Consider the following 140,248-nt stretch of genomic DNA (forward strand, 5'->3'; position numbering starts at 1 on the left):
CTCCTTTTTAAGTTCATCATCAGAAATAATTCTGAGATATTTTTTATGAGGAGAAAATGTTATCTTATTAAAAAATAAATTCCACAGAGCTAAGGAAAATGTCCTTATAAGTTAAAAAATAGAAATAACACCCACTCCCGTGGCATGGAACAAGCTGGGAATTTTTTCACAAATTCATTTAAAAAAATAAGTCAGGGAAAAAAAAAAAAAACAGTTAAAGCATGGAGAAGGAGGGGCTGGCTCATCAATGATCTCAACTCATTAAGTCTTCAGAAAAAGAAAATTTGTGAAATGCCAAACAGGATTATTCCACTGGATTCCCAGATCGTTCTCTTTATTCCTCCTTTTGTTTTTGGTTTTTTTTTTTTCCTTTAAATCACATTTCATCCAATCCCCATGAATAAAATCAGAACCTATCCCACCTTCTTGGGGATTGTTGTGGTTTCTCCCTCCCACTGTTGCCTTTCTGCCATCGAGTCACAGAACAGAGGCACAATCCCAGGAAAAGTCGAGCTGGATCCTCTCACGTGACTCTTGGAGCTGCAGGAGCTGCCCCATATCCTCTGCCAGCGCCCTTGCTGCTCTCCATCTGCTTTATCCCCTTTCTCCTTCTCTCCAACTCGCCCAGATTCCCATCTCCCATGGAATATTTTGGGCTCCTGGCATGTCCCACCTCCAGCCCTCCTCTCACCGGGAAAACACGCCAGGTTCCTGAAGTGATGTCAGTTTTTCCAACACCTCCAAGCTGGACTTGTAAACACTGTCCCTCTGGAGCCCTGCATGAGTAAGGGAATTTTGGCTTTCCCAACAGGCAGAGCACGAAACTAATTTGGAGCAGAGGTGGCAATCAGCCAGAAAAGCTCCGAGGAAGGGCGAGGTTTGGCTCCGTCGGCCTCCTCGTGGCACCCAGCAGGAGGAAAACAAAGCTCCCTCCATGCCAGTGCAAAATATTGCAAAATATTTTATTTTCCCCAAGCCAGGATCGATTTAATGAGTTTTTAGTGGTGAATCCGTGTTTATCAGGGCCTATCTGGAGGGCTCCAATCCCGAGGAGATGCTGTTCCATTCCAGAGCCAGCCCACGTTGGGATTTATCGCCAGCAACATCCCCTGACAGGTTCAGAAATAGCAGCTCAGGCACTGCTTTTTTTTTTTTTCTCCCCTTCCCTCAAAATCTCATCCACGCCAAACCTTAAAATATCTCCTGTCTCCTGCAAGCTGCCGAGATTTGGAGAGGGACAGAATGGATTTCTTCAAGGCTTTATTGCAGGATTCCTGACAGATTTTCCACGAGGTGCTCCTGAAATCTTCCAGCTGGTCCATATGGCCCTCTGATATTTTGTCCCTACCAGGGCCAGGTGACAGAAAGAAAGGAGCCCATGAGGGCAGGAAGGGCACAGATGACATGAGAAGAACTGAGAAAAAGGAGGAGTTAAAATCCCAGTTTTCAAGAATTTGGAATTCATGAAATTCAGGATGATTTTCTGAAGAGTAACAGGGGATTTAACTGGAGGTGAAAGTGGAAGGTGAGGTGGAAAAATTTATTTCCCTTGACACAGTGGAGTGGAGAAGGAAAGGAGGAGAATGTTTTGCTTATCTTGTTCTAAACCTGGTTGAAATCACATGGGAAGGGCAAACAATTGCTTATTTTGGGGGGAAAATGCAATTTTCATCCAACAAGTGCCGAAATGCAAAAGTAGCTGTGAAATTCAGATCTTATTACTAAATGTGGAACTTCAAGTCAGCCGAAAGCTTTGAGAAGCATCTCAGAAACTACTGTGATTAACACCAAGAGATTTTGTGTTAAAAGTGATTTTAAAAAGTGCAAAGCCCCAAGTTTCTGGAGGAACAGTCCCCTCAGAAATTCTACAACAATTCCACTTCAGTTATCCCATTGAAATAAATTCCAGAACACCCTTCCTGACCAGAAATTAAATCTTTATAGGATGACTAAGCCTAATCTCATTTTTACAACCTTCACCCAGCACTGCTGTTTCTCCCCGTTGCACGGAAACACATGGAATTTGCAGTGCTGGTGGAGTAGGATTCTCCTCAAATCCAGCACAGGATTGCCCTCAAATCCAGCACAGGATTCCACTCAAATCCAGTAGGATTCCTCTCAAATCTAGAGCAAGATTCCCATCAAATCCAGCACAAAATTCTCCTCAAATCCAGCTCAAGATTCCTCTCAAATCCAGTGCAGGATTCCTCTCAAATCTTGACCAAGATTCCCCTCAAATCCAGCACCAGATTCCCCTCAAATCCAGCACCAGATTCCCCTCAAATAAAACAGGGCTGGAGGCTTCTTTTCCAGGTGCCACTATAAAGACCCTCCCAAAATTCAGTGCTGCACTTTTCCACACTCTCCAGCTCCAAGATTGTTTTATTTGCCTATTTTAGCTGTAGTTCTGCTCCTCCAAGAGCTGAAGGGGATCTCCATCCCATCCCCACCATCCCCAAGCCTGGAAATGCAGCAGAAACCCTGGAAAGAGACGGAGCAGAGAGCTCCCCAGTCAGCTCAGACACCATCACCTTTTCCAGGCTCTTCCTGCCCGTTTCCCACAGGAAAATCAGGAGCAATCACTCAGCAGCTTCTCCAAGCAGGCACAGGGGTCTCCTTTCCATGAGGACAGATTCCAGCAGCATTTTCCTTACCTTGAGCGTCTCCAGCATCTTGGGGTGGGGCCTTTACCCGTTTCAAAAGCTGGAGCAACCCACCTTGCAGAGATCCCAGGAGAACTTCCCAGTGCAAATTCCTGCAGGACCAAATTCCTGGTCCTGTCTCAGCATCTGCAAGACAATTCCTGCCGTTGTTTTCAATGGGAACAATACAAACATCTCTGACCTTTCCTTATCTCAGAGGGATCTGGGAGACCATCTGGCTCTGTGGAGTGTCTGGAGCTGCTGGATGGAAGGAAGTTAGGAGAGGCAGCCTGGAGAAGGCTCCCAAGTGCTAAAAAGAGGAATTCAATGTGAAGCAGAGATGATTTCTCAGGCTGGTCCTGGTGCAGATACAACAAACACACTCTAGAATAACACAAATCTTTATTTTGTCCAACAATTATCACACACGTGCTATCAAAAGAGCTTTTCCAGGGGAAAAATTAGTATAAAACAACAGGGGGGGAAAAATAGGTGCCGTGTTGGGATCTGAAGCAACGTCTTGGAATACAACAGGGTCGCTGCTGGAAACCCTCGGCTGAGGTTTCTCACTTGGGGAATTCCTCGTGGCTTCTCGGGTGGTCACAATCTTCTGCCAGGCCTTATCACAATCCCACCCTGAGCACACAGATCAAACTTCCCAGGATTCCCAGCAGGACCACGGCGTAGTTGATCCGGATGCTGTTGGCGCCGCTGAAGTTGCACAGGGAGGTGCTGCAGCACTTGGTGGAATAAGCGGCCATCCCGAAATTCACGTTGGTCTCGGGACAGTCCACGGAGCATTTCTTGGTGATGCGGTGTCCCACGTCCTTGCCTGGGTGGAGAAGGGGTGAGAAAGGAGAGCTGGGATTTAGGATTCTGTTGGAAGAGCTGACCAGAGGAGAGGGATTTGCAGTTCCCTTAATTTTCCGCAGAGCAGTAAAAGCTCTCGGGGGGTTTGACAGGGCTGGGTGTGAATCCACAAGTCCTGGATCAAATGTGGGATGCAGGGAAGTCCTTGAATGAAACCCAGACCGGCCTAAATCTCTGATCTGGTGGTGGCCAGTCAAAGTTTAGCCTCAAGACCTTGGAGGTCTTTCCCAAGCTAAATGATTCCTGTAGGACAGCAATTCCAATGCATTCCCAATGCATTTTTTCAATGCATTCCGATTCCAATGCGTTTTTTCAAAACCACGTAATTGGCACCCAACCCCTTTCTATTCTCCATCCCAGAACATCTCAGATCAAACAACAGAGGCTGCCCCTGAAATTTGGGTGTTCCAGCCCGCCCTTCCACAAGGCGGTGAGGCCCTGGCACAGGTTTTCCAGAGAAGCTGTGGCTCTCCCATCCCTGGAAGTGTCAAAAGCCAGGCTGGAACAACCTGGGGTAGTGGGAGGTGTCCCTGGAACAAGACGATCCTGAAGGTCCCTTCTACCTCAAAGGATTCGCACTCATCACATTGAGACACTTCAACCTCAAAATCATCACTTCTTTCCAACAAAACCATCGATTTCCATCAATTCCCTTTAAAAAGTTGCGCACCAACATCTCTAGAAGAAAACAAAAGAAATCCCATTTTCTGGGGCTCACCAAATCCAGCAGTGCTGTAGGTGGTTGTGCAGTATTTCTCATGGTCCTCACACTTGTAGGTTTTCATGCAGTTCCAGTTGGAATGTTCGTTGTCACAGATGTAGCAAAACAGGGAGGAAGCTGGAAAAAATACCCACAACACAGATTAGTGATTCCCAGCAATTCCCTCCTGGGGAAAAAAAAAAGTGCCAAAAGCCTTGGAAAATACAAGGGGAAAAGTCTGGCGTGAACAACTTTTCCCAGCAAGTGAAATAAGTTTGGGTTTGATTAACGGAGCTGAGAAAACAAGTGCAGAGAGCAAACCAAATTTTCTTTCTGGCCTGGAGATTTTAAGGGGTTAAATTTACGTTTTTCAGCCTGAGCAGCATTTTCAGGTGATTTTTTTTCTTCTCCCCAGGATCCACGTTGGCCTTGTTGAAAACCAACCTCCAAAAGCAAAGTCCGGGCAAGGAGAGGAGGAACTGGCCCAATCTAAAGATCAATTTTAAATATTTTCACCCTACATCTGCAAAACCCTGCCCAGACATGAATTAATTAATGCCTGGTGACACCCCTGGGAGTCAAATTGAGGCACCACGGTAAAGGGAGTTCCCTGGAAGAGGCTGCCTGGGACAATGGATGGATTATTCCTATCAGCACCTGGAACAGGGTGTTCTCCATGATATCTTTTCCATAGTGATGAGCCAGGTCTATCCAAGAGCCAGAAAAAAAGTGGGATATTATTGGGCACAACTGAAGTAAATTGAGTAAAACTTCCAGGTTGGCCATTAGAACACAGAAGTGCCTTCTCGTTCCTCAGAGGTGGATTCACAGTTGGTGGGAATTGTTTCCCCCCTGCCCAAAATTCCAAGAAATGCTCCTCGTTTTGGGGCAGGGCTGACAGAGGCAGCTGGGCTGCTCCCAGGAAATCCTGCTCCCTTGTCACCAGCGATGAAGAGCTCTTGGTTGAAGGTGAGCAAAAATTACAAACCAGCGAGGGGTCTCCATGAGGCTGAGATTTCCCTGGTTCTGTTTTTCCTGACTTTCTCAGCCCAGGAAGGCTTTTTTTTTTTTTTTTTTTTTTTTTTCTTTTTTTTTTTTTTTTTCCACAGAACACTCCTTCCAATCAAACTTGGACTTGTTTTAATTAAGAAAACCCCTCCCAGTGGCCCTTCAACATTTGTTTTCGATTCAGGCTCTCATCTGAGGTTGATTCTGCCCATGACACTCGGCTAAACAATTCCAGAAACAGTTTTAAAAGGGAACTGAAAGCCCTTTTGGTCTCTGACTATCCCAAGGAGAGGAAAAAAGGCCTCCCCTCTGTGATCTGGGGAGCTCTGGGCATCTCAGCACAGGACTGGCTTGCTCTGAAACCTTCCCAGATGCTTCAAGGAAAGTTGGACAGGGTTTGGAACGACCTGGGACAGTGGAAGGATGGATCTGGAGGATCTTTAAGGTCCTTTCCAATCCAAACCCTTTAATCATTTTCTGGTTCTCTGCTCTTTTCCAGTGCCAGGTGTTACAAGCTCAGGGGCTCTCTGTAGCAGGAGGTGAAATCAGCCTTGTTGCGAACTGGATTCAAGTTCTCCCTTCCATCTCTCACTATTTCTCCATCACTTGGGAATTTTCAGCCTCCCACCTCTCCTCTGGAGGCTCCCCAGCCCGAGCTGGGGGCTCCTGTCCCTCTGCAGGCAAAGCAAACCCCAGACCTGGCGAGGATTATTGCGGTTTACAGACCCTGGAGCTCTCCCTGATCTGTTTTTCTGCCAAATTCCCCCAACCACTTCCTGCTGCAGATGGAGCCGAGTCCTCAGCTCGTGCCTGAGAGCAGCTGAAAGTGCTGATGCTCCCTAAGTGATCCAAGGAAAATCCCTTCCAGCCAGGAAACAGTAACATTAGAGCTGCTCTAAAGCCTTTCCTGCGTCTGCTCTCCACCCTCCATTAGCTGGAGTCTTGCAAATGCAGCCAGAAAAAACCTTTACGGTGCAAATTGTGCTCCTCGGGCTGGCAAATCCATGCCCCGAGCCAAGATTTCCCAACTGGATATTCCGCCACAATTATCCAGGTACGGCTGGGCCGCCTTTTAAAGAGGACAAGAGCAGAGCATTGTGCGTTGTGCATCCCATTCCAAACACACTCCCAGGCACTTAACAGCTCTTCCAATTTAGGAGCAAAGAGCTCTGAGGCTTTCAAATACCTGCCAGCAGCCTCATTACCTAATTGGAGTTGTGGGGAATAAAGTGAAATGCTGGCAGGAGATGTGGTGCCAAGACCAGCCACGCTTTCCTCCGCAACAGCTCCTCGAGTTTCATTCAGGAACAAAAATCCAACCAAAGGCAAAAACTCTGAGCCCTGCTTGATTCCTGTCAGCATTTTTCAGGTCGTGTCTTCAGCTGTGAGTGGTTGGAGCTGGATAGCTGAGGGTGTGAGAAACCAGAGTTCATCTCCTCTGGGTCACAGAGAACCCACCCAGGAGCGAGGACTCCACCACACCAAATATTTCTGGCTGTGGCTGACACCAAAAAACACCCCACCAAGACCTCAGCAGCTGCAACAAAAGCTGCCAAACCCTCTTGTCCCTCATTTATCTCCTCGTTTTTCCTCTCCTCTGGCTCTGCCAGCCTCCTTACCTTGCTGGGCACACAGGACTGCAGCCAGCAGGGCCACCAGAAAAGCCTTCATGGTTGGTCCTCGTGCCCTCGGAGCTGGAGCAGTGTGGGAAGATGCACCCCAGGAAGGTTTTATACCAGCCCTGCCTCGTCCCTGGCTTCCTTTGATTGCAATAATTTGAGGTTTGGGCAGCGGCAGCACCCAAGATGTGATCAGTGCTGGGCGTGTTTGTGCGTAGGGGCCCATTATGAGGCTGCAGACAGCAATGTTTTTTTACCTCTCCTTCTCATCCAGTCTTTTTTTCCGGGGCCTGCTCCTGTCTGCATTGCTAATTTGTGGAGTAATTGGGCTGATCCAAACACAGAATCCTTTTTTGGGCTGAGCCACAAAACCTGGAGTGAGTCAGGGCATGGCTGGGGTGCCACCTTGCTTGCTGGCACCCTCCATCCTTTCTCTCTGCCATGGAATGGGAGCTTAATATCTCTGGGAGGTGGGAGAGGAGGCAAGGAAAGATTTTTGGATTGTCCACAGCCATTCAGAATTATCTCCCTCGTGCAAAATGCTTTAAGCAGGAAGCAGCAGCATTCCTTCAGTCATGGAATCATGGAAAGGTTTGGGCTGAAAGGGACCTTAGAGATGCTCTTGTTCCACCCCTGATCCCACTGTTTTTGCCTGGAGATGCCACTCAGAGGCTCCAACAGCCCAGGCAGGGATGGGGGTTTGATGCTTTTGTTTTGTTCTGCTGTCCTCCAGAACCATCCAGGGTTTCCAGGTGACAATGTTTGTTGCTCCCTGGAGACCAACTCCGGACTCTGTCAGGTTTTTCCAGTCCCCCATGACCTTTCCAGTCTTTCTGGGCTCCCTCCTTCTGCTCCCACACCACCTCTTGACTCAGGGTGCAGAGGAGCCAAGTGACTCAGGCTGCAGGAGAGGCACAGAGTGCATGCAGGCACCTGCAGGAGTTAAAAATCTGAAAATGGCCGTGAAAATGACTGAGAAATAAAAGAAATCCTGCCCAAAAAAGTCTTGGCAGGACCCTTTGGAGGGAGAAGTGACCAAGGGGAGCTCAGGGTCAAGGTTTGTAAGGTCACGAATGGTGTGGAAACAGAAGAAATAACATCCCGGTGCTCTTTGTTTTCCCCAAATTAATCACAGAATCCCGGGATGCCTTGAGTTGGGAGGGACCTAAAAGGATCAGTGAGGCCAACTCCTGCCCTGCTCAGGCAAAATCCTGGGAAGCTGGACCCATTCCTAACCCCTGTTCGGAGTTTTTTTGCTTTTAATAATTTTTTCTTTGCCCATTTCCTCCTTTTTTTCTGCAGCAGCTTCAACCCTCAGTGATTCTGTCTCAGCGCCCAGAGGGTGGAGGGGATGAGCCCCCAGTTTTCCAAGTTTTCCATTCTGTTCTGTGGTCTGACCTTGAGCAGGAATCTTGAACTATTTCATCTTTCAGCGAGGATGTGAAAGGCCCACGTGACAGATAATGCAGCAACAATATTTCAGAAATAATCTGGGGGAAAAAAAACACATTGTCTCTGAGCAAGATTCTTTATAAATGCAGGCATGAAAAACATCAGGCAGGAAACGGGATCTGCTGGAGCAGGGAGGGGAAACAAACAGGTATTAATCCACATGTTTGTTTAACGTCTAACACCAGAATTGTCTCAGTCAGCTGGAAAAATGGAAAAGGAGACTTCCTTCCCTTTCATCCCATCAAAAATCCCAAAATGAAAATGAATTATCACCCCAAATCCAGCTCATCTCGGAGCCAATCGAGCAGAAAAATGCAGCTTCTCAGCGGGAAGAGGGAACAAGGCTTGAACACAGCCCACAACAAGAAAGAAGAAAAGCTCTGGAATTAAAACAAATAAATGAGCAGTAAATAAATGAGGCTGTTAAAACAAAGTGCAGCTGAATAGAAAAAATGTCAAGTGAGAAATGGGCTGTGGGAAGTGGGAATGTGAGAAAGCTTTTAAATAGATTGGAGAGAGGAGAGGTTAATAATAATAATAATAATAAACAAGATTAATATTTCAGGCAGAAGTGGAAAGAGAGAAGCAGGGAGCAGAGAAATATTGGTGCAAAGCAAAATAATTCAAGGCAGACACACAAAGCTTGGGGGGAAATAATTAAGGACAGGCAGAGTGAGGGAAAGGAGGAAGATGGGATGGGAGGGAAGTCCCTCCTGTGTGGAAAATGTAATTTTCTTGTGTGCAGACCCTGTTCAGGTGCTAAAAACAGCCCTCCAAGGGGCTGGGAAGCTGCAGGATTCCCCAAATCCCAGTTTAGCCGACCACTGGGGGCTCCTGTGTGACCTGGATGGGGAAAGCATCCCAGGCATCACCTGACCCCTATCCCTGTGTCCCCAGGGGAGGCTGCCAAGGCTCTGGGAGGCATCCCAGGCTCTGGCCAGGTCCCAAATCCCTGCTATTCTTGGGCCCTGTTGGCATTGCAGTCACGGCCAGGGCCACTGCAAGGGCTCTGGGCTCCAACCAGCACCATGACACCAGAGGGAACGCTGCCTTTGGAAGCAAAATCCAGTTTTTTTTCCAAGCAAGGGAAGAAAATCCAGGGCAAAGACAACTGAGGGATTGGGAGTGTAAGTGGTGCCAGGAGAACAGGGCAGGGAAGTGTTAAAACCATTTCCCAGGGACATGAAAAAAGCAGGGTGAGGGGAGGGCAGCAGGGTGAGCCTGGCAGCGGAAACTGGGCCAGGTGGGTGTCACCTGCTGGGTGTCACCCGGTGGGTGTCACAAGGGGAATTAAAACAGTTAACAGGGCCTGGAAGTTTTAGGGGAAAGAAACCTTCACCCAGTTGGGGCTTGGCAGCCACAGAGGGTGTTTGTGCCAGACTTTGGGAATGCCTTGTGCAAGGCCAGGCCTTTTTGTGCAACTGGAGCCAGACAAAGCGTGGTTTCAAGTTGGGATGGAGGGGATGGGATGGAGCCAGATCCAGGGATGTTTCAATGCCAACATTTCCCCCCTTTTTTCTCTCTGGAGCGTGGCACCAATCTCAGCTCCCCTGGATGGTGCAGGGAGGAATCTCTGTTTCAGCTCAGGCTTGTGAAGTGCAGCCAAGAGGGAAGGAGAGGGCCGTGGATAAGGTGGGAGGGTGGAGGACAGGGATGGTGCTCCCCGTGTCCCTGAGTCATGCAGATGGTGCAAGAGGTCCAGCCTGACTCCAGACAGCACCAGGCTGGTCTGCTTCTGTCCTCTCCTCCTTCCTTGGAGGGTCAGGGAGGGCTGGGTTGCTTCATCCAGACCTGCAGTGGCAGCAGGGTTCGGTGAAGAAGCAGAAGTGGGAGATTGTGGGGTTCGGAAAAACGTGGGAAAGAAGGAAAAGCTGAGTGTGACATTTTGCCTTTTCCACTCAGGCCTGTTGCAGGCACCATGCTCCATTCCTCCCTTTCCCAAAGCACATCTGGCACAGCTGTTCTGGCAGGCTCCAAGCAGCAGGACACAGCTCCTCAGGCCATTCCCATGGCAGATTGTGGGAAATAGATTTGTAGAGAATTTTTGGGGGTTTAACAGAAGGCTTACACAGTATGTATTCGTATGTAAACTTTAAAATAAGAAATGTTGATTTAGAAATGTCGTTGACTGAGACAGATATTGTGGAGAGAGAAATGGAGTTAGAAAAAAGTTTTAAAAGATGGTTTTGTAAATAAGAGTAGATATTTTAGAGAAATAGAACTATGAAAGATGTGTTGTAGTAGGACTTATGAGGAGTAGCTTTAGATGACTGACAGCAGATGACAGAGGCTACCAAACTGGGATGGACAGGAGTAGCCCAAATCCACCATGTGTGGATGAAATACCAGGGGATCAAGGCTGGCTTCAAGGCCAGGTTGGAGGGAGCTTGGAGCACCACGAGGTAGTGGGAGACATCTCTGCCCACAGCTGGGGTTGGAATGAGATGGTCTTTAAGATCCCTTCCAAACCAAACCATTCCATGATCCTGTGACATCCAACTCAGCAGCTGTGATCTGCACCAGGAGCCTCCTTGTTGATCTCAGGAGTTGAGGAACTTGAGTCCTTTGGTGTTGGTTGCTGAGAATTTTAGACTTTCTGTCTAAAACCTCAAACTTCGAGTTTAAGGTTTTAAAACACAGTAATATATATAAACCAAGAAGAAGGACCAGCCTCCACCCTAAAACCTCCATCTTGCTTTACATATATTGCTATATTCTAAAACCTTAAAATCTGAGTTTTCCACCCTGTGAAATTACTCACTCCTATTCAAACTACACACCCATAATCCCACTTCTGTCATTCAATTTTGGAAGCCTTCTCCATGCCCTCAGGCCAAATGCAGCGTTCTCCTGGGGCTCAGCACCTGTCAGCACAGGAAGTCTAAAATTCCCAGCAGGAACCAGGGCTCCAACACTTTGGGTCTGCAGCCAACAGGGAACTGAAGCCATTCTGTCACATTCCCTCAGCCGCCGAGATCCTAAGGGATTTTTTCAGCCCCATCAGCTTGGAGAGACATCAAACAGCACCATCATGCTCAGAGTCAGCCTCCATGATTCACAGCCCCAGCAAAATCCTGATGGAAAGGCCAGATCCACATTCTGTCATCAAGCAGGGCCCCAGCGCCGCCCAAGCCATCGGGCCACCAGCATGGCTTGGGCACACCCCAGCCTGGATGGTCCCCTGGCATGGGGCTGCTCCTTGGAAGCCACTTGGATGTAACCACCCTGTTTGTGGAGTTGTGGATGTGAGTCATCCTCCTCGGAGCCAGGTTTGTTGTTTGGTGGTGGCATCTCCACAGCCAGGATTGGGAATATTGGAGATCTGAGGGGAAAAGGGCAGTGAAGAGGGTGGTGGGGAATAGGAGCAAAAGAAGAAAAGAGAGGGGGAAAAAATCCAGCCTCCTCTTGGAATTTCCCAGAAATAATTAATTCCAGTCCTTCTCAAGGAGGGGACCACTGGCAGCAACAGTTTTTGGGAAGAAATAACCCCTCTCCCTGACAAATCCCACATCTGCCATTGTTTTTTCTTACTGAAAGTGGGAATTTCCCCTTGTCCAACTCCAACCCTCCTGATCCTGTTTCATAACACGAGGAGTCAACATGCAGGAGCTGAAATGGGATTGTCCCCTGCACCACATGATCCCACAGGCCCGGACAAGCTCTGATCCCTCTTTGTAAATCTTGGCCTGTGATAGATCTCAACCATGCCAGGACAAATATTTACAAAAAGACGGCCGAAATCTTTGCCACTGGATATTTTGTCTGGGGTTTGAGGAAGACAAGTTGGTGGTACCTGCTGTGTTTTTTCTTCACAACGCCTCTGTGAGCACTGTGGGGGGTTCTGTGTTTATTTTGTGGGTGGTTTTAAATTGAACTTTAGGATTCAGGTGTCACTGAAGCCTGCCAGGCTGGTGTGGCACTGCTCTGGTGGCATTTTGAGGGCACCCCCAGGTGTGTGCAGGGCCTCCAAGACAGCTTCAGTCTGCTGCATTTTGGGTCATCTTCAACAAGAACCAGCATTTTCCATGTCTGCCCATTTCAATGTGCTTTGGGTTCTTGACTCATCTCTTCCATGATGGGTGTTCCAGGGTGGAAGTGATCCTCTGCACTGGAGTCAAGAGCTGGGATTTCCAAGGTTGTGTGAAAGCTGGGAATCAAAGGAGATAAATAATTTCATTTTTATCTCTGGAAAATGTGGGATGAGCTCCACAGAAAATCTGTCTGTTCTTCATGGGATCACAGAACTGTTTGGATTGGAAGGGAACTTAAAAATAATTGAATTCCACCCCCCTGCCATGGGCAGAGACACCTTCCACTATTCCAGGTTGCTCCAAGCCCCCTCCAATCTGGCCAGGGAAACACTTCCAGGCATGGAATATCCACAACTTCTCTGGGAAACCTGTGCCAGGGCCTCACCACCCTCCCAGGAAAGAATTCCTTCCCAACATCCCATCTAAATCCACCCTTTTCCAGTTTTAATCCTTTCCCCCTCACCCTATCACTATTCTTAATTTATTTCAGCTTCTCTGAGTCGGGATTTTTTCCACAAGAAGATCCCAACTGAGAGCAGGAAAACTCAACCAGAGTGGAAAAACTCAGCCCGCGTGTGGGAAGATCCGGATGCTCCAGTTTCTCTCCTGCCCCACTCCCATTGCCACAGCATCAAAAGCCTGGTTGGGTGGTGAGAACCAGAGCTTGGGCTGGTCCTTGTTACGTCCAGAAACTTGTCACACCTCGTGTAATGGCCCTGCTGAAACCTCCCCAGCCAGGGCCAGGGACAGCAAGGTTGTCCTCAGGGAGAGCCCACGCTGGCGGAGGAGCTCCAGAGCCAGGAAAATTCCTGGCTGAAACCATCCCAACCCCAAGGGTGTGGCCACCAGGGCGCAGAAACAAACAGTCCTATCTGAGAGCTCAATCGTGTCCTCCGCTGGAAGAGATGATGGGCATTTTCCCAGGAGGGTTGGCCAAAAATTCAAGGCTGTGTTGTTGTTTGGGTTTGGGGGTTTTTTTAATTATTATTATTTTGGGAAAGCAGGGAATGGTTTTGTGAGGGTGGGACAGAAGGAGGGGAAGGAATTAGTCCAGCTCAGGGGCATCCCTGCACATTTTGGATGGGTTTGGCTTCTTCCCACCAGCCCTGGGTTTTGGTGAGGGCAGCTCAAGTGCCAAAATCAAATCCATCTACTGGCAGAGGATCCCCTCCAAGCCCAGAGGACAAACAAGGGCTTGGAAACCTCATGGATGGCAGCCTGGGAGGGGCATGGGAATCAAAATCCACCCACATGATCCAGGGAACAACAGAAGGGTTCCAAATCCACCCTGGCTCTGCCAGCACCACCTGCATGCCAGGGAAAGGGCATGGTAGGAACAACTCACCCTGTGCTGATTGTGTTTGACTCATTCCCAAATTATTAAACTGTCAGGAAAAGCACAACCAGGTCTTGAGGGGACTTTAAAATGTTTCAGCAAAGAATTTCCAGAGCCTTAAGGCTGAGTTTTATTCCCAAAGTCACAGGCATGGGACAGTGGTGGTTCTGGTTCCTCAGCCTCCCTCCAGCTTTGGTTTGCAGCCCAACTACTGCTCAAGGAGCAGGGGAGGAGGAAGGAAAGAGGATCTCCAGTGGAGATAAAGGTCCAGGAAAATTTCCAGAAACCTATCCTTCCATTTCTGGAACAACATTCTGGAATGCCATTTCTTGGCATCAGGCCCTGGGTTTGCTCCCTGACTCCCCACATGGAAGAAAATCCACTTTCAAGCTGAAAGGGAGATGGGGTGAAGGAAGTGCCAAGAGAAACAAATCTGGGATTGGCTGAGCACCTGGAGGCCAAAAGCCTCCTGTCCTTGTTCCTTGGGAATGGCTTTCACAGCGACATCCTGGGAATCTCCTCTCCTCCACAGCACTGGTGGCACTTCCAGAGCCAAAATCCAGCCATGACATCCCCTCTGTCCTCACTGCCACCTGGCCCTGAGGGTGGGATGGCTCCTGCCCACCCCGTCTGGTCCCTCTCATTCCCCTGGGGAAGCGTGCCCAGAGAAGAGGAGGATACCCCACACCATCCAAGCAATCCTCAGGAATCCTTGGGAATTGCTTCCTTTGGGTTTCTCAGCCACTCAGGGATCCTGGGCATGTTCAGAAAATACTCTGATGATGAAGAAGAGCTGTGAATCAACTTCTGCACCAGTGAATCAGTCAAAAACTTGGCCTTTTCCCACTGTCAACACTCCCCGTGCCAAGGAACTCCTCCCAGTCCATGCCCAGGAGACAGATTTGGATGTTTTGGGGAGGGAAGGGTGCCACAAGCACGCTGTGACACGTGTCCTCACAGCTGGGGGGACGTCCCCTGCCCTGTGCTGTTTATCTGCCTGTTTGGAGCCTCTCCCTGTAGGATTTAACCTCAGGACCTTTCTCACGTGTTTGCTTCTTGCCATTCCTGCAGTGCCAAATTTTGGGGTGGGAGGTGCCACGATCTGTGGGGACACCGATGGGACAGCCTCCAACCCAGCTCCCTCTTGCTGCAGAGGAGAGGGAATGTGGGAACTCAGCACATCACTCCTGATGTCCAGAGGTACCGAGAGAACCCTTGGGGGGCTCGGGAGTCTTGGAATGTTGCCAGAAGCACTTGGTGGCTTGATTTTGATCCATCTAGGGATGTGCCACGGGTGTATGAGGAGATGAAACCTGTGAGAATCACTCGGGAGCCTTGGAATGTTGCCAGAAGCACTTGGTAGCTTGATTTTGATCCATCTAGGGATGTGCCACGGGTGTATGAGGAGATGAAACCTGTGAGAATCACTTGGGTGTGAATGGTGAAGGGAAGACATAATTATGGGGTAAATCACAGATTTTGGGGTTTTGGTACAGGGGGGTTATGGAGACAAGATGGAGGAATCAGGGTATGTCACCAGGCTCTTCTTTCTTCTTCTTGTCATCCATCATCTCTGGTGGTGTTGGCACTTGTGGATTGGTCTGGGGTGAAGGTGCACGTGGTGACGAGGGTGACAGGTATTGGGGATAAAGAGTAAATACGATATACGTAGTTTTTACTAGAAAAAACGCCCTGTGGGCGGTCAGAGTGCCTTTGGCTGCCCTGCTGGTCGGATCCAGGTCGGGCAGAGAAGGAACTTTGTAGATAAGAAACAATAAACAATTCTGAAGACCGAAGAACCTGGGCTCCAGACTCGTCCTTGGAGGCCCAGCGTGCAAAGAACCATCCTACAGGTGTGTGGGAGCAGAGATGGACAGCCGGACCCCATAAGGGAAGAACATTTTGGGGATGCCTGGGAGATGTGGAACGCCACTGCTGCCGGTTTCCTTGGAAGCAGGACTGCATCCAGGGGAAGCTCCGTGTTTCTGCCACCAAACCTTGGGGGGCTGGGGGTATTTTGGGGAAAGAAACATGGTTAAATGTAGAAAACCACCAAGCTCTGCTTCCTCTGAACCCGTCAGCCCCACAGCAGGCAGCAAACCTTGGGAAGAGCATCTGTCTGCAGATAATCCAACCCTGCAGCAAGGACCACGTGTCCAGGAAAAGCTCTGAATTACAAGCATAGGGAAAAGAGAAACATTTTTTTTAACTAAAAATGGAGAGATTTAGATCAGATTTTGGGAAGGAATTCTTCCCCATGAGGGTGTTGAGGCCCTGGAATGGAATTCCCAGAGAAGCTGTGGCTTCCCCATCCCTTGAAGTGTTCAAGGCCAGGCTGGATGGGGTCTGGAGCAGCCTGGGATGGTGGAAGGTGTCCTTGCCCATGGCAGGGGATGGAATGGGATGAGTTTTAAGGTCCCTTTTAATCCAAACCCTTCTGGGATTCTCTGGGGTTTTTCTGCTGTGGGGAGGGGGTAAAGCACCAGCTCCCTTTCTCCCTGCTGTCATCCAGGTGGGACCTGGCTGAGGAGCAGACAAGCCGGTTTCCCAATTTTCCAGGGTGGAGCTGATCCCTGAGCTCCTCCTTGCTGTGTGGCAGATCTGTGACAGTGCTGGGCGTGGGCAGCTGCTGCAGGGGGAAGCAGATCAATGGAGCTTCCCAAGGTTTTCTGAGGACACAGGGCTCTGCATCTCCTCCTGGAACCCACCTCACTCCACGGACCAAACCCTGGTGTCAGGGCTCCTCTGTTTCCACCATCAGGACACAACACATTCCAGGGACCAAATCCTGCTCTCAGGGCTCCTCTGTTTCCACCACCAGGACACAACACATTCCAGGGACCAAATCCTGCTCTCAGGGCTCCTCTGTTTCCACCACCAGGACACAACACATTCCAGGGACCAAATCCTGGTCTCAGGGCTCCTCTGTTTCCACCACCAGGACACAACACATTCCAGGGACCAAACCCTGCTCTCAGGGCTCCTCTGTTTAAAACTTGTGTTAAAAACTGTACTAAAAGAATAGAAGAAAGGATTTCATCAGAAGGCCAAGCTAAGAATAGAAAAGGAATGAATAACAAAGGTTTGTCTCTGACCGAGACAGTCGGGACACCTGGACTGGGATTGGCCATTAATTGGAAACAGCCAGATGAGACCAATCCCAGATTCCCCCTGTTGCATTCCACAGCAGCAGGTAAGAATTGTTTGCATTTTGTTCCTGAGGCCTCTCAGCTTCTCAGGAGGGAAAAATCCTAAGGAAAGGATTTAAGGAAAGGATTTTTCATCAAACGTGTCGGTGACAACCGAGGCCCTGAGCAATGGCCACAGCCTCATCTTCACCTCTGCGCCTACATCGAGCTCCTTTGTGATGGGGAGGAGGGCTGGGATGCCTTTCTGCAGGCCTGGTTCCTGAGAGAACTCCCAAAAAAAGCTTTCCAGTGAGTCAAGCAACAGCATTTCTGGAGGAGGGAGCGACGTGGGAGCAGCCCCAGCGTTGCCAGGACAGGTTGTGGGAAGGAGAAGTGATCCCAGCAGTTGGAGCTGCAGGGGCCTGGGAGAAGCCCAGACACTGTGGGTGAGCACCTGACCCTCCTGATCCTGCTCTAAGGTCACCCCTGGATGAAACATTCCCAAGGGATGGAGATCCAACGAGTCCTAAGGTCGCCTGGAGTTGTTATCTCCATTTTTATCACACGAATCAGACACCGAGTGACTCCCCCGAGGTCAGACATGGGGAAAGCTTGGTTTGAAGTCCCACCTGCACCACCCTCTCCCAAAAAAACTTGGAGAACTTCTTCCCTGCTCCACTTCCCTGGAACTGCTGAAGGAATCAGGTTGAAGACAGGGTGAAAGCTCTGAGAAAAGGAGGGGAAAAGTGGAATTTCCATTATTAGGCCAAGTCGTGGCCCTGTGTTTTGGCTGTGACCATTTCTGCCCGTGGCATTTAGAGGGGCAGGAAGCAGCACAAGGAATCACTGCAAAATGGGAATGCATAGGGAAATCAGGAAAAGTCACCCAGAATGGGGCAAAAAGGCACAGCCCCATCCAATCTGATCCCCTCTTCACTCCCCAAAACTTCATGGGTGCTAAGTAAGTAAAATTCCCTTCATGCTGCCAGGCCCATCCTGAAAATTTTGGGCATTCCCAAGAGTGGGACAGAGGGTCACACCCCCTTCCAAACTGCCCAAGCTCTGGATTAAAACCTTGCAGGGCTTTGGGATTCAGATGGAAATTCCCTCTGTTCTAGCATAGGGTGCTCCAGAATTATCCCAGAGTCCAAAGCAAGGCACATCCCGGATTGCCAACGGCGTGGGAGCGAGGAGATGCTGGAGAATGGCCAGGACCTGCTGTCGGCTCGGGTGGAATCAGCAGGATGGACCCACAGCCTGGACGGATCCTTGCCTGGGCTGCTTCCAGCCCAGCCGGCTCATCCCTTGCACGGCTGCTCGCTTTTTTTCCCTGGAAGTTGCTCCAGGATCAGCGGCTCTCCATGGGCTGGAGCTTCCCGTGGACAGAGGCAGCAGCTCCCTCTCGTGGGCTTTGTCTGGCTCTTCTTGCTGGAAAGCAGCCAGAATTTCCTTAAAAAGTGTTTTTTTAATTGTTGTGTGTCCTCCCCCCAGCCCTCCCGCAATTCAGAATATTCATTAGTGCCCCAGGCATGGAAATTTTATGGAAAAGTGCCAGTTTTCATCAAATCCCACCTCGTAGGCGGGTGGGCTTTTTATAGTTTTGACACCTTTTTTTTTTTCATTTTTAATTGGTTTTATTTTTTCACTCAGTATGGGATTCAAAACAGCTCATTTAGGCGTGGAAAGGGTTGATCCTTTGGATTCACTTCTGGAAAGATTTGGGGGTCTCCACGGAGCCATTCAGGTGCTGTTCTGGCAGGGGGGAGTCATCCCAAAATCTGCAGTTTGTGGAGCAGACACAGACTGAGGCATCCAGTATTTAGACAAGGCCAGGACACGAATCCCCAGAAGTTATTTCAGTTTGGAATGCTGGAAATCCAACATGCTTCATGACACCAAAAGTTTAAAAATAAAGGGAAATTAAAAGTTTTAAAAACACATTTTTGACTTTTTTTGGTTTTGTTTTTATAGTTTTTTGGGGGTTTTTGTTTCATTCCATCTTGACCCCAAACAGCTCCAGAGATTTCAGCTTCCAGCTTTTGGTTTGGAAAACTCCTGGTTTCCCCAAAAAGCTGGAATTTCCCCTCAAAGCTGAATTTCCTGCACTTTTTCCACCCAAACTCCCAGCAGAAAAGTGTCACGAGCTCAGAGATGCGTTTGTCCATCCCTGGCTGGGAACAGCCAGGTCACTTCTCCCCTCTCCATATTCCCTGGTTTCTGTGATCCAGCCAGTCACTCTGGAATCCCAAAACCAAACGAGGACCTCACCCCCTTCCCTGAACCCTACAAAAGTCAGGAAACAGCTTTGGGCTTGCTGTGCCTCAGAGAGGAGGTTTGGGGTTTTCCTGCCTGGCCCAACACTCATCTCGTGGGGGTGCCAGGGGGACAGTGGGGTGGCCCCCGGTCACATGCCACCATCTGATGTCCCCTCTCTCATGGATCCCTGCCTTGGCCATTCCTCTCCCTCCTTTTTAAAGGTTTGATGTCTCTATCTCATTCCCTCCTCCCTCCCAGCCTCGCCCACACACATGGATCAGCACAGGGATTGATTTCTCCATGGGATTTGGCTGTTGGTGGCTCTGACAGCAGAGATGAAGGGTGACAGCCATCCTGGACCTGAAGGAACCACGTCACAACTCCATCCAACACGTCTCTGAGGTATTTAAACTGATCATTATCCACAGCCAGGCATTTATCATTCCATTTGGAAGTGTTGCTCCATCTCCATTCCACGTGATCCAGACACTGAAAGGGCTCTGTGTTTGCTTTGTGCTGCCTCTGTCAGTGCCATGCTCAGGGAATTCTTCCTCCAGGGAGCTTTTTCCATGCCTTGGAGGACAATATCTCCCCTCCCCTCTTGTCTCCATGTGTATCAGTTTGGGTATTCCATCCCCAGATTCCTGCAATAACACCGGGATGAGCCTCTGGAGCATCTTCACCCTGTCCAAGTCTTTGGATGGGGTCAGAGAAGCTCAGAGAGGTCTGGAGCAAGGAGAAAAAGGTTTTACAGACCATTTTTTTTGTTGTTTAGGATCCTCCAAAGACCTTCCCAATCCAAGGGGTGGGTGCTGCCTTGCAGGACACAGCTCGGGGTAATTTTCTGGGCAGCCTCATCCGTGTGTTAATGACTCTGTGGTCCCGACTGGCCCTAATTCCTGGCCAAAATTAGTGGCCGGGAATCACACCCTCCTCTCCTTCCTGCACGTCTCAGATGTCTTGGAGAGGAGTAATTGCCACCAGGGTTGATTGGCATTACGGGAGGAGGGATTCCCATATCCTTGAGCTGCAGCGGGAGTTATAGGATCATGGAATGGTTTGGGGTGGAAGGGACCTTGAAGATCATCCAGTGCCACCTCCTGCCATGGAAACAACTTCCACTATCCCAGATTGCTCCAACCCCTCTCCAGCCTGGCCTTGGACACTTCCAGGGATGGGGCAGCCACAGCCTCCATGGGAAATCCATTGCAGGGTCTCACTCCCTTCCCAATAAAATTTATTTCCAATATCCCATCTAAACCTCCTCTTTTTTACTTTATTTTTTATGTTGTTAAAAAAAATAACCCTTTATTCTTCAACCATGCCCTGGATGTTTTATTTTCCCTTTTTATTATCCATGGATAGAAGGAAGTTTTTCTGCAGCAAAGGCTCAGCAAATCAAGCAAAAAAACCCAGCCAGTTTTCCTTTAAAGCAGCAAAAAAATTCCCGACTGTGTTTCTCTGCAGGCTGGGGGAGCCTCTGTCTCCACGACTGCAGGAAGAATAAATCCAACCCAATGAAATATTAATTATTAGAGTCTGTCCAACTGGGATTCCTCAGTGCTTTCAGAGAGTGGAAAAATTCTGGCACGCAGGAGAAGAACAACACAAATCCCTTTTTGTTGTTGTTTTGTTTTGTTTTTGTGAGGAAATATTGCCTGATGAGTAAATTAAGAGCTTTGGGTTGAGGGTAAGGAGGAGGCTTGAATTGCTTTAGGGTGGGAAACAAAAATTCCTGACGAGGGTTGGGAAGAGATCGTGCTGTAAATAAGAGGAAAAGGTTCCTGCACACGGTAGGAGGGGATGAAGGAAAGCACAAATTGATTAATAAAAGAGAGACACACCCCTGAAAATTCCCTGTTGTGGAGGATTTGGAAAGAAATCCTCCGACCTGAGCAGCACCAGGCTCCATCCTGAGGCAGCCCTGCTCAGCACAGCTCAAAGCCCCTTTTGTCCCCGTTGTTTACCAGGCTTGGGTTGGAAGCACAGCACGGAGTGTCATCCCTTGGCTGAGGAATGTTTTGCAGATTTGGGAGCTTTGACTCGAGCTAAAGCATCCCCATGATTTTTCCAGGGCGAAATTCCTCCACAAAGTGCTGTTTAGGAGAAAGGAGAGGCACCCAGAGCACATCTGGCAAAGAAAAACCTCTGTTGTCTTGTCGTCGTTTATTTTTCCAGCCCCTTTTTACCCTCCTTTCTCTGCAGCCTCTGGAAACATCTCTATCAAATATTTGGCCTCTCTGGAATCTCTTTTCCTTGTAAACCTCTCCAAGTTTCCTCAGCAGCTCAACCCAAATGCTGCAAATGCTTTTCCTGAGGGGAAGAGAAAGAGGAGGCATCAATTTCTTCTCTCTGCTGACCGGGACCAGAGGGAACAGCTGGAGATATGTCAGGGAAGGTTAGGCTGGATTTTAGGAAAAGGTTCTTCATCCAGAGGGGCTTTGAGCACTGGAACTCCCCAGGGAAGTGGTGCCAGCACCAAGCCTGACAGAGTTTCAGAAGTGCTTGGAAAAAGCTCTCAGGCACAGGGTGGGATTGTTGGGTTTGTCCCATGCAGGACCAGGAGCTGGGCTTTGATGATCTTTGTGGATTCCTTCCAACTCAGGATATTCCATGATTACCCTGCTGTTGCTTTGGAAAATGTCTGAGGGAAAGGTGGATTAATGGATTGCTGGAAGACACAATTCCAGGCAGCAGGAATTGTGAATCCAGGGAGCTGCTGGCCCTGGGTGAGGCCGTGTGGCTCCAACAACAGCAAAGCAACGTGAAGGAAGGGATTCCCAAGGATGCTGGAAGTGGAGGTGGGGACAGAGGTGCACATAAGAGGAGTTCTTTTTGCCCAGAAGTTTCCACTCTGTGGCTCCAACTGCACCCAAAATAGGATAAAATTCCAGGAGAAACCCCTCTGGAGATGCAGAAGGAGCATCCCCCTCCCAAAGCTGCAGGACAGAGCATGACAGGACAGGCACTGAGGGCTGGAGCGTGTCCAGAGAAGGGAATGGAGCTGGGGGAGGACCTGGAGCACCAGGAGCAGCTGAGGGAGCTGGGAAAGGGGCTCAGCCTGGAGAAAAGGAGGCTCAGGGGGATCTTCTGACTCCCCAAAACTCCCTGACAGGAGGGGACAGCCGGGGATGGGTCAGGCTCTGCTCCCAAGGAACAAGGGACAGGATGAGAGGAAAAGGCCTCGAGTTGCTCCAGGGAAGGTTCAAGTTGGACATCAGGAAGAATTTTTTCACAGAAAGGGTGGTCAGGCATTGGAAGGGGCTGCCCAGGGAGGATGTGGAGTCCCCATCCCTGGAGGTGTCCCAGGAACTCCTGGATGTGGCACTCGGAGCTCTGTGGAGCCGCAGAGCTCAGGGATGAGAAGAAAACGAGAAGAAGGTTGGGAGGCACCACAGGACAAGACAATGACCACAATACTTTATCTATTCCTCATGTTTGATGTCCACACCCTCCTGGTGAAATCTGGCCGAGCTCTTCAGTCCTTCAGGGTCCATTTTCTCCCAGCAGCACCGGGCAGGTGAAGAAGGACACGGAATGGGACTCCCTGGCACCTCATGGGCGAGCCAGCCGGGGCCCTGGGCACGCACTGAGGTTGCACAGGAAGCTCTGGCAGCAGTAGGAGGTGTAGGTGGCCAGGCCCAGGAGGAAGTTGTGGTGTGGGCAGGTGCTGGAGCACTTCTTGGTGATCCTCTTCCAAAGGGACAAAAAGCCTGACCCAGAGAAGGGGGAGAGAGCGGGATTAGCAACGGGGTTTGTGGAGTGATCCTTGTGCAGGATGGAGTTGGGTGGATGAGTCCCACAGTCCCCCACAGCCCCAGAGATCAGCATGAGACCCATCCTGGTCCCACCACAGCCCAGGAATTGTTGGTGACCTCCTACACAAGGAATTCCATATCCATGCTGGGCATCCAGCACTTCCCGGCATGGATCCTCACATCAAGACTTTTTTAGGTGTACAGTGACAGCGTTCATTCCTGGATTTAAATCACATTCCCAGGCTTCTCTGCTTGAGGGAAATAATTCTGTTTCCCTCTATATCTGGCTTGGATCAGAAACAGTGTGACCAGCAGGACCAGGGAAGTGATTTTTCCCCTTTCTTGTCACTGGTGAGGCCACACCTCAAGTCTTGGTATCAGTTTTTGGGCCCTCACAGCAACAAAGAAATTGAGGAGCTGGAGGATGCCCAGAGAAGAGAATGGAGCTGGGGAAGGGTCTGGAGCACCAGGAGTAGCTGAGGGAACTGGGGGTGCTCAGCCTGGAGAAAAGGAGGCTCAGGGGGGACCTTTTCACTCTCCACAACTCCCCAAAAAGAGGATGCAGCCAGGTTGGGGTCAGGCTCTGCTCCCAGGGAACAAGAAATCAGGGTTCAAATTTATTTATTCTTCCTCTGAAGGGCCCTCCTTCTTTTCTCAATGTCCCATTGATTTTCAGTGCAGGAATAAAACAGCTGAACAGGAAAATCTCAGTGTGATGGGGAGGAGAATTCCAAACCTTTAGCACCGCCAGGCTGGGTTAGGAAGGGCTCCACCTCCAACTTGTGCTTCCCAACAACTCCTCAGCCCATCACAAACCCAGCCCAGACCTCACATCCCTGAGTGCCCAGGAGGGGATCCAGAGGCAGCACCTACCGACGCCCACGGAGGCCACGTTGGTGACACAGTACTCGTCCTTGTCCGAGCACTTCTCGGCCTTCAGGCAGCTCCAGTTGCTTTGCTCCCAGTTGCAGGTGTAGCAGTACAGGGCATTTGCTGCAGGAAGAGACACAAAACAAGGGAAAAGGGAGATGGAACCATCCTGGCTTGTGATGAGGCCAGGAGGAGCAGGGCAGGGATTGTCCCTCTGTGCTGGGCAATGCTGAGGCCACACCTCAAATCCTGTGTCCAGTTTTGTCCCCTCATGGCAAGAAAGACTTGGAGGGGCTGGAGTGTGTCCAGGGAAGCTGGGGAAGGGTCTGGAGCACCAGGAGCAGCTGAGGGAGCTGGGAAAGGGGCTCAGCCTGGAGAAAAGGAGGCTCCAGAGGGACCTCCTGGCTCTCCACAACTCCCTGACAGGAGGGTGCAGCCAGGTGGGATCAGGCTCTGCTCCCAGGGAATAAGGGACAGGAAAGGAGGAAAAGGCCTCCAACTCCATTAGGTTGGACATCAGGAAGAATTTCTTCATGGAAAGGGTGGCCAGGCATTGGAAGGGGCTACCCAGGGAGGTGGTGGAGCCCCCATCCCTGGAGGTGTCCAAGGAATAACTGGACATGGCACTCAGAGCTCTGGTGGTAATCAGAGGTTGGACTTGAGGATCTTGGAGATCTTTTCCAACCTAAATGATTCTGGGGTTCTGTGAAATGCCAGCAGCAAAAATCATCCCCTACTTTTCATGGAATCCCAAATACACAAGGTGCAGCTCTGATAAAAGCTGTGGAGCTGAAAGACCCAATCCACTCTTCCAATGCCATCCAGCCTGGCCCTGGACACTTCCAGGGATGGGGCAGCCACAGCTTCTCTGGGAATCCTCTTCCAGGGCTTCACCACCCTCACAGGGAAGAATTTTTTTTTCCATATATCCAACCTAAATCTCCCCTCCTTCAATTTGATAGGCTGAGGCCACCAAGTTTGCTGAGATGCTTGGAGCAGGGAAGGGCAGGGACTCCTGGAGGAGTTTCCAAGGATGTCCCAAGGCCTGGGGTCACTTTTTCTAGTGCTGGGGACTATTAAACTGCAGCCTAATTAGGCAGAAAGCACTGGCAGATGAAGAGGGTTAATTGGGACCTCCACGGCTTAGAAAAGCCAGGCTCCCACGCCTTTGTCTTTGGGTGGGACATCAATGCCCCCAAAAAGAAATCCAGAACCTCGATTAAAGGACAGAGAAGATGAGGAAAAGGTGATTTTCTACTCTTTGCTGTGGGAATTCAGCCCTAAAACACATGCAGTGAATGCTTAATTTTTACTGCCTGGATAATCCAACGTGGATTAGGCCAGGCTTCACTTTGGCACTGAGGACAACCTCCCTGTCTCCCGGGCCTTGTTAACACTTGGAAATCTGTCAGGATCACTGTTCTGGTGAATGAACAAAGCTAAATAGCAGAAAGGTATTCTTAGGCCACAATGAGCCAGAAATAACTATTCCAAGGATTTCTTTTTCTGCACCAGACATGTGGCACACTTCCAAGAGCTGGCAAAGCCTGTCCTGCTCTCCAAAATAAGGAAAAGGTTTATTCTCTCTGCTCTATAGAGGATATAGGATCATATTCCTTAAAGAAGGCTCTTATTTAATTTACCATCTCTCCATGAAATAAAACGCACCATCTATAACACAATTACTATGCAAATACCCACCACCATTAACCCATTCAGCCCACATCCCAGCTTCTCTCAAATCCCCTGACTTTTTCCCAAAATCCCTGAAGTCAGCAAGCTGTGGGCCCTTGGAGATGGGTAGAAACAGCTGCACAGGGCCAGATGTTTGAGGTGTGGCCCTTGTGGACCAGGAACACAGAGCATTGTGCTGTCTTCATCAAAATTTAGGAATAACCACAGCCTTGCACCACCCTGACAGGGAAACACCCTGGAAAGTCTCTCAAAGGCAGACCAGTGGGAACTGCCTCCTTTTTTCTGTCTTGTTTCCATAAAAATCCAGCAAGACAGGGAAATTTCCAGCAAAATAATTAAACTTTTCAAACACCCAGACTGAGATTCTAGATTAAAAAAAAAAAAGCCAAACCAGTATTGTATCCTTCACCGGCACCATTCCAAGAGCTGAGGAGCTCTCCTCCATGATTTCTCTCCCTGGATATGAGGCATTCCATTCAGTTACACTTTATCTAGGAGCAAACCTCACCTTGAGCTGCAAATAGGACCAAAGCCAGCACCGCAAGGAGGGAGAACTTCATCTTCTCCCGGTCGTCTCCACAGCCCAGGAAAAACACCCTCACCTGGGGACAGGATATAAATCTTCCCTGCCTTTGGACGGGGTGATGAGGAAGCCAACAATTTGGAAAGAGTGGGCAGGGATCATGGATTAGATGAGAGGCCAGGAATGCTCGTGGGTTGTTTTCTCACCTCGGCAATGCCTTCAGGCTGGGCTGGCGATTCCAGGGAGCAGTGAAAGCACTCTGGGAATTCACACCATTTATTGGGATTAATCCTTTAATTCATCTCTGGTCAGGCTGGCATTGCTGTTGATGTCTGGGTGGGGGTTTTGTTCTGATCATCGCATCTGTGGCAGGTATCTCCTTTACTCCGAGGAAAATGGGAACAAGTGGTATAAATTAATGGAATTGTCTGGGTGGATTATGCCAAGTCCGTTTCCAGGGTTAGACTTGGAGAACTCCCAACATCTCCAGGCAGGGTAAACCAAGCTGGATATTCACGGGGACAGGAAATGCATCACTTGGTTACCTACAAAGTCTTAAATCATAAAATCATCAAATGGTTTGGGTTGGAATGGACCTGAAAGACCATCTCATTCCAACCCCCTGCCAGGGACAGGGACACCTTGCAGTGTGTCCATCCAACCTGGCTTTGAACACTTCCAGCAAGGGTTAAAAACATCTTTGTCCCCTTTTCCATGGAGCATCCAATTCAAAGTCCTGTTTAATACCAGTCGGACAAAAACGCTCCCGGCCTTTACAATTTCTCAGCATGAAAGGGGTGGGGCTGGAGCTGACAACTTCATCCCTTCTGGGGCTTCCATCTGGCTGCCTGTCCCACTTGTGCCTCCAAGAAAAGAGTTACCAGGATGTTTAGTGCTGGACATCAGCTGACACCTCCATGAATCACCAAGCCACCAAGGAGCCAAGGGTGAAGCAGGAGGAGCCCCTTGGAGTGAAGCCACTTGGGCCATCAGGTGTCTGCTAATCCCTTCCCTCTCCACCCTGCAGGGAAAGGGAGCAGAGACTGACACAGCCTGGGGTTTAGGAGATGGAAAAGCAGAAGAGCCAGAGGGTCCAAAAACACATGGAAGAAAAATGGATGAGGCAAGGGTTACAATGATTGGGGGTCAACATGATTTTCTTGTCAGGAGCCAAGTGAGATGAGCAAAATTCCCTGAAATAGAGGAGATGCTCATCCAAGACATTCAGAGCATCCAGTGGGATCAATCACTGACCACAGTGAAGGCACGGCCAGAGGAAGTTCAGAGACACCAAAACCCACCACAACTTCCTTTCCAAGGAAACAAAAGCTGGGGGAAATCTTCCAGAGAGCTTTTTTTGCTCAATTCACAGATATTTCGGAGGTTTCTCACACCACCGGCTCTGCTGACGTAAAACTGGATCAACAGGATGGGGAAGTCATCCCTGATAACCCCAGGAGCACTGGCCAATCCTCTCCCATGGATCTACACCTGGGTGTGGAGAGGATAAACCACATCTCTTGCCCAAGAGATGAAATCGTGCCAGGCTCGGGGACTGCGTGCCCCAGGAATGCCAGAGGGAGGAGGTGTGTCCGTGCTGCCAGGTGTCACAAGGCAGTGACCAAAGGGCAGGACCTGTTCCAGGGAATAAGGATTGGCCAGCCTGATTCATCGTGGCATCAGGGGTGACTCTCTGGGGGAGTCTGGAAGTCAGCCTGGGAAGGCAAGGCTCAGCGTCCTGCAGCAGTGGGAGCACCCTGGAAAAGCTCTGTCCTTTTGTTTTCACCAGTTCTGGCTGGTTTTTTGATGAAAAAAAAGGGAAAATAATTGTGTTACTCTTCAGTATGATTGGGATTGTGGACTCTCCAGCCCTGGAAGTGTTCAAAGCCAGGTTGGACAGGGCTTGGAGCAACCTGGGATAATGGAAATTGTCCCTGCCCAAGGCAGGGGGTTGAACCAAGAGGGTCCTTGAAGTCCCTTTTAACCCAAACCATTCCATGCTTAACAATGTTTATTCCCTCAGTTCCAAGGACTGATGACACAAATAATCTCCCGCCTGACACAGATCCAGAGAGAAATCACAAAATCCAGATTAAAATCTGCTCCTCGCTGACAGCCAGAAGAGGATCTCCAAGGCCATGGGAAGTGGTCCACCACAGCTCCACTGGCAGGAGAGGTTTGAGGGACAGGTGGGATGATGGACAAAAGTGCACGATGGGTCAATTCCCATTCTGGGGGGTGCCAGTGGCCCACTGAACCAGATTTTTGGGAAGTTACCATCCCGGCCCTGGGGATGTGTGATGCAGGTGTGAGGTGTGGCGCTGCCATGGCTGGCATTTCCTCAGGATGGTGGTGTCACCCTGGATGGCCAGCACATGGAAGCAGCATGACTGGAGCATGGAAGGCTTGGCTGGGTCAGGGCAAAGATCTGGAAAAAAGGTATCCCAGTATCCACAGGCTACAGCTGTGGCAATAAATTGAACTTTGCCAGGACCATCTCCAGCACAAAGTCCAAGAGGTGGATATCAGTCTCTTGGGAATAATCCTTCCTTTGTGCCACCTCCTCTGTTTTATTCCAGATATTCCATGGAGTAATGATGATTGGTCCATCCTAGAACCTTGCCAGGGAACGTGCCAACCATTAAACCAACTAATTAAATGCTGTGGATGATGTTCCAGACCAGGGATGTTCCTAGCAACTGTTTATTTCCCTAGCTCAGGTTCATCCTTGGAGATCAGGCCCTTGCAGGCATTTGAATCACATCCTTCAGGATGATAACTTGATCCTGGATTTTACTCTTGGCTCTGGAACACTGCAGTCATGACTGTGTGAGAGCCATGGAAATGTGGCTTTGTTTGCCTGACCTCTGGAATGTTCTGGCTGTTGAATCCTCCTGGATGTAAAACAGAGATTGGAAGTCAAGGAAGAGGGATCTGCTTGTTTTTTGGGAGCCTTATGCCAGGTTCTTCTCAAAAATGGCCTCGGAAAAGTTTTTTTTCCTCCACATAGGAAACACAGTGATGAGGAAGGACAGAAACATCACGGGACCTTTTCCTGTTAAATGTTCTGAAGTTTTTACAGCTCCCCTGTGGTCAGAGGGTGACACACCTGCCTCATCCCTGGCACCTCAGGAGATTCCCAGATAATTCCATCTAACCCTCTGTTTTGCCATTCCCCACCCAGTCCTAGCGCATCAGAGGTCACAGGATGGAATTGGTTCTCAGCTCCAGGGATATTCCAGCCCTAAATAAAACCCACAGAAGAAATTTCAGAGTCTTGCTCCCCATCCTTCATTTTTTGTGGAGTTTTTGAGGGAGGAAAAGGCCAAATATGGCACCACTTTTTGCCAGGAATGACAGCACTTTGGAGGACAGGCAGCCCTGGGAGAAGAGGAACTGTGTATGTTGAGCACCTCCTGGAAGAGTGAGAGCTCCAGCTCTTCCCTTCCTCGACCCAATGACAGTGAAAAGTGATTTTTCCCTCCCTCTTTTTTTCCATCCCTTCTCCACAGGGATTTCTCTGCGCTGATCCTGCAAGGCTCATGCTTTGCATCCTGGTTGTGACCTTGTAAAAATGAGGATACCACGGTGAGCTGCCACCACCATGCCCCCGACACAGACCTGGCCTCACCTCAGACCCTCACAGGTGCTCAGATTCCAGGGAAACCAAGAGGAGCTTGGAGTTCATCCCACACAGGTTCCCTTTGCACGTCAAATCATGGAAGAACTTGATCCTTGTGGCTGCTCCTGCCCAATCCCCCACACTTCTCCCCATTCCTGGACATTCTCCATGGCTATTTCCATGGGGAAGAGATCAGGATCAGGAACCAAGTGTGGGCAGCCCAGGGCTGGGATACACCAAGGTGTTGAAATCCTGAGAATTTGCCCTTTGGCTTCCTCTCTTCCAAGCAGGGCAGGAAAATGATGCCCCAGGGCCATCCCAAATCCCTGGTTATGGATATTACCTGATTTTATGGATTCTCCGGAGCTCCTGTATTGCCCAAATCCCAGCTGGATCTGGATTAGGTCACAAATAGGATTATAGCTGGGGATTAATGGGGGGGCTCCAACAGCCCTTCGAGCTTCCCTGGGGCTGGAATCACTGCAGAAGAGCTGCCATGGAATCTTTACCAATAATACATGGAAAACCCATGCACAATTCCAAGGGCTGTCGAACAGCTGTCCACACTCTTTAATTGTTAATGTGTTCCTCAGCATGGCTTTGATCTGACCAAGTCGGACCATCCCTGAAAATCTCAAATCCAAAATCCCAGACCTTCTCCAGAGAGGACACAGGAACAATACCACTGGAGCTGTAAATCCATTATTTTTCCAAGACTTTTTTGCCATAAACCTCCTGAAATTTCCATCTGGCTGAGACACGCAGAGAGCTGGAGCTGTGCTGATCTGGATTGCATCTTCCTCCTACTCACTTCCATTTGTTTTATTCCCTGTGCAGTTCCATGAACAACCTGTTCCCAGCCACCAGCCCCGCTATGAGTCAGCTCTCCATAAAAAGAGAATAAACAATAAACATCTTGGAATTGGGTTTTTCTTTTTTAATGGTAGATGTAGAGGGGATGTTTATATGAGGTATTGGGGAAAAATTCTTCCCTGTGAGGATGGTGAGGCCTTGGCACAGGTTGTCCACATAAATTGGAATCCCTGGAAGTGTCCAAGGCCAGGTTGGATGGGGCTTGGAGCAACCTGGGAGAGTGGAAGGTGTCCCTACCCACAGAGGATGGAACAAGATGAGCTTTTCCAACCCAAACCATTCCATGATTCTGAGGAATCGGGATGGGACAAGAAGCTTCCAAGGGCACTTGAAGTCAGTTGGCCAAGTTTTTCTGGGAGCTGTGACAGCAAGAAGGAGAAGGAAAACCAACCTCCAGCCCAGCTCTTAATATATCCCTCTCTACTGACTTCCTAAATAGCCCAGGATGGGGATTCCTGGATTTCTGCATCCAGCCAGGAGAAACCACTCTGTGAGGACCAGGACCCCAGTTTTGATTGTCCAGTTGGGGTCAATTCTGGAGCCTTGGGAAGGGCTCGTTCCCACTGTGCCCACGTGGATTTCTCTCCTGTGACTCCATAGAAGATCCTGAGGAGGAAATGCATCTCAAGGATCATCCAAGTGCTGCCTACTCCAGCAAAATAAAGACTAGTCCTGTGCAGAACAACAGGGGAAAATCTGGATGGAGGCTTTTCCATGAATGGTAATTCCTGTTTTGAAGACAACTCATAGAATCATGGAATTGTTTAGGTTTTTGAGGATCATCTCAATCCAGCCCCCTGCCATGGACAGGGACACCTTCCACTGTCCCAGGTTACTCAGATCATCATCCATCCTGGCCTTGGACACTTCCAGGGATGGGGCAGCCACAGCTTCCATGGGAAACCTGTGCCAGGGCCTCACCTCACCCAATCATTCCCTACCTGCCCTTCTCTCCCATCCCACATTTCCCCTCCTCCAGACCTCCAAGCCAAATTTCCCCATTCCGTGTCCTTGAATCAGAGGCACAAATCCTTCATCCCGTGCTGAATTATGGCTTGGTGCTGCTATTTATACAAATCTACAGCTGCTCCACACAAAGCTGAACAAAAGCAGAGCTAATTAGCCAGAACCACTTGGTCAATTAGGAAAATTGCTCTTCCCACTCAGCCAAGATTAAAAAAAAAAAAAAAAAAAAAAAAGCTGCAGGCAGGTCAAGACAAAATCAATCCAAGCAAATCTAAGAAGCCTCAATCCAGAGGGAATGGTTTGTGTGGAAAGGGCTTTAAAGATCATCCAGTTTCACTCCTGCCATGGGCAGGGAGACCTTCCGCTATCCCAGGTTGCTCCCAACCCTGTCCAACCTGGCCTTGGACACTTCCAGGGATGGGGCAGCCACAGCTTCTCTGGGAATTCCATTCCAGCCCCTCACCACCTTCACAGCCAAGTATTTCTTCCCAAAATCCCATCTAGCCCTGCCCTCTGGCAGTGGGAAGCTATTCCTGGTGTCCTGTCCCTCCCTCCCAAGTCCCTCTCCAGCTCTCCCTTCAGGTATTGAAAGGTCTCCCTGGAGCCTTCCCTTCTCCAGGCTGGACATTCCCAGCTCTCCCAGCCTGGCTCCAGCCCTTGGAGTATCTCCATGACCTCCCCTGGCCTTGCTCCAACAGCTCCACATCCTTCTGATCCCAGATCTGGGCACAGTTCTCCAGGTGGGTCTCACCTGAGCGGGGCAGAGGAGTATCCATAGAAAATACTAAATTAAAGGGATAACGAGCAACCTTGACTTGGATTCAAACAGGAAGACCTGGCTTGAACGATTCTCTGTTCTATTTCTGGAATTTTATCTCCTGCTTTTGTCATTTTTGTGCTGTTATTTTATTTTTCCCAGCACACAGGAGGGCCCTGTGAGGATGACCCAGCACAGCCCCTTGGAGGAGCTCTGTCAAATGTGAGAACATAGAGGAAAAATCAAACAAATAAAATAAATAAAAAATACATATAGCCTTTTTTTCCAATCACAAAAGGGAGTCAGGGGTTATGCAGCCTCAGTTCAGCCAGGTTTTTGCTGAAAGAGCCACACTCCAAAGAAAGCTCAAGTGGCTGGAGAAAAAAAGGAATGAAATTATGGCTGCAGCCTTTGCCTGTGGGACAGTCTAATCCAGTGGAGAGTCCCACAAGCAAAGGAAGTGAAGACAATTTTTTTAAAAAGGAATTGTGACGAATTCCTGGGCTTGGAAGAGCAGCCAGACCTCCTGGGTCCAGTTTATCTCCCCTCACCACCTTCATCTCCCAGCCCTGCAGCAGCAGAATTTGGTTTGAGGATATTTGAGTTCATTCCATGCCTGTTTTTGTCAGAAATCCAGTATTGGACCCAGGGATGCTCAAGAGAGGGGTGGAAGTGGAGGTTTAAGCCCTCCAGGTGCTCCCTCCAACTGAAGTGCTCCTTCTGGCACCAGGAATGATCTGTGGGAAAGCCAGAGTCTGTTTCTGCCTGGGGGACAGCCCAGACTGGAACAGGAGCCCCAATTAGGGCTGGTTGAGTTAATTGCCACCCCATTCTCCTCCACTTTGGCAAATCCAGCCTTCAGAAGTAGAAAATCCCAACAAAACCTTGAGAAAGAGATGGGAGAGATTCCGCAGAATGAGCTCACTCGACTCCAAGTGACCCTGGGAAGGGATTGGAGACTTCCTTGTTGTCCCATCCTGCCAGGAAAATATGTCTGCCCTGTTTCCAAGAGGAAGTGCAGCCTGGATGCCACCCACCCACCTGGAAACTCGGGATTTTTTGGGAACTAATCATCTGTCTGCCTCCTGCAACACAGGGCAATCCCAGGGAACCTCTGGAAGTTCCTACAGTCTGGAGACACATCACATCCCATCACTTGGAAGAGGCACTTTTTACACTAGGACAGGGGGAATGGCTTCCCACTCCCACAGGGCAGGGTCGGATGGGATACTGGAAAAGAATTCTTCCCTGTGAAGGTGGTGAGGCCCTGGAACAGAATTCCCAGAGAAGCTGTGGCTGCCCCATCCCTGGAAGTATTGAAGTCCAGGTTGGATGGGGCTTGGAGCAAGCCCCTTCATGGCAGGGGAATGGAATTCCAGGATCCTATCCAACACAAACCAATCCATGATTCCATGATCCCTCTTCTTTCCACACCCACAGCAGCAGATGGAATTCAGGAGCCTCCCTGCAGCGGGGAGAGCCTTTATCCCAAAGCTTATTCCCGAGCCAAGCCAATCAAATCATAATTGTAGCTTAATCCTAGCTTGGATTAAGAATATTAACGAAGTAATTTATTGGGATTTCTCCTGCCCCAGCCTGCAATGGCTCAGGAATAAAGTCTGGAGAAGCCAATCTCCGGGCTTGGGACAACTCAGCTGAGCTTTTCCGATTCTTTTTTTTGTTTTGAGTATCAGAGGCGTCCACTGGCCAAAAATAGGGATCAGAAGAGCCAGGCTGGATGTTATCCACTCATTCCTCGTGGGAGACCCAGGATGTGCAGCCATCCTCACCACAGAGCCAGTGTCAGCTCTTTCAACGGGTAAAAACCTGAGATCCTGGAGTTTCATCCTTCCTTGGAAGCCTTTCCTATGCGCTTCATTACCCAGTCCTTGCGTTTATCCCAGGAATCCGATTTCTCCCAGGCTGCTTTCCTTGCAGCCACTTTCCTTGGCATCAGCGCTTCCAAACACGTGGCCTGGGATAATGGCTCTGCAGTTCGGGCTTATTTTCCATCCATCTGAGCCTGGCTGAGTGTGAAGGGACAGAAGTCCAGGGAGTTCTTTCAGCACATGTTTTATTTATGCCAAACCACAGCCACGCTCTCTTGTCTCCCACTAAAAAAGGTTGGAAAAGGAAACGTCTCCATTCACTGAGCTCAGAGACAGCGTCTGAATCACAGCGGCCACAGCCTCAAATGTCCTTCCCTTTCCTCTCAAACTGACAAAACATTCCCTTCAAAGTTCCTCTTCTCTATTTCCCTCATTTTTGCAACACCAGACCTCATGGGGAGAAGGGCAGGGAGGAAAAACCCTCTGGAAATCCTTCACCTTTTTCTTCCTCAAAACCCCACCGGGGTTTCCCGCCTTTTATGAGTCTGGCAGGCTGCAGGTAGGTGGTTTTCCCTTCATCCCATCACTCCAGGGACTGGATGCAAGGGGGAAGCAGCAGCAGAGCAGCAACTGCTCCATCACCTCCCCTTCCCTCTCAGCACCAATTAAGATAAATCAGCCGAAATCCCACCTCTCCTCAAGTCTGAAGGCCCCATCATCAGGCAGATGAGAGAGCAGCCAAGCAGAGCTGATGAGTTCCCCTCCCCAAAGTGGCTGAGTCACCATTCCTGGAGGGATGTAAAAGAACGTGGAAATGTGGCACTTGGGGACATTGTCTTGTGGTGAACGCAGCAATTAACGGCTGCACTTGATGAACTTAAAAGGGCTTTTCCGACCTAAAGGATTCCATGATTTAGATCATCTGATGGGCCAGGGGAGGGGGGGAGCCCGGCCATCCTGAAGCTATGGAATGTGGCTCTGGAAAACAGGAGGCTGATGAGGTTTTTGTATCTGTGAGGACCAATAATCAGTTGGGCACGGAGCAAGATTCTGACTCATCCCTCTGAGAGAGACGCGGGAAGGTTCGTGATGTGCACAGCTCTGGCCCATGGATTTATGATCCCGAATCTCCAGGATGCTGATGCAGAAGCAATGAGCAGGGACGGATCCCACTGGAGCTTCCAGCTGCTCAAACAGCTTCTGTGGGAAGAGGAATTGCTTGTAGAGCCATCTTCAGATTGGGAGCACCAGAGCTGAAGCACTGAATCCAATTTTGGGATCATCAGCACAAGGATGCAGAGCAGATCCAGAGGAGGCCACAGAGATGTTCCAAGGGATGGAGCCCCTCTGCTCTGGAGCCAGGCTGGGAGAGCTGGGAATGTCCAGCCTGGAGAAGGGAAGGCTCCAGGGAGATCTCAGAGCCCCTTCCAGTGCCTGAGGGGGCTCCAGGAGAGCTGGAGAGGGACTTGGGACAAGGGATGGAGAGACAGGACACAGGGAATGGCTTCCTACTGCCAGAGGGCAGGGATAGATGGGATTTTGAGAAGGAATTCTTGGCTGTGAGGGTGGTGAGGCCCTGGCACAGCTGTGGCTGCCCCATCCCTGGCAGTGTCCAAGGCCAGATTGGATGGGGTTTGGAGCAACCTGGGATAGCGGAAGGTGTCCCTGCCCATGGCAGAGAATTGAATTCCATGATCTTTAAAGGTCTCTTTCAACCCAAACCCTTCCATGATTCTTTAAATTCCAAGTCCCAGAATTTGGGGCTAAGTGATCCCACGGAACAGGACAGGCTGAGGGGGGATGGAGTTGCTGCCTTGAACAGGGACAATTCTGGAGCTGATGTCCAAGGATAATCTGGCTCTGGCTCTGCACAAAGGACAAGCAGCCGCTTCCAAGATGCATCAAGGGAAACTCCAACCAGACACAGGGAAGGAAAAGCTTTGCCAGGGCAGTGATTCCTTTCCAAAACCGTGAGAGATGGTGGAGGAATCTCCCTGCACAGAAACACTGAAACTAAGTTTGAGAAAACACAGAACAAACCCAGCCAGAGTTGACTCTCCTTTGAGGAGATGGTTGAACTTGAGCCCTCCAGAGATCCTCCCAACCCTGGATTTCTGGGAATAGTCTGGGCAGGGACAGCAGACACCAAAGCAAACACGAGGAATTTCTCACCACCTCTTCCCAGCCCTAAATTCATCTTCTCCAACAGCTCCTCTATCAACACTGCCCAGAGCCATCAGTGTAGGACATCCCCAGGCTTCAGGAAAGGTACAAACTTCCCAACCCTCACGTGGTTTATGGGGATTGTTTTTTCACTTTTTTAGGGGTTTTTTGTTGGGTTTTTTGGGGTTTTTTTGTTGGTTTTTTTTCCTCCCTTTTATTTATTAAAGCTCCATTACGTACCTACAACAGCTCTAAGCTCCAGTACCAGACTGAGCTGGTAGATGTTGGGTGAGGTTTCCTCCCACCCACAGTGAAAAAGAAGGCTTTTACAAAAAGCAAATTTGGCAACCAGAAATCACACGGGAAGGTGTCATTTCTGGTTTTGTCACAAACCACAACTTCCCTTTTTTCAATAAAAATAGGAAGTTATCACAACAGAAAAATTGCTAAATTTTGACTTTGAGTTTCACCAAATGCTGTCACGGCCTTAAATCACCAAACAAACTCAGGTTTTCCTCTGCCTACAACATCACAGAAAGTTGGAGAAGACCTTTAGGATCATCAGCTCCAACCACCAGGCTCACCACTAAACCATATCCTCAAGTGCCAATTCCAGAGAAGTTTAAGGGATGGAGACTTCAGAAAAACATTGGAAAAGCAGGGCTGAAACCACATCTGGAAGGGCCAAAGTGAGGAGGGGTCATCTGAGCATATCAGCATTGCCTGGAGCCACCAAATAACCCCAAATTATTGGGGTGGGAGAGGGATCCTCCTCTCTGGGTAGGAGCATGATCCTGCTCCACAGGGCTCTGAGCAGTAGGAAAAGCTCCTGGGCATGGGAAAGGTCTATGGAATATTGCCAGAAACACTTGGAGGACTCAAGGAAAAACAGGGTGAGGATGGACAGAACCATTTGGGATAGCAACAGCTCAGCCTTTCTGGAATTACTCCTTTATTTTACAGAATTCCAGAATGGTTCGGATTGAAAGGAACCTTAAAGCTCCTGCCATGGGCAGGGACACCTATCCAAGGTTGCTCCAAGCCACATCCAACTTGGCTTTGGACACTTCCAGGGATGGAACACCCAGAACCACACTTGGAATGAGTTGCAAAAAGCCTCCAGTCACGGATACTCAGAAAAAAAAAAAAAAAATCACTCCTGGTTTTAATGAAATGCATTCCAAGACCTCAATTTCCAACCAAAACAGCAACAATTTCAACACAAGAATGAGTGGAAATAAACACATGGGAAGCACCAGGAGCTTTGGAATACAGAGCCCTGGATATCAGCCCTGAGGCGCAAGAAGGTTTTGCTGCCAATGCAAGAGTTTGTTCACACCTGGGATTCACTGGGACGTGGGAATTCTGCCAGGAATGTGCTGCTACTGCCTTTTTTGGGGATGTGCAAACACAACCAGTTTATGCTGTTGATCCCTGCCCGCTCCATTCCCAGCTGGAGTGGGAAGGATGATGCCAAGGGCATCATCTCAACACAGGAGCAGCTCCAGGAATATTGGTCCCACTCCCCACCATACATCCCACAGAGCCTGGCCCAGCATTATCCTGTTTCCTAGGAAATTCCCCATTTCCTAAGCCACTGTCTGGACAGTTCAGTTCCCGCTCTGGATACAGGAGCTGAGCCAGAGCCAAGGGAAGAAAACCAGGAAATTAACATGGCCTCAGGTGAGATGTGCTCTCCCAGACAAAACTTTACCCACATGGGGGTGCTTAAAATGCACTTTGTTCATGGCCAAGGTGAATTTTAACCCCCTGCAATGTGAAACTGCTTTTAAATCCAACATCTTCCCTTCTCCCTTCTCCTGACACGGCACAAATTCCCTCCCATGTTTTTTTTCCACTTAATATCCCTGCAATTGCACAACTTTCCCCTCTCCTGGAGGTGAAAGAGCACAAAGCCCCTGGAAATGTAAAACCTTGGGATTTTTCCTTTGCCCCCAGGGCATCCCTAACCCAATCCTGGGTTATATATTGCAGTTCCTGTTTTCCTGCTGTCACCACCTCGTGTTTCCCCATCCATCCCACTCAGTCTGGAAAGGGGAGCACGGCTCCACTACACCAAGGAGACAGCATCAGACCTGATTTTGTTGATCAGCACAATTAAGGCTCTTTTTTAATCTCCTTCCAGGACTCCAGAGGAAGGCCAAGTACCTGGCAACTCTGAAGAGGAATTAAGAGTTCCCAAAGTCCGAAATCCCAATCAGCAATACCTGCTTCAACTGGAAATCCAGGTGCTTGCTTTTCCATCCAAAAAAAAAAAAAAAGGCACCAAACTCAGACAACCCTCAGCCACCAAATAAAAAAAAAAAAAAAAGCTTCCCAACAGCACCAAATGAGCAGGATTTGGGATTTAACGTGGAAGGCACCGGCTCAGAATTCAAAGTCCTCGCCAGTCATGTCGATGGCCCAGGCAAACTTCTCCCTCTGGGTCTTGTTGTAGATCCTCTCGATGGGAATCCCGAACTTCTTGCACCTGTGCAGACCACAAGACACCAGTGGGGACCAGTTACCCAGCAGTGTCCTCTCCACTGCATCCCTGGAAGTCTCCAAGGCCAGGTGGGATGGGGCTTGGAGCAACCTGGAACAGCGGGAGGTGTCTCTGCCCGTTGGGCACCACAAATTTTAAGGTCCTTTCCAACCCAAACCATTCCATGATTTCACACCCAAGACTCACCAAGCCACAGTAATCCTGGGATCCAGGTAATTCAGCTTGGATGTGCCCAGAGCTATTTGCTTGTTCTCCTCCTTGTCCGTGGCCTGGATGTTCATCTTGGCCAATTGCTCCTCCAGCCTCTTCAACAGCTTCTTCTTCTTCTCCACGTAGCTGAGGGCAGAGAAGGAACAACACAGAATGTCCCAAAGCCCAGAAATTCTCTGGAATGGCAGAGTCAAAGGTGCCATTCAGCACTAACCTATTCCTCAAGGGTTTGGATCTGGTGATCCAAATGCTATTCTTAATATTAAAAATTAACACTTTAAAAAAAAAAAAGTAATTTCCACCACCAAAGGTGAGCAAACAAAATCCAGCATCCTGGAATGGGATGCCCAGAGAAGCTGGGGCTGCTCCATCCTTGGAAGTGTCCAAGGCCACATTGGACAGAGCTTGGAGCAACCTGGGAGAGTGGGAAGTGTCCCTGAAGGGAACCATCCCCAAGATCTTAACCATCTTCCAAACTTCCATGGGACAAGAAGGACCCAATCCCAAACATGGGCATTTCTGTTCTGATGGGGTGTTGGGACACATCAGCCCTCTGGATTCCTCTGCCAGAGAGGATTCCAAGGAAAAGCCACTCACACTTCTGCTTTGGCATCTTTTGTGTCCTTAAACTCATCTTCAGCTTTTTTCACTTCTTCCTGGGCTTCCTCCACTTGTTTCTTCTTGGCATCGATCTGTGAAAAAGTCAGACAACACTTCCAACCTCCCTCAAGGTTTCAGCTTCCTCCCTCTTTTCCTTCACACACCATCCCTCAATTTCTTTCCCACCCTACTTCCCAGTTTGTCCCTGCAGCATTTTCTGGGGTCTAGCGTTTTTTAGCATCTTCTAAAATATCATCCCAGCCCAGATGCCACGAACACTTGGAACTCCTAAATCTGTTCATCTTCTGCACCTGCCTGAGACTGAGGGACTTGTGACAGCACCAGAGCCCTTAGAGAAGTCCCAGCCCTTCAGTGGGGTGTGAGCAAAAACTGAGGACAATTAAAAGTGGCAATTTAAAGGTATTTTCAAGCTGCTCCTCCTGCAAAAAGACAGGAAAACCAATTTCCCTGATCTTGATCCAGCTGGGCCAGAGCTGCCATCACAAAAGGCCCCCAAGCTTGGTTTGAAGACAGAGTGATGAAAAATGCCCCAAACTCATAAAAACTCACCCAAATTCTGTGCCGAGTTGCTTTCCCCAGCATTTGAGGTCACCCCATCCCTCTCCACCCCTGGGTTGCAATCCACTACTCCCAGGACATTCCTTGATGTTCTTGAACAAGATGATTCCTCCAGACATCACCCCAGCCCAAAAATAAAATTCAGAGGCCAGATTAGGTCTGGGATCTCTCAGCTGTGTCTGTCTCACCTTTTCCTGGAGGACTTGCATGGACCTGGCAAAGGTTTTTGGTATAGACCTCTGATGGTTGCAGAGGATGGCCACAGCCCTGTTGGCTCGGTTGTAGGACAGGAGCTTTCCTGCAACGTTGTCTTCAGCTGGAAAGAAATGAGAACATCGCTCTGACTCCATTCCAGGAGCTGGGAAAAGCAGGGAATACAGCAGAAGGAAAGGAAAACAAGTTGCTGTCGCATTCTCTCTCCAGGGAGAGCAATAATGGTTGTGGGAATTGGGGAAGGACAATTGAGCATCACAATCTGGTGCTGTGACTCATCCCTCACGTACCCAAGGAGGCAGAAATAGTGCAACCAACCAGCAACACAAGGAAAACAGGGAAAAATATTCCCATCCTGGCCATCAGTTAATCAGAGTATCCCCAAGTTCAACATTTCTCACTCACCAACATCCCCGACTCGCTGCTCCACCCCACATGTCACTCCCGCCCCACTATGCGGAGCATCACCTGCCCAGGTGGGACATGGGCAGTTTTAGGGATCCCAAGGATATGGATGGACATTCCCGAGCCTTTTGGTCCCAACCATGCTCTGGTGACACCACAGCCACTGGAACTCACGGTTGGTGAGGGCCTTGAGCTGCTCCTGCAGGGTGATGGAAGCGTTGTAGGTCCTGAAGACTTTGGCCGTCAAACCATCCATGAGGTCCTGGAGGTGTTTGTTCAGGAAGGTTGTCTGAAGGAGGGAAAAACAGGGAAAAGGGTAGGGAAACTCACGCTAGGAATTCTAGTGGTAGGACAAGGAGGAATGGCTTCAAAATGACAAAGGGTTTGAAGGGATACTGGGAAGGAATTCTTCCCTGTGAGATTGGTGAGGCCCTGGAATGGAATTCCCACAGAAGCTGCGGCTGCTCCATCCTTGGAATTGTTGGATGGAGCTTGGAGCAACCTGGGATAGTGGGAGGTCCCTGCTCACAGCAGGGATTGTGAACTTGACAGGCTTTAGGGTCCCTTCCTACCCAAACCATTCCATGATTCCACGAAGCAACAGAACAAGCAAAAGCTGGGACAAATCTCTTTTTAGACCATCTTCTGTCTAAGCAGCCAAAATCAGGCATTAACAAAAAATTAAATCCTGCAGCTTGTAGAGCTACTTGTGGGGTCAGGTCATCAGCTACCCAAAACTGGCCTAAAATTCCACCTAAATCCACAAAAAAGTCTCTCTGGAAGTCAACAATTTCTGCCCACCTATGTCCAAGAGGACACACGTTGGCAGCTGGGGACGTGGCTTACTGCTGGACCTGGCAGTGCTGGGTCAATGCCTGGATTTGATGATCTTAGAGGTCTTTTCCAAACAATCATTCCTGACCTCACATCCAATATCACGTCCCTGTTCTACAGAGAACATGGAGCTGCTCATCAATCCCATATCCCATCCTGAGGAAGGTGAGGGAGGAGGTTTTTCCAGGAGGGAAGGCAGCACATCCCTCCAGCAACCTCTCCCACTTCTTTGGAGCCCTAATGAGGTGCAAAAGCATAAAAAAGCTGAGGTCTGGTACCTCCAGTAATCCCCCAAAATGCGGGCAGACCTTCCCAGGCTAGAAAAAAGCCCAAGTGGGCGAGTTGGGGGAGGGAAGGAGCAAGAATCCAGCTCCTCAGCAGGGACACAGGGAAGCAGAGATACTCCAGTGGGAAAAACAGTCTAGAAAACCTCACAAGGTGTTCAAACAGTGACAGCGGCGTCCCCAGAGAGCAGAGAGGTAAAATAAGGTGAAAGGATGACCACCAAAGGTGGCCAAGGGTGTCACAGCTTGGCTTCTCCTCCTTCAGGGCCACCAGGACTGTTTGAGAAGCTCTGAGGTGACAACTCACATTGAGGTGCTCAAAGAGGTCATCGCTGGGGTCCTTGTTCTTCATGAACAGCTGCAGGTTCTTGAACACCTGAAGAGGGGGAAACAACAGCCCTGGTCATGGCCAAGGAATGAATTGTTCCCAGACATCTCCCCCATCTGTCTCCTCCTCCAGAAGGACTCTGATTCACCCTCGTGTTGGCACATCCCACCGACCTTCTCAACTTCAAGGTGCCACTGGGTGTTCCCTCCCATCTTTCCCATCTCCAACATTCCAGTTTCTCCACAAACACCACTAAAATCTTCTTTCCCAGGGTAAAGGAAAATTATTTAATATAAAAGGAGACGTATCAAGTCCCAAAGTGCATGAGCCATCTGAGGGTATTCCAGCAAGAGGTGGGACTTCTCCCTCATGAAGTAGAACGACCTTGGAAGTTCTATCCCAAAATTTCTCCTGTTCTCCAGGGTTCAGCACAGCTTGGTAACAGGTTTTAGATGGAAATTTGGGACTGATAAGCACTGAGGGAGCCCAGACAACCAAGCACTTCCTCTATTCCTGCCCCACTCACCGGCTTCTCCACGGACACTTTGTTGTAGTAACGGATGGAGTCTTTCCCGAGGAAGTCAAATTCCACCACGTGCTCCTGCCCATCCAGCTGGGGGTGCAGCTGGATGTGCTCCACACGCAGGGAGCAGCAGCCGACCGTGTCCGCAGTCTCCCCTTCTTCCTTCTCATTCCCAGCTCGCAGGGCCAGCTGGAAAGAAAATAAGGAGTCATCCATCCCGTGCCATTCCACCTCAATTCCATTTTGCCGGCTTGTTAAAGTGGATCGGGACTAGAGGAGACCAGATTATCTCCATCTATAGAATCATGGAATGATTTGGAAGGGACCTTCAGGATCATCAAATTCCAACCCCCTGCCATGGGCAGAGACACCTTCAACTAGGGACAATTTTCATTTTCCACACCTCTGGAACTATTCGAATCCAGGCTGGGTGGGGCTTGGAGCCACCTGGTCAAGTGGAAGGTGACCTTGCCCACAACAGGGGGGTGGAATGAGATGATCTTGGAGGTCCCATCCAACCATTGAATGGTCCCATTCCAGGATTCCATAATCATCCCCCGATTCCTCATGTGGAGCGAACCCTGAGTGGCAGAACCAGCAAGCACCAAAAAACTACACGGTGGGGTGGATCAAGGAAGTGAATTCCCAACTTCCACGTGGATGGGGGACCTGGGGTGAGGCTGTGGATACCTTATCAATGAAGTAGAGGGCCACTGCTCTTTGCCTCTTCTTTATCTCCTTGGATTTCCAGTCTTTTCTGTACTGAGCCCGGATTGTTTGGACAACATCCTTTAGGCGCCGAGCTACCTCGTATTTCTGCCAATCCTTCTCCCCCTGCAATGGGAAACCAGGATATTTTCCATTCTGGACCTCATCTTTATTCCAACCCTACCAGTCAAGCCCTGCTCTAGAAACACCTCCAGCATCTGAATCCTGCTCAAACCCCACTGTTTTCTTGGGGAAAAAACCATGAAGGGAATAAACTGGAAAAGAAACAGCTCATCCAAGGTTTCTGTGCCCTCTGCTGGCTGTGCTGGATCTGGATCCTGGCCAAGTCAGGGTGTTCTCCACCAGCCAGAGCATGGCAAAGACCAAGCAGTCAAACCATGGCCAAAGGTGGCTCCTTGGACACCAATGTGGACTGACACAGCACTTGCTCAGTTGTGTCCACCTGGGCAGCATTCCCACTTTCCCTGAGCCCTTGGAAATAACCTTAAATCCCCCTTCCCACAGAGTTCAATCCCATCTCTTCCTACCCTCCACTTCCTGGTATAAATTAACCCAACCCTGGTCCCTGTGGATCCTTTCAACCCTCATCTGGCTTCCATCAGCCTTCCTTGGATACACACGAGCAAAGTGACACCAGGATCACTCTGCCAGGAGTAACCCATTCCTTGGAATAAGTTTGATGCTTTGCAATCATCTGTCCTTTCCCTCATTTTGTTTATCCATTTTTAAGAGAAGGGCCAGGAAAAACAATTTTTGATCCTCCACATCCTGGCTTTCCCAGATTTTTTTTCACCTGACCAAGGGCATTATTCCAACCTTCAGCTTGGAGCTGGGATTCAGCATGATGTACTTGAAGGTGTTCTGGATGTTCTCTGTCCACGAGGCCAGCCAGGTGACCGTGTTGTCAAAGCGCACCTCCTTCCACTTGTGGCCTTCTGGAGGCTCGGGAATCTTGGAATCCCTGTGGGAAGAGCAGGATTAGAGCCCTCAGACCATGAAGAATGAAGTTTCCAGTGAGCCAAAGATTGAGAAAACATGGAAACCACCTAGAATTACCCCACAACATGGAATCATTAAAGTTGGAAAACCCCTCCAAGATCGAGTCCAGCCACGAACTGGCACTGCCAGGAGCACCAAACCACATCCCCAAGTGCCACCTCTACACAGCTTTCACATCCCTGCAGGGCTGCTGACTCCACCACTGCCCTGGGCAGCCCTTCCAGTGCCTGACAACCCTTTCTGTGGAGATGTTTTCCCTAATATCCAACCTAAACCTCCTCTGGAACAAATTGAGAACATTTCCTCTTCTACTATAATTTCTTTTTTTTTTTCTGGGAGAAGAAGCCAAGCCCTATGTGGCTCCAGCTTCCTGTCAGGCAATTTTAGAAGGTCCCCCCCTGAGCCTCCTTTTTTTCAGGCTGAGGCCTTCCAGCTCCCTCAGCTGCTCCTGGTGCTCCAGACCCTTCCAAAAATCAGGTGTTTATTGTTTGGATGCTGGGAACAACAGGAAAACTTGCTGGACTGGTGGGAAATGTTTTGAATCAAGGTTTTCAAAAGGGTGGCTAAGACCACTCCAGCTCACAAAACTCTGAGGGAAAAACACTCTCAGGATGTGGAAAACAGGGATTTTAAAAGATGGAAAGACACCAACTCCAGGCAGAGGAAGTGCCCAGCTCCCCCCAGTCCCAAGGGAAGCCCCAGGAGCTCAGCACTTCCAAGGACAACCCACTTGCTGCAGTTGATGATGACATCTTCTGGCATGATCCTCTTCTTCAGCATCCCCATTTTGGGGTGCTCCCCACGGCCACGGAAGAGCCCCGGAGGTTCAGTTTTGAAGTTGCCAATCTTCTCCCGGTGCCCATCCAGGATGCAGTATCCATATTCCTCCTGGATCTTATCTGCCTCCTCCTTCAGCTTCTGAAACCAGGACACCACCAAAGAAATCGGAATGGTTTGGACTGGAAAGGATCTTTGACATTCCAACCAAGAAGCCTAAGTGCCATCATTCCCTTGGCAAAGTCCACAGTCCTCTGGACAGGGAAGGACTCCAAAACACGACCCAAGGATGGCTGGCACCCTGCAAAGCCATGGAATGTGCAGATCTGCTGATAAAATTCAGGAAGAGGGGGGCGATGGCCACGGAGACAGAGCTGGATTAAAGAATTCCAAGCTCAGGGCACAGCACCAGGAAAGACAACAAGAAGGAGCCAAAATTCCCAAAAGGTGTCATAGGAACCAGTCCTCACCTGCTTCTCCTCCTTGGGAAGCGCTTTCCTGGCCTCGTTTTTGTCCACAAAATATTTGTGGATCTCTCCAAAGTCACATTTGTCCAGGTCCTTGATTATCTCTTGCTCCTCTGAGGTCATTTCCTGGGAAAGAGATGAGAGGGGCTGGGAAAAGCCAGGAGGGAAAACTATTTCCACGTGGAGCTACTGCTGGTGCCTGTCCTTGGAAAAGGGAATAGAGACCCATTTTTTGAAAAAAGACAGCCAGTTCTGGGGTGGAAGAACCTAATATGGAAAAAATTCCCCAAACACAACTGCAGGGACAGCACCAAATATATTTGGGAGGTGTAAACATTCCCTAGAAAGAGTTTGGGGTTGTTTTGGGATCAGAGGTCATTCCTTTGGTGTCCCAAAGTGGTTTTGGAGCTGCTTGCAGGATCCACCACCTGTACCCATCACTAAAACTCAGAGGGAGCACAGAAAGCAAATCCCAGGCCAAACCCCATGGAAATAAATCAGGATTTAGAACCTCACAATGATAAATAATTATAAATAAGGAACAAATACCCCCAATTCCCTCCATCCCACACCACAGCCTGGGGCTGAAGGGTTTGGTGGATATCAAGGAGCCCTCCCAGGGAAGATACCTTCCTCCAGTCATGGAAGAAGTTGTTCTGGAAGATCTCCTTGGTGGTGTACTCGTGATCCAACATTTTGGCATAAAACGTGGCGATCTCCTCCGTGGCCAGGCTCAGCTTCAAGGGTTTTCCTGGGAAAAGAGAGGCAGGGACACCTTCCACTAGACCAGGTTGCTCCAAGCTCTGTCCAACCTGGAACACTTCCAGGGATGGGGCAGCCACAGCTTCTCTGGAATCCAAGAATCTCGGATTATTTCTTAGGTTTTCTAAGGACCTTGAATCTTTTCTTGGAGGCAAACCCACCATCCCCTCCTGAGCTCTTTGGCTGGAGAAACACAACAAAACCAAGGAATGTCTTGGTTCATCCTAGGAATTACTTGGGAATAACTTTTTTTTTAGGAAAAAGTCCTCTGGAGATGTCCAGGGATTGGTTGATCCCTACTCGAACCACTGTTTTTTGGGATTTTTGGACTGAAGGGAATGGAGCCCTGGAGCAGCCCCATGACGACCCCAAACATCAGGTCATCCATGGGCCTTCCCACTTGGGGTTGTTGCCTGTCCACAAACACTTTTCCATCCAGGAACAGTGACATTTTTAGGAAAAAGAAGTCAACATCAAAGATCCCAAATTCCAAAGCCACCAGCTCTGATCCACGATACCTCAAAGATCACAGAGAAGGTCCAAACCCTGTCAAGGCTCCTCCTCACGAAGCCAAAATCCCTGAGAGCCCCATGGATGTCCCAGCAGTGCCCTGTGGTGCTGCCAGGCACCTCCTTTTCCCAAAGTGACCTTTTTCCTACTGCAAAAAAAGTTTGGGAAGGCCCAGGGAACTGAGGAACACCAAGGGAATGTGATCCCTTTCCATCTCCACCACCCCTGGGCTGACCCTCAATGTCCTTATTTCCCCCTCCCTTTGGTCCATCAGAAAGGAATTCAGGGATGAACTGAGAGCAGGGAATGGCAGGAAACCCAGTGGGAATGTCAGGAAAACACGGAGGCAGCAAAAGCTTGGATCTGTCCTGCCAGTGACACCCTGAGTTGCTCTAAGGTGATGTGAGGTGACCCTGGGGACATCAGGAGCTTGGAGCAGCCCAGCCAGATCCTTGGATGTGTCAGTCCCTGAGGCCATGGATCAGTAAAATCCCATTTTTCCAGCTCGTTGGAAAACATGGATGAGCTGACAAAGCTCAAACCCAAAACACAGCTTAATGAAAAAAAACAGCAGTTAGGACTAGCTCCCCCAAAAACCCCGAATTCCAACCACATGTGAGATCCTCCACAGCTTGAACCCATGGCTTTTCCAATGGGATATTCATCTTCCCGAGGGAGAGGACACCACCCCAAGCCCCAGGTGCCATCACAGCTGTACCATCGTAATAAAACTGCACATCCTTGGGCAGGGGCTCGTAGGGGGGCACAAAGTAGGGCCCTCGGTGCTCCAGCTGCTTCCATTTGACTCCATCTTCCTTCTTCTCCTCTTCCCACCTGGAAGAGATGCACAGGAGTCCATGAGAATATCCCAAATCTGGCATCTGGCACCTCCTCCCAATGGAGAATGCTTGGAGTGGTGGCACAAATTCCAGGGGAAATCCCATTTTCTCTGCTGCTGCCTCAGTTTCACCGTTCTTTAAAACAAGGAAAGCTGGAATGGAATCTGTGGAGGAACTCATGGGGGGGAGTCAAAAGATCCTAAAAGCCACCTCAGAAGAGATCCTAAAAGCCACCTCATTCCAACTCCTTTCCATGGGCAGGGACACCTTCCACTAATCCAGGTTGCTCCAAACCCCACCCAATCCAAGGAATTCTTCCAGGGATGGGGCAGCCAGGGCTCCTCAGGGAAACCTATGCCTGATAAATATTTATAACTTTGATTTTAATGCAAATAAGATCGAAAGGAATCTTTAGACCTGCTGGAGCAAATTGTTTTGACTGCGAACATTTTAAAAACAGCAACAAAAATTACAGTAAAATTAAACTTAAAAATTAAAAAAATAATAATGTCAAAAAGTCCAACTGGAAATGCAGGAGCAGGACTATAAAAAGAGGAGTAAAAAGCACAGGATAGGGTCAGAGGAAGAGCACTGGTGACAGCAGGGGACAGGCAGGGATCTGTGTCCCACAGCCAGGCTGGCACTGGTCCCTTAATCCCAGCATCTCCAGGAAAAGTCAAGGATTTCTGGGAAAACACAGCAAGATTTCACACAGAGAAAGCAAAATTCCTGTTTCTGGCTCAGCAATGCCCCAAAAGTTATTTGTGATTCCTTTTCCTCCCCATGGGAAGCAGAGTGGAATAAATCCATGGTATCCAAAGGTGCATTTTGCCATAAAAACAGGAAATTAAAAGTCAAGGAAAACCAACAAACTCCAGGAATTTGGGCTGAAAGTATTGGAGAAAGGCAGCATCAGGATCATTTTGTGATCATCTCTCTTCCCAAAATTCTGGGATCCCAAATTCCTGCGGAGCATCCCCCACACTCACCTGGCACAGCCCCCCCGAGCCCATCCAGAGGCCAAGGAGGGTGACACATGGGAATTTCCTCATGGGAAATGTAGCTGTGGATAATTTTTTGGGATGGAATTCCTACACACCCACCTCCATGCCGGGATCCAGCCATTCCAAACAAGGCTGGAATGATTAGGAAAAAATTTATAAAATCTTATTTTTCACATCACCCTGGATCCTTCAAGGGCCACCTCAAAGCTCCAGGTATCCAGGGATATCCAGGTATCCAGGGATAACGGCTCTTCCCAAATCAGGGCTTGCCACAGGCTCCCAAAAAGCATCCCAAAAATCCTCCTGCTCTCTCCCAGATCTTGGGCAGATCTGGGAGAGAGTGACACCAAGTGGCTGAAGCCGCCGTTCCAAAAAATAATCCAGCAGCCACATTCCACATCCCTTCCTATAAAATACCTGCCTGGATCATCCCAAATCTGCTGGAGAAGGAAGTGGGGAAGGAATTCAGACCCTCTACAGCTCCCTGACAGAGGTGCTGCTGTCTTGGACTTTAATAATAATAACAACAATAATAATAATAATAATAATAATTCCTTCTAATAATCATGAGCTTCTCTCTTCCCACGATGGGCACCAGGAAAATCATTGGAGGAGAAATAAATATTACAAATAAATTTTAAAATAAAGACAATTATGACACAAATCCTGCTGTGCATTCCCGACCTTCCCTGATCTCTCACCCATTTCCAAGAGTGGCGAGTTCAAGACTCAAGGGAATATAGGAAAATAGACAAAAATAGGAATTTTCATTGTTTTGCCCCACAAAAAAATTTAAAATCCCAGTCCCAGGGTTAGACCTGCCAAAGGCATGCTGGAATTTACCATTTCCATTTGTTTTCCACCTCTTTTTCTTCTTCCTTCTGTTTTTTTGTCTTTTTATTGTTCTTTTCTTCCTCTTTTTTTTCTTCTCCTTCCTTAGATTTCCTTTTCCCAGTTTTCCCTGGGGTTTCCTCCTCTTCACTCTTCTTCTCCATCTCTTTTGTTTCCCCCTCTGGCTTCTTCTTGTTCTTTTTTTCCCTCATTTTCACTGGAATACCTCCCTTCCCTTCATCCTTGTCCTCCTTCACCTCCTGCCCCATCCCTGCACTCCGAGCCTCTCCCAATCCTTCCTCCCCTTTCCCATCCACCTCTTCCTCCTTCACAATTCCTCTTCCATTTCCACTTCCCTTTCCCATCCTCTCCTCCTCACCTCCTACTCCTTTCTCTCCCTCCTCATCTTTCTCCATCTCTTGCTCCTCTTCCAGCAATTTTTCCTCCTTCATTTTCCTCTTCCCCACCTTTTCCACCCCCTCCACTTTCTCCCTGCTGTGCTTCTTTGCTTTCCCCTTCTCCCACTTTTTTTTCCCATCATCCCATCCCTGGCTGCTGTTGCTTCTCTGTTTTTTGGCTCTTCCCTGTCCCCCTTCCCAATTCCTGCCTTCATCCCCCTCCTCCTCCTCCTCCCCAATGCCATCCATCAAATCCTCAAATTTATCCTTCCTCCCTCTTTTTCTCTTCAGTCTCGTTTCCTGCTCATTTCCCTCATGTTTCTTCCCTCCTTTTCTCTTCAATCCCTTTTCCTGATTGTTTTCCTCCTGCTTCTTCCCTCTTTTTCTCTCTGGGGCTTGGGAATCCTCCTCCTGCTGTGGGATAGGGGGATCCAGCTCCTCCTCCTCACTCTCCCTCACAGTTGTGAGCCCCACATCCCTCTCCAAAGGATCTCCAGAGGGGGATGCAACCCCACCAGCAACACCTTCATTTGGGACCTGTGGGAAGCAGGAATAAAGGGAAGAGACGTTGGGAAAGGAGAGAGGTTATCCCAAATCCCAAGTGAACAGTGGAGATGCAGGATTAGGTCCAGGGGGTGACATTCCCCCCAGTTTTCCTACCCCAATTCCATTCTGAGTCTCCAAGTGCAGCTCTCCCACTGCAGGTCCTGTTCCCTGGGATTTGTCCTGGGACCTACAATGACATCACAGCCAATTCTCACCACCAGCATTCCCCTCTCCCATCCCAGATTAGGGAATTGCTCCCTCCTTTCCCTCCAACCATGGCAGCACCACGCATGGAGATATCCCAAGCTGGATTTTATGGGATGAGGAAGCTCAAAGGAGCAGAACCACGAGGCCTCCAGACAAAAGAGGGGAGGTCCTAAGGAAATATTCCCAGAGAAACCTCAGGAGAAAATGTCTGGCAGCACCAATAGCACAAAGGAAGGGATCAGGCCAAGCATGGACACACTGGAAAAGGAGCCAGATGGGACAATTCCTGGGACTGTGGGGAGGATTCCAGTGAGGAATGGGCAAGGAAGGAGCCTCATCAATACAACAGGACAAGGAGTGTCCGGATCCATGATCTCCACCATCCATATGGATGAGGAATCCAGGAGCGTTTCCCTGCTCAGCAGAGAGCTCAGGTGAATCTTTGGGAATTCTGTGGGATTTGCAATCCTTATAAAGCACCAACCCGCCCCTATAATTTCTCCCAAGGTTTCTTCAAGCCAGGCAGGGGGTTGTGAGTCTCCAAGGTGTTCATATTCCAGAAAAACCAAGCAAAATAAGAATGAGGAAACAGCAGCACAGCCTAAACCAAGCTTATGTCTCCTAGGCTGAGCCTAAAACTCCAAAGGGTGGATTTAGGTGGGGTATTAGGAAAAAATTCCTCATTGAAAGGGTGGTCAAGCACTGCAAGAGGCTGTCCAGGTGGGATCACCATCCCTGGAAGTGTTCCAAAAACCTGTGGATGGGGTGTTTTGGGACATGGTTTAGTGGTGACCTTGGATATTTTTTCCAGCCCTAAGAATTCCATGACTTCAATTCTGAGGTAATAGTGTCCCTTTCCCACAGGGAAACCTGGGGCTTTCCCTTCTGGGTCATTGTCACCTCCCAAACAAATCCTCTGGTCCATCCTAGCTAAGCCTGGAGCTAAGCTCAAGCCACGGATCAGATCCATTCCCTGCTTTTTTCAGCTCCTGGATCCTCCAGCACGAACCCTTAGGAAGCACAGCCAGCTGCCCTGACCCCTCCCAAAAAAAGAGTTGGAAATCCAGTTTCCTCCTCCCAAGCAGGACAATGATTGCTCTTCCTGGACTTCCAAATAGAGAAGAGCCACAATTCCTGCTTTTAGCCAAAATACACCAAAATTTCTGCAACAAAGAGTGAAATTTGGCCCCTTTCCAATAAATTAATCTAAGCAGATAATTAATTACCAGGCTGGGGGACATCAAAGCAAGGAAAACTTTTGAGCTGACTTGGGATGGAAACATGTTCCCCCCAAAAAAAACCCAAAAAAAAAGGATCCAGATGCTTTTTTTCCTCACTGTTCCACAATCCCACTAAACTCCTTAGGGAAAAACATCCCGCAAAACACCCTCAGCCCCCCCAATCCTGTTGGCAGGGAGCAGATCCATGAGTAGGAAGGCAAAATTCCAGCACCTTTTGGGATCAGCTCCTTCCTCCCAAGGTTTTATTAGAGGCCTCTCACTGGGAATTTTTAGGAGGCAGAGAGGATTAACCAGCTTTAGGAATTCTGCTTCCTATCTGTGCCAGGATCTAGAGGGAAAGAACAGCCTTTTCCCAGGATTTGGGAGGGTGGTTGTTCCCACCAGGACTTCCCCAAATTTATGTAGGAATGTGCACCTGAGCGATCACACCCTGCTGACTGGGGAGGGTGGATGGGGCTGGAACTTCCCTCTCCACCCTCAAATCCCAGGACTGAGCCGCAAATTCCACTTGGGATTGGTTTTGGAAAGCTCTAAAGTCATTGAAACACCAGGATGTGGAGAAGCTGAAAGCACCAGCGATGCAGGAAGGAAAACCAGGATTGTGCAGCTCCACGGGGAGGTGAAGAAAAAGGACAAAATTCCAGTTCCCTGGAAGAAAAATAATCCAAAAAAAAATGACCCAACTCACCTGGAAGAACCTTCCAGCCCCACTGCTGGCCATTGAGGGGAGGTTGCTTTGGTCTCCTCCTGGAAAATATCAAGGATTTTGGAAATGTTTCCTGGCACAGGTACCCCAAAGCAGCATCACCCCCAAACCAGCACTTTTCCCTCCCTCAGCCCCCTTGGCTGGAATCCAGGAACCCAAAATACCAGGTTTTCCCAAGTTTTGAGGTTTTACGTGGTTAGGAAATCCCTGGTTTCCTTCCAACAGCACAATAAAAGAATTTTATGGATAAATATAGGAAAACTCCCAGCCCTCCTCAACCACCTGCTCATTGGAAGCACTGCTGGGAGAGCAATCCAGGGAACAGAAGGGATGGGAGGGCTCCAAAATAAAGATGGATCAAATTCCAGGTGCTTGGAAGATGAAATCACCCTTGCAGCAGATGGCAAGAGGGAAAGAGGTGGGGAGCAAAGCAACGGGGTGGGAAATACAATAAGGATGAGCAGAAAGCAAGGAAAAAGGAAAAAAAAGTACAGAAAATGGGGATAGGAGCTAAAAGAAAATGAGTTCAGAGGGGACACAAACAGATCCCTAAATTCTGACTCCTGAAGCCACTAAAAATCCTAAAGAAAGGAAAAAAAAAATCAAAATATATGGAAAATGGGGATGGGAGCTCAAAGAAAATGAGCTCAGGATAGACACAAAGAGATCCCTAAAATCTGACCCATGGACATCAAGAGAAATCCTGGAGAAAAGAAAAAAACTTCAAAATATAGGGAAAATGGGGACCGATAAGAAAATTTTAAAAGCTAAAAAAGCTCAGAGGGGACACAGAGCCCTAAAGTGTGACCCAAGGAGGGCACCAGAAATCTTGGAGAACAGGAAAAAACCCATCAAAATATAGGGAAAATGGGGACCTAAAAGAAAATGAGCTCAGAGGGGACACAGAATCCTAAAATGTGACCCATGGAGGGCACCAGAAATCCTGGAGACAGGAAAAAAACCATCAAAATATAAATGAGAACCCAAAAGAAACCGAGTTTGTAGAGGACACAGAGCCCTAAATTCTGTCCCTTGGAGGCCACCAGAAATCCCATCCCACTGGTTCTACCAAGCTTGTTTTCCAAGCTGGAACCATCTTCTCCTGCTCCTGACCACACAAGGCATCCCAAAAACTCATCCCAACCTCATCCAGGGCTTGCCAAGCACTGAGGTTCTCACTCTAAATCCCGACTTCCCCAAGTTTCTCTTCCCAAGTCTTTCAAGGGAAGCCAAAACCACACAGGGATTTCTCCTGAAAGCTGCTGGGAGAACTCATTAAGGGGAAAATAAAACCCTGAGTTAATTACAGGTTGGTTAGGTCCACATAAACTTTCATTCCCTGGGAACACGCCTGCTCCTGGATTCACAATCCTTCAGAAACCTTGTTGGGAAATTCAGGAAGAGCCACGACCTTCCAAAGTCATTCCTGCCTGCAAATGCCTGGTGGTTGTACTGGGAATGCCAGGACCACCAGGCACCCTTGGGGGGTTTCAAGGCTGCTCCTTGAATTTGATCCATCCAGGAGAGTCTGGGGACATTTGGGATTCTGTTTGTGAGAGGGATGGAAAGAGAGGAAAAAAGGAAAAGCATCTCTGCTGGGTTTACACACCAGGAGGACAAATTAACACAGGGAAAGCAAAATACAGTGGGCATTTCCTGGGATTTGTGTTCTCCAGCACTAGAAAAGGATCATGGAATGGTTTGGGTTGGAAAGGATCTTAGGGATCACCTAATTTCACCTCCACCTCCCATTATCCCAGGTTGCTCCAAGCCCCATTCAACCTGGCCTTGGACACTTCCAGGGGGGGCATAAACAAGGAAAGCATTGAAAACCAAATTCCTGAGGAAGGGATTCCCAATCCCAACCTCCTGCTTAGGAAGTGAGAGTCCCCCATATCCCAGTGCTCCCCACTGGTGCCACCAAAATGTGACGTATTCAACCCCAAAACCAGGAAATTTATACCTAATTTAATTCCAGGTGCTCAAAAGTTCCTTCCAGGGGCTTGCACCAAACCACAAGACAGAACCCTCCCAATTCTCTTGGGAACAAACCACGGGAATGCTCCCCAGTCCTTCAGGACAGCGACCACCACCACGTACCGAGCCGGGCGCAGCTCCCTCCTCGGCTTGGATCCCATTCCAGAGGCTCGGGCCAAGGCCTTTCCCATCTGCAGCCTCCTGCTTCAGGGAGCTTCTCGGCCACAAAGGGGACACAGAAGGGACACACACATATTTTAGGATCATGGTTTGGCTTGGAAGGGATCATGCTGTTCCAAGCTGCTTCCATGGGCAGGGACACTATCTGCTATTCCAGGTTTTTCCACGCTCTGTCCAACCTGGCTGTGGACACTTCCAGGGATGAGGCAGGCATGGCTTCTTGGGGAAACACTTTCCAGGGGCTCACCACCCTCCCAGGGAAGAATTCCTTCCTGATATCCAATCCAAACCTTCCATCCTTTAGCTTAAGTTTATTCCCCTTTTCCCACCACTTCCTGCCCTTTATTTTTCCCTGTTAAAAATTCCTTTTGATAACCAAAGCAACACAAGGAAAGCAGAGCTGGACGTGGCATTCCCATGCACAACTCTGGGATAATCCAGGTGGAAAAGTCCATTCCAAGGACTGACCTGCTGATGATGTTCTCCTGCAGTGGCTTTTCCTTGGCTTTTGATTTTTCTTTCTTCTTCCCTTTTACGGTGGAAGGCTTTGCACCAGGACAGAGCAAGATCAAGAAAAAGGAAGTTCATGCCATGGGTTTGAATCCCACAGATTTTTTGGGATAATTACAAGGGTCACCCCAAAGCACAGAGTGGGGTGTGGTACCTTCTCCGTGCATTCCAGCTCTTTCTGCACTGGGAGCACCTTTGGCTTGTCCTGCCCCTTTTCCAACTCATTCTTTCGCTTCCTGGGATAAGGAAGAATTGATCCCACTGAAACCAACACCTTGGCATGATGCCATACTTCCAAACCCTTATGCCCAGCAGCACCAAAAATCGCTTCCCAAAAGGAATTCTGGAGGAATTTCTCTGCTTGAGCATGAAATTCCCAGGAAAAACAGTGGGATAACAAAGCTGGAGCGCCTCCAAAATTCCCTGCCAGGGTCCACGGTACCCACCTGCTGCTGTTCTTCACCTCACTGGCTTTTGACACCCCCATGGCTCCGTCATCCACAATTTTTTGGGAGTGCTAAGGCACAAGGATGGTCACTGGAACGAGACAGAAACAGCACAGGGTTGGTGCCACCCCAGTTCTGCCTTCCAAGGAAACCCCAACAGCTCAATCCCAAAGTTTGGAGCCCACAGGGTCAAGCTGAGCTTTAATGGGGACCCATGTTGAAAAAACTTAAGCTCAGACCCTGAACTTCTGCTGGGGGGGGGGGGGCGGGGGCAAAATAAAAGGCAATAAAAGGAAAAAAAAGAGGAAATTCCCTAAGACAGTTCAGGAATTCACAGCTTCCACCACCACAATTAATACTAATTAAGCACAGCAGAGAAATGGGGTAAATTGAGATATTGAGTCCCCACCACCACCTCTCCTCTTCTCATGGAGCAGCCAGACTCTCCCAAATCCCTGTTTTCCCTAGAAACTCAAGAGGATGCAAGGAATACAGGTCATATTCCTGGACCCCATCCATGAAAAACCTCCACACTGAGGGAAAAATCCCAGTACATCTCAAAGAGGTAAGTAAAAACCAGTTTGAAACATCCTGAAAAAAAAATCTGGGAATAGAAAACACTTGGAAAAACTCCACATTTTACCAGGCTTTGCTGTGCTAAGAGCACTTGCAGCTGCAGTTGGGGTGAAGCTCAGTTGGTACAGGAGAACATTCCCAATCCCAGCCAGCCTGGAGAAGACCTCACTCCTCACCCACCTGCTTCCCTAAGGGAAGTCCCCCCACTCCCAGGAAACTCCTTTAAAGTCTCCCTCAGCCTGATTGGAGGCTCCCAGCCCAAGATGCACCCTGGGAAATGAAGTTTTAGCCCAAAAGCTGAATTTTGGGAAAGTCCCTCAACCAGCAACTCCTCAGCAAGGAGACTTGGGAAGCAGGGAAATACTTTGGACCACTCAGGTGGAGAATGGGGAAAAAAATGGATTTAAAAATAATCAGGGTAAACCTGCTTGGCAAGAGAGGTTTCCTCTCCAATTACATCATCAAATTAATCCCCAAATCCAACTTTTCTCAGCTGCCTCTCATTCCTCAGAGCTCCGTGGTTGGATGTGGAGGAGTCTGAGCACAAAGCCCAGATCCCACTGGGTCCTACTGCCCAGAACCCTCATCCTGAAACCCATCCCAACTCCTCTCCAGACCTTTTCATGGGATGAGTCCATTGTTTCCCACCTGCCCCTGATGTCATCAAGAACCTCATCCCAGCTGAGCCTTCCAATGTCCTCATCCATCCCCAACGAGGTGTGAGCAGCACACCTGGGAGTGGGATGGGAAATTGGGATAATGGGCAAAAGATTTCCCCAAATTAGGGGAGAAAAGAAGGATCCAGGGAGAGCTCAGAGCCCCTCCCAGTGCCTAAAGGGGCTCCAGGAGAGCTGGAGAGGGACTTGGGACACGGGATGGAGTGACAGGACAAGGGAGAATGGCTTTAAACTGGAATAGGGTGAGATTAGATGGGATATTGGGAAGGAATTCTTGGATGTGAGGGTGGTGAGCATCTGGAATGGAATTCCCAGAGAAGCTGTGGCTGCCCCTGGAAGTGTCCAAGTGTCCAAGGCCAAGCTGTTCTAGAGGAAGGTCTCCCTGCCCTCTGTGCTGGATGACCTTTCAATCCCATTCCAACCCAAACCAATCCCATAATTCCAGGAAAACTCGGGGATTTGGGTCAATAAAGGGCACTGCTCCACGTGGAATCCCCAGCCAGGATGAGGAGGGGGGACCCCACATTCCCCTGGGAAGGTCCCACCCGGTTCGCGGCCAGGAGCGGAAACCCCTGGAGGAAGGGCTGGATCTGGGAAAGCCTCTTTGATCCCTGTTGCGCCATCCCAGGAAAAACACATCCAAGCCACCTTTCTGGCTGGATGAGTAGAGGTTGTCCAGGGATGGGAGCCAGCCCCGGGGAAGGGAGCAGGGAAGGACAACTTCAAGCCGGGGCTTGTTTGCCCTTGTCCGCCTCCTTCCAAGGACAGCTTGGGTTGGAATTTCTCCTGTTTTCCCTGGATTCCATAAGATTTACTCAGCTTTCTCCTAAGTTTTCCATGTCCACAATGGGTTTTGCAGGGATGTGAGCTGGGAAAAACTTGTCCTAGCCTGGAGCACCTCCAGTTTGCTCCTCAATCCCACCCAAGCACAACCTGGGATAAATCCATTAAAATTTAGGCTGAATTTTTGTGTATTTTTATGGATTTTTCCCTTCATAGATGCTCTTTGCAATGGGAAATTGAATTGGAATTGGAATGGGAGCTCTGGCTTGGGAAAATTGGAACACAAAGCGGGCTTGGCTCATCCTTAGGGAAAACCAGAGTGGAATGGGATCCCTTCACTGTTTGGTGACACCACAGCAGCTGTTGGGGGATGTATCCATGAAATAGTCCAGATTAACCAGTAATTCCACTTTTCTACTAAAGCTGTTCCTTTTGGATTGGAAAATCCTGGAGGGAGAGAAGCCCTTCGCTGGGATCACACAGCCCTTGGAGCCCTGATGAGAAAAAAAAAACTGGGAAAGGTGTAACGGGCTTAATAAATGCAGTTATAAAATCAATCCACACCCTATAAAATATTTAATGTATCCTGCGCTAACATTTTCCACCCAATAAGCAGCTGGATCCACACAGAATTCCCTGTGTCCCATTGATATAAATGGGATTTATCACTCACTAATCTCATTGAGGCCCACGTAAAGACTCAGGGACTTTCCTCTGGTCGGTGACAAAGTTTCAGAGCAGGAACACGGGGCAGGATTTGCCTGCAAAAAGGAATAAAGTGGATTTGATTTTATTTCTTCGTCAATTTTTCGTTACATTTCATATTAAACTGTGGTTTATACACGACCAGCTACCAAGAGGGCAAGGGCACAGCAGCCCAGATGTTGAGGAGAGGAGGGGGGAGCCGGGGAAGGAGGGTGCAGGGGTTGGAGGGGCAGAATGAGGGAGGGATGTGGCCAGGGGGGTGGCAGAGGACTGAAGTTGAGCAGCCCAGATGTGGCTGGGATGGGTGCGGGGTTTCCTTGAGGTAGGTGGGGACATCCAGATGTGGCCGGGGTAGGAACATACAAGCACCCAGATGTGAGGCAGCGAGTGGGGACAGGCCCAGACGTGGCTGGAATGGGGGCGGTCGCCAGATGTGGTCGGGATGCGGAAGTTGCCCCTCGTTTTAGCTGGGATCCTCCAGATGTGTCCGGCCTGGGATCGGAGCCCACCCAGCTGCGGAGCCGGGAGGGGCGGCCCGACTCCAGCCGCGCCTGTGGGCGGGGCTTATAACCCCGCCTCCCGTGACGTCACCCGCGTTCTAATTCCCACCGTTGCCACGGGCAACGGCCCCTCCGCTCCTCCCCCCCACCGCCTCTCCCAGTTCCACGCTTCTATTAGGCAGCGCTGCTGTCGATCAAAGCTATGCGGCTCTGTCATTGGTTCTCTGGCGGTAAAGCACCGCCCCTTCGCCCTGCTTATGCCCCGCGCTCGGCGGAGCTGCCGCGATCGCTGCGGGGCTGGAGGGGCCTGAGGGGGCACCGGGGGTGAGCGGGGGCGCGGCCGGAGGGTCCCGGGGCGGGGTAGGGCTGTGGAGTTGTAGTTCGGCGAGGTTTGGCTCTGGAAGGAGGTTTGGGGGGGTCCTCTTGGCTGGAGCACCTTTGGGAGGGGGATTTGGGGGGCGTTTACGCTGTGAGGGGAGGGGGGGTTTAACCCCTCGCCCCGTCTGGGGTCGTTGTACAAGGTGGGTTTAAACTCCGTGTGTTTAGGGTAGTTCTGAAAAGGGGTTTTGGGAGGGTTTAGACTCCCCCCTCTCTTTAGGATAGCTCTAAAAGGGAGTTTGGGGGGGTTCGCCCCCCATTTGGGGTGGCCGTGTAAAGGGATTTTTAGAGGGTTTGGCTCCCTCTTTACTCCGGGTCTCTCTCTTTAAACCTCCCCCATCCCCTTCAGAGTAACTCTTACAGGGGGAGTTTGCAGGGGTTTAAACACCCCCCTATTTAGGGGAGTTTTGGGGGGGGTTAAACTCCCTCTTTCCCTTATCCAGAGCAGCTCTTCCAAGCGAATTTTGGGGGAGTTTAACCATCCCCCATTTAGGGTCTGGTGGGATTTAACATCCCCCTACCTGGGGTAGCTTTACAAAGGGGGTTTGTGTCCTCTCTTTTCCCTCAGTTATTTCTGCTAGGAGGGAAGCTGTGGGCTCACATCTGGCCAGATGTTGAGTGCAGGGGCCTTTGCAACAGAACAGAGCAGGGCTTAGGAGGGGTTTAAGCCCCCAGTTAGGACAGGCCTGGGATCTGGACCCCGGTGGGACTAAAGGAGGGGTCACCGAGCCCCCAGACCCCTCTGTGAGCTCAAGCAGGAGCCCCCCAGCTCCTGCCCCCCATTCCCAGCCTGTGGATGTTGCATCCCTGGAGATGATGCCCCCCGAGGAGGAGAGCCCGGATGGGGACAGGGACGGTGGCCTTGTCCTCCTGCACGGCCCGAAGAGCGGCAGCACACGGAAGGTGAGGATGGCCCCACATCCCTGTCCCATCCATAGGGATGGCTGTGCCCATGGATGGGGGCACAGGGATATCCAACCCTGCCAGGGGTGGAAATGGTGTTGCTGCCCCATAAACAGCCCTAAACAACTCCCTCCCAGCTCCTCATCCCTAAAGCTCTCTCCCTGAATCCCATCTTTTCTGCTGGCTCCATCCCCAAACTTCCCAGTGCCTGCTTTTCACCTCATTCCCCGAGATTTTGGGTTTTTTTCCTCCTTCTTGCCTGTGGGAAGCTGATCCAGGCAGGTGCTCCCAGGGAAGTTTGGGATGTGTGGGAGGGATGGGGCTGATGCTCTTCTGGTGTTGTTGTTTAATTACCAGCTTTTGGATGGAATCAGTGGGAATCACCCTCAGGCTTCCACCAGCCCCTGATTTTTTGGGGTCAGAGAGGTTTCAAGGGGCAAGAATACATGGAAAACATTCATTTTTTGGGTCTATTTAAGCATTTTTAGTTTTGCCCTCTGAGATCCAACAGGATAAACCAGCAGCGAGTTCACTCCATAATCTGAGCTCTTCTTGCAAAAAGTCCCAAGCCTAAAACACCCCTAAAAAAAAATCCCAAATGACCAAGAAAGCCAAATTCAGCCCAGCTCTGGAAGGGATTTTTTTTTTTTTTCCTGGATCAATCTGATCTGGAGTCACTTGAGCCTGGGCTGCAGCTCAAGAGGTTGCAACCTTAAACCAGGTCGGGGTTTAACTTGGGGCCTTGTAAAAGAGCAGGTGCTGCTCATGGGGGAAGGTTAACAGGAGGGATTTGGGACTCTTTTCCCTCCATTTGTTCTTTTTGGGTCTGGAGCACAAAGAAAAACATGGAAAATGCTGCCAGGCTTTGGAGGGAGAACTGGGCAGGGCATCAGCAGCCTCTGTCACAATATGATTATTTTTTAATGAAAGCAGCAGAACCCCTGATGAGCTCTATTGCTTTATTTTTGTTATTGTTATTTAAAAGAAATTATCAACACAACCTTTTCCTGCTGTTTTTATCACCCTGATAACATCCAGGAGCATGGATCCGTATTTTCTGCCTTGCAGGGGATCCTGAATGCTGCTGAAAAAGTGATTTTTAATCCTTTTTTTTTTTTTTTTGCCAACTTTTCTGTCCTAGGAGTGAAGACTTAATCCACCTGTTTCCTGCTGGCACCTTGCCCTGACTCTGTGCCTCCCCCACCTCCTCAGAGCACTTTCACCCTCCTAAAATTCAATTTTTAACTGCAGTTTGTGCTGTTTAAAAACCCCCAATCCCCCAGATTTTTATTCCCACCCCTGGGTTTATTTCTCCCCTTCCTCTTGCTGACTGCATGAACCGCCAGCGAGGCCACTTGGGAAATTTAAAACCTTAATCCTCCCCTCATTTGTTCAAAGGCTCTGTGATGTAACCATATTCTCAATAAAAGGTTTTAGAGGTTTTAGCTGCTCCTGTCTCCCACAGAAACCCAGCTCGGAGCCAGGGTGCTCCGTGAGATTAATTCCATGACAGGGAATTTCCTATTTAAATAGATTTTCAGGGAGTAAAAACCCGCTTGTTGTCACTTCCTGCTTGTCTTATAACAGCTCATATTAATTTCTTAAATGTTTCTGGCTGGGAAAAAAGGAAAGAAATTCTGGATAACCCTGGGGAAAAAAAAAGGAAAATTTCCAAGCCTGTTTTTATGTGTGGAGTGCTTCCCTGGCTTTTGTTTTCCTCTCTGTCCCACGGGATAATGTGGCTAAAGCAGGGTCACTTGGCCGCTCCTCCCGTGCTGGCCTGACTCGAAAACTTGTGGATTCCAAAGAGGAATAAAAATTCCAGCTGACAGCTGTGGCTCTGTGAAAATGCTTTAAAGACCAGCGTGGTTCTGGAATTAAAACAGGTGCTTAAGTTATCCTATTCCAGCCTGGAATCATCTGTGCCCTTGGGAACTTCCTGTTTGGAGGAAAAACTCTGTGTAAGGAAGTGCTGGTGCTGCTGAGAGGGCATGGAAATAAATCCCTGATTTATTTATTTCTTTGGAGTGGGATGTAGGTTTTTAGTGGGAGAAATTGATGGGGTTGAGGTTGGAGCCACAGACCATGGGCCCAGTGGATGGGGTTGGGATCATGGATTGTGGTCCAGCTTTGGGCTCCAACAGCAGAAGGACCTGGAGCTGCTGTTGCAGGTCCAGAGGAGATCCTGGAGGGCTCCAAGGGCTGGAGCCAGGCTGGGAGAGCTAGGAATGTCCAGCCTGGAGAAGGATCCAGGGAGACCTCAGAGCACTTTCCAGTGCATGAAGGGGCTCCAGGAGAGCTGGAGAGGGACTTGGGACATGGGATGGAGAAGGAGGACACAGGGAATGGCTTTAAACTGGAACAGGGTGAGATTAGACGGGATGCTGGGAAGGAATTCTTGGATGTGAGGGTGGTGTGGCACTGAAATGGAATTCCCAGAGAAGCTGTGGCTGCCCCATCCCTGGAAGTGTCCAAGACCAGGTTGGATGGGGTATGGAGCGGCCTGGGATAGTGGAAGGTGTCCCTATGCATGGCAGGGGGTGGAATTCCATGATTTTGAAGGTCTCTTCCTACCCAAACCTTTCCATGGTTCCATCATCCCTTCAATATCCCTTTTCCTGGCAGGAAAGGGTCTCGGTGTGTTTGCCCACACTCACAGAAGTGATCCAGACTGGCTGGAGTCCTGCTTTCCTTCATTCCCTGTCCTTGGGAGCAGGAAGGTGTCTCCCTGGAGGTGGGGCTGGCCGTGGAGCTGAGCTCAGCACCAGCTGATGACTCCTCTTCCCACATTATGGATGTCTGGAGTCTCTGCTCAAATTAAACTTCCTCAGTTTCTCTCTGGGCATTCCCCAGCTTCCCTAATTGGGAGGAATCCTGGGGGTGACTCCTTTGTGGCCAAAACTGGTCTTGGACATGGCCCAGCTTGGTCCAGTTTTGGGCAGCTGAGCTGTGGAGCAGCTTCTGGAATCCAGTCAGGTTCTCCCAGCATCTCCAGGAGCTTTTCCTGCAATTCCTGCTGGGGCTATAACTCCCAGTTACCAACCCCTTCCTCATTTCTCTGGAGAGATCTGTGCCTGGGTTTTACCAGCACATTCCTGATCTGTGCCAGTTCTTCAGGAACTGCATCTCCATTTCTGTCTTCCTTGAGACTTTAACAGCACTTCCAAGGATCCCCTTTTCCCTTCCCAGATTTCACTTAATATCCTTTAGTTTCCTTCTTCTCTGCTGCTTCCAGCTACACAGGAGCAGAAACAATCCCCTTGTCATGGAATTACTGGCTTCTACATCTTCCTCCAGGGGATTCAGTTTGTCCCAGGTGCCTTGTCTTTGTCACTGAGGTCACAAATCACTCTCAGGGTGTGGCTGTCACCCAGGAGTCACCCAAGGCTTCATCTCCTGGGGGTGGGAAGTTCAAAGTCCACCCTGAGTAAACATTCCCTAAGGGCTCCTAATTGCCACCCTGGATGGGCCCTCTGGAACTGGGAGAGGTGGCTGGAAGTGACAAAAGCCCTTGAGTCATTCCAAACATTCCCTGCAAAGATAAGGCTGGAGAATCTTTGCCCTCCCTCAGAGGGGAGCTTGATTCCCTCTGGAAAGGGTCTTGTGGAAACTTTTTTCCCTCATGTGGAGAGCCTGGATGAGGGTTTTTTGTTCTGTTGTCACTTCCGTGAGAGGGTGGAAGGCAGAGGGATTTCCCCTGATTTTTCTGGGCCTTAAAGAGCCTTATTCCAATAAAATCATTAGATATGGGTTGGAATGGACTCGTTGGGATCACAGAGTCCAGTTCCTGACCCTAATCCTGCTTTGTCACAGGTGATAAATGTCAGGGCTGGCCACACCTCACTCGTTTTCATGGATTTCTGTTCCATTATTCCCTGTGTACAAGCAAGAGCTGCTTTTCCATGGCTTCTCCACAGTTTATGGAGGAGATCTGTGCTTGTTCTTCCTTTAAAATCTTTCAGGAAGGAAAAGTCTGATTATCTCTAGAGCCACTTCTTAAACCCCCCCCAAATTCCCTTTTCCAGGTGTCCCCAGGTGCACCCCAAAGCCTGGATGAAAGAGCCTCTCTTTCTTCTGACCTTACAGGGGTGACCTTGAAAGCTTGAGCAAAGAATTCAGTGAGGAAAATCCCTTTTGGAACCCAACAGTGGGATTTTGGTGGGATTTTTTTCCCCGTTTACGTAAGTCACGTTTAAATCCCTGGAAACTCATTCTGTGGTTTTTAGTTTTCACTTGGAACTCTGACAGGAGAAGCTTTGGGATCCTTTGAACTGTTGGAAGGTGGAATGCTCTTCGCTTGACTCCTTATTTTCCTCATTTATCTTTGGATTTAAAGATGGCCTTTTATGCTTTCCTAGAGCCAAATTTCCTTCTTGCTCCAAGATTTGGGGAATTGCAACATTCCTCCTTTCAGGAGCTCCTGCAGATGGGGCTTGGTTGTTCCTCATGGAATGATGTTTCTATTGATCCATGCAAGCCAGGGATGATTTTTTGGGATCAAGGCAGAGCCTCCTGAGGGAAGATGTGCAGCAAGCTCATATTCCTGCACTTTTCCAGCCTCATAAATGTAGAGGAAAACAAAATGTGCTGATATCCTGAGAAATCCTTGAATTCCTGACTTAGCCTCACAAGGCTTTGGGTTTATATCAAGGGCTTCTAGTTTTCCAGCACTTTTTTGCTGCTGGCTTAGGAGCCTGGATAGGGATTGAGAACTCATCCTGTTAAATCTGATGGAGAAGCCAGGAAAAGGCCCCTCAGCTCTGCAAACAGCTTTAGTGCTTCCCAGCAGGAGAAGTCAAATCAATTTGCTAAATCCTTTCATGGCTCCTGCAGGGAAGAGGTTTTAACCCTCTTGGAATATCTTGGGGAGCCATCCCAGTGTCTTCTGCATCCCACTCCTTTCTTTCCTTCTTTACCTTCCTGCTTTTCCTCCAGACAACGAACTTTATTTTGGGTTTGGATAATCCTCCTACTTGTGCCTTTTCCGTCATCCCACCTGCACTTCCTGGGCTTCTTCCCTGTGTCTGCAGGTGGTTTTTGTTCCTTTTCTCCACAAAAATTCCCTTAAAATCCTCTGGCTGCTTCCAAACAAATTTTTGCCAGAGGTGGAAAGGACTCCAGGGTGCTGGAACTTGCAGGAAGAGATGGAGTTGGAGAAGAGAAACTTCTCACCTCTAGAGCTTTCTGTGATTTCTGGATTTCTGTGGCTCTGGAGGCACAGAGAGGGAACCTGGAACTGTCTCATTTGCATATATTTGGATATATTTGCATATGCTTGTCTCTGGGTCTGTCAAGCTCTCAGAGATCTCATCTTGAAATTTGAAATTAAACCTTGAAATTTTAATGAGCACCTTCTCTTTACTTCTTGGCTTGATTTCCTGATCCTTTCCCCTTTTCCCTCTCATTCCTAGATTTTTTTTTCCCCCTAGGGAGCCAACAGGATGTGTGGATTCCCCTCAGGACAAATCCAGAAGTGACAATTCAGGATCAAACTTTGCTCTCTTTGCTCCTGAGTATTTCAGACCCAATATTTATGCAGCTATTGGGGTGTTTTCCTCAAATGCCACTGCTTTTCCAGGATAATTGGGATCTTATGCTTCCAGCTTGTTCCTTTCATCAAATTCATGGATGGCTGTAAAGCATTAATCCCACAGATTTATGGACCAGCTGGAGTCACTCTGATTCCTCAGTCTCCAAGGGACCAATTAGGAGCTCCAATCTTTCCCTTAAATGAAACTCCCACTGGTAATCCCAGACCCTTTTCCAAAGGAAGCAGCATTCGATGGACTTCAAATATGAGGAATTAATTTTAAGGAAGCTGAAGTCCATGGAAATGCAAAATTTTCCATTTCCTCCTTGCCAGGTCCCATCAGAGAGGCGATCAGGCATTCCATGGAATTATGGAATGGTTTATGTTGGAAGGGGCATTAAAGATCATCTCATTCCATGGACAACAACACCTCTCACTATCCCAGGTTGCTCCAAGCCCCATCCAGTCTGGGCTGGCTTGGAACACTTCCAGGGTCATCCACAACTTCTCTGGGAAAATGGCGCCAGGGCAGGGGTTGGAATGAGATGATCCGTAAGGTCTCTTTCAATCCAGACCATTCCGTGATTTTGGGATCTTCCCATAATTTGCAGGCTCAGACCTTTCCATGCTCTTAAACTTCCCAACCTTGTGCCTTCCCAGCCAGGGATTTTTTATCCAGGGATCTTCCAGAGGCTCATCCCTCTGAATCTTCCATGAGAATCATCCCTGCTTGGGCAGAGCTTTTATGGCCCTGGATTTGGGGATGCCTCATTCCCTGAGGCATCCCATAATAACCCTGTGAGCCAGAGGGAAATTCTGTGGCTGCTGTTTCCTGAAGTCAGGAATTCAGTGTGTTTTCCCCGTCTGCAGAAATTCCAAGCCAGCCACGGAAAGGATGGAATCAATTTAGTGCCGTGAGCCCCTCATTCCTGCATCCCTGTGAACTCCTGACTCCCTGTGCTCCATATCCTGGAGGTGGCCTTGGGATCACGTTTCTTCCTGAGCTTTGGGGTCGTGTTGAGCTCATCTCCAGCCCCCCTGGATCTTGGCTCATGTCCAGAGCCTGGGAAGGGGATGTGGAATTCCTGTTCAGGGATGAGTTTGGAAAGAGCTCAGGGAAAGAAATCCCTGCTGGCAACGCATAGGATTAGGGAATAAAATGGTTATTCCAGGGGCAGGGGAAGGTCTGGGGGATGAGAAACTCAGTGTTACCCAGCCACATGTGCTCACATCCCAGAAATTCCCAGTGTCCTGGGCTTATCCCACAGCGTGGGCAGCAGTAAAATGGGAATTCTGCCCCTCTGCCCTGCTCAGGTGCAGAAACCCCACCTGGAATTCTGCATCCAGCTCTAGGGTCCAGCAGCAGGAGGTTGTGGATCTTCTGTGGCCTCCTCTGGATCTTTTCCTCTGGAGAAGATCCAGAGGAGGCCACAGAGGTGCTCCAAGGGCTGGAGCCCCTCTGCTTTGGAGCCAGGCTGGGAGAGCTGGGAATGTCCAGCCTGGAGAAGGAAGGATCCAGGGAGACCTCAGAGATCCTTCCAGTGCCTAAAGGGGCTCCAGGAGAGCTGGAGAGAGAGTTGGGATAAGGGATGGAGAGACAGGACACAGGGAATGGCTTTAAACTGGAATGGGGTGAGATTAGACGGGATGTTGGGAAGGAATTCTTGGATGTGAGGGTGGTGTGGAATGGAATTCCCAGAGGATCTGTGGCTGCCCCATCCCTGGAAGTGTCCAAGGCCAGGTTGGAGCAACCTGGGATAGAGAAAGGTGTCCCTGCCCATGGTAAGGGATGGAATTCCATGATCTTTAAACTCCCTTCCAACCCAAAGCATTCCATGACTCTGGGCTCTGAAAGTGCGCAATTTACGGAATTGATGGGATTTTTTTGAATCCCAAAAGGTGGATTTGGGATGAGAACCTGCCCTTGTCTCTCAGCAGGGCTGTGACCCCTTTGCCCAGACCCAGCGCAGCAAACTCCAGCACCGCCGGGCCCGGATCAACCAACAGATCAACAAGGAAATGAGGATGAGAGCGGGAGCAGAAAACCTCTTCCGGTGAGTCCTCATCCCCTGGGCATCCCCCTGGCTCTGGAATTTGGTTGGAGGCAGGAATAGAGTCTTGATATCCAAGATTCAGCGGCTGGAAGATTTAAAAATCAGGATGGGAGCAGATGGGATAATGGGAATGAATTTGTGGCTGAGGTTGGGTTTGGAATGCAGAGCTCTGGTCTGAAAAGCCAGTGGGTGGATCCAAGGGATATGGAGCTGTTGGAGTGAGCCCAGATGTTCCGAGGGCTGGAGCCTCTCTACTTGGGAACCAGGATGGGAACTGGGAATGGAAATGTCCAGCCTGGAGAAGAGAAGGCTCCAGGGAGACCTCAGAGCCCCTTCCAGTGCCTGAAGGGGCTCCAGGAGATCTGGAGAGGGACTTGGGACAAGGGATGGAGCAACAGGACACAGGGAATGGCTTCCCACTGCCAGAGGGCAGGGATAGATGGGATTTGGGAAGGAATTCTTTCTTGTGAGGGTGGTGAGGCCCTGGAATGGAATTCCCAGAGAAGCTGTGGCTGCCCATCCCTGGAACTGTCCAGGCCAGGTTGGATGGGGCTTGGACAAACCTGGGATAGGGAAAAGTCCCTGCAGGGGATGGAACTGGAGGTTTTCTGAAGATCCACCTCAAACCATTCCATGAAATCCAGCTTTAGGATCATAAATAGGTCAGAAAATCCCTTCAGGACTGAGTCTGACCATTCCCCCTGCGCTGCCAAGGCCACCACTTGTCCCCAAGTGCCACATCCACATGAATTTTATCCCAAGGACAACTTTTTCTAGCATATTTTGTGTTTCTTTCATTTCCCCTTAATATTTGGGGCACATTCTGGGCTGGGCAGGTCTTTAATATAAAAAAATCCATAAATCTGCCTTAAAGTACAATATTTTGGGAATATTTTACTAACTTGTTGATTGTTTTTATCCCAAATAAAATGAAATTTAATAAAATAAAATTAGCTTTCCACTTTGGAACTGGAATGATTTACCATCAATGGAGTTCCTGTTGCACCTGGAAGAAGGGGAAAATGTTTGATCCATTAAAAAAAAGGTGTTTTCCTGGGGGATGAGGGGATGAGATCCCACTGCTTCATCCACGTTGCTGTGCCTCGTTTAATTAAGGAAAAAAAGCCAGGGAATCCCAACTTCTGCCTCTCCTGTGATATATTAAAAAGAGAAAAACCAAACAAACAGCAGAGGGAAATGTGCTGGCTCAGCAGAAACCAGCCTGGTTTAGGTTGGAATTGGAGCTGTGGGAAGTGGGAGTGAGGAAAAACGGGATGCAAAACACATCTTAATTGTCAGGGAAATGCACTGAGGGGGCTCTTTTTTAGCTGGCTCAGCACTCTGGGTGTCCTTTGGAGCAGCCGCTTTCCCTCCCTCCCTCCCTCCCTCCCTCCCTCCCTCCCTCCCTCCCACAAATCCAGCTGAGTAATAAAGTTGATTTCTCGGCATTCCGGTGCTCCAAGCTTATGAAACTTTGGAAAAAGGAATAATCAAGCTTGAAATTAAAGGATGAGGAGGAGGGGGGGATTATGTTGCAAGTTTAAAGGTTATTGCTTCAAAATTAAAGATTTGTGGTGCATGGATAAAATTCCTTTGGATCTTTATCCTGGTGCTGGTGGAAAAAAACTGTGGATTGTCCAGCCTGGAGCAGTTTGGAGCTGAATTTTCTGGGATTTTGTCTTTAAATTTAAAAACAAACTACCTCAATGCTTGGTAAAAATATTCCTGTTCAGCCTTTCCATGTTTTTTCCTGGAAAAGTTGGCAGGAATGGGGTGTTGGGAAAAAAAAAATCCATGTGGTATTTGCTCAGTGGATTTGTTTGCTGGGTAAATAAATGGGAAGAGCCAGAGGAAACCTTTTCCTTCCTGTTCCAACACTGGGATGGAGTGGAGGAATAGGGGAGATAAAAATGTCCAGGTTTTTGGAACGAAAGAAAAATAAATCACAAAATAAATCCCAGAAATTCCCCCTGTCATGGGCTTATCCCACAGCGTGGGCAGCAGGAAAATGGGAATTCTGCCCCTCTGCCCTGCTCAGGTGAAATCCCACCTGGAATTCTGCATCCAGCTCTGGGGACCAACTGCAGGAGGATGTGGAGCTGCTGGAGCAATTCCAGAGGAAGCCATGGAGATATTCTAAGGGCTGGAGCCAGGCTGGGAGAGCTGGGAATGTCCAGCCTGGAGAAGAGAAGGACCCAGGGACACCTCAAAGCCTCTTCCAGTGCCTAAAGGGGCTCCAGGAGAGCCAGAGAGGGACTTGGGACAAGGGATAGAAGGACAGGACACAGGGAATAGTTTTAAACTGGAATAGGGTGAGATTAGATGGGATATTGAGAAGGAAATCTTGGCTCTGAGGTTGGTGAGGCCGTGGAATGGAATTCCCAGAGGATCTGTGGCTGCCCATCCCTGGAAGTGTCCAAGGCCAGGTTGGACAGGGCTTGGAGCAACCTGGAATAAAAGAAGGTGTCCCTGCCCATAGCAAAGGGGTGGAATTCCATGATTTTGAAGGTCTCTTCCAACCCAACCCATTCCAGGATTTTCTGCTGCGTGTGGCACTTGCAAGCACCCCAGGAAAACCTTTTTCCTGGTAACAGATGCCAGACAAAATCATGGAGCAGATCCTCCTGGTAACTGTGTTAAGACACTTGGAAAATAATCAGGGGCCTGCTGAGACCCAATGAGGAGGGAATACTCTCCTTAATCCATATGGGATAAAAATCAGACTGACGTTGTCCTGGAGGTGTTGGGATGTGTGGGGGATAAACAGGAATTAAATCTTAGTTTATAGGGATTAAATACTGGTTTATATGGAAACATAGGGTGATGGTGCCTGGGGAATTGCAGGAATGCTGAAGGATTTTTCATTGGAAGTGGCCGTGGGGATCTTTGGATGTGCTGTGTTTTGGTTTGTTTGGAATAAAACAATTCCTCGGTCTCGGAAAATCCTGGCAAAGGAGAGGCAGGAGGAGACTCTGAACCACCAGATTTTCAAAGGAAAACCCTGGAGCTCCTTCTGTTGCCCTGAAGCAGGGCAGGGCAGGACCCAGGAGGATTTAATCCATAAAAATCCATGTCAAAGCAATACTTTGGAAAAGCTGGAGGGAAGCAGTTTCCTGGTCGAGCAGAGCTTGTCCATGTGTTGTTTTTCCTGGATCCCAGCATGGTTCAGCAGCCAGAGCCCCTTTCAGCTCTGGGTTATCTCTCCCTGCTTTCCTTTGGAGGAGATAAGCAGGGAATAATCAGCCTGGGAGCTTGTCCTGCTGGGAACAGCTGGAATCAATCCCTGGTGTTTACAGCTCCTGCTGAGAGCAGGGAAGGGAGGGCAGGAGCTCACAAATCCTTTCTTTTCCACAATGATTTTTGCACCCAAAAATGAGTTTTTCCTCCTCAAATCCCACTGTTTATTTGGGATGGGGGAGCACCTGGACTGGTCAAAGCCCAAGCTGAGGCTGCTCTGGAGGTGAAGTGGGAATGGGCAAGGGGAAGGTGGATCTGGAGCAGGAATTCCTGGATGCTGCACTGCAATGGGCTGGGCTCAGCCTCTACCTGGATGTTCGGACTTCCCTAATCCTGAAAGGCCAGGAGAGCTGGGAATGTCCAGCCTGGAGAAGAGAAAACTCCTCGGACACCTCAAAGCTCTCTCCAGTGCCTGAAGGGGCTCCAGGAGGGCTGGAGAGGGATTTTGGACAAGGGATGGAGGGACAGGACACAGGGAATGTCTTCCCTCTGCCAGAGGGCAGGGACAGATGAGATATTGGGAAGAAATCCTTCCCTTTGAGGGTGGCGAAGCCCTGGAACAGAATTTCCAGAGAAGCTGTGGCTGCCCCATCCCTGGAAGTTTTCAGTGCCAGGTTGGATGAGGTTTGGAGCAACCTGGGATACTGGAAGGTGTCCCATGGCAGGAGGTGGAATGGGATGACCCTCAGAGATCCCATCCCCTCCAAACCTTTCCAGCATCACCTGGAGAACCAGAGGCACAATCCTGTGGAAAGGCTGGGCTCGATGCATGTGGATTGCACGCTGGGTAACTGAGTCTGGAGTGGAAAAAATAAATTCATGGATAAAAAGTGGGAAATTTGATCCATTGGTTTCTTGCAGGGCCACCAGCAACCACAAGGTGAAGGAAACGGTGGCTCTGGAGCTGAGCTACGTCAACTCCAACCTTCAGCTCCTGAAGGAAGAGCTGGAAGAGCTCAACAGCAGCATGGATGTGTATCAGAATGAGAGGTGGGTCTGGGAAGAGCAGCCTGTTCCCTTGGGATTTCATTTTTCCCTCTGTTATGGAATTTTCTGGGAGAAAGGCTGTTCTCGCCTTGTCCTGCCCTGCTCTGTCCCGTGGCCGAAGGTTGGGATGACCTTCAGAGGTTCCCTTCCAACCCAAACCTTTCCATGGTCAGGGACAACGAGTTGGTGGTTGGAAAATAGGGGAGAATTTGAGTATGGGCCAGAATCCCTGGAAAATTTTCATCCTGGGAATGTCAGTGGTTCCCTTCTAGAGCAGCAAGGAAAGAAAAATCAGCTTTTCCTTGGGGATACTGGAATGTTTTGGGATAGATGCAGGATCCTTTGGACACTGATGTCCCAAAGGAGGAGGAATAGGGAAGAAGGAACCATCTTCCCTTGTATTGACCCCCTTTCCTGACAATCCCGCCAGAGTTCTTCCCAACAGGACATTTTGGTGATGGGAATCTCCATGCCTGGAAATGTTCAAGGAGTGACTGGGTGTGGCACTCAGTGCTCTGGGCTGGGTGGGATCAGTCACAGGTTGGACTCCATGATCTTGGAGGTCTTTTCCAGCCTAAACAATTCTGGGATGCTGGGATTCTTTTCCTCCTTTTCCCTTCCAGAGGCAGAAGGTGTTGGATGGCAGCGTGAGGTGTTGTGTGGGTGATGTGGCTGAGGGATGGGATGGGATCCAGAAGGACCTGGATAAGCTCCAGATGAACCTCATTAGGTTCAACAAAGCCAAGTGCAACATCCTGCACCTGGGATGGGGCAATTCCAAGCACAAATCCAGGCTGGGTGGGGTGAAGGGATGGAGAGCAGCCCTGAGGAGAAGGATTTGGGAGTGTTAGTGTATGAAAAGCTGGAAATGCCTCATCCACATGTGCTCACATCCCAGAAATCCCCCCTGTCCCAGGCTCATCCCACAGCATGGGTAGCAGAAAAATGGGAATTCTGCCCCTCTGCCCTGCTCAGGTGAGACCCCATCTGGAATTCTGCATCCAGCTCTGGGCTCCAACAGCAGGAGCAGGTCCAGAGGAGGCCATGGAGATGCTCCAAGGTGATCCTTTCCTTCTCCAGGCTGGGAGAGCTGGGAATGTCCAGCCTGGAGAAGAGAAGGAAGATCTCAGAGCCCCTTCCAATGTCTGAAGGGGCTCCAGGAGAGCTGGAGAGGGTCTTGGGACATGGGATGGAGGGACAGGACACAGGGAATGGCTTCCCACTGCCGGAGGGCAAGGATAGATGGGATTTTGGGAAGAAATTCTTGGCTGTGAGCATGGTGAGGCCCTGGAATGGAATTCCCAGAGAAGCTGTGGTTCCCTGATCCCTGGAAGTGTCCAAGGCCAGGTTGGATGGAGTTTGGAGCAACCTGGGATGGTGGAAGGTGTCCCTTCCCATGGCAGTGGGTGAGAATGAATCATCTTGAAAGCCCCTTCCAACCCAACCCAAACCATTCCACAATTCCACGTTTCTGTGTCCATCCACGTGTTTTTCCAGGCACATTCCCCATCAGGGATGCTCAGTCTTCCCAATTTGCCACTTGCTTGCCCTGGTTTGAAAAGAAATCAGGAGCGACAACAACAACTCCAAACCCTGCCCAGGCCAAACAAAACCCCCTTTGTTTATTCCAGACATTGGATTCCAGTGGAATTCTCGTTAGGGAATGAGCAGTAATGGCTTTCTGCACTAATTATAGCTCCTGGAGCTGTTTGTGCCAAGGAAAATGTGGCTGCTAATTCCCTGCCTTGCTCTCCTGGTTTTCATAACTTCCTTTGCCCGTTTTCCTCCCCAATTAATGATTGATTAATGAGTTACCAGCAATTTGGGGGGATAATGAGAGGGGGCTGTTGGGGGGATAATGAGAGGGGGCTTGATCCTGCCTTGCCCACTCAGCATCCAGGATTCCTCTGAAAATCAGGAGCTGGAGAAAAGAAGATGATTTGGGTGTTTTTTAGCACTTCTCCTCCAATGCTGCCATTCCCAAATCTTTTTGGGAAGAGCATTTTTCCATGTGGAGTCTCTTAATAGGAGCAGCACCAGCCCAGGGCAAGGAGCTGCTTCCTTTTAATCTCCAACCCACAGGATCCATCCAAGATTTTTAATCCAACCACCAAACAGGTTCTTGTCTTCTTCCAGTGAATCCATCAGTGTTCCCATGATCCCTCTGGGACTCAAGGAGACCAAGGAGCTGGATTTGCTGGTACCACTCAAGGTGAGCTTTGGGGTTTCATTGATCAGTGCTGAAGCACCTGAAATTCATTTTCCCATTTGGAAAAGCTGCCAAAAAAATAAATGCATGGAAAGGAACTGGACTTAAAACTTAGGAAAGTGGGAGATGAAGGTCTGGAGATGCTGGAGAGCAGGAAAGGGAGGAGATTTTTACTTAGTGGAGGTTTTCTTGTGGGCACAAGAGGAAAATTCTTACATGAAATTGCCAGAAATCTCCCTTTAAATAATAAAAATCAGGATTTTCTTCTGTTTCCCAATCCAGGATTTCATCAGTGAACACTATGGAGAGGAGGGTGTCCTGTTTGAAAAGGAAATCAAGGAATTCATGGAGCTGCGACAGGTTGGTGTCCCTTGGCTTCCCAAGTTTGTCTCGTCCAGGATCACTCCTCGGAGATGCCACATTTCCTTTGGGGGGAGTCCCCTCGTCCTTTCTCCAAATTCCATATATATCCTTGTATTTCAGGGTGCAGCATTCCCATGCTGGAGCACCTTGGACTTGGTTTATAGGTTCCAAAATATTACAGATTTTTCAGGAATTGTTCTTTTTCCCTATCCTCAATGCCCTGCTGACCTGCAAATGAGCAGCAATAAAATTTAGAGTACAATCATTATTTATGGATATTAATTCACCCCTGGCAAGGCTGAACAACTTCTCTCTCTCCAGGCAGGCCTTGGAGAAGAGGGAATTTAAAGCAGTCTGGGAAAGGAGGGGAAAAAATCCTGTTTGTTCCCTAGGATTTATAAAGTCAGATTTTCCATGAGTTTTTCCAGCACAACTTCCAGGCTTCTGCTTCCACATTTGAGTGTCCCAGCACCCAAACTTTTCCCGTGATTGAAACTCAGAATCATGGAATAGTTTGGGTGGAAAAGGTTCTGAAAGATCATCCAATTCCATCCCCTTCCGTGGGCAGGGACACCTTTCACTGTCCCAGGCTGCTCCAAGTTCCATCCAAGCCAGCGCTGGACACTTCCAGGGATGGGGACAGCCACAGCTTCTCTGGGAATTCCATTCCAGGGCCTCACCACCTTCACAGGGAAGAATTCCTTCCCAGTATCCCATCTATCCCTGCCCTCTGGCAGTGGGAAGCCATTCCCTGTGTCCTGTCCCTCTGTCCCCCTTTTCCCATCCATGTCTCCTCTGCCATTCCCGCAGGCCATGCGTACCCCGAGCCGCAACGAGGCCGGATTGGAGCTCCTGATGGAATATTACAACCAGCTCTACTTCCTCGACAGCCGGTTCTTCTCTCCCACCAAAACCCTGGGCGTCTTCTTCCACTGGTGGGTGCAGCTTTCCTTGTCCCACCTGGGTGGGGAGGGAGTCAGGATCCAAATTTCTGTGATGGAATCTCTGCTGGGGCTGGTGGACACTAGGATCTGGATTTGCTGTTGCCTGGAGTGGGTTAATTTGGGGAGGGAGAGGGGAACATAAATCCCATGGGATGTACCATGATGGGAATGGTGCCTGCAAGCCCACCTGAGTACTGAAAACCCTTCAGGCTCCTCCTGCATCCGTGAGAATCATGGAATGGTTTAGGTTGTAAAGGACCTTCAAGATCATCCAGTTCCAACCCTTTCCATGAGTGAGGACACTTTGTGTGGACCATGACAGGGACACTTTGGGAACCATGACAGGGGATGGGCAGCTGTTGGCTCTTCCCTTCTCCAGGTACGATTCCTTGACGGGGGTCCCATCCCACCAGAGGGCTCTGGCCTTCGAGAAGGGAAGTGTCCTCTTCAACCTCGGAGCGCTGCACACCCAGATCGGAGCACGGCAGGACCGCGCCTCCCTGCCCGGCCTCAACCAGGCCATCGATGCCTTCCAGAAGGCAGCTGGTAAGTGGCTTCTCCTCTTCCTCCTCTTCCCAAGAAGCTTTTGGGAAAGGTGGGAATGATCCACAGAAGCTCAGGAAGGGGTGGGAGCAGTTGTAGGAAGAGGTGTTCCCAAGGGATCACAAACAGAGCGCGAGGTGGCTGCACGTTGGTTGTGTGGGTTGGGAAGAGGAGTTGGGATGGTCCAACAGCCAAAAAGGATGTCCCCCAAAAGGATGACATCCAAAAGGATGACATCCCAAAAGGATGTGGAGAGGAGTGAGGCTGATCCATCTCCCTACAGAAAAAACAGAGCCTACAACTGGGATCACCCAGGGCTTTGGAGAAGGAATTGGGCACAAGGATGGTTTAGATGGCAAGGGTGGGACCTCAGATCTTCTTACCCACCACTGATGGTGAGATGTTTGAGGATTGGAGGGAAACCTGCCTGATCCCAAAGTTTGATTCTCTTCCTCACAAGCCTAGTAACTTCCAGGAGCTTCTCTCTCCTCCAGGTGCCTTTAACTACTTGAAGGAAAACTTTTCCAACGCTCCCAGCCTGGACATGAGCGCAGCCTCCCTGACCATGCTGGTGAGGCTGATGGTGGCCCAGGTCCAGGAGTGTGTCTTTGAGAAGATGACCTTGCTGCGTGCCCAGAACGACTTCCTGGCCCGCCTGCAGCTGGCTCAGGAGGCAGCAAGGGTGAGGATTTTGGGAAGGAGAGCATTTGGTGGGATTTTGTGGTCCCTGCTGTCACCATCTCCCGAGTGACATCCTGCATCCCATCTCTTCTCCTTTCCCTCTTCCCAGGTGGAAGAAGTTTATTCCCTGGTGCACCAGACCATGAGCCAGCCCCATGTCAAGGATTACGTTCCCTTCTCCTGGACCACCATGGTCCAAGTCAAGTCGGAGCATTTCAAAGCCCTCTCCCATTATTTCGCTGCCATTGCCCTCTGTGACTGCCCCGGTGAGTGTCCGGCCTGGAGGGAGCTCCCTGCTCATCCAAGTACTAATTCCACATAATTCCTGGGTTTTGGGGAGGGATTCCCAAAAAAGAAAGAGGTTATGGATACAATACCCGTAGTTTTTGGAGTGCTCTGAGCTCTGGATCTTCTTTGTGGACTCAGCAATTCATCCCCAATGCAGATTTTTCCATACTCCTGGTTTCCACAGGGAAAAATCCTTAAGAAGGGGAGGAAAAGCTGCAGGAGGGATGTCACCTGCTGTCCCCTTTGGGGCTGGGTGGGGAAAGAAGGGTCACCTGCCTGCTTTGGGTCACCTTGTGTTGGGCCAGCCGAGGGCTTCAAAAATCAAAAACAAATCCAAAAATACTTTGGATTTAACTTCCAGCCTCATGGATGGATGTCCTGGGAATCTCAGGGTGTGGGCAGCAAGGTACACATGGTTCCATGGAGTCACTTGGAGCGTGACTTTGAGATGTGACCCTTGATCTCCATCTGTGCGACCTTCAACACCCTGGGAGCAATTTTGGGATGGAGCAGAGGATCCGGGGGTGAGCAGCAGATGCTCCTGGTGACCTTTGGTGTCACCTGGGGGGTGGCTGGGAAGCTTTTTGAGGGCTGGCTGCCAAAACCAGTGCTGTGACCAGTGGCTGCCAGACTGTCCTCACAGCCTCCCCCGCTCCAGAGCCTGCCCAAAATCTTCCTTGTGCCATGTGGGCGTTGCAGAAGCTGGGATGAGCAAGGAGATGGGAGGGGGGGGGATAATGTGGAGCTGGAAGGGCTTAGAGATCCAAACAGGAGAGGATGATGATGGAGATGGGATTCCATGGGGTACCAAGGGGTGGGCAAAACCTTCCCCCTAAAATTTTTGATGACCTTAGGCACCGTGGGAAGCAGAAATCTGCAGGAGATGCCTAATTTGGGAATTTTTTTGCCTGCTGTTGGGATCTCATGTTCCTGCTCCCACCTCTCCCTTGTCAGAATAACAAATCTTTTGCTTCCATAACCAGCTGGGAATAAATTCCTTACGCTGCAGTTTTAATCCCTCAGGGATGCTGACATGGCAGGAGCTGGCACAGGGAGAGCCAGCCCTGGAGCCGCCAGTTCCCAATCCTCTGCATCCCTATGCCCACCAGGCTTTGAAATCCTCTGTTTGGAGCAACAAAACTCCCTGGAATATTCTGGGTCCAGGGAGAGAGGCTGCTGTACAGCCCTAAGTGATCCAAAGAGGATTAGGAACAATTTGGGCTAGAAAAAAGGGTTAAAAAAGCCTAATGTGGGGTTTGGAGAGCCTGGGAGAGCTGCATCCATCTCTGTTTTTCCATGGAATGACCTCCTTGGTTGTACTGTGGGCTAGAGAGAAGGCTCCAGGGAGACCTTAAAGCCCCTTCCAGTGTTTCAAGGAGCCCCTGGAGAAATGGAGAGGGATTTTGGACAAGGGATGGAGTGCCAGGACACAGGGAATGGCTTCCCACTGTCAGAGGGCAGGAATAGATGGGATATTGGGAAGGAATTCTGCCCTGTGAGGGTGGTGAGGCCCTGGACTGGAATTCTCAGAGAAGCTGTGTCTGCCCCATCCCTGGAATTATCCTGGACCAGGATAGCTGGGGCTTGCAGCCAAGTGGAAGTGTCCCTCCCTGTGGAAAGGGTTTGGAATTGGACGGTCTTGAAGGTCCCATCCAACCCAAACCATTCCATGATTCCCTGATTTTGTTGTCTCGTTCGTTTCCCTGTCAGTGATCTCCCAGGGCTCTCTATTCCCAATCCTGCTTCTACACTGGAGCCAAGGAAGGCAGGAAAAGGAAAAAAAAAGCTGTGTTCAGGACAGATCCTGCCCTTAACTTCAGATCCTGGTGCATTCCCTGCTGGGATCATCCCTGGGTCTGTCCATCCCTGCTTCCTTGCAGACTGTGGTTGGATGACAGGAAGGTGCTGCCAGGGCCACCTCAGTGTGGGTGTGGCTTCTTTGTCCCCACTGCCACGAGGGGCTGGGTGGCCCTGACCTCTCCCTAATCCCATCCATTTCCTTCCCACAGCTCCCTCAGATGCCGAGCTGCTGGAGCAGGAGAAGGCTTTCCTGCAATTCCATGTCACCATGCCAGAGGGGCCATCACTTCATGTCCTGCTGCAGGATCCCGAGGAGAGGAGGAAGCTGGGTGAGCACAGATTTCTGGGTCCCATCCTGATTCCCACAAATGATGAGGTTTTAGGGAGGTCTCTCCATGCAAAGAGGAATTTCTCAGGAGATTTCTTCTCCTGGGAAGCAGGAAAGCATCACAGTCCCCTTGAGGGAGTGAGGACCAACTCGTGGTGCTTGTCCCAACCTGTCCAGCTCTGACAGGAAAAATTCCAGGTGTTCCAAGCCAGGTAACGTCACCCAACACTACAGAGAAATCCATAGGGACCGGGAGATCCTGGAAGCTCCTTGGTTTGGGCTGACTTGGCTGGAAAACAAGACACAGCAGATGCTCAGGGGGTGGCTTTTTCAGCTGCTGAGAATTCTTGGGAGACAAGAACTTCTTCCCATGCGGGATTTCAGCTCCAGGGAAAGAACAGACGCTGCTTATTCAGCTGAAGTCGTGTCTTGGCAGCCCCTCCTCAACAGGGCTGCACCAAGAGCAAACTCAGCACCAATTTTTTACTTGGAATTTGGGGTGTTGCCTCCCCCCGGAGCTCTTTTCCCTCCTTGCACACGTGTGGAAGGAGGCAGACCCCACCAGGAATGAGTTTGGCCTCAGCAAAATCCTTCAGGATGCTCAGCCAGGTTTCACTGGAAACCTCAAAATAAACCCCAAAATCCAAGTGTTTCATGGTGACACCACCCCAACACCCTCAGATGTGGTTTGCATCAGCTTTTCCAGCTCTGCCTGATTTTCCTGGGGAAAATGGGCTCTGTTCAACATTCCTGCCAAAAAATAGATGTGTAGACACCAAGCTCCGCTTGGAATTGGTTTGCAGGAAGGGAAAAACTCGGAGAGGTTGTGGATCTTCATCCCTGGAGGTGTCCAAGAGCAGGTCACAAAGGGCTTGGAGCAGCCTGAGATGTTGGAAGGTGTCCTTCCCTGTGGAAGGGGGTTTGAATGAGATGAGCTTTAAGGTCTTTTCCAACCCAAACAATTTCTTGATTCTATTATTATTATTATTATTATTATTATTATTATTATTATTACTATTACTATTACTATTACTATTACTATTATTATTATTATTATTTCTCCATATTTTCACAATTTATAGATTTGATAAAAATTCTCAGTGAGGGGAATCTCTTCTCTGTTGTCCATCCAACCCCAAAACATTCCCTCGGTTGTTAAGTTCCTCTGGCTGTGGATTCCAGGAGTCTGGAGGAGGCCTCGTCTCCCTGGATTCTGTTGCCACCGTGTGTCCTGAACGTGAAATGCCACAGGCACACGTGTTTCCATGAGACACACGGAGAGAGCTTTTCTGGGAGTGTTCAGCCTTGGATACGATTGCCTTGGTTGCAGTTTCCCACGGAGGAGATGCTTTGCGTTGATATCCGTGGGTCACTGGAATTTCAGCTCCTCTTTCCCAACCACTTCCATTTCCCGAGGGTGGGAACGCGCTGAAGGCAAGTGGAGAGGAGCAAAGAGCAGAGGATGGAGAGCAGGACCTGCAAGACAAGGAAAAGGCTTAGCCTAGAAAACAGGGATGTGTTGCACCATCCCAAGGAGGACTGGGCTGGGTTGTTCTCCGTGTTCCCATTCCCGAGGGATCCGAGGCGATGGAGAGAAGTTAATTTGCTCAGGAGATTGAGGTTAAGCGTGAGGAGGGACGTCGGGGGTGGTTTTTCAGGAACATCTGCCAGCTCTGCTGTCAGGGGAGCGAAGTAGGTCACCCTTCAAGGTCCCTTCCCAGCCCTCCATCGGGCTGGGACCGACCCCATTTAGGGCTGGGAACGTGACTGGGCTGTCCCTGAGTCACAGCGGGGTGGTGGCACCGCTCCTGAAATCCGTGGGCAGCCGAGCGGGAACGGCGCCGGAGCTGCCGCTCCGTCGGGATCAGCTCCCTCTGCTCCCTCGCAGGCAAAGCTCACCTCAAAAAAGCCATCATGAAGCACGAGGAGGCCATGAGGATCCATGGATTGTGCAAGATCCTAAGGAAGATGGATATCCTGCAGGAGGTCCTGTCCTTTGCCCACAAACGCTCCTTGAGCAAATATTCCGAGATCGACCATGAGGAGGATTTCTTTGAGACAGGAGAGGCTCCGGACATCCATCGTGAGTGGGGTTTTTTGGGATTGTGGGTGGGGAGGGGGCTTGTGGGTAGAAAGACTTCATGGGGAATTCTGCTTGGGGGGGGGATTGGCCTGGATGATCTCTGAGTTCCAGTCTAAACTATTCCAGGATTTTAGGTCCTGGCTCTTACAGGGTCACGCTGTCCCTCTTTGGGACGACAGCGGCTGCCCCAACTGCCTGAGGTCACCCCCTGTCTGTGCTTTTCTCTCCCTCCCATCAGCCAAAACGCACCAGAAACCCGAAATCAAATCCCCCAACTTCTCCCAGGTGAAGGTGACCGACCTCTTCCACAGGCTGGTACGTACAGCTCCGGAAACGGGAATATCCCAAGGGAGCAGCCATCTCCTCCTCCTCCCCTGCATGCTCTGCTTGCCTGGATTCCTTCTTCCTGCAGCCTCTTATCCCTCTCTCCAGCAGTTTTGCAAGGAGGAGCAGCAGGAGGAGGGCTGGGATCTGTGTCTGTGACACCTAAATGGGTCACAAAGCTCCTCTGTGACAGGAGAGCAGGCACAGGAATTTTGGGTGGGCTTTTCCCAAGAGAACCTTGGGAAGAAGGGTTTTGGTGGCGGGAAGCACCAGGAAAATCCCACTGGAGCTTTATCTGTGCCCTCTTTAGGTTTTTGGGGTCCTGGGGAGCAGGACTGGGATTCAGGACAGTGGTGGGATTTGTGGTAGGATCATCCCCTGAGTACCCCAGGGAGAGCTTGTGCATCTCAGCCCCAGGGCAAGCAGGAATATCCTGCTCCTGTGGGAATGGAAAAGCAGGAAAAAGAGGGGAAAATGGGAAAGAACTGGGGGGAAGTGACCCTGAGCAGGTGACCCGTCCCACCACCCTGCTCCTGGCATCCTCCAGATCCAGACAGGCTCAGTCTCCATCATTTCTTCTTAGATGATGGGACTGTTTTCCCTGTAAAAGACAGGATTTCTTCCTCTGCCCCCTCCCCATCCCTGGAATTGGGGTTTTTTTTTGCAAGACTGCACAGTTCCAGGGAGCTGAAAAGATGCTTTCCATGTTTCTGCCTCATCCCAGGGTCCCCTGTCCGTGTTCTCAGCCAAGAACAAGTGGTATCCAGCTCGGAGGGTCCACCTGATGAGAGGAGAGAACGGCTTTGGATTCACCCTGCGAGGAGACTCCCCCGTCCTCATTGCCGGGGTCATCCCGGGGGGCTGCGCCGCTGTGAGTATCCCAATTTCTGGCTATTCCCATGGGAATGCCAGAAGGGAGCTGCCTGGAGGGATTCCAGGTGTTTTTAGGTCTTAAAACAGTTCAGGAGGAGACTCATCCCTACTGGAGCTCAGGCTGGGGTTTGCAGGTGGGCGTCATGGAATGATTAATTTTTAGGAGATAGCTAAGGAGAAAACATGGAATTTTGCTCAGTTGTTAACTGCTGGAAGCCCATCCAGCTCCCTTGTGCCTCGTGTTGGGATGTGACAGTGGCTGGAGCAAGATGGCACGTCCAAAAAACAGGGGCAGCTTTGTTTTCCATCAGAGGATGCTGGAGAATCCCAGTGGGATGCCCTAAGGGTCTTCCCACTCCCTCAGCACCAACCCATCCCTCCAAATCCCAGCATCTCTGGAACAACACTCTCCTTAGCAGCAGGATCACATCCCTCTTTGGAACACTCAAATCTTCCCAAAGACTGGAAGGGATATGGACTGGATATGGTCCATATCTGGAGCAGAGTTGTGTCTTCTCCTCAGCCTGGAGATGGGAAGGGTCCAGGGAGAGCTTGGAGCCCCTTCCAGTGCCTGAAAGGGTCCAGGAGAGCTGGAGAGGGATTTGGGACAAGGGATGGAGTACCAGGATGAAGGGGAATGCCTCCCACTGCCAGAGGGCAGGGATAGATGGATATTGGGAAGAAATTCTTGGATGTGAGGGTGGTAAGGCCCTGGCAGAGGTTGCCCAGAGAAGCTGCAGCTGCCCCATCCATGGAAGTGTCCAAGAAGCGACCTGGGATGGTGGGAAGTGTCCCTGGTGGGACTGGATGATCTTGAAGTTCCCTTCCAAACCATTCCAAGATTCTTTGACAGTCCATGCACATTTTCCCTCGTTCCCTGCAGGAAGCTGGGCTGAAGGAGGGGGACTACATCATCTCCGTGAATGGCAAGGACTGCAAGTGGTCCAAGCACGCCGAGGTTGTCCAGCTGCTGAAGAGCACCGGGAAGGAGGGGGTGGACATCGGAGTCATCACCCTGCAGGGCTCGGAATGTCCCAAAGCCGTAAGTCACATCCCACAGGAAAACCACGGGATTCCTCAGAGCTCTCTGGGTGCTGCCCTGGCTTCACTCCCCTCTCCACCTTTCCCAACCAGGTGGACAGGAAGGCGGCAGTGATGTCGTCGGGATCTGGGATGCTGAAGAGCAACAAGGAGAACAGCAGGAAGAGCCTGATGAACAGCAAGAGCTCCAGCACGCTGCTGGTGTGGAGCAAGAAGAGCAAGAGGAGCAAGAAGAGCACCTACAGCGGTGTCCCCTTCACCGCCGTGGGGGACAACGAGGCCATGTACTGACCGTGCTCCGTGGTGTCCCCTGAGCTCCAGGACTGGCTGCCCAGGAAGCTTCCCAAGCCTGGCTGGGCCATGAGGACTCCCAGACCCGGGAATGCGCCGCTGGTCGGATCCGCGCCGAGAGGTGGGCGAGGCACCTCCAACTCCCAACTCCTGTGTCCAACGATCCCCTCAGTCTGGGGGAAACTTGGGTTTATTGTTAATTTTGGGATTTTTTTTTTTTTTTTGCTCTCAAGGGGGTCGGGGGGAGCTGTGCTAAAGCAGGGCCCGATTTGTGTCTTCTGCTTGGCCAAAGCCAGCCCCAGCCATTAAAGCAAAAGTGTCACCTTCTGTAGCATCTCCTGGGCTTTCTCTGCGAGGTACAAGATGGAGCTGCTCTCCAAGAGCTGCTGGAGGAGCTGAATCCTTCAGCTGAATCCTTCCAGACTCCCATTTTTTGGGAGAGGGGACAGCACAGGCATCGATGACTTGTGGTGATCCCATCACAGGGTCCAACCCAGGCAGCATCTCCCAGGTGGGGCTATCCCAACAAAGTAGGATGGTTTGACCATTTTTAGTGCTTTTGGGGTGGTTTTTTTGGGGGAATGAACCCCCAGCTTGACTCAGAAAATGCAGCCCAGCTGCCCAGCCGGATTCTTTGGAAGAAAGGGGAAGGACTTAACGTGCAGTTGTTGTCTGGCTTATTTAATCAGGAGACGTGGATTGCCCTAAATATTCTGTGAGGAGATTAATAGCTAAGAGCCTGGGGGGGGGGGTTTATTTTTCCTGGGAGAAGATTAAAATTCCAGGAAGATATCTCCTCCAGATTATTAAACTCCTAAATTTGTGCCACTGTTGGATCTTGCACATGTTGCTAATTCCCTAACACTGCTGTCAGCATTCCTGGGCTGGCCTGATGGATCCAGGCGTCTTGGTAATTGTCCTGGAAACACTGGGAGACTCTGAATCCACAAAACAGATTGGCAAAATTTCCTCCATCCTGTTTCTGCCTAGTGTGTTATTTTTGACTCTGAAGGCTGAGGAGCTGTCTGGTCTTCAGTGCTTGGATCACCTTGGGAGGTAGAAAATTCCCTTGGGAGAGATGGGATTGTATTTTTGTACTTCTTAAGGAATTTTTAGGGGTGGTTTAAAGGAGCAGTGGGATCTTGTGGCCACAGTATCCCCTGGGATTGTGACTTCTTCTAGTGGCTCCTTGTCCATTTTCCAAGCTCTTAACCCTGATTTTATTTAAGGAAAACTTCCAGGAAAAAAATCCAGGTTGGACGGGGTTGGAGCAACCTGGGGTGGTGGAAGTTATCCCATGGCAGGGGCTGGAACAGGATGGGCTTTAAGATCCCATCCAAGCCAACCCATCCTGGGATTTTATGGGCTCAAGGAGGGGTTTTAGCTCTGCTGTTGGCCAGGAGGCCTCTCCATAGCCTGAGGCAGCACCACACCGGATTCCGGATCCGCCTTCCAGCACGGGGCCATCTGTGGCAGCCAGACTTCCCACGTCATCTTCCCGGCTGCTTGGCGTGGGAGCGGGAAGGAAAGGAGGGGGTGGGGTCATGGAAAAGGCCACCTTGCCCTTAAAACGTCCCAGCAGCATCTTCCCACCATCCTGAAAACGTGGGATGCCTCCATGGACATCTCTGAGCTGGAGAGGGATTTATTTAGGAGAAGCCGTCGCCTTCCGCCCGCATCACCCAACCCCAGCAAAGGGGTTGTGTTTTGTGGGATTGGGATCATTTCCCTAATTCCAGGGGTTTATGTCTGGCTTGTTTTGGGGGGTTTTTTTGTTGTTGTTTTGGTTTTTTTTAATTTGTACATGGATTCTCACCTTTTATGGATTAAAAAGCACTGATTCAAATCCAGTTTGCAGCACTTTTGTTGGGAATTACGGGTGCACCACCCATGGCGGGAAACAAGCCCTGGCTGATCCTCCTAAAGAGTCAATTTTGGGTCATTTTTACACAAATCTGCAGCTGTTGAGGTTGGGAGAAATCCTTTGGATCCAGCATGGGCTGCTCCAAGGAAAGCCAAAGTCCCAAGTATCCAAATTAAATTTGATGAGCCATGGTCTCCATCTCCAGGGGGATGTAATGGGAGATGGTGGCTTTGTCACATGAATTCATGGAAATTATGTGGGAAGTGGGGGGTGGGGCTCAGGTTGGACCCCTTGGGGATTTTTCCCTGCAAAAGAAAAAAGGGAATTGGTCAAGGAAGTAATTTTTGCTTTACACAGCAGGTTTTAAACTGCTTTTTTGGTTCCATAAAGTGTTTCTGATCCCTTTTTTTGGGAAGAATTCATCTTTTGGAATTTAGGCTGGAAAGCAGCAAATCCTTGGTGTGGGACCCCCTATTTTCCCTTGGGACCTGGATACCACCTCCCCACCATCCTGGGAGGATGACCAAACCCATGGATTTGGGGCTGGATTGTGGGAACACACATCCCACAGGAGAAAGGTGGGTTTAAACCCCCTTAAATGGGAAAAAAACAAGGCCAGAACTTTCAAAATTCGATTTATTTATGGAATGTGGTGGGAGCTTTTTTGGTCCTGTCTACCAAGCCAGGGTTAAAACAGCATCCAGCTTTATTTTGGGGGGGACATAATTTTGGAATTGAAGGATTTCCCCCTTCCATCAGCCCTCCTGTGCCAGGTTTTGGAAGCCACCCACAGTGAAGTCGTTCTGCTGCAGAAGATCCTTTTCCCACCCACATTCAGTGGATGTGGGAAACTCGTGACTCCGGAGCTGGGATCGCCTCCCCCTCTGGTGACGTGGGCTCAGATGGAATCTGTGCTCCATCAGCAAGAGCCTGCTGCTCCTTCTCTTTTTCCTGAAATCCATGGAGCTGGATCTGTCCATGCTTGTCTTCTCCAGCTTGACCAGGAAGCAGAGTGGTCCTGTAGGGTAAATCATGGTCAAAACCACAAAAAAGTTGGGCAAAAATAAATTTACATTTGCCAAGAAATTGAGGTCTCTCTGTCCATGCAGAGAGGAGCTCCAGGGAAATCTGCAAACAAGGAATGTTTGGATATCCTGGCCTGGGAGCAGTTCATGCAGCTCGTATGACCAGAGAGGAGGTGGAAAGAGGATTTTGGGGATTTTTTAAATCACTGATGATTTCCAGGGCCTTTGAGTCAGAAAACAGCCTGGAAATCCTATCCTGGAAATCCCATCCTGGAGAGCCCTGCAAAACCACAGAGATTTACCCAAATTTCCTGATTTTCCTCCTCTTGGAGCTTCACCCTCCATAACAAAAATCTGCCAGCCCATGGACCAGCCCTTGCAGCCTGGTGGGAAGGGGATTTGATTCTGGCACCGTGACCCAGAGCGGCTCCTCTGGAGCTGTCACTGCCTCCAAATCCATGCTCCTGCTTTTCCCTGGGGATAAGAGGGAAAAGAGCAAAAGAGGATTGATGTGGGTCGGTGGTGGTGTGCTGGAGCCGGGTCAGGTGCTCTCACTGCTAATAAATCTAATAAATTTGGAATTTTTTAGAGGGATTGTGGGCTGGAGCTGCCTCCAGCTACTCCCGGTCCAGGAAAATGGGATGGGGCAGAGCCGGATTTCTCCTGCTCCAGGATTTCTCTGTGGGATCCCTGGTCCGGCGCCTGCTCCACCCAATGGGAAGGGACATCCACAGCCCCACCCCTGCTTTCCCAAGCATCCATATGGAATTCCAGCCTTCTTTCCAGCCTGAGCCCACTGGAGGGCAGCAGCGCCCTGTGCAATGCACCCACTGCCCACTGCCCCCCCTAATCTGCCCAGCCGGGCACCCCCCACCCACGCTGGCACCCCAGGCTGGGCACGGGTGTCCTTGGGGTGCTTTGGAGTCCTGTGCATCCCAAAAGAGAGGCCATAAATAGCGGGTTTAGTCCCTATATCCTGAAAAATCCTGCTGGGAAAAGTGCAAGGAGCGAAACCAAACATTTGTTGTGCAGCTACACCCTGAACTCATAGCAAACCCCATCCCATGAAGGGCTGGAATTTTTCTGGAAGCAGTGGGAGCACCACCCTGCTCCTAAAAGTTGGAGCGTTCACCCCTCATCCCCCTGTGGGGCTGCAGAGAGGGAATTGCTCTCCTGGGCTGATCCTAAAAGCTTTGCCAAGGATCTCTCTGAGATTTCCAAGGTCAACTCTTGGTCTGAGGTACCCTCTTGGCCCAAGGTCCCCTCCTGGGCCTGTCCCCACAGCACCTTGGAGGTACAAAATCCCTTCTGTGTCACCTCAGGTGGCAGAAAACACCGAGAAGTTCATGAGGCCACCAAGAGGGGCTTCACCAGCGGGGTGTGAAGCCACCAGAGCCACCAGGGCTGCGGGACTGGCACCTGCAGGGCTGACACCAGGAGTGGCAATGGGACCTGCAGGGGTGACACCAGCAGGTTCAGGAGTGGTGATGGGACCTGCAGGGGTGACACCAGGAGTGGCAATGGCACCTGCAGGGGTGACACCAGGAGTGGCAATGGCACCTGCAGGGGTGATACCAGCAGGTTCAGGAGTGGTGATGGCACCTGCAGGGGTGACACCAGGAGTGGCGATGGCACCTGCAGGGGTGACACCAGCAGGTTCAGGAGTGGTGATGGGACCTGCAGGGGTGACACCAGCAGGTTCAGGAGTGGCAATGGCACCTGCAGGGGTGACACCAGGAGTGGCAGTGGGACCTGCAGGGGTGACACCAGCAGGTTCAGGAGTGGCAATGGCACCTGGGGGAGCTGCACTAGAGGGCAGAGCTGGGACACGCTGGATCCTGTTCGCCACATTCCTTCATCACCCTGAGCCACCTCAGTCCCCAGGTGTCACATGTGGGACACGGGTGTAGCTCCACGTCCTCTGGCCACCCTTGGGTGTCACGTGGGTGGGGGTTCCGGTGTACCCGAGGGTGCTCAGCTCCAGAAATTGCTCTGTTGGGATGAGAGAGGGACAGAAGGGACCTCCCTGTCCCCAAGGCCCCTCATCCTCAGATGCTTCCTATGGGGGACAAAAGCTGGGATGGGGATAACCCCTTATTCCCATCCCCCATGTGTGATCCATGGGGAGTGCTTGACCAGCTTCTCATTCATGGGAACTTGGGGATAACCTGGGAATATCCCATCCCATCCCATCCCATCCATCCCATCCCATCCCATCCCATCCCATCCCCTTGGATGGGAACAAGTGTCTCCCATATGGAAGCAGGTTAGACCTGGCCCAGGTGGAGCTGGCCCGGCAGCAAGACGGGGATGGAGAAGGGAATCTCCTTGGATCCCTGTTTTCTGTAGGATATTGGTGGTTTTTAAGGATCAATGCTCTGGGGTCCAAAAGAGGAGGGAGGAAGTTCATGGAATGGGGAAATGGGGGATTGTGGGGGGAAGAAGGGAATTCAAGGGGCCTGGAAGTCAGTGGGGACGCCGTCATGGCTTGGAAAAAACCCAGATGGTGTCATCTCACTCTGCAGGGCTGGATCACAGAATCATGGAATGGTTTCGGTTGGGATCTATCCCATTCCAACCCCTTCCATGGACAGGGACGCTGCCCTATTCCAGAGCTTCATCCAACCTGGCCTTGGACACTTCCAGAGATGGGGATTCCACAATTTCTCTGGGCAACCTGTGTGGCTGGGCCAGGCAGGGATTTGCCTTTGGATCCTGCTGAACTCCTGGAAACCAGGCAAAACCGAACCCTGCAGCAGCTGGAAAAGCTTCATCGCAACACCCAGTACCGCTTTGGGATGAAATTCCTGCCTCTCCTCTTCCTTTTTTCTCCAGCTCCTGCCATGTCCTTAGACTCTCCCAGCAACCCCATCCTGTTTCTTTTCCCATCTCAGGAGCAATCCTCTGTTTCCCTGCAGTCACCCTTTCGCCAGGGTCTGGCCTGTAATGGGAAGGACAGAACGGAGGCGTTCGGAAATGGCTCCTGAATCTTTAATAAAGCAAACATTGCCTGGGCCATAAACATGGGATGACAGCTCCAGAGGCTCCCAGGATTCCTTACTTAACTCTGCCATAATGGCTTTAATGGCCCGGCAGGGAGCTGAGGTGAAAGTCCTATTAAAAAATGGATTCCCGAATTTAATTGAGGCTCCATCTGTGGGGGAAGATGGAGGAGAGGTCACTCCACAAGAGAGCTTGGAAAAAAACCTCCATTCCTGCGGCAATTCCCAGACCAGCTGGTGGCCCTGGAATGTGGAACATTCGGTGGTGCCTCCATGGGATTGTGCCTTGCCTGAGAGAGGACATCCCAGCTTGGATGCTCCCTTTGTAGGGAATGAGGATCCACAAAGCCCAGTGGGAAGTGCTGGAAGCACCTCCATCCATACTGGGAAGCACAGGCCCCACAGGAGGAATGATGGACTGTCATCCCACCTGTCCGACCTGCACGTGGCCTTCCAGTGACCCTTCAGTGTCCAGCTATTCCCATTGCATTCCTGGTCCCATCCTCATCAGCATCATCAATCCATTTGCTCCAACTCCATGAATATCCATTCATACATCAATCCATTAATTCACCTCTATCAGTTATCTATCCACCAATCCAGCTTATTTATCCATATATACATTCATCTTCCTATCCATCCATCCATCCATCCATCCATCCATCCATCCATCCATCCATCCATCCATCCATCCATCCAGCCATCCCTCTTCCTGTCAATCCATCTATCCATAAATCCACCCACCTCCATCCTTCCATTGATCCATCCATTTTTCCATCTACCCCAAGCTTTTGCCCACTCAGGGAAGATTTGCACACTGGCACCTTTGCAAGGCAGCAGGGATGAGCACAACATTCCAGCTTGAGGAAATCCCAGTGTCCTGGATCATCATGATCCATGGTTTAACACTCGGAGATGGGGTTATTTTTCCAAAAAACTGTTGGAAGATGGATGGATAAAGGGACAAACAGACAAGAAGCAGATGGGTGGACAGGAGGAATGAAAGAGGAAATATTTGGGATCAGGCTGGGAGATCAGTGGGAATCAGCCCCTAATTAGTGAAGGGGAGTTGGGAAAGAAGGAATTCACTCCTTCCTCCCCCCATCCTGCTCCTGGCAAGCCCCACCCTGAGTCAGCAGCTCTGCGAGGTCACGCCACCCGCGCTATTAATTGGATTAATAAAGATGTTCGTCATGGAGGTAATTAGCTGCTAATTGGGGATGACAAGGTTGTCAGGCTTTGTCCCTCCAAGGGACAATTTCCCGTTCCAAGCCCTCCCCTTTCCCAACACGCTCCGAGTCAATGGCAGTAATTAAAAATCACGGAGTCCGTAACCTTGTGCTGCCGAGCCCTGGGGAAATTCCCGCCTCCGGAGCCCGGGGGACAGGTCAGGGTGGTGGCATTGTCACCTCCAGCCACCAGCTCAGATGAGTATCCCAACTTCTGGAAGGAAAACCAAACTGCAACCCCCATAACACACAGGTATCCTTTTCTTCCAGACAAGGAAAAGCTCTTTGGAAAATGTTTTGTTAAAAGAAAATTCCCCTAGGAAAGATCTCAGCCTGATGATATCTCAGGGATGAGACATTCCCATTCTTCCCAAACTTTCCCTGCCCTTTCCCTGGAGTGAATCCCTGTCAGTCACCAGCTGTGGATCGTCTCTGCCTCTCCCAGGAGTCATTTTTTAGTGGGAATGTCCGACAAACACACTTCCAAAACAATTCCAAACCTGTTGCCTCATACGGCCAGAATGCCCCGGGACAATCCTGCACAGCTGGATGTGGCACAGCTGGAAGCTGAGCCAGGCATGGATCCTGCACAGGGATGGGGAGCCTGGCACAGCTGGATATGGCTCTGGCACAGCTGGATGCTGAGCTCTGCACATCTGGATGATGGGAGGCTGATCTGTAGCTGTGCATGGGCTGGTGCCAAGTCTTGCATGGGACTGAGGAGCCTGGCACAGCTGGAAAGTGAATCCAGAACATCTGGATGCTGAGCTCCACATGGGAATCCAGAGCCTGCCACAGCTGGATACTGAATCCAGCCAGCCCTGCACATCTGGATGCAGCCCAGCCCTTCAGGAAATCAACACCTGCAGCCTCAACACCTCCGCAGCCTGGAAGTGCTGAATTTTCGGGATCAAATAACAAATCCAGGCTTAACTGGGAGAACGGAGCTATTCCCACCGTGTGGAATGTGAGGAAAACCAGGGAGTCACCACCTGGCAAAGCTCAAAAATTACCAGCAGGTGGGACTGGGAGAGTTGGGAATCCAGTGTCTCTTCCCGCAGTGGGAACTGGTTGGGGTGGGAGGTGGCTCAAAGCTTGGAGAAAAGAGGGAGGGTTTTGTGGCATGCAAGGATTTGGGTGGGTTTTCCTTGGATTCAGGTCAGCCCTGCCAGAAAATTTGGCTTTTCCCGTGCCTGGTTGGCTTGGATCCCCTAAATCCTTTGGATTTGCTCCATAGGGATGGGAAACTGAGGCACATGGGGGCAGCTTTGCTGCTGCCCCTTATCTTTTATCTTCCCTTATCACCAGGCTGAGGGATGGGAGTTGTTCCCTCAGCTTTTTATGGGATACAATCCCATCATTTAATCCTTGCTGAGCCCAAGTCTGCCTCCCTGCCCTGGCTCTGTGTGCTGGAAAACACGGATATATTAAAGTGGATATTAAATTGCTGGAACAGCCATTAAAAATTGCCATCCACATGGAATGCTGCTCGGATAATGATCCTACGGAGACTTGGATTTCTTAATTACCCTTTTTAGGATGTGTTGATTTTATCCTGATTTTTTAATATATTTTTTTTAATCTTTCCTTTAAATCAGACTGAGGGAAACATGAACATTCCTGTGGGTTTGGTATCCCAAAATAGTATTTTCCCTTCCCTATCCACAGGGAAACACTGCAGGTGTTGTGTCATGCTCATGGTTTTTTCCAGCAAAACTCAGCAGAAAATAATGGGAAAAGAAACTGGGAAAGTGGGAAACTCATCCAGCTGGATTTCTATCCCGATATCAGGACAGGTAGAACAGATGATGGCAAGAAGGGTTTTGATCCCTGAACCTGCCTGTTTTGAGAGGTTTGGGCTCTGTTTTCCATGTTTTTCTCCACAGAAAGGAAGGAAAAGGATGAAAACATGATTGGAGAAAAGAGGTCAGGCTCAGGAAGGCTTCCAGGCTCATCCCAAAGGATGAAAGGTGAAAAGGAAAATAGGGCAGCATTGTTTCCCAAATTCCTCTGGGAACACCTGCAGCGGGTGGGGAGGCAAAAGGAATGCCACAAGATCTGGAATGCTCCTATTCCCTGTTTTTTTAAGCCAAGAGCAGCTTTGGGAAAAGTCTGGAATGAGAAGGGCAGGAAGCTCCAAGGAAAATCACAGCCAGACTGATAAATCCTTGGAGTGGGGCTGATGACATAATAATGGTGCTATGATGTCATCCCAATCTTCCCATTGATTTTTCCTTCCTGTTCTCCCACTTTCCCTCTCGCCAACCGGGCTTTTTCCATCCATTACCCTGCCCAAGCCCACACGGACTCTGCTCCTGTGGCTCATTAGATCCAGAGGTATGGATTGATCCCAGCGCTGGGAGAGAGAGGAAAAGAGAGATCTCTGTGTGGATGCAGGATCCTGGGAGTCCCCTCTCCAGGGAGACCCTTCCTGAGACACCAGGATGCTTCTGGGAGCTGGGAATACCAGCTGGGCTCTTCAGCCTCATCCAGAGGGAACAGGAGGGCCATGGCTCAAAGCTGGGCTGGAATTTTGTGCAATTCCCGTTCCATGATTTCAGGATGGTTTTGGGTAGGGCCTTTTAAGGTCATCCACTCCAATTCCCTGCAATAACCAGGGAATAACCAGGGATACCTTCACTAGATCTGGCTGTTCAGAGCCTCATCCCACCCTTTCCATATTTTCCCTTTTAGTGAAAGAATTTTCCCTTTTCCCCCTCCAATTCCAGGTCAGCACCCACATTGCACCGACCTCCAGAGCTGCTCTCCCATGCCATGAGGAATCCAAGCTGGAGCTCCAGCACCTTCCCCCTCACCTTGCAAGGATTTTCCCTGTCCCGGCATTCCGGCTCCAGCAGGAAAAGTACCAGGCGAGCCGGCTCCTCCGGAGCAGACAGAATTCCGTCGGAAATGCAAGGACAAGCATTAATCCTGAGGCTTCAGCTCTGCCAAGGAGCAGGGAGCAGCTTCCCAGCAGGATCCCTTCTCCAGCCCCACTGTCCCTCTCCACCACCCCTTTTCCAGCCTCAGGGATGGAGGGAAAAGCAGGAATCCCCCCTCTTATCCAGTTTTCCAAGGAAGCAAAACCCATCTCACAACGGGGGTGTTGCCCTGAAGAATTTCACATCCAAAATCTGGGAATAAATATATGGATGTGAAGATGATTTCTGGCAGGTTTGGAAGCGCTGAAACCATGTCAAGCCTTGGGGAGCTCGAATCCCACCAGGATGTCCCAATTTCCTGGGAACAGCTCCTTCTTTCCTTGCACCATCCCCATTCCCAGGCCTTTCTGAGCCTTGAGGAAAGGACAATGTTGCCAAGCTCAGCTGGGAAAGGGAAAAATGGGGAGCAAGGAGCAGCTGATGGATCGGCTGAGCTGCTGCCAGCAATTTCCTGCTGGGAAAATCCATCCATCAGCCTGGCACGAGGAGAGGAGCCTCCGGCAGCTGGAGCCACCAGCTGTGGAGCACATCTGGCAGCGGGGCAGGGGGGACATCCCTGTCCAAGAAAACCCCTGCCATTTTCCTGATTTCCAGGAAAAAGCACCTGTTTGGGGAATGGAGCTGCAGTGAGGGATTGCAGCTGGGGCAAGGATCCCACCTCGGGATGGGAATTGGGGTGACAGTGGGATGAGATGGGATTTTTCGCCCTGGATGCCACCGGATGCAATCCAGGGATGAGGAGGGACAGGGATGTCACACACTGGGATCCACTGGTGGCTCGAGGAATCCTGGATTGCCTGCAGGGTTTGGGAATGGTGTTCCCAATGCAGCACCCAGGACTGAGTGAGGCCTTTTGAGCCTTGTCTGTCCCTATGGATCATGGACATATTGCTGGAGACATGGAAACTCCACCCTGGGCCATCTCCTCATCCTGGCAGTGCTTTTCCAGCCCCTTCTTTTTCCCTTAAGCTCACCAGATCCTTCTGAAGAATCCCAGAGAGCTCCAGGATTCATCTTCTCACCCCTTCTTTGTAGTTCTTTGATTTTCCCTCACTTCCTGACGCTGCTGTGGGATCCCATTTCCACATCTCCCTGGATAACTGCCAAGGGATACATTCAGAGCTTGGAATAGATGGGCTTGGAATGAGCACTTTGGAATTCCCACCCAGGCAGGATTTGAGGAAAACCCCTCCAATTCCCTGAGTGTGCTCAGTCCTCGCTTCCACGCAGGAGCTTTTCCTGCAGGAGTGGGGCTGGATCTGACTCCGAGCACACAAATTCCCTGGAAAAGTGCTGGGTATGCAAATCCACGTGCAGATGGTCCCTGCAGCTGGCTGGTGCTGGATGGATCGTTTTTAGGGATGCATGGATGCCCCACGGAGGGATGCAGGGGGTTGTGGAATGTGCTCCTTAAAGAGGGAGCAGGGATTTTTGTGGAGTTTGCACTTTGGAGTGTGGAATGTTAAGGCTGCAGTGGGAATTGCTCCCTGATATTGAACAGGTAAATAAAGCTTGGAAAAAGCCTCTGGAAATGGGCTGTGTATGAGGCAGAATTCCTGGGAGTGTCCTCAACCCCCACTCCCAGCCCCACAGCGGGATCCCTGAGCAGCTCCCAGTCCTCTTAACCCTTTCCTCATCCTTTGAAATCCCGGAAACATAAAATTCCTGTATAGGAGTCAGATCAGGAGGGGCAGGACCAGTGAGGTCCAGCTCAGAAAGGTGGGGATGGTCAGGGACAATCCTGGGGATCTGCACACTCCCAAAATTCCCTGTTTGTCCATGGAGCTGCTTTGTTTTGGGAGCAGCTTTGGAGGGATAAAATCCAGGATTTTGGAGATGGGGGGGGAGGGAGGGGCCTGTGTCCTGCAGCAAATCCCAGAAATCTGAAATCCTTCCTGCAGCTTGGGCATAATGTAGGGATAAATTCCATATTTCCAGAGCCTCCAGCAGCAGGCGAAGATCTCCTTCCAGCCTGGGAAACGAATCCCACAATCCTACCCTCTACCCAAATCATTCCCATTCCTCTCATCCCTCACCTGACCCCTCCCCATGGAATATTTCCCTTGTGCCCATCCCTGAGGGTCTCACTGGTGATAACCAGGAAGGATTTTTGTGGTCTGAGCAGATTTTCTTGGATTCCACCCAAAAAAAGTCTGGATGATCCTCCCCAGCACCTCCATATGAGCACCACCACTCCTGTTCCCACAATCCCAGAAATCCACAGCTGGAAAAGTCCCAGCCACATTCCCAAGTCCTGTATTTATGGAGTGAGCTCATGATCCCATGCTTTCCCCACGATCCTACCTGGATGTGAGACATTCCAAGTACACTGAAAGGGAATCACAACCAATATTTTATCAGGATTTTCACCTCCCCTTTGGGATTCCTTTAGTGGAATTCTTGCTGGATTGTCCCCCCACACCTGGTGTAAAATCTGGGTGGATTCATGGTGGATTTCCTTCAGGAAAATTCAATGAAAAGATGCATTTTTTTAAAAAATGGGAAAAAAAGGAAAAGGCAAACGAAAATAAAAGTGAAACTTCCAGAAGTTGGATAAGAAGGAGCCGGGAATTGTAATTTGCAATTTAAACAAAATTCCCAGGAAAAGTGGTGTTTGGATGGACTTTAAAAGCCCAAATTCCACAGATATTCCAATATTATGATCCCATAATGTTATTTCTGTGTCTTTTTTTAAAACCACCTGGTCTCCTCTGGTGGTAAGAAGTGATAAGAAGTGTTCACTTGATAAGAAGTGTTTTCATTTAGGAAAAATTTGGGAATTGAGGCCTTTTCATTTTCTCATGGAAAACACAGAGAATTTCAGGAAAAATAAAGATGAATGAGAGAAAATCCCAGCTGAGGTAAATCCACAGATTTTTGTGCCCTATATTAATGGATTTTTAACCAATCCATGAGTGAAAATGGGTCTGCCCTGATCCAGCCTGGAATTTTCCCTGAATTCCTCAGGGCAGGAGGAATATTTTTGTGGATCCACTCTGGGTTTTTCCATCCTAAACCCAGGGGAAGCGATGTCCAGAGGAAAATTATCCCTTTGCTCATGTGATCCTGCTGCCAACTCACACCTGGAATTCCAACCAGCTCAGCAGAATGGACACAAAATCCCTGGAGTCGATGGCAGTGGATTGGGATTGGAGACACTTTTGGGGGTGATGCCTCCACTTGTTCCCAAAAATGCAAGAGATCCATCCCAGGAACATCCTCATGAGTGATGGGAAAGCAAGCCATGAGTTCATGGAAAACCTCAGGAAAGGTGGGGATCCTTGGGATTGGAGCAATAGGCATCTTCTCCTGGGATGGCAAGGCCAGGTTTCCAGTGGATTCTCCATTTGGAGAATTCGCTGCTGTTTGCCATCTCTCCATCACCCCAATTCCTGACCTGATTCCTGCTGATCTCCAGGAGAATCAAAATATCTGGATTTGGAAGGGATCCATAAGGATCATCGAGTCTAACCCCTGGCCCTGTACAGGACAACTCCAATCATTCCACCATGGGGACATTTTCCAGACTTTTCCTGAGCTCAGGAAGCCTTGGAGCTGTGACCATCCCAGCTGGGACTCCTGTTCCAAGGAGGGGATGCCCACACAGATTTTTCCTCCAGGATTGCAGCATCATTCCAAAGTGCCCGGCCTGGCTCTAACCTGGCAGGACCTGCTGCCATTTCCACCATTTCCCAGATTTTCCAAAGTCTCTGGAAGCAGGGCTGTGTCTGTTTTTGATCATTCCATGACAGCTGGAGACTTCCCACACTGATCCCCTCAGCTGTGACATGGACACATCCCAAAAACTGATGGTGACAAAACTCCTCCAACACCACCATATCCCATGGGAAGCTCCTGGTCTCAATCCTTCCCTAAATCCTCTCCCAGCTGCTTCAGCCCTTCATTTGTAGGCCAGGATTACACAGGAATTTTCATCCCAGTATTTCTCCACAGCTCTGCTGGGAATTCTCCTCCCCAGCCACCACTTCTCCCTTTTCCTGCCCTCCATTCCAGGGGTTTTGGCACAGCAAAGCCAAAGAAACCTGAGCAGCTCCTGAGGACACCACAAAACCTGGATCTGTTTTGTTCAGGAGATGAATCCCAAAATATTTCCTGTCTGGATGTTTCAACCCTTTTCTAAAACCACCAGACTCTGGAATGTGAAGCGTCAGTGGTAGGAACCACAGGAGGGAGACCTGGATTTTCCAGCTCCAAATAAGGAGCCCAATTTAGGGAATGGCTGATTCCAAGGTTCCCCTTCTGTCTCCCTCCTGAAGGTCCCCTCTGGGAGACCACTTGGATCAGGGATTCTGCCCAGAATTCCTGCTTTAGGGATGTAGGAAAAGGTGTCCTGAATGTCTCAATCCCAAGGTGCTTCTCAGCAGGAGCCTGATGGAAAAAATATCCCCAGGACACTTCCAGAGGGGACATTCTCCCTGGGCCACCTATCCCAAATTCCCTCCTCTACAAATTCAGGGATGAGTCCATCCCAAATTCCTTGCAATTCTCTCTTTCCCTCTTTTCCCTCCACTCCACCCATCCCAGGGTCTCACCATGCCGTGTGTGACATCCTGGTGTCCCCAGCCCCGTGTGGCCTCTGCGGGAGCGCTGTCCTTGAGACATCCCCCAGATCCTGCTGAGGAGCCAATTCCAGAGCTGCTGACTTGACTGCCTGGAGGAATTTTGGGAGCAGCTTCCCCACCTGGAGCTGAAATCCAACACCAGGCTGACCCTTGGGAGGATGCTGAGTGTCCTGTCCCTGCCAGGATGCTGCTCCCAAATCCCGTGGTGGGATCAGGCCAAGCTCTCAAACATTCCCACTTCTTTTTCAGACCCGCTTGGACCCAGAAAAAGCAGGAAGACCCTTCCCTGCACGAAATTCCTTGGATTTTGATGCAGTTCAACACCGCCCTCAGTGCCTCCCCCAAAAGCATTGCTGGCTTCTTGTCCAATCCCTGGAATGAGAAGATTCAGAGGGTCCTATTTTTCCTGGATTTTGGCCAAGATGAATCCACTCTTTCATGCCAAGGCTGAGAACGCTGCTCTCATCCCATGGAACACATTCCTGCCTCACATCCAGGAGCAGCACCCTGGGAATGCTGTGCAGGGAGGGGGGAGGCCCTGCCATGCCAAGTGGGAGGCTGGAATGTTTTATCCAGGATCAAAGCTCCCACGTGCTCCTCCATGAGAGGTGTTCCTGCAGTGTGTCCAGACTCTGGAGCAGGAAGAGAAAGAGATGAGAAATCCGAAGTGGAGCATTTGGCAAGACAAGGAAAAAAGGGAAAAAAATCAAAAGTGGGAAGAGAAAGATTCCCCCAACGAGAGATGGGGAATTCCTGGGAATCCAGGCATGCTCCTTCTCCCAGTGCCTATCCCGGGCAGGAAAAGCTGGATCAAGCACCCAGATTTATGTCTCCATCTCCCTCCAACTTCCCAGGAGGAAAAATTCACTGGAAAAGTTCTGCAAAATTCTCAACCCCACACTGGAGACCACTGGATCAGAGTCATTCCTTGATTTTCCTTGTTCCTCCAGCTCTCTGCCCACTTCTTTTCCCTTGGCAGTCACTGTGTTCCCAATGGGAGCTGGTGCTGTAGGGACATCCTGGGAATTCTCTGGCACACCATGAACCTGCTTTTTTCTTAATTCATCCCTAATTTATGGAGCAGGGATAATAATTGTATATCCTTCTCCTTCATGGAGATATTTCCTGTCCATGCTGGTGGATTTTCCTCTCTAAAGAGGAAAAACCAGAAGTGGAAATGGATCAGGTCCCACCATCCTGCTCCACATCTGCAGGAAGATTTCCTCTTTTATGGAAAAATTTAAATTCCTTTGTCGCAGAGACACGTGAGCCTTTGCAGGGAAACACGCAGGAAACATTTCCAGCTCTTTCCAGAGGTTTGCCAAACTTCCTCAAAGGCAGGGATTTGCCAGGGGAGCTTCATTTTGGTCATCGAGAGGATTTGAATGGTGAAGTCATGGAATCAGGGAATGGTTTGGGGTGGAAGAGACCTTCGAGATCATGGAATTCCACCCCTTTCTAGGGCCAGGGACACTTCCACTATCCCAGGTTGTTCCAACCTCCCCCTCCAGCCTGGACTTCAACACTTCCAGGGATGGGGCAGCCACAGCTTCTCTGGACAACCTGGTCCAGTTTTTCAACACCCTCTGAGTAAGGAATTTCTTCCTAATTTTAAGGTTTTCCAAAAAAAAAATTGGGGAAACCAGGGCCACCAGAACACCTCCAAGCCACAGGACAGGATGGTTTTCCACTAATTTGTTTGGAAACAGGAGAAATTTCTTGCCTTAACTCACAGCTCGATCAGGACAAGCAGGGAAAAACCAGGAAAAATGAATCCCCAGGAGCTGCCTCGATAATTCCACCCCTTAAACAGCCACAAGAAAGGGCCCCCACCTTCCAGGCTCCTTCCCCACTTCCCCGCATGGAAATAATTCCTTTTCGCTCCTAAAGGGTCAAAGCTTAGTCCCTCCAAAACGAAAAAAAAATCAAAATAATTCCAGGTGGGGAAAAAAAATAAAAAATCCTTGCTGTGCTTTGCTGGCAGAAAACAGCGAGGGGTGAGGGGTGAGGGAAAAAAATCAATTTGAGCTTGGGTCAGCGGCGTGTGCCAGAGAGACCTTTGGAGCAATGGAGATTAATTTACTGGGAGAGGGAAGGCAGAGTGGAAAAACAAGGAAGGGGGAGAGGAGAAAGCCCAGCCCCGCTCCAGGGGAGCCAGGGCCAGGTTTGGGATGCGCTGGCTCTTTTAGGAGGATCCCAGTGCTAATTAATCACTGCTTCGTTAGGACACAGATGCAAAAGTGCCACGTCAGGTGCTGCACTAAAGGAAAAATCCTTGGAGCTGCTGTGTCCCAAAGCCACCTTCCCCAGGAAAAAGGGCCTGGATTTGATCCCTCCTGTTTGTCCCTGCTGGGAACTCTGTCCCAAACTCTTTGGGGTTTTTCTTTTATCCCCAGGTGAGGGTCCAGCAGCAGCAAGGACCTCACCTGGAGCAGATCTGGGAATCCCTGTGGATAACAGGAAGTCTGGACAGCACCAGAGCCACTGGAAGCTCCTTAATGTCAGGAGGGACGGATCCATCCCTCATCTCCACCTGTCAAAAGCATCATCCCTGGATTAGGCGTTGCTATAATTGGAGAGGGATAATAACCCCTAATCCAACGTCTGTCCCAGCCCTGGAGCATCCCGGTGGGAGATGAGCTCCCGAAAATCTGTCCTGCTCACCTCGGCCATCCCAGCCGTGCCTTCGGTGACGTGGGCATGGCCCCGAGCTGCTTAAGGGCTTATGGAGCCCAGCTGGCTCCTTAGAGGCACCTTCCAGGGCTTGGGATGGGAAATAGGAATGTTTGGAGGGAAAGGGGGTAGGGGGGACTGAGGTGGAGCAAGGAAAAGGCAAAATTCATTTATCCCATAAAGTCACCCCACAGTGGGATGCAGGAGGCCTGGCCTGTGCCGGCTGGGAATGAGTCATTCATGGACTGATTGATTTTATCCCTCAAAACCCCTGGAAATTATTCTGGGGTGGATTCTGACAGGATTGACCCGGCCATCCAAGGCAGTATTGACAAGGATGAGAATTGCTCTGGACAGCTTCCTGGAAGGACTGGGATGACAGGGGGAAAAGAGGAGAAGGATGAAGCTTTGCTTTTCCTAAAGATGATCCAAAACTGACAGGAGAGCAAGGAACAATCCCAGGTGGGAAAGAGGAAGCAAAGGGGCACTCACAGCATCTTCCCAGCACTTGGGAAGTGCTCCAAGAGTGACCCCAGGAGGGGGATGAAGGAGCAGCCTGGCCACCAGGATGGATTGGCAGGGATTTGGGAAGAGTTTGTCTTCCTCTCCAAGCCAGGAGATGTTTGGCCAGCTCTGAGAACATTCCTGCCTTCTGCCATTCTTGGGGAATTTCCCTCATGGATGTGGCAGCCTGGAAGGAAAACCAGAGCAGCTGAAAGATCCCATTTTATGGGGCCAGTTAAACCAGCAAGGGGAAGAGTCTTGGAATCATGGAATAGTTCGGCTCGGAAAGGACTTCCAGCCCATCTCATTCCACCTCCTTCCATGGGCTGGGACGCTTCCCACTATCCCAGACTGCACCAGCCATGGATGAAAAGAGAAGAAAACCTTCAGCAAGGAGAAATTTCTGTCTGTACCCCCTCGTGCCTCACAGCACAAGATGAAGATAAGCCCAGTTTAGGGCTGCAGGATGACTTTAAGCTTTGCTGCTCCAGCCTAGGCCCAAAGCTGGGTCTGACTCCTCCAGGCTCTCGGGAACAGTGGGATCTCACCCAGCTGGAGAGGGAAATATTGCCAACAAAGCTCCTGTCCAGCAGGATTAATGACTCCTGGAATGACCCCAGGCTTTCCTTGTCCTCACTCCGCCAATCCCGCAGCAGAAATGAGGAAAGACTTTTTTAGTGGTGTTTAAAAGGCTTTTAGGGGAAAAAAAAAAAAACACCTCCCAAAACACCCAGCAACTCCCCCAAAACATTTTAATTGAGCCTGCAAAGGATTTAAATGCTTGAGTGGTCAGGAATTGCTTAGAAATTACCTCAGGAGCCACAGGGACTTCCCAGCATGGGCTGGGCGTCATCGAGCGGTTCTGCCTCGTGACATTCCCAAGGTTTGTTCCTTGTCACCGGAGGATGCTCACCCTCCAGGAGACCAGGACCCAGCCCCAAAAAGTGCCAAGCCAAGAGCTGAGCCATCAGGGTGGCCAGGAATTCAGGCAGAATGGCTGTGCCTCAGTTTTTCCCCGTGTCTGAAGCGGGTTAAATTGGGAATGAGGTGGATGGGAGAGGGAGCTCAGCTTAAATGTTAATATTTTAAAGCAAAGCAAAGCCCTGTCTAAAGTCTGGTTTGTTCACATCCATGCACATATTCCCATACCCATGTCTATAAATTTATCTATGTCTGTTTGAATTTCCTCCTTAGATTTAAGCTCAGTATGAAAGCCGTCAAGGAAGAGCTCTGTCTGCTCCCAAGGACTTTGTTCCCTGCTTCCCTTAGGAAGAACACCAAGATCCATAGAATCCAAAGGGGAAAATCACCTTGAAGAAGGGAAAAAAAAAAAAAAAAAAAAAGAAAGAAAAAGACCTGATTCGATTTGACTTTCATAAGACACCAGTTAAATTTTTTTTTTCCAAGATTTCCCACAAAATGGCCTAAAATTGTTTAAATTTAGATCCAGGGAATTATTTTATATGGATGGGGAAAAGGCTGTTTGATACCACAACTGAGTAATGAGGAACTTTTCAGCTTCCTAAACACCTTAGGAAAATACTTTTGACTTTTTCCCTCTTTTTCTTGTCTTGTCAAATGCTCCACTTACGATTTAAAGAAAAATTATGAGGTGTTCCCAGGCCTGGCTAAGCCCAGGGTAGAAATTTGGTTTAAAATAAAAAAGCTGGATTGGGTTTTGGAGTATTTTTTGTTGTGTGATCTGAGAAATATAGAGAAATATAAAATCAATCCCATCATGATGCCATTCCCAGTGTTCCCTGTTCACCCCTCCCAGCAATCAGGGAATCCTTGGGATCAAAAAGATCAGGACAGACAAAGAAAAGACCTCAAACTACAGAGAATCCTTTGTGGGTTTGAGCTATAAAATCCTGGGAAAAAGGAGAGAGGGATCTGGAAATCTGCCCTGAAGGTGTTGAAGCCTTGATGATCCCACCTGGAGCATCCAGCTCTGGGAGCTCCAGTGTCAGAAGAATGTGGAGCTGCTGGAAAAGTTCCAGAGGAGGCCCTGGAGATGCTCCAAGGGCTGGAGCCCCTCTGCTCTGGAGCCAGGCTGAGAGAGCTGGGAATGTCCAGCCTGGAGAAGGGAAGGATCCAGGGAGACCTCAGAGCCCCTTCCAGCGCCTGAAGGGGCTCCAGGAGAGCTGGAGAGGGACTTGGGACAAGGGATGGAGGGACAGGACACAGGGAATGGCTTTAAACTGGAACAGGGTGAGGTTAGATGGGATATTGGGAAGGAAATTTTCCCTCGGAGGGTGGCAAAGCCCTGGAATGGCATTCCCAGAGAAGCTGTGGCTGCCCCATCCCTGGAATTGCTCCAGGCCAGGCTGGATGAGGTTTGGATCAACCTGGGATAGTGGAAGGTCTCCCTGCTCATGGTTGAGGGTGGAATTCCATGATCTTAAAGGTCCTTTGCAACCCAAACCATTCCATGATTCTCCTTCCACCCTCGTGAGTGGCACATCAAGGCTTGGGCTGCAACATTTGCACCTCTCCAGGATCTCCCTGGGCTTGAGGAAGTGGGAAAGTGAATGTTTGGAATGGTGGGAAAGTATCTGCACCCAGGGAGAGGAAACTTTCCCAGTGGGGAAAACTGATCCTCAGGCTCCTGTTGGGATTGTCATCATCCTGCAAGTCCCTGAAAGCATCTTATACTCACGTGGGGTTGTGGAAGGGGTGATGTCACCACATGGTGCTGCAAACGTGGGACAGCTCAGCCGGCTTGGGGACAAAACGTCACCACAGATGGTCTGCACGTAGCCCTGCAGGTGACAAATCTCCTGCCAGCCCCTCAGGTCACTGTCACCAGGCACAGGATGGGTCACAAGGGCTGGACCCGGGGTTTGGGCAACCTCAGGCACAGCTAGGGGCTGATTTTATCCCAAGAGGAAAGACTGGGAAGAGATTTTGAGGCCAGGAAGGTGCACTCAAGTCTCCCTGACCAGGTGATGACACCAGCTGGGTGAGGGTGACACAGAGTGACCAGAAATTCCCATCATCTCAACTCCCTTGGGCTGGCAAGGGACCAATCCCACCCATTCCAAGACCTCTTGGAGAGGGGAGAAAGTGAAAGTTTCCTCTTCTGCTTTTGATTTGGTTTCTGCGTTCGAAACTCCCGGAGGATTAAGATCCACGGGGTCTGGATCTAAGCTCCTTATCAGTCAGCACTTCTAAATCAAATCCTGATCACATGGAATGGTTCTGCAGGTGGTCACGGATGTGCTCCATGTGATGGGTCCCATGTGAGGACCTGGAAAAGTCCCAGCAGGGCGGGAGGAGGGAGAATCCCACCTGTGCCCAGGAGGAAGGTCAGACCTCCAGGCTGCAGCTGGGATCATCTGGTGGTGTCATTGTCATCTCCTGGAAAGTCTGTGTTTGTATTCACCTTCCCAAATGCAGGATCGTTTAGGGCAGGTTCAGGTTGGATATCAGGAGGAATTTCTTCATGGAAAAGGTGGTCAGGGGCTGCCTGGGACATTTGGGGTCCCCATTCCTGAAGGTATCCATGGAATGACTGGACATGGCACTCAGTGCTCTGGACTGGTGACAAGGTGGGGATTGGTCCCAGGTTGGGCCCAATGATCTTGGAGGTGTTTTCCAACTTAAATAATTCCAGGATTCTGCATCTTGAGGGAAAAGAACAAGACAAACAGAAGGACCTTAGCCCTGGATATTTGGAGAGAAGATCTAGGGCTGTTTGGACTGATCCCATGGGATACAAACAAGGAAAGCAGAGGGCTCTGTGACAGCTGATTGCTTTACAAGGAGCAGGCCCTCCAAGCTGAAGAGCAGTCACAGAATCCTGGAATGGTTTGGGTTGGAAGGAACCTTCAAGATAATCTCATTCCAAGCCCCTGTCATGAGCAGGGACACCTTCCACTATCCCAGGCTTCTCCAAGCCCTGTCCAGCCTGGTCTTGAGCACTTCTGGCGACGGGGGAACCTCCCAAAACTCAGACAGTTCAGCAGAAATCAAGCTGGAAGTGTGACTTGTGGAAAAAAAAAAAACTTAGCAAATCTGGAATCTTCTTACTCCAAACCATCTCCAGAAAAAAATCCATTCCCAACTGGGTGGAAAGCTCTGCTCAGAAACTGCTCCCTCATCCCCTTCCCAACTCCTCATCCCACCCTCCTGCTCTGTGCCCATCCTAGAAATCCCCACAAGCTCAACACAAACATCGGGACCAAAATCTCCTGGGAAAAACTCCCCGGAACCGGGAAACCACAGCAGCAAAGGTGACCAGGTAATAGAGCCGCTGTCCTGGAGACCTCTGTTAGATCCCAAGGAAACCAGGGAAGCCAGGGAAGCGTGGTGCTCTGCCTGTCGTGTCATATTAATGGCCGAGATCATTTAAGCTTGGATAAAACCCACAACTTAATTTTTTTCCCAGTTTTTTTTTGGCGCTGGGGTTGTCGCCGCTGCCTTTTCCGGATGATGAATGGTCCTGTTGGAGGCCGCTCCGCTTGTTTGAGCACCGTGGAGTTTTCCAGCCCTCATGCAAAAGAGGAGCCCTGGCCATTTTTCACTCGGAGAGATGAGCGACACGGGAATAAATTTTCCTGCTTAAAATTTGCTGGGCCCAGGGTTTCTCGGGAAGGCAGCTTTGACAGGCTGTCACTTTGTTGGATGTTTGGTGCTCCCGGGATTCTGGGGCCTTTTATTGCTTTTTAAAAGATTCCAAGGAAACAAAAGCCTGGTGCATTATGACATTTAGCAGGGTCGATGTGTGGACCTGACTCTATCCAGGCACTGCATCCCAGTGTGCCAGGTCCTGATCCCGCCTTTCCTGAGCCCAGTGTAAATCAGGAAGGAATCTGTGGCAACGCAGGAATCCCAGGGATTGTGAAAGCTGCAAAGCAAAGGGAGGTGAGATCAGAGCAGCTCCAAAAGTACAGCTCAGCTCTGGCTCCTGGACAAGACTGAATGTTCTACACTTTTCCATGAGGAGGAGATTTTCCCAGGCCTGATAAAGAACAGGAACTTCCAGTGCAGGATGCTGGAGCTGGATGAGTTTGATCCAATGATCTCCAAGGATCCTCCTAGTGAGCAACAACTGAGACCCCCTTCAGGGGACATATTTCTGTTTTAAAGTTGTGAATTCAGTCTCTGTTGTTTGACTTCACTTCGCCAAACACTTGGACTTTGGTTCAGTTTCCTGGGAAAAGCAGAATTCCCATCCACTCCAGTGCACCAACAGGACATGCTGGGCAGTGGGAATGGTCCATCCAGCCCCCCTCATGCTGAGCAATGCCTTAGACAAGTTTTCTCCTTGGAATATCAGGCACTTTAAAGACTGAAAACGTGTTCTCTTCCATCTCTGGGGCTCAGCATCCTAAAGATACCAGGGCACACCACAGTGGGATATAATTCCCACAATCAGGCCTCTCCAGAAGACTGGAACGCTGCATGGAGAATCATCATGGAGGAGGAATGGCATGAACTGGTGGTTTTGAGGTTTTTATGGTTGTTCCAGCTCCTCTCCGCACTCCCGGGAAAAAGCCTTTTCCCAATATTTAAACTAAACCTACTCTCAGCTTGAACCCATCCCCCCTTTTCCTGTCACTCCTTTCTCTTGGGAATAGTTTGGCCCCATCTTCCCCTGAATTCCCCTCAGGAACTGAAAAGCCACAACTTAGTCACCCCAAAGCTTCTCTTTTCCAGGCTGAGCAATCCCAATTCACCCTGAGAAAGCTGGGAAATGGGGAAGCACCAGCACTGATTCCCAGTTCCCTGGAGCCACCCCCACTCCCCACAGCTGGATGAGGCTGGGCAAGGAGCAGGATCAGTCCCAGGCTGAGCAGAGAGGAGATTAGCCAAGCTCTACTCTAAGACCTGGAAAGTGGGGAGGAGACACCGCCCCCAGCTCAGGTTAGATCCTGGGAGAGCAGTTTGGGGTGAAATCCGGGGTTTGGGGGAGGCTGGAAACCATCAGCTGTAGGAACGGAGCCATCCCAGCCCTGCCTCAGCAGGGATTGTCCCAGGGAGGGGGAGAAAAGGGATCAGAGGATCAATTCCTCCAGGCTGGCCCCGGAGATGGGCACTGGGGGAATGTGGGCTTATAAATTCTTCATGGAATCCTGCAGGGACAGGGATTGGTGTCACTTTAAAAAGTAAACATCGGCAGCCTAATGAATGAGTTATATCCCAGGCGCTCCATTCCAGGAGAGGTATTTAACAGGAACTATTGGATTCTCCGCTATCTCTCTATCTGGAACCAGTGCATTATGACCATTAATGGATTTTTGAGGCTGGATTGATTTTTCATTAATTTGGTAAAAATCTTTTCCCTCTCCCATATAATTCTGTCTTAAAACGCCGGCCCTGACAGAGCGATAAGTCACTCACCTCATAATGCAAGGCTGGCTCATAAATCCCGGGATCTGAGGGCTGTGGGGGAGCAGACGGAGCTGGGGGAAGGAGGGGGAAAGGGGGAACCTCTGTGGGGCTGGACCTGCCAGGCAGCTTCCATTGCATGTGGAACAGGAAAGATCCATCAGCAACGGAGTGAGCGGGGATGTGGATGGGATGTTTTGGGGGCTGATGCTCACCCAAGAGTGATTCCAGAGGCCAGCTCACCTTCCCAAGCCTTGGATTTGTAGGACAGTGCTGGGACACACTGGGATCTGCTCGGTGACCCCTGGTGAGACTGATCCATGTGGTCCCAAAACTGGCAGAGGGGTGGGAATTACTGGCACTATGTGGTATTTATCCCGGAGATTCCTGACATGGATTTTGACTTTTCCCTGTGTGGTTTCACCTCTTTGCAGAGGGGCAGCCCTGATCCAAGGATTTTTCCTTCCCAAAGTTGTATCCAATCCCTGTGGAAGGCAGCCAAGCTGAGAAGAAGGGTCAGGCCAGGACCTGTAATCCTGAGGGTGTCTGGGATACTCTGGGACTCTGACATCTTGGATCAAAATTCCAAAGAGCCCCAAACTGAGGTCAGGATGGGTTTGTCTCTATCCTGCTGCATCCAGAAGGAGATTTTCCCTAAAAATTAATCACATCCTCCCTCGAGTGACCCATGGAATAAATTCCTGGGGGATTTTCAACCCTCCAAGCAGATTCTCTGAGCAAGGAGGGAGCTGCCACGGGAAGCCAGGGTGGGAATCCAGGACATCTTGGAAAGAGGTGAAGTGGTTTCTGCACTCTTCAGAATCTGCTGCCCCCAGCACGATCCCCACAAATTCCCGTGGCTGCAGCAAAGTGGGAGAGCCCCACTTTAATTCCCACTATTGGATTTCCTGCCACGTCACCGGTGCATTATCACCGTTAATGGATTTTTGAGGCCGGATTGATTTTCCATTAATTTGGCCCCCAAGAAAAAGAGGAATCTTTCTTTTTCCCCCCCACCCCTTCGTCATTCTGCCTTAAAAATCACCCCCTGTGCAGCAAGGCAAGGCAATGCTTCCCATTGGGAAGGAAAGGATGGAAAACCCACATTCCAGAAATCTTTGGCTCTTCCAGGTGGGAAACCAAGCTTGGCAAGGTTCTCTTGAGAGGCCTCGGACACCTCCACACCTGCCCAGATCCTCCCTGGCAGCCTCACCTGGGCAAAGTCTCATTCCCCAGCCTGACCTCCTCTTTCTGATCCAGAAAGAATTCCCTCCAGGTCCTATAAAACATCTGTCAGCCCCAGGAGGGTGTTCCAGATTCCACAAAGATGTCACACTGATATTTCTGTACCAAGCCCACACTGGAATCCCAGGGGGAAAAGGAGAAAGAGGTGCCTTGGGGAGGGAAAACAGAGGCAGGAGTTGTGTTCACCATCCCAAATCCTATCCAGAATCTTCCCTGCCTCCACATCCCATGGATTCAGGGAGGCTGGTCCTGTCCCACCATCTGGGGACCAAGGAAGACAGAAAAGCAGCTCCTTTTTTCCACCAGGGCTGAGATTTTTCTGCATCCACAGCATTCCTGGGACAAAGGGCACTGGTATTCCCTCAGTGCTGGAGCAGAGCTTGTGGACACAGGGAATCAGTGACTTCTGGTCACATCCAGCCTGGAAAACCTAGGGAAGATCCCACTGAAAGCGAGCAGAATTTCCTGAGAGGCTGCAATCTCCACAATTTAGGTGCAATTTTAAGGATGTTTTCTTGATTTTGGTACATTTTGGAGGACACCACAAAGCAGAAACAAGTTGGGATCATAAAAATCTCAGGAAATCAAATCCAAGATCCATCTTTCTCCCTGGAAGATCTGCAAATGAACATAATTTTTTTAGGGATGTCCTATCTGGAGGTGAGCAATGTCTCCCAAGAAAAGCTTCTGCTGGCTTCTGGATTATCTTCCAATGGTTGATTAAAACCCATCCTTAATGAAGACTAACGAGCAAATAATCAATGCCCACCAGGTCACCCAGGAATAGATAAGCCTCAATAAGCCCTTGGGGATCAGCGTCTTCATTAAGCAGGCAATTAAGAGGGTAATGATTATTTGGGCAATTTAAAATTAATAAAATGGGATTGCATCCCATGGAAATGGAAACTGATGAACGGAATCACACGAGGCATTGGGAAGGATTTTTGGGAATGGATTTTAACCCCAGAGATCGGAGAGGAGGACCAGTACACAAAATCCTCATTAATCTCACGGCTAAAAGCCAACTCTGAATTTTCCATAGTTTTTTGTCTAAATTGTAGAATCCAAAAATCATTTGGAAGGAACCTCTGGCACCCTCCTGTCCAAAGCTCTGCTTAAAGCCCCTCAATGTTGAAGATAAACTCAGTTTTAGACTTAGAATAGGATGCTCAGAGTTGGCCTCTTCTCCCATGGAACAAGGGACAGGATAAGATGAAACAGCCTCAAACTGGACCAGGAAAGGTTTGGGCTGGACGTGGGAGGAATTTCTTCATGGAAAGGGTGATCAGGCATTGGAAGAGGCTCCCCAGGGAGGTGATGGAGTTCCCACTTCTGGAGGTGTCTGAGGAATGACTGGATGTGGCACTTCTGGTCTGGGTGACAAGTTTGGGTCACAGGTGGGACTCAACAGTCTTGGAGGTCTTTTCCAACCTCAACGATCCCGTGATTTTCCAGCTGAGATCTGGTTGCCTCCAGGGATGAAGATCCCACACCTTCTCCAAATCCCTGGTCTAACATCTGATCAACTCCATGAGCAAATTCTTCCGGTGTATTCCAGGGGGAATTCCATGTGGCATATCCTGGGTTTTTGGGAGTGGTGTCTCTCCTGGATTTCATGGAAGACACGACCTCCACTGCCAAATATATCTCTATCCTTCCTGGACGGAGATGGAGCAAGAACTCTGCATCCAGAGCTGGAAAATACCCATGGATCTGTGCAGGTAGAGGGGGATACAACATTTGCATGGAATGCTGGCACATCTGGGAAGAGATCTGGACAGGGAAAATGGGACAAGCAGAGAAGCTCCTTTTTGTATATCTGTTTTAATTGGATGTCATGGATGATATCCCTGGTTTTTGGGCATTCCCGCCTGCTCTGAATGAAGCTGGATGGATCACAAGACCATCTCGTGGGGGCTTCTTGCTGCATGAATCCTCTGCCAGCGCAGCTTTCCATGATTTCTCTTCCCAAAGGATGGCACTGGTTGCTGTCACTCATCAAAGCTTGATAATGATAGGGGATAAAAAACACAAATCCCAAACAAGCTGAGCATCCCTGTGGAACATTCCCTGGTGAGAGGCCATCAAAGGAGGCATCAGTGACAAGTTTGTGTCACTTCAGGATGGCAAAGCACCTTCCTGTCTCCTTTTTCTCCTCCCAGACAGCTCATTAGAGTTGGAAGCACTGAGGAGGGATCAGTCCTGGAGTCAGGAAGCTCCATCAGCCCTCTGAGCCTGGCTTTGATCAGCAGAAACCAAAGGTGTGACTGCAGAAAGGCTGTTCTCTGGATGGGATTTTGGTTATGTGGGAAAAACAGCCTAGAAAAAATCCTGGAAAAGAGGGTGGAATAGTCACTAAAGGGTCATGGAGAGGGCTGGAACATCTCTGCTCTGGATCCAGGCTGGGAGAGCAGGGGGTGTTTCAAACTGGAGAAGAGAAGGCTCTGGGGAGAGCTCAGAGCCCCTTCCAGAGCCTGAAGGGGCTCCAGGAGAGCTGGAGAGGGACTTGGGACAAGGGATGGAGGGACAGGACACAGGGAATGGCTTCCCACTGCCAGAGGGCAGGGATAGATGGGATATTGGGAAGGAATTCTTCCCTGTGAGGGTGGTGAGGAGCTGGAATGGAATTCCCAGAGAAGTTGTGGCTGTCCCATCCCTGGAAGTGTTCCAGGAGAGGTTGGACAGGACTTGGAGCAACCTGGAGCAATAGACGATGTCCTTGTCCTTGGAATTGGATGGTCCTGAAGGTCCCTCCCAACCCAAACCATTCCATGAGTCCATGGAGTCATTCCCTCTCCTCAGGATAGGAGTAGCAGGATCCATGTTGCCCCTCCAAGGTTTTGCCCGACCTGGTCCCGAACTCTCCCAGTGTTTGGAGATTCTTCTCCTTCCTAGACATTCCTTCACTCATTCCATTTGGGAACGTTTGCCTAATGTCCAACCCAAATTTTTCCTGCTCTGTCAGCTTCTAAACCTTCCCACCAAACCCTTCCCTCCCTCTGGCTGCTTTGTTTATTGGATTCCAAGGCTGGATTTCTCCTCTCAGCCAGAAACAACCCGAATTCCTGCAGGATTTCCTTGTAGTTCCTGCCCTGTCGCTCCCTGATTCCAGCTGCCTGTCTTGGTATCCATCCCCTTTGCCCCAAACTGGAATCTCCACTGACATTTCTGCTCCCTGTACTTTTCTCACCCCCAGTGCCCCATCCAGCAAATTCCATCTATCCAACAACATACCCTGATTGGGGGCTTTCCTTGGAATATGACATGGATATGTTGGATCTTGGACTCCCGCTGGAAGAGAGTTAATTTTCTTCTACCCTGCTGCCCACAGAAGGATTCCATCCCAGCTGCATGAAAAACAGGGAAAACAAAAGCTTGGAAGAGAGGGAGGAGGTGTTTGTCTCACTTGCTGATATCCCTGCAGCCGGGAAACCCACCCCATTTCTTGGAGGTGAAGTCACTGGAATTCAAGCGTGGAAGAAGAAAGCCAAGAGCTGATCCTTTGGGAAATGAGCATTTCTTGAACAACAACAAAAAAAAAACCCCAAACCACATTTGGGAAAGCAGCTGTGATCTGAGTCATCTCCTCATTCCATTTGTGGAGTGAGTGATGCAAACGCTGCTCCAGAACAAATGGAAATCGATAAAAATGTCAGGTCTTATCTCGGAGAGGGATGGGAGAAATTCCTTCCAAAACCACTCTGTGTCCTTCTTTACACCTGCCCACCTCAGCCGGGCTCTGGAATCAGCAGAGTTTGCATTGTGAGCCACAGGAACTCTGCTGGATGCACTGTCAGGAGTTATCCTGACTCCCAAGCCAAACCTTTCGAGATCCTAAGCCTAGCTAGGTTGGATTCATTGGGATATGGGGACAAGACCACCTTTCCAGCTGCTCCCACTGGATTTTGGTTGGAGAGTAAATTAAGACTTTTTAACTCCCAGCAATTAACCTGTTAATTTTCATTTTGTCTCCCTGCTGCTCCTAAATCCCAGCTCTTTATTCCCAGGAGGCAATGGAATACAGCCTTGCCATGAATTTCCAAGTCCTTTTATCCAACTGTTTGGAGTAAAATCCCAGTAGCCAGATGGAAATAAATATGAAGCCTCACTCCACGCCAAGCTGGGATCAGCAAAACCGTTCCCATCCCTGCCTCAGTCATTAATACTCAACTGCGGACTCTGGGGCAGGAAAAAATAATCATAAAATCAAACTGTTATCCAGTGAAAATGCATTCCCTCTCTCCAGAAACGTCTGGAAGCCCAGGCTTTCCGCATCCAGTGGTGGGATTATAACTCACAGCTCTCCTGGCAGCTGGAGCTGTAGCTCCCCATTCATTTTATGGCTGCGAGCATTAACATTTCTGCAGAACATCGGGGTAATTTTCTGCAAAGAATGATCATTTTTTTAGTGACTCGCAACAATTAATTATCTGCCTCGTAACAATTTCCCGGGATGAGTGATCACCAGGGAGAGGCCCTTGGGCACTCAGGGAAGCTCTGAGTGTAATGGCTCAAGTGGCAAGAGGTGAAGGGAGAATATTCCAACATTTGGGTGAGAGGCTGCTCTGGAATTTGGGGTCGTGATGTGCTTGGAAAACCACCCAGGTTACACCGAAATATCCTTGGAAAACCACCCAGGTTACACCGAAATATCCTTGGAAAACCACCCAGGTCACACGTAAATGTGTTTGGAAAACCACCCAGGTCACACCTGAATGTCCTTGGAAAACCACTGAGGTCACATGAGAATATGCTTGGAAAACCACCCAGGTCACACCTGAATGTCCTTGGAAAACTACCCAGGTCACACTTAAATATCCTTGGAAAACCACCCAGGTCACACCTGAATGTGCTTGAAAAATAATGGTGGCTTGAAAAACCACCCAGGTCACACTTAAATATCCTTGGAAAACCACCCAGGTCGCACACCACCCAGGTCACACCTGAATGTCCTTGGAAAACCACCAAGGTCACCCCTAAATGTCCCTGGAAAACCACCCAGGTCACACCTAAGCAGGTACACGGTCAGGAATCTTCCTGGAGGTGTCAGCCAGGATCTAAGGAGATCCAAGACCTTCTCCCTGCTGGTTTGGGAGCAGCTTCCCAGGAAGATTTGCAAAACAGTTTGGTTTATTTGTAGTTGGTTCCAGGAACCTGAGGGAAAAGCTGGATGGAGACTTTTCCATCCTGTTTTGGATGCAACTCATGGAATCCTGTAAGGGTTTGGGTTGGAAGGGATCTTAAAGATCATCCAGTTCCACAGGCTGGGACACCTTCCACTATCCCAGGTTGCTCCAAGCCCTGTCCAGCCTGGCCTTGGAAACTTCCAGGGAATGGGGCAACCACAGCTTCTCTGGGAATTCCATTCCAGCCCCTCACCACCCTCACGGGGAAGAATTTCTTCCCAATATCCCATCTATCCCTGCCCTCTGGCAGCGGGAAGCTATTCACCCATTTTCCAGTCACTCCAGGCCCTAGTAAATGGTTTATATATATCTATGTAAAACTTTCCTAGTGGATCCCTTCAGAAACATTTCATGGCATTCACATCATTCCCTGAGAAATGCTGGACCAGCTTGGCCTGGGAGCTCATCTCCCACCACAATCTCTAAAACCCAAGATGATCTTAATGAAATCTCCCCAAAATACCATCCCTGTTCTCCAAACTGTCCAGTTTGCAACTCCAGAGCCAGAGGCAGTCTCGTATTTCACAGCCCTTCACAGATTTTTCCCATCTTCATCCACCCCGTTTTTCTTTTCCCTGTTTTTTAACCCTTGTGAAGCACTCGCAACATCCCAACAATAATCGAGTGTTTCCTGAAGCTCCACCTCATTTTTCCATTTTTTCCAAATCTTTTCTCTCCCAGTTTCCAGTCCCTCCCCTGGAAGAGCCCACGGACAGTTCTCCCTCTAAGGGGAGGGTAATCTTGAGCCTTCCAAACGGGAGACAGAATTTTCCTGTGATTTTACATTTCCACATTTCTGCTGCCTCAACCCAACCATTTGCACCCCCTCCATGCCAGGAACAGGGAACATCTCCCAGTTTGTCACCACAAAACCTCAGCATCACCCACCAGCAGTGACCCGAAGGTGACACCAGGAGTCCCTTCCTGCCAGGCACTCTCAGAAGGTTATCCCAGCTCTGAAAAGCTCTCCCTTCAAATTCCATGTGGGATTCATGTCCCCTAAGTGCCTCCAAAATAAAGGGAACATCCATCCATGCCATCGCCAGGTCCTTGGGGCTCGGGTCATCATTCACCCGAGTGGGACAAATGTTCTTTGGGATGACAAAATCTCCACGGAATCGCTGCCCTCTGACTACTGAGTGCTCCCAGAGTGAGGTCACACATCCATAACTCCATGAGGATGTGCATTAACCCCGTTCTTTACCCTCTCTGGGTGGGAATGAGCACTCATACCCCACATGGGCCAATCCCAAGGGGAAAGTGGATTTCCATGATTTTGAGCCCCCGAAAGGAGAGAGCAGGGACTCCCAGGATGGCTGGCGGGGGGAGCTGGAGCACAGCCCCGCTTGCAGCCTCAATCTGCTGAAGGCAGCACATTCCTGCAGCCTAAGCAAGTTTCCCAATAAAACCCTCTCCTAATAGAGGGAAGAGAGAGAGAGAGGGAGAGAGGGAGAGAGCAACTGGGCCACGCTGTCCGTGTGGAATAAGCGCTGGAGATTTAAGTGGGAGAGAATTACCTTAAATATGTATCTAAAGAGGGAGAGAATCTATAGGTAAGCTTAAAAAAAAATATATATTAAAAAGCACCACGGAAGAGGAGTAGAACCAATTTCCCAATTCCAATCTCCGGCACGCTGGGATTCAGCTCCTCAGATGTTTCCTGCTCTGCGAAATTGGTTGGGCTGGTGCTGATTTGGGCTCATTGTGGTGCATTTATGAGGGGCTGTCACACGCCTGGGACACGGTGATGGATTGACCGGGCTCCCCGGAGCTCCGGGAAGGTGGGGAGGGAGGGGGAAAAGGTGATGGGAGCGAGGAGAGAGGGTGGGAGATGGGGGCAGAGGGAAGAGGAGGAGGGGGGGAAACCATCCCGAATCGATTCCGCTGGCAATAAACAGCCAAAGCCGGGGGGAGGATCGTGGATAGGGAGCGGGGGAGAGGCTGGAGAGAAAACAGCAACTTAAGCAATTTGTTGCACAGTTCCCAGGGGTTTATTACGTGGGATTTACAGGAAAAACAAGACTTGGTTCTGCCGGGGTTGAGAATCCCAGATAAAACTGCACAGATGGATCCCATCTCCCAGTCCCAGGATTTGGGGACCTCTCCGACAGTGGAATTTCAGGGTGATTTTCAGAGTGATGGGGAGAAGAGCAAAGAGGAAAGTGGGTAAAGATGCAATTTAGGGCTTCTGTTGCATCAATCTCTGGAATATCTGGCGCTCTCCCTTCCCTCCTGCTGTGTGTGGATCCAGGGAAAACGTTTCCTTCACCCTGCAAAACAGAAAAAATCAAATAGGTTGGGTGGCCATTGATAACAACCGATGGGTGTAAAAGAGGTATAGATGTATTGATCCTTATCTGAGACGGATGGGCTCTGTCCAAATCCATCTCCCCGGCATATTTATCCATCCTCAGACCTCCCTCCAGGCCTCTTCCCATCTCCACTATCGATGCTTATCAATTTCCCTATCAAATTTGATGTCTGTCAGGCTCCCTCCTTCCCACAAGACATCAGCCAGACAACGGTGAGGGACATCCCGAAGGATCAGCAAACACCACGTGACAGTGACAATAAACCCTCTTCTTGTCCCACAAGGTCTGGAAGAAGCTGCTTGGAACGCCTCAGGTGGTCCCCAAATCCCACGGTGGTCCCCAAAGCCAAGCCTGACCCCAGGAGTTGTAATTCCAAAAACTGGGAGAAAAGAGGAGGAAGGAGAAGCAGGAATCCTTCAGAGGAGCTCCGGTTTTCCTCTTGAAGAGGAAGAACTGTGAGCATGTGCTGGTTGGGGATTCAATATCCCTGGAAGCGTCCAAGGCCAGGCTGGGAGGGGATTGGAGCAACCTGGGATAGTGGAAGGTGTCCCTGCCATGTCAAGATGATCCAAGCCAAACCATTCCATGATTCCATGGATCATTTTTCACACCCAGGACAGGATAAGAGGTGGGTTCCTGTCATAGGAAACGATTCGGGCTCACCCTAATCCCTGTCTCCAGGTTGTTTCCAACCTTTTTTTTCTGTAAATTTCCAGTTTTTCAGAAAGACCTTCCTGATATTCCCATATTGCAATCCATGTAGCTACTCCCTAAAGGAGTGAAACAACAGAAGGAAAAGTGGTTTTCTAAAATCCAGTCGTAAATTCCAGCAATATTAATATTGACTGTCCAGAGCCATAATGCAGGAAATATATGGATAATATGATCCCTTCTCCACAAAATACATCCCAATAAATAATTATATCATCCCGTAAATCTTCCCTGTGCACTAATAAGCAAATTTTTCCTACAGAAAATCCTGTGCTTCATCCCATTCCCAGCAGATATATCCCTTTTTATAATTACACATGGTGTCGATTTCAAATCCAGTTAAAAATGTGCAAACGGAGTCAATTTTTACGCCGTAATTTTGGGTGATATAAAGTCCAACATCCAGACCCCCCTTCCTGGTGCTCCTCATCCCTGATCCCGACATTAAACTGCTCCACTTAGTCCGGGTACCTGGAGCCAGGCGGGCTGACCTCATTAAAATGGATTAGTGCAGGAGTAAAATCTAAAAGGTAATAAAAATTGCTAATATTTTTTATCAGGACACACATGGATTTTCCTTTTTTTATTTTTTTTTTTTCCTCTCAGTGGATACAGCTCCTCCTCAGGTATCCAAATATCCTGCAAATGTCCACATTTTCAGAATTTCCCTCCAGGCAAGATGTTAGGAGTGAGCTGGAGAAGTGAGGATGCTTTGCCTTTTCCTTCTTTTGCTGTTCCAGGAAATTCCACAGGCAGTGGAATGATGTGAGATGAGGTAAAGCTTTTGAAAAGGTGGAATTCCTATGGATGCTCCATGCAAATGTTCCTGGTTTTATTAATCATATCAAGTCCCTATAAAAACTTCTATTTCTCAAAATACCCAGATGAAAGCTGGGCAGGAATTTTTAATTTGTATCATTGTTTTTTTTTTTTTCTCTCTTTCCATCAAAAATGGATCCTGTGGGGTAATTTCCAGGGGTATCTCCAAGGAGTTTTGCTTCTTGGATCATAACCACAGGTGATGGAGCAAAAAGGGACAAGGAAATGTGGGGATTTAAGGCCACATCCAGAGACACTTGAGCCAGGAGAATCCTGGAAACACCAGCGGGAAGGGGATCAGTGTTCCCACAGGAAGAAGATGGGCAAGCTCCACTTCAACCATTCCAAGCTAATTTAATCTTGGTATGCCCGTGCCCACCAAATTTTGTCCAGCAGGAGTAGGCTCTTCCAGGTTTTCTTGGGATAAATCCTTCTTGCAGACTTATGGGGTCAGAACGGATCCCAAACCTCATCCAGTTCCAAACCCTGCCATCGGCAACATCCCACGATCTCAGGTTGCTCCAAAACCCACCCACCCTGGCCTCGAGCACTTCCAGGGATGTGAACACTCCTTGGTGAGCTCCTGGACAACCTTAGGAGGTGGGAATGCAGCTGGAATGTGGCTCCAGCTCTCCTTAACCACCGCAGAGGCCGAATTGTGGGGTTTGGTTGATGCCAGCAGCCTGGAGATGGCTTGTAAATTCATGGAGTGGGAAAGAATCCCACCTTAAACCAGAAGAGGGAAGTGGAGGCCAGGTGTGACAAGGGTTTTCTGGATGGGCTCAGAGAGGATCTCCTTGATCCTGGAGGATTTTATCGGCCCTTTCTGGGAAGAAAACAGGGATTGGCTCACACCAAGTATGTGGGTATGTTTCTATCCCAGGGAATGGGTAAAGGGAAGGAACAAAAGGCATGATGAGATGGCATTATCCCAGGGAAAATTCCCGAAGGGATCAGGATTTACATCCCAGGTAGAGTTCACGTTTCCATATCATCACAAAAAAGGGGAGAAAACTGGAATTTGCAGCCAGAAAAAACCCAGATTCAGCCAATTTAGTGAGATCAAAACTAGGGCCGGGGAGGGAAGCCTTCAGCCTCTTTTCCCAGCTTTCCAAAACAGGAAAATAACAAGGAATTTGGGATTTTGAAGTCCCTCAAAAGGATGGTCCGGCTGTGGATGACCTGCACGTCCAGACTCCCCCCATTCCCAGCTCCTCCAGAAGGAATTAAAAATCACATCCTCCCTTGCCCCCGGTGCTCTGGGAAGCCCTGGGAATGATTTACTCGGCGCAGGGGAAGGATTTATCAGTTCTTGGAACCGGTGTTTATGAATATTCCTAAAGAGGAAAATCAATCCCTTCTATCATAACATTGCCATTTTTCTAAATGATAGAACAAGCATTTTTATCCACCTCGTGCTGCCTGCTGGAGAATCGATAGGAATTACGAGCTTCTCCCTGGATTTACTCATGTCCTGGCATTGGCCCCTCCTGGCCCTGGAGCCAAGGCAGGGAAGGTGCTCAGAGACCTGGATTCGCTTCTTGTATCGCTCCCCTTTTCCCTCCGTGTTTATCCCACTTTTACCTCCTTGATTTTCCAGCCCAGTCTTCCCAGACTCCTCAAAGTGAGGAGAAAAGGCTCTGGGAAGCATCAGGAGGTTCAAACCAAAAGAATTCCCCTCTCATCCATGCCCAGCTTGGATTAAATACCTGGAGGCACAAGATATCTGTGGAAAAAGTTTTCCCGTTTTTTTTTTCCCTCTCACCACTGAATCCAATTTAAATTAAATCTGGGATCCCCTGAACCAACTAAACTCCTCAAAATTTCACACTTTTGGTAAACTTTGCATATTTTTTTTAAGTCCCTGGAAGAGATTTTTCCCCCCATACTTTTCTGAACCCTAAGCAAAAGCAGTTCAAGGGAAAAGCTGTAACAGAACCTCCAAAATCCTCTCTCCTCTCAGGTCTGATCCCTGTGCTGCTGGATATCCATCAATCCACCCCTGGGAAGATTACTCCCCTTTCCTGTGCCTGTCTCCATGTTTAGGAAGTTTACCACTCTGTGCCCCCATTCCTGGAATGACACCCAGTGCCAGGAAGCTCCTTCCTGCTGCTCTGATCCATCCTGCTCAGATTAACTGGATGTTTTTCCTCCTTCCCCATGGAATCATCACCTTGTGTATGGAGTCATTGAATCCAGAATGGTTTGGGCTGGGATCATCTCATTCCCACTCCCTGCCATGGGCAGGAACACCTTCCACTCTCCCAGGTTGCTCCAAGCCCTGTCCAGCCTGAGCTTGGACACTTCCAAGGATGTGATTCCACAACTTTGTGCATCTCTTGCACATTTCGCACCAGGATATAAAAGAAATACTTGGATTCAAGCAGGGATTAATCCTGGAAGAAATGCTCCTAATCCTGCCCTGTTAATATTCACTTGTTCCGTCCCCACCCCTATATTTTTACAACCTTTGGAGCACCTTTTTCCCATTCCTGAGCTTTCCTGGTTCTCACCTCTTCCTGGAGAGCCTGGCTTAGGGATGTTCCACATCTCCCTTAGGATTTCTGTCCCCATGAACCAGATCTGCTCCCTCTCAAACCCAGACATTCCCTTTGGATTCACCCAGGGTCACCTCCATGGGGAGAAGAGGCGAGTTCAGAGCCTCCAGCCCTGAGTTGAGCCACTTGGAATTTTTTTTTTTCCTTCTTGGCAGCCATGGATCTTTGCAATAAGGGCCGGCAGGGCAGCCATAAATCCCACTAAAGGTAAAAGTGATTGATTTTAGAAGACACTGTTTAAGAATTTGTTTTTCTAATGGATCCTAAAGTCCTGTCATCAATTTTGCCAAGCTCAGCGGTGCCAGGAGGCTGCTGCATCCCGGCCGGAGAGGAGGAGGGGGATGCAGAAAAGAAGGAAAGATGGAGTGGGTAAAACAGGGATGGAGGAGGAGGAGGAAGAGGGGGGCTGCAAAAAAAAACCGAGTTCATCATCTGTCCCTTTCCAGCTGCAATATCCTAAAATGTGGATTAAACCTGACCATAAATACTAATCCATTAGTTGCTCTTTCACACGCTCCTGGCTGGAATGCTGCTTCCACGAGAATCTATTTGAATATCAATGTGGCTCCATGTAAAACTGCTTCCCTTGGAGTTGCAGATGAAGGGCAGGCATGGAGGGCCTGCGCTTTAGGGATAGGGCACCGTATCCGGGGTGGAATCAGGAGGTAATTATTGAAATCCCTCCTCACTCCCAAAGCTTCCTCAGAGCCGACCAAAATGCTAAAAAAAAAAAATCAGGGAAAAAAAATAGGAGCAAATCAGGCAGTGTTGCCTCAGTCTTTAATGGGACATTAAAAGAAAGCTCTGTTATTTTTAATTCCATCCAGGGATTGCATTGATTTGCTTCCTTCCCAAAGATGGGAAAGGCAAACACTGCATCCCAGGGGCTGCACTGAGGAAAGGGAATTGCTCCAAATAAATAAAACCCACTCTCCTCCCAGCTGTGGAAGAGCCTGGAAGGTTCTCCACAAAACTCCTGCAATCCCAATCCCATCCCCTTCCTGCTGTCCTGTACACGGATTGGTTTTGTTTTGTGGGGTCTGGGAACACAGACAGAGGGAATTCACAAAATCCCTGATTCTGAAGGAAAATTGTCCTTGTTCATCAGGACACTCAGGCCTTGTCTGCCTGAGGCAGAACAAGGATTTGTGAAACCCTTGAAATTATCTATAAAACTGAGATTTGGGGCCAAAGTCATGAGTCATTATCTCCGAATTTTATAGAATCATGGGATGGTTTGGGTTGGAATGGGCCTTAAGGATCCTCTTGGTCCAACCAATCCCTGCCATGGGCACGGATGCCCCACACAAAAGGCTGCTCCAAGTGCTGTCCGACCTGGCCTTGGACATTTCCAGGGATGGGGCAGCCCCAGCTTCTCTGGGAATCCTGTGCTAGGGCCTCACCATCCTCACAGGGAAGAATTTCTTCCCAATTTCCCATCTAACTCTGCCCTCTGAAAGTCTGAAGCCATTCCCCCTTTACCTGTCATTCCCTCTCCTATCCAAAGTCGCTCTCCATCTTTATTTCAGGATCCCTTCAGGTCCTGGAAGGCTACAATTAGGTCATCCCACACCTTCTCTTTTCCAAACTGAACAATCCCAATTCTTCCAGCCTTTCCTCACAGCAGAGCTGATCCATCCCTCTCATCACCTCAGTGCCTCCTTTGGACTCTCTCCAAAAGCTCCATGTCCTTCCTGTGCAGGGAATCACAGAGCTGGATGCAGCATTCCAGGTGGGATCTCATCAGAGAAGGCTGGAGGGGCAGATCCAGCCTATCCTCAACAGAATTAAAGCAAAAATTGGGTGGAAAAAGCTGAGGATTTTGGGTGGCTGACAAAAACCAGGAAGGTTTGTGTAGATCCCTGGAAGTGTTCAAGGCCAGGCTGGATGGGAATCGGAGCATCCTGGTTTAGTGGAAGGTGTCCCTGCCCATGGTGAAACCAGATGATCTTTAACATCCCTTCCAGCCCAAACTGCTGCAGGAGTTTATGAACCTGGACACAGATAAAAGAGTCCCTTCTTAGCTGCCATTAAGGTGGGGGGTGAAATCCTCATGGATTTTTCCAGCCAGACCTTTTTTATGCATCCCAAGCCTTTGGTAGGATCATGGAATGCTTTAGGCTGGAGGGGACCTCAAAGACCATTTCATTCCAAGATCTGACGGAGGAGGTAAAGTGAGTCAGGACACCTCAGAGCGGTAGCCAGGGGGAATGGTCGTGAGATCAAGTCCTGACGGAAAGGTCAGGCCGGAAGGAGGATAAGGAAGGAAGGAAGCAAAGGCCGGCAGTGAGAAGGAAGTAAGCAGGAAGGCAAGGACGGAAGGAGAAGGCGGAAGGCCGGAAGCCCTTAAGGACTTAAGGCCGTCCTGCCAGAGGCCGGACGGTACGAAGGGAGGAAGGAAGGACCGAGTGACTGGGAACGGACCGCCCACACTTCCGCCACTTCCGCCACTCTTCATTCCGCCACTTCTCGTCCACTACTTCAGCCACTTCCTTCCGCCACCTTCCTTCCGCCACTCTCCTTCCGTCCACTTCCTTCCTTCCGTCATTCTCCGCATTCCTTCCTTCCGCCCCACTTCCTCCGCCACTTCCTTCCTTTCCTGCCAAAAGGACGTTCGCTCCGCCGGCACTGCCTTCCTTTGCCTGCAGAAAATTACGTATGATCCTTCCGGCCTTCCGTCTTCCTTCCACTTCCTGTAGGCACTTCTTCCTCCGGCATCTTCCTACTCGCCACTCACTTCCTTCCGCACACTCCTTCCTTCCGGCACCGACTTCCTTACCGCCACTTCCTTCCGCCAATTCCTTCCGCCACTTCCTTCCGCCACTTCCTTCCGCCACTTCCTTCCGCCATTCCTTCCGCCATTCCTTCCGCCACTTCCTTCCTTCCTTCGCCACTTCCTTCCTTCCTTCCGCCCACGGCATTTACGCAACGGCCGGCCGCCACTTACTTTCCTTCCTTCCTGCCTTCCTTCCTTACTTCTACTTCCTTCCTTCCTTCTTCCTTCCTTCACTTACTTCTGACCACTTCCTTCAGCCAATTCCTTCCGCCACTTTCCGCATTCCTCCGTCCGCACTTCCTTCCGCCAATTCCTTACGCCACTTCCTTCCGCCACTTCCTTCCGCCACTTCATTACAGCCACTTCCTCCGCACTTCCTTCCGCCACTTCCTTCTCCGCCACTTCCTTCCGATTCTTGACTTCCTTCCGCATGCCACTCCTTCCTTCCTGCCACGACTTACCTTCCTTCCTTCACTTCCGCACTTCCTTCCTTCCTCCTACCTTCCTTCACTTCCGCCATTCCTTACTTCCTTCCGCCACTTCCTTCCTTACGCCTTCCTTCACTTCCTTCCGCCACTTCCTTCAGCCACTCCTCCTTCCGCCACTTCCATTCCTTCCGCCACTTCCTTCCTCGCCACTTCCTTCCTCGCCACTTCCTTCCTTCTCGCCACTCCTTCCCTTCCTTCCGCCACTTCCTTCCGCACTTACTTTCCTTCCTTCCGCCACTCCTGCCTTCCTTCTTCCTTCCGCACTTCCTTCCTTCCTCCTTCCCTTCCTTCCTTCCTTCCTTCCTTCCTTCCTTCCTTCCTTCCTTCCTTCCTTACTTTCCTTCCTTCCTTCCTTCTTCCTTCCTTCCTCTCACTTCCTTCTCCTTACGCCACTTCTCCTTCGCCATTCTCCTCCTTCCTTCCGCCCCTTCCTTCCTTCGCCACTTCCTTCGCCACTTCCTTCCTTCCTTCCGCCATTCCTTCCTTCCGACGCAATTCTTCCTTCCTCCTTCCGCCACTTCCTTCCGCCACTTCCTTCCTTCCTTCCGCCACTTCCTTCCTTCCGCCACTTCCTTCCGCCACTTCCTTCCGCCACTTCCTTCCGCCACTTCCTCGACTTCCTCCACTTCCGCCACTTCCGCCACTTCCGCCACTTCCGCCACTTCCTTCCGCCACTTTCTTCCGCCACTTCCTTCCTTCCGCCACTTCCTTCCTTCCATCCCTGCTCCATGCCTGGATTTCTGGGGGATTTCTCCTGATTTTCCAGTTTAAAACCCTTCACCACAGGCCAGTGGCCCAGATTTTGGACCTCCAAGGATTTTTGGAGAGCAAGGGCTGCCAGCAGCTCAAAAAGCATGTTGGGAGATTTGGGATTTAAGAATGTTAGGATTCAAATGGCAGCTGAGCTGAGCTCTGGAAAAGCCTGGATAAGAGGAATATCCACAAAAAAGCACAGGGGATTTAAGGACTTTCAGGGATCTGGGCTCTTGTGTTTTCCCAGCAGACAGGAGATTCAATACAGCGCTTTATATTTTCATGGGAATGTCACAAAACATATGGGAAAGAAAGGAATTTAGGTGGATAAAGAGTTCTGGGATGCAGCAAAGATGTAGGAAAACCCAGCTCCCTGGCAGCATGGATGCTGCTCCTGGCTCCGAGGATCCTTCCAGCTCAGACCTGACTCTGCAAGGAATCTTTGGGAATGACAAGGACTTGATTCCCGGGCTCTGCTGCTGCACCAGCTGCTCCCTTTTCCAGGGAGCTGACGGAGGCCGGGAAGGAGAAAGGCCCCCCAGTGCCAAGCACGGAGCACTCCCCACTGCATCCCTGCATCCCTGCCCTGCTGCCTCCTGCCTCCCTCCTCTCCCAGACCTGGCAGAGGCTCCTTCCCTCTCCATGCCTCATCCATCAAGCCGGATTTGCTGGTTGCCCACCCCACATTCCCGGGCCCGTCAGTGTCCGGGGAAAACGATGATAAATAAACTGGCACTGGAGGGATTCTCTCCTGCTGCTTGATTTATCTTTTATTTGTGTTGCAATCTCAGCCCCTTCTTCTCTCCTCCTGCACCCCCCCATCCTTAACTCTTCCCCCTCTGCCTCAAGCTGCTTTCCTACCTGTAGCTCCCAGAGCCAGCACGTGGATTTTTCCAGGCTTTTTGTAATCTTGGCTGGATTAGGATCCTGAAGAAAATCAGATGTACCCACAAAGCCTTGGTACAAAGTTAAAGAGGGGATATTGCAGGACCTAGGACCGGTTTTATGTCCAGCCCTCCTGGCCCCAAAGTGTCTTTCCAAGTCCAGAGCAGCCTCTAAGAAAGTTTTTGGAGGAATTTTGGTATGGAAAGAGCAAAAAAAATTCCACGTGCCACACAGGAATTGCACCGTGCCAGGCAGATCAGTCCCCGCCTGGATCCACATCCAGGTGAAGGTTTCCCTAATTCACACCTGGACTGATGAATTCTGTCACATTGGACCTCTCACCCTTGATAGTGAGAGAAGAGTCCATGGAAATTTTCCCTGCCACTTCTTTATTACCTTTTCATAGGATCATGGAATCCTATGAAGGATTGGAAGGTTGGAATTGGAAGGGACCTTTGACCAGTTGCCTCCACTATCCCAGGATGCTCCAAGCTCCATCCGACCAGGAATTGGACACTTCCAGAGGTGGGGAAGCCACCGCTTCTCCGGGAATTCCATTCCAGGGCATCACCAGCCCCACACAAAATAATTCCTTCCCAAAATCCCATCTAACCCTGCCCTCTGGAATTGTTGTTTTTGAACGCTCCCAGGGATAATGATTCCACCACTTCCAATATTTAACCACTTTTCCAGTGAGGAAATCTTTCCCCATATCCAGCCTGAACCTCCCCTGGTGCAACTTGAGGCCATTTCTCCTTGACCCACCACTGTTTTCCTGGGAAAAGAGGAATGCCAGCAGCCATTGATTACTTTGTTAAGGTCAGACTTCAGCTCCTCTGCCACCACAACAGGGATCAGAAACCAGCCAGGAAAATCCTATGAATATTCCAGCCCTATGGACAGATTGGAAGCTGGCTCAGACCGGAATTGCCCTGTCCTGTGAATGTGTTTGGAAGCACTGGGATGTGGGACTGGAATGACACCTTTAGGGCTCCTCTTTTCCATCATCACCAGCTGGGCCAAGGCTGGATCCTTCTCTCTCCAGGTGTGAACACCGAGGACCTGAGGTCTGAGGCAGCAGAGCAGAGGGGAATTATTCCCCAAAAAAAATTCCTTTTAAAATTTATTCCTAATTTTTTTTTTTAGGAAATCCATACAGTCGTGGAAATTCACCGCAGGATTCACCCGGGGCCTGTTGAAGTCAACTGGAGAATTCTCAAGATTGGAAGTTTTGTGCTAGGCTATGGAGAAATCCCATCTGTGCTCTCCAAACCCCATCCCTACCCCTGCCTGACCTAGGAAAAATCCTATTTTCTGGATTCATCCTAATTTCCAGTCTTGGTGTTCTCCAGATTCACAGAATTCTTCAGGAACTCTTCAGGAACTCTTCAGCCGTAATTAGTCTGCGCTGATGCAGTCCGGGGTTTTCTGTCACATCTGTCACCATCCCTGGAAGTGTCCAAGGTCAGGTTGGATGGGGCTTGGAGCAACCTGGGATAGTGGAAGGTGTCCCTGCTGGAATGAGATGATCCTCAAGGTCCCTCCCAACCAAAACCATTCCATGATTCCACGATTCACAGTTTCTCATCAAAGCAGGGATATTTAAAAATTCCTTAGCCAATATTCCACCCTTTTTTTTGTCCAATACTCGGGAAACCTTGTTCAGGACACTCCATGGGGCATCCAGCTGCCAAATTCTGGGCTGGAGCCACCACTGTTGGGAGCCAGGCTTTGGAATGTTACCTGTGACATGGAATCACATCCTGCTCCAAGCTTCATTTTTCACAGCTTATCTGGGCTGGAGAGGGATTTAAAATATTCCTCATAATCACCCCCTCCCCACCACCACCACCACCTTGCTCATGGAAAGCTCCAGGAAAACCTTGGCTGTTATTAAGATGTTTCTTCCTAAGGAAGGCTCTTCCATAACACCCAAAGCGATAAAAATCCGTGGAATGTTTAATCAAACATTCCCCTCCTTTATTTGCCTCTCAATTGCTGGTTATTACATCATCTCCATCCTTCCCCCCTCCCCCTTTTTTATTTTTTAAGTGCCATAAAATTAAGTCTGGCTCTGGCAGTCTAAGAGTTTATGATTAATCAATTACTTAATCAATTACTTAGAGGAGTTATCTATTAAAAATCCAAATGTGACGCTTGCTGCACTTTCAATAAAGCCTCATCCAGCCAGAGATTCCTGAGCTAATCCTTTCCTCCTTATTCCCAGTAATTGTGTTCAGAGGATCACAGGAGTCATTAAATAAACAGGGTGTGTTAAAAGTGTGCGCAGCTTAACGAGGAAAATTACTTAATTAATGATAGATGGGGCTGGAACAGATTAATTGAGGAGCACTTTCCACTAACTTTCTTCAGCCTGATCTATTTCTTGCTTGGAAAATCAAGGCCAGGTTGGATGGAGCTTGGAGCAGCCTAGAAGGGGGCAGGAAAAAGATGATCTTTAATCCTTCCAGTCCAGGCTATTCCACGGTTCCAGGATGATCTGTGGCTCTGCAGAAGTGATTTGGGCCATGAACAGGACAAGGATAGAACAGGGCTCTGGGATCTGCACTAGGAGCACAAGGGCTCACAGAACCTCATTTTAGGGGAGGAGTGGGTGGTTGTGCTCACCTTGCCAGAAAACAGATCCCTCTTCCACATAATCGCATCCAGGAGGGGATTCCAACTGTTCCCACAGCCTGTGGAGTCATCGCCTCCAGGATCCCAAGGAGAGCTGGTGATTGGAGCTGGCTGGATGTCATCACATCCCAGCCCCTGTTGTCAGCAGCACAGCAAGGAGCAGACAGGGCCCGGTGCCTTAATTAGCAAAGACAGCCCCGAATTAACAAGAGGGGTTGGAATTCCCCCCCCTCCAGACATTCCCCCTCTTCCCACATTTTGACAGCACAGCAGGTGGGAAGGGCCGGGGCCTCTCCCAGACTCCACATTCCCACTCCCAGTTCACGCAGAGGAGTTGTCACTCGGCAGAGCTCATTTAGAGGCACCGAGCAATTAAAGATCCCACGGAATTCCTGTCCCCCTCGGAGCCTGACATCTCGGGAGAGACAGGGACCGCTGATTCCCTGTCCCCCTCGGAGCCTGACATCTCGGGAGAGACAGGGACCGCTGATTCCCTGTCCCCCTCGGAGCCTGACATCTCGGGAGAGACAGGGACCGCACTGCAGCTCTGTCCCCGGCTCGTCCCCGTCTTGGCCCACGCAGGCAGAGCTCAGTGGGGCTCATTTGTTTGCATTTGCCGGGTGCCTTGACATGATGAAGTAAAAAGTTTTAATATTCCAGCTCCATGAATTTTTAATGCCTGGCTCCTGCTCCCGTGTCATTATTTGCCTGCGCTTCAGCACTTTCCGAGCGCGTTTGTTTGGATAATGTTCCCTTAAAGGGAAAAGGGAGTGGGGGGAGCCTGTACCTCTCTCCCCATAGTGACCATTAAATTCCACACCTGGTGTTCCACAGGTGCTGGCGATGCAAATTCCCCTTAGCCACCCGACCTGGAGCAAAAGGGACGGGAGAAATCCGGCCTGGAGGTTGGAAATGAGATTCCGAAGAGATTTGGGGTGGAGAGAACCTTTCTGCTTTTTCCAGCTCTTCCTCAGCATTCCTCACACTCCTCCTGCCCTATGGTGTGGCAAAGAGAGGATGAGAGTCACAAGGAGGAAGAAAGGGAGGGAAAAGAGGGGTGTGTAGGATTTTAGGGTGAGTGGAAAATGGAACAGCCCTGGGAGATGGCGCAGGCCTAAGCATTGTACCAGGATCTCTTCCTGCAGTCCCACTGACAGAGCTTGAGAGGTGGGAAAAATGGGATAGACAGGATAGATCAGGTGGAGAAATTAATGGATCAGTGCTGCATAAGGCAGGAGAGGAATGGGGTGAGTCCAGGAATCATAAAATAGTTTGGATTGGAAAGGACCTTCAAGATCATGGAATTCCAACCCTCTGCCACCATGTGCAGGAACAATTTCCACTATCCTAGCTCCAAGCCCTGTCCAACCTGGCCTTGGACACTTCCAGGGATTCAGGGGCAGCCACAGCTTCTCTGGGAAACATGTCCCAGGGCCTTACCACCTCCACAAGGAAGAATTTTTTCCCAATGTCCCATCTAAACTTTAGGATGGGCTTTATTGTCCCATCCAACTCAAACCATTCCATGGTAAGAATTAAGCCTCACCTTTCCCTTAAACATTTAACCCCACTCCTGAATCTTCCCACCAGCCAGTGGTGGTCACACAAGACTCCTACCAATTTATCCTTTCAAAATCCCTGGGGAAACTGAGGGACCACAGAATCGTCAAGGTTGGAAAAGACCCTGAGGATCATCAAGTCCAAGGTTCACCCCCTCTCCCCAAACTTCCAGCTGGCAGCTCTGAGCCAAGCTGAGGTAAGAATGAGTGGATCTGAAGGAGATCTGGACAATGGATTTCTGAGGGAAAAGCAGCTCCCACTTTAATCCCATCTTTAATTCATCTTTCCAGCACAGTGACTGAGAAGAGTCAGGAAGGTCAAGTCTGAAGTGCTGAAAACAGACCTGAGGCTCTTCCATGTGGATTTTCAGAGCCTCTCCTGGCATAAGGAGAGTCCAGAATCCCAGGGATTTATTGTGGGGATGTACAGGGATCAATCCCATGGTGCACTTGGAACAGGGAGCAGGCAAGTCACTGGGTGCATTTCCTCTTCATTTCCAGGCTTGGAAAAGGCCAGGTTGCCTTTCCTAATGCTGGATTTCAGCACCAATCGAACTTGAAATGTTTTTAATGGATTTTAGCGAGCTGGAGGTGAGATTTTAGAAGGGCTCCAGGTTTTTTGAAAGCAATTCATGGTTGGGCAATGAGCTGATCCCCACAACTCTTGTGGGAACAGGTGGAATCCAAAGTTCATGGGATAATTGCCCCCCTTACCCCAAAAAAATGGGGTGTGCACAAGACAAATGATACACTTGAGGACACATCAGAGAATCACAAAATCAGGGAATTATGGAATGGTTTGGTGGGAAGGGACCTTAAAGATCATTCAATTCCAACCTCTTTCCATGGGCAGGGACACCTTTCAGTATCCCAGGTTGCTCCAAGCCCTGTCCAGCCTGGCCTTGGACACTTGCGGTGATGGGGCAGTCGCAGCTTCTCTGGGAATTCCATTCCAGGCCTCACCACCCTCCCAGGGAGGAATTTCTTCCCAATATCCAATCAAAACCTGCCCTCTGTCAGTTTGAAATTATTCCCCCTTTTCCTGTCACTCCATGCCCTCATCCAAAGTCCTTCCCATCTTTCTTGTTGGCACCTTTAATCACAGGAAGGCCACCATTAGGTCACCTCAAAGACTTCCCTTCTCCGGGCTGAACAATCCCAATTCTCTCAGCCCTTCCCCTTTTCCTCTCTTTTCCAGAGATCCCAAGCCAACCATTCCTCTGTATTTCCACCCAGCTCCAACAACAGATTATCCCAGCAAGGAGCTGGGTGTCCTTTAGGAGAGCTCTGGTCTTGGAAAACAATTCAGAAACCCCAGCTGGCTTCATTTCCCCTGTGACCCGAGCCTGAGGGAGCTGCTGTCGCTTCCTGGTCCTTTAAAAGCTGGAGACAGCTCCAAATCGGGATGCCCTTGGCTCTTGTGTGTGTCAGCGGTTTCCTGCCGCCACCAGCCCGGTCCCACACGGGGTCTGGTCACACTGGCGGCAAACTGGGAATTGCATTTCATCCCTCTCCCTCCTTTTATCACAGGGAGATAAGGAAAGCACAGGCTCCATTAGGGAGCATTCTTATGTTACCCCTGTCTCGGCTCTGGATGTGTAATCCAAGGAAAAGCAGGTGCTGGAGAGGAGCACGGCCAGGTGGATTCTCTTTAAAGCCCAGGAATGAGCTAAGGATAGAGGAGGAAAAGTAAGGAGGGGAATTTTACCTCCCAGAGGGAATTAGCACCCTCTGAGTGCTGTTAAGGGATCTACAATCCATGGCATGTCAGGAACAACCTCAGCTCTGATCCCTTTCCCAGGGACTGGCATTAGCTTCCATTCCTGCTCTTACCAACTCCTAATCCTGCAGGAAAACAGGGAGGATGCACTCAAGAGAGGTTTGAGCCAGGTGATCGAGATAAAAGAGGGATTTCCTTTGCTGGAGTAAATCTCTTCTCCTTGGATGTTGTTTGGGTTTGCCTTTCTTAATTGTCAGGAATACAAGTTCCCATGTCCAGCTGAGTGGTCTGGATTCCCGGGATAGTCAGTGGAATGCAGTCAGGGCCCCTCTGATCCAAGGAGGCACCTTGGGATGAGACTGTCACATCCTGATGCCCACTGAGAACTCAAACCAAGGAGTTTAACTCATGGATTAATCCATTAATCCATGTTAGTGCATTGCTGAGCAACCAAATTTAGGGAAGTTTAACTCCACACCTCAGAAAGAAGGGAAAGTGGTCTTGGATGAGACCTGGCAAGCTCCTAGAGGCAACTCCCTGCTTTACCAAGGATTTGGAATGCAAAGCCTGGCATTTTTGGATAACTAGGAGAGTGAAGAATTCTCCTGCAGGACATTCCCCGTATTAGGCATCTTTTCCCAAGTCTGTTTCTTGGCCTGCTTGCAACCATAGAACTTCACCCCAGAGCTCCGACAGGTGTAAAAAGCTGCTGGGAATCTTTCATCTGGGAATTTGATTTCTCCACTCTTTACCTTCACAATTCCCATGTTAGTAAAGCCATCAATCTCCCCCCATGAATACCCTGGGAATGGTCCAGCAGCCTTTCTTCAATAGACAGCGAGCAGCCTGAGACATCTCCATGAAGACATTTCCCGCAAAGCCGCCGTTTCCGCAGCGTTTCCACCCTTCGGATACTTCGGGAGCTGTCACATCACGTCTGGATCTCGGCTGTCCTGATTCAGCTCTTTCCCTCCTGCCCTTGGAAATCAATCCCTGCAGCCTTCAGTCATTTGTTCTGAGATGAACTCGCTGCCGTCTGACAAAATCTGTCTGGGAAGGAAAAGGCCAGGAATGAGCACAACTTTCCATGTGCATTAACGTTGGGGCTGTGCTGTCCCTCCGGGATTTTGGATCTTTTTGCTGTTCATTATTTCCAGGAGGCTCTGGGAGGTGGCTCTGCCTTGAAGTGGGAGCTGAGATTGGCAAAAAAAAAAGGCAAACAAGGGCTTTTCCCAGATTTTCAGTCTGTTCTTATGCAATAAAAGTGCCTGGATTGTACCCTTGTTCCCAAGGGGAGCCAGCACCGAACAACCCCAGCTGCACTTCTGAAATTCCTTCCCCAAATGTCCAGGCATGGGTTTGGAATTCCATGATCTTAGAGGTTCCTTCCAAACCAAACCATTCCAAAACAATCTCCATACTCTGCGGTGGTAATGGGTGGTGCTTGGTCACAGTTCCTCATTCCTGGGAAGCATTTGAGAAAGGGCTGATTATCCTGGTTTTTAGGATGATGCGTAGGCTATGATGGGTGTGTGTGGATCTGAATTTGGGAGACTCCATCAAAGACCTTACAGAATTCCAGATAAAGGAATAAATGTGGGCCATTCCCTTGTTCCTTGTGGTCACTCCACCATAAAAATCTGCTGGCTTGGTTAATCAGCTTTTCCCTTTTTCCAGTCACAAGGAATTTCACCTCCCTCCTGTGTCTCTTCCAATATCACAGAGCTTAGCCTGACAGAAACATCAGTCAATTCCTTTGGGATTCTGGGATGCATCCCATCAGACTTATTAACTTCCAGGTTCCTCAGGGGTTTTGGAACCTGCTGTTCTTTTATGGTGGGAAGGTTTTTGCTCCTCTTGTCCCCACCTCATTGTCCATCCCCAGGAGAGGTGCGGGAAGAGAGGTTTCCATAAAAACTGTGGCAAAAAAAGTTGATTTTTTCACCCTTCATCCATTGCTATCAGTTTTCCAGTCTTGTTTTTCAGGGGGAAAGGGCTCCTTTTACCTTTTCCTGGCTTGTAGAAATCCTTCAAATTACTCCCTGCTTCCCTTGCCATGTTCAGCTCCAGCTGCACCTTGGCATTCCTGACCCCATCCCAACAAAACCAGGCAACTTCCCAATATTTCTTCCATCCCCAGGTTGAAACTCGGTCTGTAGCTGATGTCAACCCTGCTCTGCTGACTCCACATGCAGCAGAAGGGTGTTAACACCCCAAAAACCTGGGAATTAAGGGCAAAACTCCTATCTCCGTTAGCAAAGCTGCTTTCTCTGGGAGCCACATCCCTCTCTCCTCCCGGAGACGTGGGAAGGGACAATGAATTCATCAATCTGTCATTTAAGATTGTTCGCTTGACAGCTCCAAAATGCATCTTCAAAAAAAGCCCCGAACATTAAGGGCTTGAATAATTTAAGTTCCTCTTAAATACAAATCCTCGGAGTGGTTTAAACATCGGGAAGGAGTTCAACGTGGACAGCGATTTAAAGGGAAGATGGATGAGCTCAATTTGGCTGCGCACTGCAGACCTGGAAGGCCGAGGACCTGACATCACTTTGCACTGAGAATCTCCAGGGATGTCCGGATGAAACAGGGATTAAGTGGAGTGGGATGCAAAGATATTGACAGGGATAAGTCCAGACTGGGTAAGCAGAGACTAAGAGGTGTTAGGATTGGTTTTGGTGGCTGCTTCACCTAAAATCTGACAAATCTCAGCTTCCTCTGATGGGAAAAATGACTTTGTGGTTTTCCTAAGCCCGAGTGGCTTCAGTGGTTCTGAAACATCTCAGGGATAATTTGTTAAGATCAGGGAATAATTTAGGTTACAAAAAACCATTAATATCATTGAGTACAATTGTCACCCCAGCACTGCCAAGGCCACCACTAAACCATGTCCCCAAGTGCCACATCCACAGGGATGTTGAATCCCTTCAGGGATGGGGACACCACCCCTACCCTGCGCCGGACAATTCTTTCAGTGAAGGAATTTTTCCTGATATCCAACTAAACCTCCCCTGGTGCGACTTGAGGCAGTTTCCTCATCTGTCCCTTGTTCCCTGGAAGCAGAGCCTCACCCTCATCTGGCTCCTGCCATGGAGTTGAGGAGAGTGAGAAGGTCCCCTCTGAGCCTCCTTTTCTCCAGGATGAGTCCCTTTCCCAGCTCAGCCCAGCCTGGTGCTCCAGATCCCTCAGCTGGGACAAGACATTCCATCAAAATTCCAGTTTTCTCTCCATTAACTCTAAGACAAACAAACTCTTGAATTTGTCCTTTGTCACCAAATCTTTTTGTCAACACTCAAAAATGTGGTTACACCTGTAACGAAATTCCAAAGGGAAAGAGCAGATTTCTCTGTGTCACGAGCAGATTTTCCAGCACACAGGCAGCGGTTTGGGATCATGGGAAGTGGTGAAGATGAAGAAATCAAGTCAGTGGTTCTCCCACTACAGATACTTTAAAAAAAAATAAATACAAAAGTGCAAGTCATTTCTGTTGAACAAAAAACACTTGGAAATGCTCGTTGGAAATCCATGTTGGAATCAATTAAAACAAAGGATGCATTTGTGTGTGTAGGGAATTTGGTGTTTGGAACAAAGGACTTCAAGAGTGTTCCCGGGGCCATGAAACCCTGCAGATCCCAGCATCCCCACCCCACATGTCCCAGATTATATCAGGAGACCTAAAACACTTTTTTTTCCCATTCCTACCTGGATTAAGAATGGAAAGCGGATCAGTTTGGAGCCAAGTTGCAAGGATCTCCATCCCAGTTCACTGAAAGTCATCGAGGATCCCCCAAAAGCTCTGTGGAGGTGAAGAGCCCCAACACAGAGCTGACCTCATGAGCTGCCACCTTCCCTGAATTTCATCCCTGAGGACTGAACCTCTTCCTGCCCTGCACATCCCAGATTCATCCCCAGCCAACAGGAGGCTGCTCCATCACCGACTGGAAATTAAATTATCAACAAATCCAATTCCTTTCCCCTCATTCCCAGCAGTTTCATTACTCTCCATAATCAGACACCAACTCCCATTCATCCCGATCTCGCCTCCCATATTTCTCCATCAAAATTGCCGGTGAAGCCACGTCCCTGGGAATTAATTTTGGTAAGACAATGTTTGGATGAACCATTCCTTTATTGACTTCTGTTTGCTGGGTCAGTTTGGAAATTTATGCTCCCGTGGGATGCTCACATTGACCTCGGTTTCATCCCAGGTCAATATTCCCTTCCCATGTCAATAAATCTCCAAACTGACTGGAGCAGAAGTCAATAAAATCTGCATATTCGGATATTATCTGAAGGTTGGGAATGCACAATTTTGTGTCGGAGAGGTGAGGAAGCACCAGAGGCACCCAGAATTATTGGATGAGGGATTAAAATGGAATTCTTGCTCAATATTTCTCCTTGCATCAATCTCTGGAGTCCGAGCTGCCAACAGCAGAGAAAATCATTGGTGATGTTATTTATTTGGATCTAAACATGGGAATATTCCAGCATGGAGAGACATCCTGGGAGTAAAGATGAAATGAGGGACTGCAGGTTCCGGACCTAAAAATATTCCAGGTGGGAAAGGCAGCATAAAAACATGGAGTGTAAAGACCACAAATAATCAGGGAAGTCTCAAAATATCCCATCAAAGGAAAAATTGATGCTGGGATGAAAAGGATATGAAGAGGCCACTTTGGAGGAGCTCATGGGAGGTTTAATCCAAGTCTGGGAAAGCATCAATCCGTCTGCATGGAAAACTGCTCCGTGAGCAATAACATCCCGCTCCTGGGTCCATCAGAGATGGGAACTTCTGGCTGTGATTGAGAGATGGAGACAGGCAGAGCTCAGACAGACAAAACCAGGAGCTGATACAGCAAATGGTCCCAAATAAAGCAGGAAGACTCTGTCCAGAGGCTCCAGGACCAGGATGCCTTTGTGGAAAGAGTCACTCACTGACAGACAGGCCCACAATTTCTGTTTTCTTCTGTGGTGTCCTTCCTTCTTCTGGGGTTTTTGGGAGCCTGGAATATCCATGTGGCTGTGGGTGTCCCTCTGCTTTCCAACCTCCTTTTCCCCATCCCTTTCTGTCCAGCCTTTGCTCCACGGAGAGCCCCAGAATATTTTACCCTGCTTTGTGCCTTCACAATTTTTTCAGGAATTTAATTATTTACAGCCCACTTTTCCTGTCAGACTTGATGAAATTCAGAGGTGACAGGTGCTGGGAATGGCCAACAGGGAAATAAATCCAAACAAACAAACAGTTCCTGTCTGTCTCCTGCAAACTCTGCTGGGAATTAAACTCCTCCTTCCTTCTGGATATGCCAAGAACCCTCCTGAGTTTCCACATGAAGATGGATTTTGTCCCAAAAGACCTAAAGTCCAACTTTAAGGATTGTTCTGCTTCCCAACCTTTCCTTTAAATCAGTGTTTTGTCTGGAAAACTTTATCTGAAATGGGATTTCCCTCTGACATTCCCCAGGCCCTCATGATGGGCAATATTCACCTGGCCTGTTAAAAGTGATCAGAACTGGGTTTTCCCAATAAATTTGTAGGAAAAAGCTCTTATCCAAAGAAATGCTGGCGGTACATAGATAAAAGAATAGGAATATTTGTCACTAAAGAGAAATCCTGAAGGATTGTGAATCTTATTCCAAGTCATCCCTTCAAATTATCCAGAGACATTACACCTGATGTGTAGGTGACTCATGGAAGATATTCCTGGAATAAGGATGAGGGAGAGACAGGAGAGCATAGATCCATTGGCAGAGGGATCAGAGGGATCCATGGAGCATGGCAGGATCAGTGTCAGGGTGCTGCAAATCCTGGCTTGGGAATTGTGCCATGCTGGGATCAGCTGTGCAAAGCTGAGGATGGAATTCTCGCCAGTGTAGGCAGAGAGGATAAACCCCACATCCACTGAAAAACCAGGAACAGAACTTGGAAAATTCCTGAACAATCCTCTTTCAATAAATTCCCGTGTCCTGAAGGTGCCGGGATGTTTTATCCAGACCTCACAAATCTTCAAGCAATGGAATTCCCTTGGAGCCACAGGTTTTCCCCTCCAACCAGGAGATCCAGGCTCTGTTTCCCAGGGGCTCTCTGGGCTGGAGCTTGTTCCTGATCCAATCCCTATCTCCCTCCTCCCTGGTGCTGCTGAGCTTTCATCCCAAGGACATTTTTGGGATGCAGCCATCCCTGGATAAGGAATACAAATGAATTTCAAGCAAGTCCTCTTCCAATTCTCTGGCTGAGAAAGCCCAGCTGTTTCCTGTTGTCTCTTCCTCCACAGCTCCAGAGCAGGATCTCAGATCCATCCACTAATCTTCCCTGCTCCAGGGCTTTCCTGACAGATCCAATGATCCACCAGCCCCAGTTAATGGAATTGTAATTGCCAATTAAAATCTGTCCTGTTAATTGCAGCAGCTTTAAGGTTTGAATGGGGGTAGGTGAGAGCTCCTCATGTCTCTCCTGAGGGAATGGATGAGCTCCTTCCAAGGAGGTGAATTTGGGAATTCCAGGTGTCTTGTGATATTTGCTGCTGGATAAATCCCACACAGAATTCCCCTCTGGATTGTACAAGGTAAGGAACCAAGTAAAAACAGGAGAGGAGGATGGAAAGGTGAGAACTTGGGGGAAACAAACAGGAGGGGCCATCCAATATTCCTTCTGTCCAGAGGGGGATCTTGATGGATACTTGGGAAAAGCCCTGCAGATTTACTAATGCAAATTACAGATTGCCCAGCAAGGTTTGATAATTTATTTGTCCAGGCTTGTCCTGTCAATCCAAGGAACTTTTCAGCTTCAGGGGGAAAAAAACCCACCTGAACAGAGAGGAGAAAATGGAATTTGCTTCCTTGCAAAGAAGAGTGGAAGCCATCCTTTTATTGTTTCAGGAACAAAGTGGTTTTGAACTCCGTGGAATTCCAGCCAATCTCCACACTTCCCTTAGAATTCCGATTTCCTTTTGCTCTTTGTATTTCTCCCTGTGCCAAGAAGGTGTTTGGCCATCCAGTTCCACAGGGAATTTCCCCTCTCCCACTGTTCCCTGGGTAAAACCAAACCCTTTCTTCAAATCCAAAATATTCCATGGTGAAGGGTCTGGAGAGTGAGTCCTATGAGGAGCAGCTGAGGGAGCTGGGAATGCTTAGCCTGGCCAAAAAAAAAAAAAGGCTCAGGGGGCCTCTCTCTCTCCATAATTCCCTGAAAAGAGGGTGGAGCCAGGTAGGGGTCAGGCTCTGCTCCCAAGGAACAAGGAACAGGACAAGAATGGCCTCAAGTTGTGCCAGGGGTAGTTCAGGTTGGACATCAGGAAGAATTTCTCCATGGAAAGGGTGGTAAGGCATTGGAAGGATCTGCCCAGAGAAGTGGTGGAGTCCCCATCTCTGGAAGTGTCCAAGGAATGCCTGGATGGGGCACTCAGTGCTTTGGTGGGGAATCAGTCACAGGTTTGACTCGAAGATCTTGGAGTCAAACATCATTTCCAACCTCAGTGGTTCCGTGATTCCATGATTTATGGAGGTATGGATGGCTTGGACACACAGATCCGTACGGAATCAGCTCCCACCATTTTACCTTCCCTGCTTTCCTCCTTCCCTGGGCTGTGAGAAACGAGGTCTCCTTGGATGAGGCTGGATGAAGAGTGCAGGTCCATTCCCTGGGGGAAAGGCTTTTCACGTTGACCACTTGGATCCCTTCCAGATCCATCGCTGTTTTCCCATGGGAGCATCCTGAGTGCCTGCCCTCCACCCCAGCCAGCCCAGGACCCTGCTGAGTGCACTTATCCTTCTCTGCTGCCAGGAGCCTCCAGGATCTATAGCAGAAGGAAATGAGCTCTTTGGCTGGGATTGGGAGACATCCATCTGCCGGAATGGCTCCGGACAAGCTGGGTCCGAGGGGCCCATTTATCAGGGGAACATCCCCATTTATCAGGGGAGCTGGAGACATGGAATTCTGTCAGGGGACAGGTCACCACTGGGATTTGTCTTCCTTTGCTCATGGCTTGTGTCTTCTCATCCCATTTTGAGCAGTGCCTACAGCAGTGGAATTACTGCATCTCTGCTCTGCTTGGAATGTTCTTCCAAGGAACGGATCCTTCTGCCGCTTCCCTAGTTTTATCCTGCTTTTCTCACCCCATCCCAGGAGAAGGGTATCCATATCAATCCACCAAGGAGGACAGAAGTCCTTCCACAAGGTGGAATTTTTCTTGCCTCAATATTCTTCTCCAACTTTCTTCTGGTCGCCTCAGTCTCCAGACACTTGGAGCCAGGAAGAGCTTCCCAAAATCCCGGAATCATTTCAGCTGGAAAAGACCTCCAAGGTCATCGAGTCCAGCTTGTGACTGATCCCAGATTTGTCACCCAGACCAGATCACTGAGTGCCACCTCCAGGCATTCCTTGGACAGTTCCAGGGATGGGGATTCCACCACCTCTCCAGGCAGCTCCTTCCAATGTCTGATCACCCTTTCCACAAAGGAATCCTTCCTGATGTCCAACCTGAATCTCCCCTGGAGTAGCTTAAGCAAAGGTCCCCTCATCCTGTCCCTTGTTCCCTGTGAGCAGATCCCAACCCCCACCTGGCTCCACCCTTCTTCCAGAGCTTCTTTATCCAGCTCTTCCCTGGAGAAAATTTGGATACTTCCCTCCTGAATCCACATC

General features: G+C 49.6%; 4 protein-coding genes across 8 annotated transcripts; 1 reads left to right on the top strand and 3 right to left on the bottom strand.

Moving 5' to 3' along the window:
• Positions 1-3,027: 3,027 nt before the first annotated feature.
• Positions 3,028-7,007, bottom strand: LOC103826656 (lymphocyte antigen 6E-like). Its single transcript, XM_009102099.4, has 3 exons — positions 6,840-7,007; positions 4,231-4,350; positions 3,028-3,474 (listed from the first exon to the last, which is right to left on the bottom strand). Exons 1-3 carry the CDS (start codon positions 6,889-6,891, stop codon positions 3,266-3,268), a joined length of 381 nt encoding a protein of 126 aa, XP_009100347.1. The 5' UTR covers positions 6,892-7,007; the 3' UTR covers positions 3,028-3,265.
• A 13,291-nt stretch (positions 7,008-20,298) lies between these two features.
• LOC108962078 (lymphocyte antigen 6E-like) lies at positions 20,299-26,019 on the bottom strand. The gene is made up of 3 exons (XM_018914557.2): positions 25,874-26,019; positions 23,674-23,793; positions 20,299-22,755 (listed from the first exon to the last, which is right to left on the bottom strand). The coding sequence occupies exons 1-3, from the start codon at positions 25,923-25,925 to the stop codon at positions 22,598-22,600; spliced, it is 330 nt and encodes a 109-aa protein (XP_018770102.1). The 5' UTR covers positions 25,926-26,019; the 3' UTR covers positions 20,299-22,597.
• Positions 26,020-37,696: 11,677 nt separating this feature from the next.
• TOP1MT (DNA topoisomerase I mitochondrial) lies at positions 37,697-58,970 on the bottom strand. 4 transcript variants are annotated; one of them, XM_050971517.1, is made up of 22 exons: positions 58,814-58,970; positions 58,419-58,506; positions 55,710-55,800; positions 55,418-55,499; positions 55,222-55,298; positions 54,697-54,787; positions 52,579-52,637; positions 50,557-50,629; positions 49,511-50,433; positions 47,543-47,658; positions 46,182-46,303; positions 45,556-45,678; positions 45,039-45,226; positions 44,126-44,270; positions 43,271-43,414; positions 42,584-42,769; positions 42,037-42,105; positions 40,786-40,900; positions 40,182-40,309; positions 39,412-39,506; positions 38,791-38,940; positions 37,697-38,589 (listed from the first exon to the last, which is right to left on the bottom strand). In XM_050971517.1, exons 3-22 carry the CDS (start codon positions 55,748-55,750, stop codon positions 38,487-38,489), a joined length of 3,030 nt encoding a protein of 1,009 aa, XP_050827474.1. In that variant the 5' UTR covers positions 55,751-55,800; positions 58,419-58,506; positions 58,814-58,970; the 3' UTR covers positions 37,697-38,486. The 4 variants fall into 4 exon arrangements, with proteins under 4 accessions (XP_050827474.1, XP_050827476.1, XP_050827475.1 ...); XM_050971519.1 differs by lacking the exons at positions 58,419-58,506; positions 58,814-58,970 and adding an exon at positions 56,466-56,516; XM_050971518.1 differs by lacking the exons at positions 58,419-58,506; positions 58,814-58,970 and adding an exon at positions 56,353-56,495.
• Positions 58,971-59,221: 251 nt separating this feature from the next.
• RHPN1 (rhophilin Rho GTPase binding protein 1) lies at positions 59,222-85,647 on the top strand. 2 transcript variants are annotated; one of them, XM_018917612.3, is made up of 16 exons: positions 59,222-59,274; positions 59,897-60,231; positions 67,697-67,815; positions 71,914-72,042; positions 74,176-74,251; positions 74,531-74,608; positions 75,422-75,546; positions 75,935-76,101; positions 76,593-76,780; positions 76,889-77,045; positions 79,077-79,196; positions 81,084-81,278; positions 81,517-81,593; positions 82,327-82,473; positions 83,359-83,517; positions 83,610-85,647. In XM_018917612.3, the coding sequence occupies exons 2-16, from the start codon at positions 60,142-60,144 to the stop codon at positions 83,805-83,807; spliced, it is 2,025 nt and encodes a 674-aa protein (XP_018773157.3). In that variant the 5' UTR covers positions 59,222-59,274; positions 59,897-60,141; the 3' UTR covers positions 83,808-85,647. The 2 variants fall into 2 exon arrangements, with proteins under 2 accessions (XP_018773157.3, XP_009087013.4); XM_009088765.4 differs by having other exon boundaries at positions 59,224-60,231; positions 67,700-67,815.
• Positions 85,648-140,248: the final 54,601 nt, after the last annotated feature.

Source organism: Serinus canaria, chromosome 2 (genome assembly GCF_022539315.1).
Source record: "Serinus canaria isolate serCan28SL12 chromosome 2, serCan2020, whole genome shotgun sequence".
Classification (NCBI taxonomy): Eukaryota; Metazoa; Chordata; class Aves; order Passeriformes; family Fringillidae; genus Serinus; species Serinus canaria.

Coding starts and splice junctions, on each gene's coding strand:
- LOC103826656 (XM_009102099.4), bottom strand. CDS start 6,891: ATGAAGGCTTTTCTGGTGGCCCTGCTGGCTGCAGTCCTGTGTGCCCAG. Junction 4,351..6,839: donor AGTCCTGTGTGCCCAGCAAG/GTAAGGAGGCTG, acceptor TATTTTTTCCAG/CTTCCTCCCTGTTTTGCTAC. Junction 3,475..4,230: donor CTACAGCACTGCTGGATTTG/GTGAGCCCCAGA, acceptor TTCTCCACCCAG/GCAAGGACGTGGGACACCGC.
- LOC108962078 (XM_018914557.2), bottom strand. CDS start 25,925: ATGAAGTTCTCCCTCCTTGCGGTGCTGGCTTTGGTCCTATTTGCAGCT. Junction 23,794..25,873: donor GGTCCTATTTGCAGCTCAAG/GTGAGGTTTGCT, acceptor CTCTTCCTGCAG/CAAATGCCCTGTACTGCTAC. Junction 22,756..23,673: donor CGTGGCCTCCGTGGGCGTCG/GTAGGTGCTGCC, acceptor TCTCTGGGTCAG/GCTTTTTGTCCCTTTGGAAG.
- TOP1MT (XM_050971517.1), bottom strand. CDS start 55,750: ATGGGGGTGTCAAAAGCCAGTGAGGTGAAGAACAGCAGCAG. Junction 45,679..46,181: donor TCTTCCATGACTGGAGGAAG/GTATCTTCCCTG, acceptor TCTCTTTCCCAG/GAAATGACCTCAGAGGAGCA. Junction 40,901..42,036: donor ACCTCTTTGAGCACCTCAAT/GTGAGTTGTCAC, acceptor TCCCTCCTTCAG/ACAACCTTCCTGAACAAACA.
- RHPN1 (XM_018917612.3), top strand. CDS start 60,142: ATGATGCCCCCCGAGGAGGAGAGCCCGGATGGGGACAGGGACGGTGGC. Junction 75,547..75,934: donor CTGGGCGTCTTCTTCCACTG/GTGGGTGCAGCT, acceptor TCCCTTCTCCAG/GTACGATTCCTTGACGGGGG. Junction 77,046..79,076: donor TGCCCTCTGTGACTGCCCCG/GTGAGTGTCCGG, acceptor TCCTTCCCACAG/CTCCCTCAGATGCCGAGCTG.